Genomic DNA, 104,313 nt, shown 5'->3' on the forward strand with positions numbered 1-104,313 from the left:
TTCCCAAACAGTGTTCAGGGACCTTCTCCATAGTTCCTTGGGAACCAGGTCAGCAGGTTACTGTGCCACTCAGGCCCTCCCATGCAGGGACTCACTCCTGGTCACCCAGGTGGCTGGGGCCTCAGGACTACACCTGAGAAGCTCAGGGATCAGTGGAGCTGGGGGTGAACCCAGCATCAGCAACATCTAGGAATGCACCATCACTCCATACCATCTCTTGGACCCCACTTTTGCTACCAAGAAGAATCACAGAGAAGTAAAGTTCCAAAGAAAGGCTATGTCTCTCTTCCTGAGAGGTAAGCTCAGCTATGGCCCTCCCATCTCAGAAGTCTGATGTCTCCTTTCATTTAATTCCCAGCAGAGCAGTGTGTAGTCGATCCCCTCTGGCCACCTTTTACTAGGCTACAGTGACAGTAAAGGGACTCAGGGTCCCTAGAGGGCCATCCTCCTCTGCAGGGCAGGTGTATCTGAGAAGTGGGGACTCCTGCAGCAGCTAGGGGTGTCAAGGGACTTGGGGTCAGTCACTTGCTGTGGTGGTGCCACTCAGCCAAGGAACCACTAAGACAAAATGGGGCTGAGTCATTGGTTCTAGAGAAGTCCGAGGGATGTCTGAGACACAGGAACTGAAGGTCAGCTCCAGGCTTCAGAGTCTGGTTAGAGCCCCCCTTTCGCCTCTGGAGTTGCATTACCCCCAAACCTTCTCTTTCTTGGACATTATTTGTCAGATTCAGGACTGCACATTTAACTATCCAGGCCTAGCAGATATCACAGCACCATGCCTTATCACAACATGACTTTCCTGCCAGGAGATGGCCTAGGACAGCACGTTCCTATCCTACACCTTCCACGAGCAAACACTTTTACACAGACCAGACCGTTTGTCTGATCTCTGAGCTCCCGTGGAAATGGCCCAAAGTCACCTCGCAGCCTGCCAGCTAGTTTCTCCATATCCTGGAGTCAGAGCCAGTGTCCTGCAGGCTACAAAGCATCTTGTTTGGTTCACTCATGTCTATAAATCTGGGGGTCTCCAAGCAGTGTTCAGAGGTACTGGGGTGCTCCTGTGATCCCCAGAAAAGCAGACAAAATGATCAGTTGGGGCTCCCCAGTAGTATAAGCAGTGGTATTGAGGGTTATGCATTGCCAGGGGTCGAGCCAGGGCTCCCACCTGCAAAGCAGGATGCCCTTACCCTCGTCAGCTCCCCGTGACCCCCAGGTCACTCTGTTGCAGTAAGGGTGGGTTTTTACAGGACTTCTGAGTGGAGGTAAGTGCTATGCAGCATGAGACTAGAACGAGGAGAGTGGTGGGTAGGTGCTTGCCTTGCACTCAGTCAACTGGGATTTGACACTTGATATCCCAGATAGTCTCCCAACCCCATCCAGGAGGAATCCCTGAATATCCAGCCAAAAGTAAACCCTGAGGACAGCTGAGTGTGCTCCAGAAACCAAAATAAAAATAAAATTTGTCATGCAGCAAGGCATGAGTTCAGTGCTGTGGGCAAGCATGCTGTGGAGAGAAAAGAGACATGTGCAGGAGAGGAAAGTTCCAGCAGGTGACCAGGCTCAGGAAAGTGGAGTCCTAGGGAGAGGCTGCATTTGTCTGAAGCCTCGCGTATCTCAAGAAGCTCCCCACTGCACCATCCTGGTCTGTAGGATGACATTACTTTGTCCTCTCCCCCTTGCCATAAGTAGCTTGTCCCAGTTTTTCCCGGAGTTTAGGCTTACCCCAGTCACACCCATCAAGGTGTTCCCGAATCTCTCCCATCCCTTTGTTTAGCTATAATCACTTCTCTATGCTCTCTTCCCCAAAACAGTTAATCCTCGGCTTTCCCTTAATCTGACTCTGCTAATTTGTAAGGTCAGAACTTCCTAGGACACTGAATATTATAACATTGCCTTCCTCCCCTCTTTATGCCTTTTGAATAATTTACTTTAAAGCTATGTCTTTTTTGTATAGATGCAAGAAGACAATATTATGTTTTTGTAACTTGGAACTTAATTGGCTTCAAATATTATTCCCTCCTGGGCATCTGCTTTCTCCACTTAAGCCTCAGTTGCCCTCAGTTCCTAGCACCCAAAAGCAGGGTCCCAACAAGGGACAGGACGGATCCAGGGCAAGTGGTGAGTTATGTGCTACCCTGGCATCAAGATGGGCCTGGCCAAAGTGCCTAATTCTTAACTATAAGTTAAGAGCTTGATCATAGACAAATGCTGTCATGATCCAAAAGTAATGATGAGACTAGGACCCTGCTAGGGATAGGAAAGACTGATCTGGCCTGAGCACTGTAGTCTGAGATTGAGATGGCCTCAGGGGAGCAATTCTATAAGCTTTAATGCATCTCTTATTGTGTTCATACAAAATGATTAATATTATGAATTCTTATGTGTGCTGGCTGAGGAGAAGAGAAACACACTCATGGGACTCCGCCCTTGGGTGGATCCTCCTGCTGAAAGAGAATTAAGTCCTAGGAGAAGCATCCCCTAAGGGAAAGGAACCTCAACCCTATTGATGGTGACCACACCTATGTGTACGCCCCAACCCCTCATGCTGGGGGGATTTAACTAGGCTGTAAGAGTGGGTTGGGGGGCCAGATCCACAGATCCAGAGATCCAGAGATCGAGAGCTGGGAGAGAAGCAGAGAGAGAGAATGAAATAAACTGATCAAGCAACCAGTTTGGCCTTCTTCCTTCTGTCACCTGCCCTTGACCGACAGCACACACAGTGGCTCCAGGGCACTGAACTCGGGCGGTGAGACAGAGCCGCCCGGAGAGCCCGCGAGTGCACTCGCCCCTCGGCGTGCCTTAGGTTTTTACACTGGTCAATCCCCCTCACCTTAGGTGTGGACAGAGCTCAGAGGCTGAGCTCTGTTGGACGTACTTGGAGTTTCACATAAACAGACCTCAGTTTCTCCCCTTTCTGTGTCATGGTGAGGTTTTGGAGATGCATCCATGCATGTAGCTATAGTTACAGCCCTATTCCCTGGTTCAAATAAAGCACAATTTATTAATTTTCCCACCAAACAAAGCCAGACTTTTCTCAAATTTGGTTGTTGCAGTGAAGTCTATTCTAGCATACACACACATTGCACTGTAGCACTGTAACACTGTCTTCCTGTTGTTCATCGATTTGCTTGAGCGGGCACCAGTAATGGCTCCATTGTGAGACTTGTTACTATTTCTGGCATATTGAATATTCCACATATTGAATACTTCCAGGCCTGCCATGCGGGTGGAATACTCTCGGTAGCTTGCCGGGCTCTCCAAGAGGGACAGAGAAATTGAACCGGGGTCAGCCACATGCAAGGCAAATGTCCTACCCGCTGTGCTACTGCTCCAGCCCATGAACACACATTAGAAAAAAAAAACCCCAAAGTATTTATTATCATTTTTGTTTTCATTTTTTATTATTTTGTCCATGTGTTGAATGTAAGTTGCCTATCTCGGTGCTTGATTTCTTCCTCCAAAAGCTTTTAAATCACATCCCACTAATAATTAATAGTGTATTGAATGCATCGTGTGGTAGATATTTGATTGCTTGTCTTGGAAAAATATCTGGGGATGGAATCCTGGTCAGAGGTAGGTATATATTTAGTTTTACAGAAAGCATTGTCATTTCCCCTACAGCTACATTCTACATTCCCACCAACATGCATGAGAGTTCCAGATCTACATCAACATCGTGGCTATCCCTAGTAGATTTTAGTCATTCAGGCCAGTGAACAGGGGAGCTTATTGTGATAATTTGCACCGTTCTTGACTACACTGGGACTTTCCCCATCACACTGTGCAAACAACTGCAGTACATTTCAGGGACCTTCTTTGTGAGACTTTGGCACATAGTCACAGTGCTCTCCTTGGCTGGTTGACCAGACACAGTCTAAATATTAGCATAGTCCCTGCTTGTACTGATGGGATGTGAGAGGGGGATGCCCTAGGAGAGGCTCAATCACTGTGGTGCAGGGTGATTGACTGTCCCAGTGATGGAAGTCCTGAGCTAATGGGTTTTCAGTGTTAAACCTGGACCTTTCTTGACCAACCCAGACACAGAGCTGTTGAGAAAGTGAGGGTAGCTGAAGGGTAGCAGGTGTGTAACATTTAGTCATAATTATACACAAGTGGAACTGTATTTCTCTAAACTCAACTTAGTTGAGAAATCCCTATTTGTACTAATCACTTGTATCACTTGTCATCCTGTTGATCTTCAATTTGCTCGAGCGGATGCCAGTAACGTCTCCATTCATCCCTGTCATGTGTCAGTATAGCCCAATGATATCTGCTGCTCCAGGAACAAGAAGAGCCTCAAACCGTTCATTCAGGGTTTTGATGAAGAAGTCTGACCACCTCATTGGTGGGCGGCCACGCAGTCTTTTGACATCCCGTGGAATTCAGTCTGTAACTGCTCTAGTCCAGCGGTCATCTCTGAATCGCATTAAGTGTCCAGCCCATCTGATTCTTGACCGTCGACGAAGGTCAGAACTCTGGGTTCCTTCTCTCATTTGAGTGAAATGTGATACTCCCAGCATAGCTCTTTCAATTCCTCTTTGGGATACCCGAATAATGTTCTTATCCTGTTTTCCTAGGTCCAGGTCTCTGAGGTGTATGTTAATGCAGGAAAAATGGTGGAGTCGAAAAGATGTGCCCGGAGCCAGAGTTTCTTTGTCCTCTTAGCCACTTCTTCTATGCTCTTGAAGGCGTTTCACACTGCTCTCTTCCTCCTGCGCAGTTCTGGCACCAAGTCATTCCTCATGTTGAGTTCTTGACCCATGTACACATAGCTGCTACATTTGGAGATGTTCGTTCCATTGAGAGCAAATGGAACGTCAGGGACTAGTTTGTTTTTCATGAACATTGTTTTGCTGAGATTCAGCTGTACTAATTTGTACTAATGGTAGGAAAAATTCAGACTTTCCAGGTCAGGGCGCCACAGGTACTTGGAGGCTTCTGTATGTCCATCTGAGCATTCGCCTTCATCAAGACTCCCCTGATCCTCATAGTTCTTCTTTGAGTGCTCCTGATTTCTAAATGTTTTCCCTTGTCCCTGACCTCATAAAGCATGTGCTTCCAGGAACTTGCTAGAACCATCTTCAGCTGGCTGGAGTGACTAAAACTCAGAGGTTTTCCTCAGACAGACATCTTCCAGGGTTCCTTCCAGCTTCCTTGGGGCTCCTTGCCAAAGATGGGGAATTAATACAAGCTTTGTAAGTTTCCTGGACATCTGTCTGGAATGAGACAAGTTGTACCTTCTCAGGGGTCCCACCTCTGCAGCCTGGACCCAGCACATTCTCCTAGTGCTGCTTGTATGTGCTGCTCCCGAAAGCTTCCCTTGGGCACAGGAACTCTGTGGTAGGGCAAAATCTCAAGCTACTAGAGGCTTAGCTCCCCATAGGTGAGAATATATTTCTCAAGTCTTAACAATTGAAAAAAAGATCAAACCAAAGCTCTTTTTGGATTTAAGAGTCAAGGTTTTGAGTTTACTGTTCTGGAATCAACCCGGTGGTGGCGTGGCTCTGACAGGGTCATCCCCATCCTGCCCCCTCTGTGTCATGGTGACTGGAAAGGTGCCTGTTTCTTAGATGAGGGCAGTGGATGGGGAGATAAGTGGGGAAGCAGCTGTGGGGAGACACAAAATCTTCTCAGAGAGAGGAGACAGGACATTGCACTTTAAGAGGGGTTTGCTCTGGCTGAAGGGTTTGAGGGCCTGGAAGCCCATGCCTCGGAGGGGGCTGGCCTGAAGAACTGTGAGGTGCTGATCCTAGAAGGAAGATGTGGGGTGCTGATCTTGGAATGAAGGAATATGGGATGCGGAGTCTGGAAGTCAGGGATGTGCAAACCACAGTGGTTAGATCAGAGGTGACTGAGCTGTTCTTGGAAAAGCCTCAGGTTTTTGTTGGTTTCTGTTATGCATATGACCGCTCCACCATGTCCAGGCTTTTGCAGCACATCCTGACCATCCTGAAGAGAAGTAAGCCCTGACCCCCATCAGTGGCCCCCCCCACACAGTCCACAGTCATATTTTCCAGTGAGGTGAGTGCATGAACTCAGTTCCTGGGAAATCTGCTTGGTCTCCTGCCTTGCAGATGGTGTGGGCACTGAAGTCCTGCCTGCTCATGGGAAGATCCCATCCCCACGCTGATACAAAGGCCTGCTTTCTGCAGGACAAGGAAGAGTTAGTTCGACGATCCTCCCAGATTCCAGGGGTCTGGTCTTTCTTTTTGTGGGTTCACACTCAATAATGCTCAGGTGTTACTCCTGGCTGTTACTCCCGGCTCAGCACTGAGGAATTATTCCTGATGGTGCTCGGGGGACCATGTGGGATGCTGGGGATCAAACCCAGGTTGGCCACATGCACGGCAAATGCCCTACCTGCTGTACAATTCTTTCAGGCCGAGGGGCTTGTCTTTCACTGTAGAAAAATTTCCAGAGAGGACAGTGAAGCAAAATAGTGTATTGAGACAATTGAGAATAAAGAGAGAGGGGGAGGAAGCGGCTGGAAGGAGGGAGGGAGGGAGGGAGGGATGGAGAAGGAGACAATAAACAATGTCCCATAAAGTAAAGGGCTCCAGAAGGAAGTGTTCTGAATTGCCTCAAAAGCTGATAATAGAGGATTCTTCCCCTTATTCCAGTAGACCCCACCCCACCCCACCCCACCCAACCCTCACAAAAGGTTCGTGTAGGGGAATTGTCAAGAGAGGAACATTTTTAGAAATTTGTATGTGAGGCACCATGATTTACTGTTAGTGACATGGCGTCATGCATAGAACATTCTAAGAATGCTGCGGTTTCTTTCTCTTTCTCAATCGTATCAGGACTTTGTTGTGAGTGATCTCTGGAAGTTTGGCCTTTGTCCTATGCTGTCAGCGGCATGCCTCCTTTGCAGAATGCATCTCAATTCTCCAAACATTGCTTGCTTTTATGGCTCCCTGCAATATACTATGATGCTTCCACTATCTGACAGCTTATGTCATTTCTTCCATGAAAATCTGCAAGGAGTGTGACAGCTCTCCTAAGTCTCTGCAGCAACATACAACGTACATGGGGACTGTTTCTCAAAGTACACATACTTGCACGAAAACACATAAGTAAGGATAGCTTCAGGACCCAGTCTTGGTTTATATTTAATTTAGAAGAATATTTAGTCTGATAAGTAACAGTAACTGACAATTTAAAGCTTCATAGAGGACTCTTTTATTTGTGGGGGCATCCACAAGCAATGAAAAGCATGTGCTCTACCTTTCACTGGAGACCCTGCACAAACATTATAATGTGGGTATTTGTAACAGTCATAGTTGCCATAAGATAAAGCTGTGAGTGGCATTGGACACCTGAATCAGGGCTCAGAATCTCTTGAGGGCACCACAGCCCTGGCTTGTCCCTTTTCTCTCTTCTCTTGCCCTTGGAGAAGTTAAACCCGATCCACAGAGCTTGGAGGATGTGACTAAAGATGAAACTTGTTAACACTTTGCCTCTATCTTTTATATTGAAAATGGAAGGTTGCATAGGTTTAAGAATCCCACAGGGTTTGTCTTAAGTAATCGTCTTAAAAAATGAAAAGGGTAATCAGATTCTTTTCTGTGGATTAGCCCAATGACTCTCATTCCTTGTACAGGCATTTCCTGGTTTCCCTGAAGCGGTGTATTTAACAGAGCTATTTCAACATCAGAAGTCCCAGCACTGTCCCTGAGCTGGACAGGGAGTGGTTGGCTATGTTTAGGGTGTTGGGAGAGAGGTCATGTCAGAGTAAGATTCTTGGTAGAAGCTCCAAGCACAAAATGATTTTCAGGAAGTGCTGCCTCTAAGTGGATCAACATGGAAAGTATCATGTTGAGTGAAATGAGCCAGAAAGAAAGAGACAGACATAAAAAGATTGCACTCACCTGTGGAATATAAAGTAGCAGAATGGGAGACTAATACCCAAGAGTAGTAGAGATAAGAATCAGGAGGTCTGCCCCACAGCTTGGAAACTGGCCTCACATGCTGGGGAAAAAGGCAGCTGAGATAGAGAATATTGGGAGGACCCACTCAGGTTGAAAGCTGTGTGCCAAAAGTAGACTATAGACCAAACATGATGGCCACTCAATACCTCTATTGCAAACTACAACACCCAACAGGAGAGAGAACAAAAGGGAATGCCCTGCTGCAGAGGCAGGGTGGGGTGCTGGGGGTTGGGGTGGGGGTTGTGAGAGGGATACTGGGAATATTGGTGGAGGAGAATGGGCACTGGTGGAGGGATGTAAACAAAATGCAAACATGAAAGGTCATAAGTTTGTAACTGTACCTCACGGTGATTCACTAATAGAAATTTTTAAAAAAGAGAGAAAATATTAAAAAAACATAAAAAAAAAACTGAACACAGGCTCAAAGTCAAAGGGTGGAAGACAATCTTGCAGGAAAACAATTCCCTTCAAAGGGGCAAGGTGGCCATAATCATATCAGACAACATAGGCTTCAAATTTCAAAAGACTATAGGGGGTGGTGATTTCTCAATGAATTGATACATTAAAAAAAAGTTCACACTCTTAAATATACATGCACCTATTGATGGGCCACCAAAGTATTTAAAACAGCTGCTAACAGGCAGGAAGGAAAATAATGACAAAAATACAATAGTAGTAGGAAACTTTAACACTCTTCTATCACTGTCAGATAGATCAAGCAAAAACTCAACACTGGGGGCCGGAGCAATAGCACAGCGGGTAGGGCGTTTGCCTTGCACGTGGCCGACCCGTGTTCGATCCCCGGCATCCCATATGGTCCCCCGAGTGCTGCCAGGAGTAATTCCTGAGTGCAAAGCCAGGAGTAACCCCTGAGCATTGCTGGGTGTGACCCAAAAAGCAAAAAAAAAAAACAAAAAAAACAAAAACAAAAACAAAAAACCTCAACACTGGCCTTGAAGGAAGAAAATGGAAGATATGGGTCTAACAGATAGAGTAGAGCCCTTCGTTCCCCAAAGGTTGAGTTTACAATCTTCTCCAATGCACTCAGAACATTCTCTAAGATAGACCACATACTGGGTCATAAAACATATCTCCATAAAATCAGGAAGATAGAAATGAATCAACTATCCTCTTAGACCACAATGCTTTGAAAATGGAAATTAATCATAGTCAGAAACACGGGAGAAAAAACTCAAAGACTTGGAAATCAAACAAACAAAAATCAAAAAGGAAAAAAGACATTAGAAATTTGGGGAAATTAGCCAGCTAATGAAAACTAAATGAGAACTCATGTCAATAAAATGAAGCCAGGTTGATGGAGTGCAGATGACCTTTATATAACTCCCAAAGCCTCAGAAAATACAATACCTTAAAATGCTTTCTAAAGAAAAATTGAATAACAATCAGAACTACCATTGAATAGCTATTTGAACCTAGAACTCGCTGAGGCAGTTTTTACTTAATTTTGTTTCTTTTAAAGATTAAAACACACATTCTAGTTTCAGAGATTAAAAGCTAACTAAGCATAATGTCAGGCAAATTGATCTTATGTAAAACAATGAAATATATTTGGAGACTGTTGTTAATGTTACATTGCAGCTTTATAATTATTTTCTTTTTGGGTCACACCCAGCGATGCTCAGGGGTTACTCCTGGCTCTGCACTCAGGAATTACTCCTGGCGGTGCTTGGGGGACCATATGGGATGCTTGGGATTGAATACAGGTCAGCCACATGCAAGGCAAACATCCTACCTGATGTACTATCGCTCCAGCCCCCCTCACTGCAGTTTTATAAATTACAAAATTTAGAGCACTTAAGAATCCTAAAGCTGCGGCTGGAGCAATAGCATACATAAATATTAAAAATATCACACTTATTAGTAGAACCTTAGCACATTAGAATTGTATAAAGACTAAAATCTTCTTCCTCTGTGAGTCTAATTTCTACCTCTACGTGTTTAAATTTCTAAAATTAAATGGCAATGTTTGAATGTTTCTTGCATGAAACATTAACATGAACCATTAACAGTTTTGTAACCACGGTTTATTTTAGGATATAACAAATAAAATGCATTAAATTAGATGAGGTGGTCCCATGCTCACAATTCCCTAGCTGTTTATTGATTAGTAAGCCTGATGGGAATCCACTCATAGTATGGCTTATAAATCTGTCTGTACTCTCTGCTCCGGACTCTGTGCTCAGAGTTCAATGCCAGAGGGCTTTGGGTCCATAGGGTGTGCAAGGCTAATGCCCTACCAGCTATACTGTCGCTACAGCGCCATTCTCTATATCTTGTGCTTTCCTTTCTATGCTACTCTTTTCTATGTTTATAGGAAGTTTATTTTAGTCTAAGAAACTATCAAAATAACTCATATATTTTTCTTTTTTAATATTCCACCTTCTCCCTATTTCATCATCTTCTTTACCCACCTTCCTCTTTGGTAACTTAACTTTTATTATCAAGGTCAACTGATTTCAAAAAAATAACTACTTATTTTGTTATTTTCTTTTTGTTAATTATACATTATCATATTACACACAGTGGTAAGGTCATCTGATACTTGTATTAGTGTTGAAATAATTTGATACTTGACAAGTCTTTTCTTCTGACTTATTTTTCCTTGCATAACTTTTTTAAAGCTCCTTTCAATTATTTTTTTTCTTTTTGGGTCACACCTGGCGATGCTCATGAGTTACTCCTGGCTCTGCACTCAGGAATTAGCCCTGGCTGTGCTCAGGGGACCATATGGGATGCTGGGAATCGAACCCAGGTCGGGCGAGTGCAAGGCAAATGCCCTACCCGCTGTGCTATTGCTCCAGCCCCTCCTTTCAATTTTTTGCAAAATTAGAGCTCATATTTTTATTCTTAGAGCAGAATAGTATTCTGGTATACACGTGTCATATTTTCTTTATCAATTATATATTGACAAATACATCTGTAACTTCTATATTTTAGCTAGTATAAATAATGATATAACAAACATTGTGCTATTTTTCTGGCACCAGGATGTAACTTTATGTGCCAATATTTTTGTATTCTCTTTATCCCAAAGTGGAACTATGGGATCATTTGTGATTTTATCCTTAGCTTCTTGAGGAAGCTCCATCCAATTTCCAAATGGTTACACCAAATTACAATCCCACCAGTAATGTCGATGGTTCTGTTCTCTCCATGCCCTCTCCGACACTTTCTATTGCAGCTTTTGAAGTCATTTCTCATAGATATGAAGTGATATCTAATTGAGGTCCTAATTTGCATTTTCCTGATGATTATCGGCAGTTTCCCATATGCCTGTTGGACAGTAGAGTGTTCTACTACTGTTAAACTATCTTATTGTCTTATATGTTAATTCATTATTATGGGTATATTATATAAATATATTCTCCTATTTTCTATATTTTCTTTTGCTTTAATGTACCTTCAACTGTTTATCTTTTTCCTTCATTTACCCTGTCATTTGGGATTAGTTTCCCATACATCTTTAAAACTTATGTCATGAGTCATTTCATCTTCATGATCTTTATGATTTTACCGGGGGGCTTTTAATCCTTTTGGAATTTACTTTTGTTCATGTGGCTAGAGTATTCTAGTTTCATTCTTTGTCTCATTTTTTCAAAACTATGTATGGAAGAATCTCCTGTTTGTTGTACTAATTTTGGGAGTGGGGAGGCTCTGGCCCACATCTGGTGGTGTTCAGGAAGTACTTCTATCAGGGCTCACTCCTGGCATTGCTCTAGTGACCATACTACATCCTGGGGATCAAATTAGAGTTGGCAACATGCAAAGCAAGAACCTTCACCCCTGGCCCTACTCTTAATTTTTTTAATGTGGATTAAAGATTGAAAAATGTCTGAGTTAATTTGTTTTTTCAATTACATCCCATACAATGCAAGTATATTTTTATTATAATAACATATAGCTTTAATTACTTCTGTTTTCTAAAACAATTTGAAATGAGGTAACAATATGTCTTTTCATTTTTATTTTTTACCCTTCTCTTCTCAGATTGTCAAAGCTGTGCAAGGACTTTGATGATTCTAGATAAAATTTCAAATATTTTATTATTTTGTTAAACAGTGTAGTTTGAATTTTGAATGGGATTGCATTGAATCTGTATGTTGCTTTTGGCAAAAAGAACATTTTACAGTTCCCATATCCATGTACATAGAATATTGTTCCGTATTTCAGTGTTTTTTTTCTATGTCTTCTGATCCATGTATTTTCATTCAGTTTTCCATCTAAAATATATTTGTGATGCAGAACACGATTGAAGTTAGATTTGAATCTTGGTCTGTCTCAAGCCTGCCTTTCCTGTTTGACCTATTGTTGATAAGCAGCTTTTTTCCAGTTTTTGTTGAATAGTAATTCCTAATCCACATATTTATACTCATCCATTGCTTAACATGTCAGGGCCAGAGCAGGGTCTATCATCCAGCCCTTGGAATGCCAAAAATAGTGTCATTAAGCAGATGGGAGGATATTATTTCAGTGCAGGGTCTAACGGAGCCTTTCCCAGCTTGTTCTGAGCTTGAGCTGGGGCAGTGAACTAACTGGCTTGTTTAGAAATAGTTCCTGGGACTCTGGTTGAAGACAAACATACAAAACCTCTCTTTTTTGATCCAGGTGCTCTGTTTAATGGTTCTTAATCTTTTAACAATGCATGAAGATTTATCACTTGAAAACTGTCAGGAAAAATCCATAGGAGTCCAGTGTGGGTGCAATAAGTTTGGCGGTCAAAAAAAGAAAGACATTGCATATTTTCATTGCTATGGTCTTGAAGTTTGCATTTTCACAGAGTTCCTATGCTGTTGTCCTCACTATCAAAAGATCAAGGTCCTTGAAGAGATCACATATGGCTTCGTAACTTTTTTTTTGCCATGTGAAACTACAGTGGTAAATCTGCAATCCAAAAAAGAAATGACACTGGCCTCTGATTTAGGACCCTCAGACTCCAGAATCATTAAGAAATATTCTTTTTTATAAGCTATCTTATTCATTTGTGGCATTGTTACAATAGTCTGAGTAGACTAAGAAATTTATTGCAAAGGTATTTCATGAGAGTTCAGATCATTGACAAAATAGAATAAATATAGTAAATGGGTTCCTGTTCTAATATAGTTTACATACCAGTTGTAGGGCACTGGTGACAGGAAAATAAATACACAAAACAGTTGTGTATCAAAAGACTCTGTTGGGCAAGATGGTGGTTGAGGAAAGTACTGGGATGGAAAAAGGAGGCATGGGCCACACAAAAAGAAACCAATATTTGATTACTGGAGAGTTTCAGCTTCCTTCTCTGCCTTTCAATTTCTACACTAATGCATTAATTCCATTTTGAAGAGACTATCACTAAAACTGTAAATGGGTGACTTTCTCAACAGTTCACAGGGTGAGTGATCCTACTCTTTACACTCCTTGTTATGAATTTTCATAGAGCCTCAATGAAGTGGCTTCAAACACTTTTTAAGAGTGTTTTAAGAGACAATCACCTTCAGTGCTTTTTCTTTTAGGCCAAAGGAATCAAATATGTGCTTATAAGAACAGGGAATATGGCACATGCTATGGTTTACAATCAAGAACAAGGAAAGAAAGAACTCCTTTCTTTTTTTCTTTCTATAATTTTATTTTACTTTATAATTTTTTTATTTTATAAAGTAGTTCACAATGTTTCATTACATTTAATATCCAACACCAATCCTACCACCGTTATACCTTCCCACCACCATATCTTGGATGTTTCTATCCTGAACCCCAATCCCTGGCCCAAATCAGAACAAAAATAATATATTTTGTATTGTTTGTTATGAACAACCACTGAAAATGCTACAAAAAATATCCATATATCCATAGAGGAAAGAGGGTGAAGAATGTTGTATTTCACCCAGGGGCAATTAAGCCCTTCTCTAAGATCTCTATAAGCTCGAGCATGCTCAAGGCAAATCTCCACATGCTGGGATGGGCCTCATGCATGAAGGAACGGCAGAAGAACCCAGGTGTGTGGAACCCGGGGCTGAGATCTCCAAGTCTGCCTGGATTGGGACTTGGCCTCCTCCACCCAGATCCCCCATTTTCCAGTAGTTAGGCACTCACACCCAGAAACAGCCGTGTAATCCCATTAGTGGCCAAGATCCAGAGACTATAAAACAAAGCTCTCGGAAGCGCTTTATTATTTAGTTCCCGCTTGGAGAACCCAGCAGGCCACCAGGAGCATCCTGTCCGTACGGCAGAGCCTGGCAAGCTCCTCATGGCGTATTCGATATGCTAAAAACAGTAACAATGATGGATCTTATTCTGCTGATCCTGAAAGAGTTTCCAATGAGACATTATTTCCAGTTACTTCCAAGACGAGTAAAGAGAGGCTGCTAAAATCTCAGGGCTAGGACGAATGGAGATGTTACTGGCACCCGCTTGAGCAAATCAATGATCAAGGGGATGACAGTGATACAGTTATAAGATCTCTAACATGTTGTTAGAGGTTGAGTCTTGTGTGCTTATATATATATATATATATATATATATATTTATCTGGAAAAAAATTTCCTTCTAAAATTGGTTGTCTTCTACTTTGAACTCTATCAAATATGGTGTGGTACTCTTGAAATATGCATAGGGTGTGTAGTATGAAGAGTCGCATGGCCATTCCCTTACGTTATCCAATAAAGAACACTCATTTTCTCATTGGCACTTGCAGGGTGAAAAGGCAGGATACTTTTTACAAGAACATTCAACAAATAATGCTATAAAGAATACAGCAATGGGGGCTGGAGTGATAGCACAGCGGGTAGGGCATTTGCTTTGCATGCGGCTGACCCAGGTTCGATTCCCAACATCCCATATGGTCCCCTGAGCACCGCCAGGAGTAATTCCTGAGTGCATGAGCCAGGAGTAACCCCTGTGCATTGCCGGATGTGACCCAAAAAGAAAAAAAACGAATATAGGTATAAAAAAATAAAGCTATAAAGAATAAAAGAATTTTCCTGTTTAAAATAGCCTTTTATCGGTAGTAATTTTTTTCAATTTTAATTTCTTTGTTACTATGTTTTTTTGAATTTATTTTCTTCTAAAGATTTTTGAAAGAGGTCAGAGATTGAATCAATGAACTCAAATGTAGAGAAATCATCAAAAACAACCAGAAAATAAGAAGAATAAAAACAAAGAAGGTAACATAAGAGCTATATTGTAAAATATGAAGAGATATACCATATCACAGATCTTCCAGAAGAAGAGAGAATGGGACAAAATTTATGTTTGAAGAAATAATATCCAAGAAGTTCTCCAACCTGCTAAAGTAATTAGACACCCAGAACAAAGAAGCTCAGAATTTTTTTTAAAAATCCGAAAAATACTTACCAATTTAGTTAAATTTGAAAAAGAAGATAAAGACAGAACCCTAAAAGACTTTTCAATATTAACTTTACAAATCAGAAGGGAATGCCGTATTATATTCAAGGTACCAGATAAATATGTTTTCCAACAAGAATACTAGATTATCATTCATATTTGAAGGAGTGATAAAGAGCTTTTCAGACAAGCAGCAGTTTAAATAATTAATTGCCACTAAGCTGGTTCTCTAAGCAAAATACTAAAAGGTTTTCTATCAAAGGAAAAGAAATTATTCTCGTAATTAGCAAGATAACAGAAAAACATAAAATGGAAAAGAGTAATAATGAGGACTTACAAAAGCAAATTCTGAAAATAAAGATTTACTAGCTTTCAACTTAAAATAGGTTATGAACTAAAAAAAATAGGTTATGAACTAAGAACCCTAGCTATAAACTTTATGGTAACCTCAAGACAAAGATAATTTGAAGAAACAAGCTAGACAAATGGAGCTGGATTCATTGCCCACTACACAGCTGCCCAGTATAGGGAATACAACATGAGAAGAATGAAGGAACAGAGACAAACTTCAGTAACAACTATAACCTACAAAAGACAATATTAATAGAGTCTTATTGTCAGTCATTTTCACTAAAGAAATATGGTTTTAACTCAGTAATCAAAGGCACGATGGCCAGATGGATCAGAACACAACATCCAAATTTGTACTGCATACGATAGATCTGTTTGAAAACCAATGATAACTATAGGCTCAATGCAAAAGGTTGTAAATAATTAATATAAGCCAATATGAAAGGGTGGCCATACTGATACATTAAAAAATAGAGTCCCAAGTTAGAAAGCATAATGAGAGACAGATATTTACATTATATAATGACTAATGAGCAAGCCATTAAGGGAACTTAAGACAGTATCAATCCACCAAATAAAGATGCATCAAAATTAACAAATTAGGTCTAAAGAGAGGATGTTAGCCATCTAGTACTATAAGGTGTCTTTAGTATTTCACTGTCACCATTGGGTAGATCAACCAGAGACAACATCAACAAAGAAACAATGACCTTAAATGAAGAGTTAAAAGACCAGGCCTAGATGTATGGGACTCTTCATAAACACCACAAATTGAACTCATATTCTTCCTCAGCGCATATAGATCTTTCTGAAAGAGAGGCTATGTACTAGAACTTTAAACAAGTGCCAGTAAAATCATGAAAAATGAAATAAATCAGATTAAGAAAAACTAGAATTTAGCCACCAAAAAATTCAAGAAACAACCATATGGAGACAAACAATAAGCTTTTAAACAACTGTTGGGTCAATGAATAAATCAAGTAGGGAATAAAAGAATTCCAAAAACTAAAAATGAACACCTAATCTACAGATAGAACACAGTAAAAGTAGTACTAAAAAGAAATCTCATAGCAATACAGGCTACGTTAGCAAGCAAGAAAATCTCAAATAAAAAATTAGAAGTAAAGTAAATCCAAAGTCAACAGAAGGAAGAAAATAATATAAATTAGAGAAGAAATAAGTAAAATAGAGATAAAAAAAGACAGTGGAAAAGATCAGTGAAATCAAGAAAGGATGAGCAAGATTGAAAAATACTTAGCTGTGAAGAAAATGAGAGAAAACATTAATACATGGAAAAAAATGAAAGGTGGAGAGCTTACAAAAGATACCATGGACGTTAAAATGTCTAATGCTTTGAAGCACATTTTAAGGAATGACAATATAGGCCATGGTGTTCAAATTCTGTGCCTATTGTTTAACTGGGATATCTTTTACAAAAAATTGCATGTCCAACTTCTCTATTAGGTATATAATTTGTAAATGTTAAAGCTCTAGAACCATGCTGAATTAGTTGAAATACCAAATGAAATTGGGAGTTAAAATCACGCCCACGATCCTATCTGGGCCTCTCCTAAGAACCAAAGATAAAATCTTTTAGGCTGTTACATACCAGACCAATAACCAGTCTGGCTCCACAATGACTTCAGCCGTTGCCATATAGATGATCAAGTTTTGATAATATGATAATGACTGAGTTTGGACAAATTGTACTCAGGGACAGGAAATTACAATTCCTTCCCAATCCCCAGGTCAGGATTGCTGGAAGTACCTACCTAGATGTTCATGAATAATCTAACTTCCTGTCAAAGAAGAATGCCAGAAGCCTTGCTATCACCAATTAGAAGCCCAGAGAGAATTAGACATAAGTGGCAACTAGATTTTCTGGTAAAATCACAATGAGCATGTTGGAACTCTGACGGTTTTCTATGTTAGTGGAGTTTGTTGTGGATTCAGTTTTCAAATAGCCTTGGACTCATTAGCCAGTGGCTTCCTCTCTTCTATCTGGGTGTCTGTGCCTGGACCAGCCTTGGAGTCTCAAATCATTGACAGCCCATTTGCTGGCCACAGCATACAAAACAGGGGAAATGCAGTCCCACCTTTAAATAAGCTGAAATCAGCATTCCTCAAACTTCCTCCTGACTCAGAATCATTAGTGTACAGATTGTTACTTACTCCCTCCAATGGGAGCACCCTGACCCAACCCACACATTTTCTCCCTTCCCTCCTCCATCTTTTTCTTCAGCAATCCCAGCCCCCCCCTCCCGTGGGATGAGGGTTAGAATGACCTTTGCCCATGTTTCCCGATCTGGAACAGTGCTTCTACTACATTTTAAACCTAATTATTGAACATAAATGTAGCTTTTAGAAAATACCTCTTTGTGTGACCCTTTTGAATAGAAAACAAAGAATTTTTTGACTGTTGTTTTGTTTTGGGGCCACACCTAGTGGTGCTGAGGGGTACTCCTGGCTCTGCAGTGAGGAATCACTACAGGTGGGCTCAGGGACCATATTTGATGCCAGGAATTGAACCCGGGTCCACTGCATGCAAGCAAGGCAAGAATGCCTTAACCACTTTACTATCTCTCCAGCCCCTGAGAACATTGATAACAGCTCCCTAGAAATTATTTTCATGTTTGTCCTGAAACCAAGGATGTGTAGTATTTTCTTCTCCCCCACTTTATTTAAACAACATGGTTTACAAAATTGTTCATGATGATTTGTTACAGGCACTCAATATCCCAACACCAATCTCACCTCCCATTGTCACCTTCCCTCCAACATTGTCTCCATTTTCCCAACCATCCTTTTAAGTCTGTCTCCATAGCAGAATAATTTAAAAAAATATTTATTTGATATTGCTTGTTATCTCCAAATGGCTTCTGGAATGATAAAATATTACTTCCGTAAAAAAACTGTGAAAATTGCTTTATCTCACCATGTGGATATTAAGTCATTGTCTGTGGGGTGTGTAGTGTTCTTTAGAATGTTTGGATCAAAATACATTCAGTTTTTATTAATTTTCATGATATAAGCACAGTGGAATCAGGGTAGGGTAAAAATTGTTTCTTGGAAGAGTGCTATGATATTCCACATACTCAGTCTAAGGCTGGTAGCAACAGGGGAATTGCCTTTTCTGCTTTTTTTCCCACCTAACACAATCCTATCCTATTCTTCTTTACAAAGTTGTGCAATGCAATTTCTCCTTCCACCTCTTGCTAAATACTTCAAATGAGCAAGTGATCAGTGGGTCAGAATTTGGAGAACTATTTAGTGCCAGCAAGACATTGAAGAAATCGCTTGATCACTGCAAATGAGGGCCATAAAACTGAGCACCTTTGGAAATTATTAGGGCTTTTGGTGTTTTCAATAACTGAATATCTGACAAAAGTGTAACTTTGTATGTGAAGAATGGCATTCTCCCAGAACCCAAAGTCGGATCTGGGGGGGTGTCCGGTCCTATGCCACTCTCTTGAGAGAACAGGAATGATGTCAGAAGCATGCTGTTTAGCAGGGATGGTGGAGTCTCCCATGAGACTAGAAGCTTCTGTAAGGCAGGCCTGTGACTTAGCATACACTCACAAAAGCTGCCCCTTCTGAGAACATCTCGTCCCTCTGCAGCCTCCAAGAATTCAAGAATTCTCAGCTTCACTGGGAGAGTAAGCTTCATGCACTGACTCACTACAATGTCAGAAAATTTTCTTTCAGTGGATGTTTGGGAAGAAAATGCAAAGCAGATGTAACCTTCCTATCTATTAGCTGCTGACTCGTCTTAGTGATTCAGTGATGCTTAGGATGCGATCTTCTTTTTTTTTTTTTTTCTTGTTTCTGTTTTGAAGGTAGTGGCTCTTTTCTTGCCACTTGCTCGTTTCTTTTCTTGCTCTTCTCTAAGTACTGGATTATAACTAGATGGAGCAATATAATTTTCTTGTGCATAACCCTTCTAGTTTTTTCTTTTGGAATAGTTTGGAGGGCCCCACACTTATTTTACCTACTAGCTGTATTACAGGGAAAAAATCACTCAGCATTCCCTGGAGCCTGAAGCACCCACTTCCTTGTGGGATCAGTTCAGTGAGGGGAGCAGTGTCACCTACTTTGGGAAATGCTGGAATAGTTGGAAGGTGTGAATGGTTATGAGTGACCTGCTGAAGCAATCGTGATGTGAACAGGGATAGTGCTGTGCTATCTGCCCTGTTTTGGTCCAGATTTGATGGCAATTGATAGAACAGTCAATGGACCAGAGCCTCACTGATGCTTCATTTAAATGGGAGGAGATGCTTTTGCAAGGCAGGTGCTTTACCACCGAGCCATTCCCAGGTCTGCACCATCCTTTCTATCTCTGTTTGGTTTTGGGGCCACACCGCAACAGTGGTGCTCTGAACTTCCTCCTGGTTCTATGCTCAGTGATTACCCCTGGGAATGTCAGAGGACCCTCTGCCATGCTGAAGATTGAATCCAGGTAGGAGGAGTGCAAGGCAAGTGCCTTATCCATGTACTATCTCTATGGTCCACTGAAGCCCCCCTTTTAAGAAACCATATGTGGAGAGAGCCAAGATAGAATTGTAAGTAGATATACATGCTTACACCCCATGTACACACATGCAAACACACACATACACATTGTGCTTGCTACTTGATATTCTCCTTGATCACCAGTTGTGACGTATAGTAAAAACATGGATCAAAACCACATAAAATAGACTCTTAAATGTAAACCAAGTTAGAATATGTGAATTCTTTCATAAAATATTCCAGGAAAATCTGAGTCAAGCATAAGTCTAGACTTACGCAGATCGTGTTAATTGATTATAGAATGTTATTCAAATGACATCTTTGGATAAATTTAGTGTTATATTTGTTTGAAAGTAAATATTTCTTTTTAAGTAGTAGTCAGGGGGTTGGAGGCATAGTCGGTGCTTGGAGGTGGCTCAGGCAGTTCTTATGAGCCTCGTGACAAGAAGATCCTGTTTGCATAGTGCACTTGTGAATATTTCCTCTGCCCTCTTCAAGTAATTGAGTAGGAAAAGCTCAGGCTAGGCTCTAGTGAATTCTGTGCTCCAGAATTCATAAATGCACTCTAGTGTTTAGGAGATTTTTCCATAAACTCCTTTTTTTTTTCTTTTTGGATCACACCCAGCAATGCACAGGTGTCACTCCTGGCTCTGCACTCAGAAATTACCCCTGGTGCTGCTCAGGGGACCATGTGGGATGTGGGGGATTGAACCCAGGTCGGCTGTGTGGAAGGCAAATGCTCTACCCGCTGTGCTATTGCTCCAGCTCCATTTTTCCGTAAACTTCTGTTGTTGAATTTTAATGACCAACTGACTCTTGGTTTTTCCTAACTCTGTGGGAGAACTAGGCAACTGAGAAAGTCAAAAGCAGACATGTGTGTGTGTGTGTGTGTGTGTGTCTGTGTGTGTGTGTAACACATGTTATCTAAACAGCACACATTCCTGACTCTCTTCTCCGGGTAAGAAGTGGCTGGCTTCAGGCACAGAAAAAGACCCTCCGAGGGTTACTGGGAAGTGAGCCCTTCCCAGCCTTCTTTCCCAGAGGCCCCCAAGAGGCTAAGAGGAAAAGGTAGGCTGCTCACTTGCTCTTTGATTTTTCTGTATGCTTGTCTTCTATCCTGGTTGTTTACTGGAGCATTCATTGACGAAGCATTTAGCAGGGGCAAATGGGATCTAAGAAAGCTGATAATGGTTCGCTACTTGTTGAAACAAGATTTTTAGGTTTCTTGAAGTTATCTGTCTCTGTAGGCGTATTTCATCCCAAGATGTGTTTGAGTCATATCATCTACGGTTATGTAAGTTTTATTCTATGGAAGACTATGAAATATACAAGATATATGATATATTTCTTATATGCTATGTGGTACTTATAAGTCATAAATAGTTATGTAACATTTGTTAAATTCTGAGGTTAAGTTTGATTGAATTAGAAATAAAGTCTTTAATAAATTCAGTTGCTGCTGTCAGAGTTGATTGATTTTATCACTTTCTGTTAAGGCTCTGTAGTTTTAGAAGAATGCAATTCGTCTCAGTGTTTAACAGAAGGCATTGTATTATTAGTAACAGACATTCATTGTTAATATTTGAACCTATAAATTATTTAGCAAGACTTGTACATGTTTCCCTCAGTGAAGGATTTAAATGTAATCTTTTAAGTTCCATAGTATGAGCAGTGGGGCTAGAGAGATCATGTAGAGGGGAATGCACTAGCCTTGCACGCAGGCCACCCGGCTTGGAGCTACAGCACATACGGTCCTCTGAGCACCAGCAGGAGCAAATCCTGAGCACAGGTCCAGGCGTAAGAACTGAGCACATCTTGTGTGGCCCCCAAACCCAAAATAAAAAGAATATATATATCAGTATAAAGAGGCTTAGGGATATAGCAAATGTGACTTAATGTATGGCTGAGCTTCAGTTGATTCCTTGACACCACACACAGACTTATATACAACATACAAATATACACAGACTCCTCTAAACATGTTCTTTTTCTCAAATCTTGCAAATCTTTTTTATTTTTAAAATTTTATTGCATCACTGAGAGATAGTTACAAGCTTTCATGTTTGGTTACAATCCCATAATGACCAAACACCCATCCCTCCACCAGTGCACATTCCCCACCACCAACATCCCCAGTATAGCCCCCCTTTCCCACCCTCCCGCTGCCTCCATGGAAGACACTATTCCCCATACTCTCTCTCTCCTTTTGGGCATTATGGCTTGCAAAACAGACGCTGAGAGGTCATCATGTTTGGTCTATTATCTACTTTCGGCATGCATCTCCCATCCCAACTGTTTCCTCCAGCCATTATTTTCTTAGTGATCTCTTCTCTATTCCATCTGCCTTCTCCCCTCCGCTCATGAAGCAGGCTTCCAGCTATGGGGCAATCCTCCTAGCCCTTGTATCTACTGTCCTTGGGTATCAGCCTCATGTTATGTTATACTATACTCTACAAATGAGTGCAGTCCTTCTATGTCTGTCCCTCTCTTTCTGACTCATTTCACTCAGCATGGTACTCTCCATGTCTATCCATTTATAAGCAAACTTCATGACTTCATGTCTCCTAATGGCTGCATAGTATTCCATTGTGTAGATGTACAAAGTTTCTTTAACCAGTCATCTATTCTAGGGCACTCGGGTTGTTTCCAGATTTTGGCTATTGTGAACAGTGCTGCAATGAATATATAAGTACAGATGTCATTTCTACTGTGCTTTTTTGCATCCTCAAGATATACCCCAGAAGTAGTATTGCAGGGTCATATGGAAGCTCAATTTCTAGTTTTTAAAAGACACTCCATATTGTTTTCCAGAAAGGCTGGACCAGTCAGCATTCCCACCAGCAGTGAAGGAGAGTCTCTTTCTCCTCTCATGCACGCCAGCACTGGTTGCTTTTGTTCTTTTGAATGTGTGCCAGTCTCTGTGGTGTGAGATGATATCTTATTGTTGTTTTGATTTGCATCTCCCTGATGACTAGGGATTTATAAATATTTTCTTCCTCTTCCCTCCCCCCTTTCTTCCCTCTCTCCCTGCCTTCCTTTCTTGAATTTTGGGGCCACACCTGGTGGTGCTCAGGGCTTACTCCTGGCTTTGTGCTTAGGGATCACTCTGGGGTTACTTGGGTGCCTGCGTAGGGTAGAGGGAATTAAGCCCTGGGCAGGACGTGTGCAAGACAACTACTGCACTATTTCTTTTGCTCTTATGCTCCTTTTTCTAATGGGCTTGAAAAAGTAATGGAAACCTGGAGCTTCCCTTCAAAGGCTGGAGCTAGAGTAGCTGGTTTGTTCAAGTGCTCAGTGCCCAGGTACTGGAGGCCTGATGTCTGTGAGGCAGAGAAAAGGTTCACTGTCTCTGCCAAGTGTGGATCTGCGAGATAAAAGAAGGAATAAAGGCTGTGTTGGAGGGGAGAGGATGAATTTGATCTTAATACTAGTCTAACAAATTAGAAAAGATACTTAGAACCATCTTCACTCAACATGCAGTTGTCAACATTATCATTATCATTATTTTCTTAATTTCCAGGAACCTCCCAAACTCTGCTCGGTGTCAATCCCAGCAAATACTTGGCCAACGAGGCAAGGGACCAATGGTTGTCTGAGAATTTGGTGCTGTTTAGGCTCTTTGGGGACTGTCAGGGAATGACTAAGTCTTTAACACACAGACCCATCAGGGCACAGGTCTATTAAATCCACTTCAACAGATACATGAGCAGGCTCTGTTCACTGCTTCAAATCAAATTTAGAGAAAGTGAGTCTGGCTAAATAAAGAGATGAGATGTAAAGTCTGTGATTGAAACATAGATATTGCAATCAGGGTATTTTTCTCTGAGAATTTACATCAGAAAAAAACTTATCTATCCAGTGTCCCTCTCAGCTAGACCCTGAATGGTGAATGGTTGGTCATGGTGATACGTTTCTTTCTCCAAAAGATTTTTCATCACATCACTCTGAAAATTTATAATATATCATGTTATAAATTCATGTGTCAGATGGTAAACATTTGGTTGTTACCTTTATTTAAACATTACTAAATCCCAACACCCTTAGAGATAAACTTTGTTATCACTGTGATTATTTTTTCCTGGATTAATTTACGAGAAATGGTATTGTGGGTCAAAGCTCAGGACATGTTTTTGTCCATTTCGTTTGTTTGTTTGGGGGCACACCTGAGAGTGCTCAGGGCTTTCTCCTGACTACATTCAGGAATCCTGGCAGTGGTTAGGGCCCACGTGGGAAGCTAGGAATTGATTTCAGGTCTAGCAAGGGCCCTACACGTTATACTATCTCTTCAGTCCCCGGTTTGGGAGCCTTTTTTGAAGCCAATCTAGAGAAAAACATAAATTTATACATTCAGTACTGTAGAAACACTTTCCCCCCCCACTTTACCCAATGCAGGACTTTACATTGGAAGAATCTATACAGTTTCCCTCTCTTCGATGTGACTTTGAAAGCGAACTTAAAATTTTTAAAAAACATTTTTTGGAAGGGGACTGATCTGATACTTGAAAAAGGAAACCTTCTGCTTTTCTATTCTGCCCTTTAGGGTTCAGTGTCTTGTTGATTTTGGTTATTCATTATCAGGACAATCATTTCTTACAAAACTATGCCAAGCACACTTCTGAAGTTTAGGACCTTATTTGACCAGATTTCATTGCTCACCAGGTCTTTTCTTCTTATATTTTTACCAACACACCGCAAGACTTTTTGGTTTTACCTATTTTTTGTGTACAATATTCAGCGATAATGGTCCACACACACCCTCATATTTTCATACTGGAATATAATTATATTTGATAGAGGATTCCTTTTTTTGAACAGAAAAAAAATTGTCCTCTTCCTGTCATGTTGTTTATTAAGTTTATATTTTTGCATTGCAAACAATTTTGGGATGCTTCACATGAAAACTTGGACAATATTTTCTGGTAATAAAGTTGAAAAGTTTGTGTTGCTGCTTATTTATATATTTATTATTTATTTGATTCAGGAACAGGTAAGATCTGTTTGGTAGCATATGAAATAATTTTGATTAAAAATGGTTTTAATTTGTTATTTATTGGCAACATGCCATCCTTCTCATGCTGTTTGATCATCCCTCACCTGTTCTTTTCTGATCCTTGGTAAGAGTCCTTCCGAGGGGCCAGTTGATATGTATTTTTCTCTCCATGGCCAGATTTTGGGTCTGAAGCCCCACATATGCTCAATGAATATTTCTTGAGTGAGTCAAGTCAGTAAGGAAAAGAATATCTCAAGAGAGAGCCACAGAAGACTTAAAACTCTGAGTTTTTCTGGGACACAGTGATTGTTTTATTTGATTTGTTTGGGTTGGTCTCAGTTTCTATTGAAAAAAACCTCTAAAGTTCTAAATGAATATTAAGTACATGAATACAAACCAAATGTGATGACTCAGGATAGTGGAAAACAGAGCTTTTGTAAATTAAAGTCTCATGGACTTGGTGTTAGCCTACCAAGTACAGACATTCACTCTGACTCCCAGCCCCATGCCAGGTCATGAAAATCATGACCAAAATAATGTTTAGTAATGGTTTGGACTTGGTACTCAATAAATAAAGATTATAGTTAATACTTAGTAGAGTATTTTGTGTTTGTGAGAGTTGATTATCAGTGTATCGTATGCAGGTCATCATTATTTACTATCTTATTTCTCAGATTAAGCAATGGAAGCATGGAGAAGCAACACTGTATAAAGTAGTTCATACACATTTGGGATTCATGATGCAAACTACTTATTCTAAAATTTTTGTGTTGGTGACTGAAATACAGAGACAATGTCATGATTTTTGTACTACTGTGATGATTGTGTTATTTACTTGGGTATGTAGTTACTGTTTACTGAGTTTTCCCTAAGTAATGAGCTCTGTCTTGGATTCTCAACATTCATTTTCTCATTCATCTTTCTCATAACCTTGCAAGATTGGGTATTGCCATCCCAGCTGTGAGGCCAAGAAAACTGACTCTCAGAAGTGAGTGGTCAAAGTTTCAACAATCATTTTTCCCCATTTTTATTTTATTTTTATAAAGTTGCTCACAATCATTTATTACATTCAATATTCCAAGACCAACCCCACCACCATTACACCTTCCCACTAACATTAGTTTGAATTTTCCACCACCACCCAAGCCTTCCCCCAAAGCAGGTCTTAGGTAATATACTTTGCATTGCTTGTTATGAATAATGCATTAAAAATGACCCAAAAAAGTTTTCTTAAAAGAAAATGTGTGGAGATTGACGTATCTCAACCTGGAGCAATTAAGCCTTTTTATAAGAGATTACTAACATGTTGTTATATGTTGAGCCTTGTTGTACTTATATTGATTGATTGATTGATTGATTGACCGAGATCAACTACCTTCTACCTTAACCCCATGAAATTCGATGTGTTTTTCTAGGTACATCAGTGGAGTAAAGTGTGAAATCTCTCTCTCTCTCTCTCTCTCTGAAATCTCTCTCTCTCTCTCTCTCTCTCTCTCTCTCTCTCTCCCTCTCTCTCTCTCCAGGACTCCTAAAATTTTAAATAGGGTGATACAACTTGAGATGACTTTGGGGTCCAGAGGCATCTCTGCAGTTTATTGCTTTCTTCCGAGACTCAGTTATGAATCTTTGGATCATGGCCATTATTGAGCTTATATGGCACTGGAGGTAGTGTGTCAGCATGACTCCCAGGCTCCCGGAAAGATGGGAAAATGTGGGAAGGTCATTCATTCCCAACTCCCTGAGAGCCTGGAGATTTCAGTCATAAAAGCTGTGCACCTGAGTTTTTGAGCCTGTGGTGATCAGCTGTGAGCATGGTGGTGATTAGGTTCTGTTGGGTCTGGTGTCAGTTTTACCTGCCCTGTTATGGGTGCCCTGGAAATGAGGTTCTGCCTGGTGTGGAATCTGGAGACATCTCTAGGTTCAACAAACAAATGATCAAACAATCAAATGCTCAATTCTTCCATCCAGTGGTGTTAGGAGTCTGACTCTACTGCATTTGGATGTATCTGCTGCCTGAAAACTCAGTCAGCATCCCCTCTGTTGGGAATTGGTGGTGGTGGATAGCAGAGGCAGTACTTAACTTCTGTATTTGAGTTTATGTGTTTATGTGGTCCAGTGTAGATTGTATCTGGAATTGATTTTCAGAAAGGACATTCCTTGATGATGAGAACTGAAAATATATTGGGAAACTTTCCTCTTGTTTCATATCCATTAAGCCCACAGTTGTGAACCAAGCAAGTGCTAAGAATGTCTTCAAGTAGACTGGGCTGGAGTAGGCATGGAAGTAGAGGCTCACTTCTCTTGCTTCTTGGACCACTTCTTTATTTTTGCTTAATTGTTTCAGTTATAAAATGGGAACAGAAATAAGGCTTAAAATGACATTTATTTTTCTGTCTGACATTTCAACAAGATTTTGGAAATACATTTAAAAAATAGGTAGTCCATGATTTACTGACCTTTGAATAGACAACACATGATGCAAGATCTACTTAGTAATGTCTCTCTTCCACTTTCCCAAATGCTATTTCCCTCTTTATTAGTAATGGATAATGGTTATTAGTAGTTTCTTGTATCCTCTTCAACATTTTCTCTGTTTTAGTCAAATTTCTATACAGGAAGATATTTATTATAAGATACTGACTCACAAGATAACGGAGGCTGAACAGACCCACAACCTGATATCTGTAAACTGTAGCATCAAGAAAGCAGATGGTGGAGTTCAAGACTTGAGAACAGCAAAGCCAACGGTCTGAAGACTGGAGAAACATGACCACAGATAGCAGAAGATGATCAATATTCAGTTCCAAGTCATCTCACAGTTTATTCTCCCTGCCTTTTTGCTCTGCGCAAGTTTGAAGGACTATGATGCTCATCGGACACTGGAGACAGTCCTCTGTTTAACTTAGCTCACGCATCAATATTACTCCCCTAGAAGTACCCTCCTGACACACTCTGAAATAATGATTTACAGCTCTCTGGGCATTCTATTGCCCAGTCAAGTTGACACATGCAATTAATCATCACAGCACTTGTTCTATGTCTTTATCAAACTTGATGTGTTTTTAATCTTTTACTGATCATTTTTTTAAACAGTTGTCTGCAATCTTTTCCCAGTACTAAATGGTTACAATGAGTAATATCTGCCTTACTTTGTGTCATTTTGCAGAAGGGTGAGCAAGCACATTAATTGTGTAAATTCTAAGAAGTGAAATTGCCGAATCAAAGCTTACATACATTTGTGATTTTGATGTATATAGCACTGTAGCACTGTCATCCCATTATTCATCGATTTGCTTGAGCAGGCACCAGTAACGTCTCCATTGTGAGACTTATTGTTACTGTTTTTGGCATAGGGAATACATCATGGGTAGCTTGCCAGGCTTTACCACGCAGGCGGGATACTCTTGGTAGCTTGCCAGACTCTCCAAGAGGGACAGAGGAATCGAACTCAGGTTGGTCTCATGCAAGGCAAATGCCCTACCTGCTGTGCTATCACTCCAGCCCTTTGATGCATATATATATTTCAAAATTATCTACAAACCTGCCCTCAGATTATACCAATAACTCTACCAGGAATGTCTGTGAGAATGGTTTTCCATGTCTCTATTCATGCCATAAAGTAGAAAACTTTATAAACTTTGATAGTCTCACTGGTGGTAGAGTATGTTTGGTATGTTTTTAGATTTTTTCATCTCTCATATATGACTGATGGTTTTTAAAGGGAAACTTTTCAAGAGCAGTTTTAGGTCCTCAGTCAAGGGAAGAGTGAAATATTCAGGGATTTATAATATATCACATTCCCCCAGATGTATAGCATGCCCCAGGAGAAATAGGCTCCAACTTTCTAGAGAGGTATATTTACTCAAATTAATGGACATGCATTGACACATCATTGTCACCCAAAGTCCTTATTTTATACTAGAATTCACTCTTGGTGGGTAGAGTTCATGGATTTGAACAAATGTATAAATACATCTCCCTATTGCTATAAGAGAATTCAGAATAATTTCACTACCTAAAATACCTTTTGTGCTCTCCCTGTTCCTTTTCCTCCCACTCATTCTGCCTCACTCCCAACTACTGATATTTTTACTGTTTTCACAAGTTTGTCTTTACCAGAATGTTATAATATAGTTGAAATTTCCTAATACACAGGCTTACTAGAAAGACTTTATTTACTTAACAATAAGCATTTAAAGTTTACGCATATCTTTTTATGATTTGATAGCACATTTTATTTGAATGCTGAATAATATACTGCTTTCAGCATGCCACTTAATTTACCTGTACACCAACTGGTGTTTGATATCTTTGTTGCTTCCAAAGTTGGCCAATTATATATAAAATTCCCAGAAACATCCGTGTTCAGAATTCTGTGTGAGCATAAGTTTAAACTCTTTAGCATAATTCCAAGCAATGCAGTTTCTACATTGTGAAGGTATGTTTAGTTCTCTAGGAAACTGCTAAAGCTTCTTTCAAATCATCTGTAGGTGAGAATTCCTATTGTTCTGATTCCTTGCCAGCATCAGTGTGGTCAGTGCTCTGAGGTTTGGCCTTTCTTAGAGGTCTTGAAATCTTTGAGATCAAAATCCTTTCTTTGGGTGAACAACTCCAAAATGATCCTTAGAAGACTCAGGGGTCACTTTTGGCAATACTTGGTTAATCAGGCCCATGGTTCAATGTTAAGACATAGAATTCAGTTCTGTTCAGGTCTTGGATGCCAGGGACCAGCAAGGCCACACCAAGCAATGCTGGGATGTGATGTAGTCCCAGCAAATGATTTCAGGTGGGAGGCATGCAAGGCACACCCTAACCCCTGAGTTTACAACCCTTTATTTAATCTATTATTTTTCATATTGCATTGTGTGTGTCCCAGCCTTGAGATGTCACAGTGGGTGAGAGACATGTGCTTATAACAATTCTGTTCTCATTCTGGATTAGACCATGTATGTCTGGGGAAAGTTTACCTTTTTTCTATCATTTCAGGGGAAAAGACTAGAAGTAAAAACACCTCAACTTCTGTTTTTTTTGTTGTTGCTGCTGTTAAAAAAGAAGATTCCTTCCTTGGCAATGATGCCCTTCTTGGCTGAGGCAACAGTGTTGCTTCTGATGACTAACTACTCAGTAATTTCTGCTAATATACTCTAATATGGACCACAAAGCCAGCATAATCCAAAGTCATGAATGGGCTCTGCCACTCTATGGACTGATATGGCTTCCTGATTCTATTCCCACAGGTAGTGAGAAAATAGAACTTTGATAAATCCAGGAGAAATTTTTCGTAAACCTTTGCTTAGCTGAGGCTTCATTTGCTGCCATCCTCATCTCTGCTCTAGGCAGATTGACTGCAGTATGTCCTGGAGACACTGACTGGAAGGTATGGCTTGTTACCTGGGGCTTGCCTAGTGGTTCCTTAGTGAACTGAGCCTGGCAGTTATCTGACCCTTCTTGATGGGCAATTTTCAGGTATTCTTTGTGTTCCTGTTTGGTTTTGTTGTTTGTTTGCATTTGTTTCTGGAGCTACATTGAGCTATGCTCAGGGACTATTCCTGGCTCTGTACTCAGGGTTCTCTCTTAACTGTGGTACTGGGCATCAGACCAGTTGACAGCAGGCAAGCAAGTACCTAAACCCCTTTACTATCGCTCAGGCCCCTCTTTATGTTTCTCATGCATTTTTAATTTGTCCTAAGGAACCTAAGGTTTAGAGGGAGCAGGCAGTTTCTCAATAAGCTGTCAAATGAACAGAGGGTAATGATTTGAATATGGATCTGTTGAGCTTCCAAATTACCTTGTATTTTCTTGTGCTGAAATAAGGGAACTCAAAGAAAGGAAAACAGACCAATGTGATATCTCTGTAAACTGTCGCTGAAGGGATATGAGAGCTAAAATTTTTCAGAGTCAGTTCACATAAGCACATGATTAAGGAGCACTTCAACATCTGATGGGAAATTATAATCAAGATTGGTATATATTATCTGCAAGCTAGTTTTTCATATAGGATATTATGGAGTGATATTACAGAGAGAGATAGTAAAGTGGGGAATTTACTTGCCTTACATGAGACTAACCTGGTCCCCAGCATTTTATTTGGTCCCCCAAGCCCTGCCAGGAATGATCCCTAAACACAGAGCCAGGAGTAAGCTTTGAGCATTGCTGGGTGTGACCTACTTCGTACTTCCATCAAAAAAAAAGTTATTGTGTACAATGGTTGTTTTACAGATTATAAAATAGCATATAATATTTAAGTTAATTCACATAAATTATAATGAAAATGTACAAATTCAAGTTATAAATTCAATATGATATAATGATAAGGTACAAATTCATGAAGGATGGTGTAGCTCTTTCTCTGGAATGGTTAAGCAGACTGCCTAAAAAAGGAAGAGAAACTTGACATCACCAAGAGTCCCTGTTAAAAGAATAATCTACAAAATTAAACACAAAGATTTACAAGATTATTTTTCCCCAAAGAAAATACATGGGTAGTGATTGACTGTCTAATAAGATTCAGCTGATTTTAAAACTCTCATGTGACTTAGCCATGACTGTCACTTTTGAACAAATTTCCCTTAAGGTTTAAGCATTATCTAGATTAGCATAGGGGGTTCTTGAGCTGACTCATGGGGTTGCATTTTTACTATTGTGATTATGTGGGAAATTACACCTGACATCACTCACAGTACATATCATCAACTTCAAAATTTAAAATTTATTGAACTGCAGGCAGAGAGTATCTTGCCTGCATGCCTGGCTGTCTTCCCTGGGGCCCCTCAGAGGGGATGGGCTCCAGTTTCCCTCCCCACCCCGAGCAGAGCTCCCGGCAGCCGAAGACCACCAGAACCTAGCTACAGCTGTGCTCAAGACCCCTCTCCACACGTTCGGACAGGCCTCACGCATGAAGGTACCGTCAGAGGAACCCAGGAATCCAGAGAGAGACTTAAAAGCAAGCTCCCAGAAACAATATCTTGTAGCCTACTTCTCCCTCTGGGAGAAATTGGCAAGCTTCTGAGAGTTTCCTGCCCATGGGAATTTACTTGCCTTGCATGAGACTAACCTGGTTAGTCTCATGGGACAGCCTTGCAAGCTTCCCATGGTGTATCATATGCTAAATCCAGTAACAAGCTGGATCTCATTCCCCTGAGCCTGAAAGAGCCTCCAGTGCGACATTGTTGAGAGGGCCAAGCCGAGAGAGACTTCTAAGATCTCAGGGAAAGGACCAATGGAAAGGTCACTGAGCCTGCTTGAGAAATCAACGATTAACGGGGATTTCGTGATTCATGATTGAACTGCAATATTAGAGTAGAGGTTTTTTTTTACCCCATTTGTAATGTTTAAGAAATTTGTGAAAAGTAGTGTGCCAAAGTGCAGAAACTGGGAACCCAGGAAAATGAAAAATGTTAGGAAAGAAGTGGTGAAGAGATGCTCTTGAGTTAGACACTTAGAAGCACATTTAAAAAGGATATGCAGAACATGAATTTTCTAGAGAAACATTCTTTGAATTAAAAAGCAGTTGGAAATGAACTTGGTTTTGCCTAATTCCTTGTGTAGGGAAATAGCAAAACAGTATTGATGCATCACTGAACCTCCCCAATTACATTCAGACACACCAACCACATGCTAAATATGATTATCCTCCTCCAGGGACATGGCAGGCTGAGGCTATGTTCAAGGCCTGGATGCACACTGGAATTACCTGGGAGCCTTAAAATTTGATACCTGATGGGGCCGGAGCGATAGCACAGCAGGTAGGCATTTGCCTTGCACGCGGCCGACCCGGGTTCGATCCCCGGCATCCCATATGGTCCCCCAAGCACTGCCAGGAGCAATTCCTGAGTGCAAAGCCAGGAGTAACCCCTGAGCATCGCTGGGTGTGACCCAAAAAGAAAAAAAAATTTGATACCTGAGCACAACATGTGGGAGTTCTGATGACATTAGTCTAGTGTGCAGACTTTATGGGAATTTTTTTTTCTTTTTGGGTCACACCTGGCGATGCTCAGGAATTATCCGTGGGTCTGCACTCAGGAATTACTCCTGGCAGTGCTCAGGAGACCATATGGGATGCTGGGAATCGAATCCAGGTCAGCTGCGTGCAAGGCAAACACCCTACCCACTGTGCTATTGCTCTAGCTCCTTTATGGGAATTTTTACAAACTCATCAGGCAGTTATTCTGTGCAGTTGGTATCATGTGGATTGAGAACCACTGACCCAGGAAGTCGACAGCCATAAATTCAGTAAATCACCCAAGTAAACAAGAAACTGGCTAGAACAAGGCTGTCCAAAAATGATTGCTAAATCCTGCCTGCTGGGGAGAATTTAGGTCTGTTTCCCAGAAAACGTGTCCCCTGAATTTATGAAAGGCCTTCTGTCCTTTAAAGTGTGGTGGAAAGGGGTCATGTTAGTGGAAACATTCATTCATTTGGTGCAAATGTGAGCATCTGTTCTTTCTAAGCTATAGTCAGTTGGGGACAGAGCTTCTCCCTGTACAGTAACAGTGAGAATTCAGGCTACAGGATACCTGGGTTTCAGCGTCCTTGAGATGGGGAGGCAAAGCCAACCATCAGAAAAGGGACAGTCAACCACCCTTTTCCCCTGCCTGGAGGGAAACCCTGGACTCTCCTCAGGAGGTAGTAGACCCAAGTTTAGGATGATCCTGGGGAAGAAGAATCACATAAAGGGTATAGGAAGGGTGGCAAAGGGTGACAATTGGGACATAATCAAAAAAACTAGCTTGTGATTTTTTTTCTGGTTGCCTGGAGCCAAGAAGCTTCAAGAGAAAGGATGGATATCTCTTAGAAATCTAGAGTCAAGGGGCCCTAAGCCTGGTCTGGAACACACAGTGAGGTCTGGGCTTTCTCCCAGGCAGTCAGGAGCCCTGCACTGCAGGTTCCCATTGCCAAGACTGAAGCAAGGGATAAGCAGGGACTTGCTTTATGTAGGTCACACCTGCCAGTCTTGCCTGTTGAGGTGGGTGAGCCCTAGGTCTTTCAGACTTTCCCTATGAGTGGCTCTATTCACCTTTTCCAACTTCTAATATTTTCTTTGTTCCTCCCCACTCCTCCAGCTGAAGAAGAAATTTGAGAACTTCCCCCTCCCCCACCTCCCCACACACTATCCTCTGGTCTCAAGTAGTAACAGTGAAACTCTGGATTAAAAAAAAAGAGAGAGATTGTGTTTGAGATCTGATTATTAGCATGGTATTTACTTATAATTTTTTTGACTTATTAGCAAAGATGGTTGCTGTTGTTTTTATTTTCTTTTTTACCCCAAAACCAAATGAAAGTGGAGAAAGCAACTATATTCTAACACAAACACCAATATCCTTCTGAAAATGATATTTATAGATTATTATATCTAAATGTGACGGCATATTTTTTGAGAATATGACTTAATGAAATTTAGTCATAAAAGAAATCCATGTTACTAGTGATTTAACTTTTAAAAAAGTGGAGTGAACAATTTACCTATTGTGATCATTTCGTCTAAGTGATTGTAAAATATCAAAAGTCTTCAATGAGTGCTTTGTAGTGTGGAAGCATCACAGAGAAGATCACAGCATGGTCATTATCTCATAAAAAGGTTTGCTTTTTTCTCCCATCTGAAGAAATAGGTTAGCTAGACTTTCCTGCTAGCTTGATGTTCTACACTTGACTTCAGAGTATTTTATGAGCAAGCTAATGTTCTTTTAATCCTGGAAAATTTGCATATTTATTGTTTGTTCTTCTCTTTACTGTTCAGCTCTTGTTATTTCATAATCCCTTTGTGATATTTGTTTGGCCTAGTTTGAATTTAATGATAAGCGGGGAGGGCGAAAGATAGACTTCGAGACATAATGCACATTTTCACACTAATCTTAAATGCTTGACAAAGTAAGGAAATAAAATAGTGGAAGGTCTTGGTTTCAAATGTCGGATGATATTATCCTATTTCAAACCACACATCCTATTTTGGATTGGAAAGATTTATTATTTAAAATTTTGAAGCAGAACTGAAAAGGCTGAAGCTGGAGGCACCTTGGATCTCTCCTGACTATGAGTTAATGCTCTTTGTGGCATCTCCATGCATAGATATTGTTGCTTAGCTTTTTTGTTGACATCACAAAACACAGGAGTTGCAGCTATTACTATCGTTATCAACTTTGCAGATCAGTAAACAGACATCAAATTTCTCCTTAGGTACTTCTGGACTCAATGAACTGACTTGGAGTCTCTATTCTTTATTCTTTTCTGAAATACCCCATTCATTTATTTATTTGACTCTAAAGAACACTGGAAGCAGCTTGTTGTTGTGTATATGTGGGTTCAAGTTTTTATGACCCCTTAGGGATAGGGAATGTGGGTTTTTCAGAAATCATCTGCATTTGTGTTTAGAGGGGAGGGGTGGTATTTTGCTGAAAAGAAAACATTTACTCTGCCTGATGTTCTAAGCACTTCAGTGTCAAGAGCTCCCCTTATTAGTAAGTCCTTGGAAAAACACCAAAGCTTGCTAGTTCTTGTACTTTTCCACCAAAATCAGTCTTTTGGCATGCTAAAGAATCAGCTTGTAAGAATCAAGAAAAGAAAGTGTTTACTAGTGTGGACTTCTAGTTATTTATGCACAATTAATTAAAACATAAACTGACTGGGGCCAGAAATACCCTATAGGGATTATAGTACATGCAAGGGGTCAGTTTTATCCCACATGGTCCCCAGAGCATCACCAGGTAAACCCTGGAGCCCTGTGAGCACCATGGGGCTAGTTCTGGAGTCCCGGGCACAGCAGAGTCTGAAACAGCACCACATCTTCAGACCCTCACATTCAAATCAACTGCCTAGTAGCTTGTCTGAGAATCTTGGGGATGAACCCTAGGTCCCCTGAGCACCATATAGAAGACCCTCATCAGAACAAAATAAACAAAATATAAGCTTCTTATTACACTTCAAAAGCATGCCTTTGTTGAAGTTTCTTTCCTCTTAAAATGCTTCATGCTTGCATATTAAAAGGTGGGATATTTACTATAGAAACCAAATTGCACTGCCTCTGGGCTGATGAAAATCAGAGAACAAATTCCCTGTAGTGAGTAGTTCTGTGTGTGTGTGTGTGTGTGTGTGTGTGTGTGTGTGTGTGTGTTTGTCTTAACAACATCAGATCAAATTCTGGAACTGAAACCCCAATGACACAATTTCGAAATGAAATTTTAACATTTATGGAAACACCAGGTGTTAAGAAAGACACAGGGCACACCTATGCCAGATGTCCCTCATAGTTCAGCAGGAACAGATATAAGAGTTTGATCAGAAATTATGTTACAGGTGCAGACACTCAGTCTAGTTGTGCAGGTGGGTTTTAGCTGTCAATCACTCTCATGGTCAAAACCCCCTCTAGGAGCTAAGGTCCCTTTGGGGATTTAGATATCAGTGTTGTGATTCTGGAAAGGCTCAATCTGAAAGCCTCCCACTGAGATTACAAACTTTTCATTGATTTCCTCTATAGAACTGACTTTCATATTTTATTCAATCAGCCTACCTATATTTCTTTCATGTGATTTTTAGCATTAGAATTCTTCTGTCTTTGACTTCGACGTGTAAACTGAGTGAGCACATGTATTGTGGGAGTCTTGTGTTTGATATGTATGTTGTGTGATTATCAATATTGTATATTGTGTGTCTTGTATGGATATGTGTTGTGTGATTGTTTTATTTGTGTTGTGTGATAGTGTGTTCTGTTGTATATGTATATTCTGTAAGTGCGACTTGTAAATACTTTACGTGATATGTATATGTTGTTTGTACATGTGTATTGTGTGTATGATCAATATCTGGCACTCATAGGCTAGACAGTCACTTTTATAGACTATGACCTATAGTCATGCTCACATTTCTGTCTTCATTGTTACTCTTATGATGAGGCAACTCTAAACTGGCATAAAAGAATTGTGGGAGCTCAGATGGGAAATACAGACTATAACTTACTGCACTCTTGCTCTCAAGCTAAGCCTTGAAGTAGAGTCTTATTTTCACCCTTACCTTCTCACACATGATCTAATTCTTGCTTATGTTGGTAATTTATTGTTTGTCTATAGTCAATAGAACGGAAGTTCTGCATGACCAGGGATTTTGTTTGATTTTTTTTTCTGATATATGCCAAATACCTTGACTGCTTGGTATGGGATATGTTCTCAGAATAATTTTAAAAATTTTTATCATTTTATGATAGCACCAATAATTTTACACTAATACCTCGCAGCAGAGTCTGGAAAGCTACCCGTGGCATATTCAATATGGCAAAAACAGAAAGAAGTCTCAAAATGGAGATGTTATTGGTACCCACTCGAGCAAATCAATGAGCAACAGGATGACAGTAATACAGTGATACATCAGTACTGTTATACCATGCCCAACACCGAAATGCCAAATTTCTTCATTGTTATCTCAAAGACCTTTTCCTACCCCCTTCACCCACCCCACGCCTTTTTAGACCAGTTTCATTGACCATATTTCAGGGTTTGTTTCCTTTGGGGATCATCTAATTCTTTAATTTGCTTCTTTCTACTCTGCTTTGAATGAGATTATCTGCGTTTTCCTTTTTCTCTCTGACTCAATTCAGTTAGAATATATTTCAATTTCATCTAAATTGCAGCAGAATACATTTTTTCTCTTCACTCAGTGATGGTAAATTTTAAGGCTAAAATCCTAAACAGTGAATCTTCCAATCCAAAATTGGATGTGCGAGTTGAAATGGCATAATACCATCCAAAATTTGAAGCTACAACCTTTCAGTATTATATCATTACTAGTGAAAGTTTTCTTTTCTTAATTCTTTACAAACTTATTTTCATTGCATTGTGGATATCAACGAAAGCTTATTTATTTACTCATTTCTTGTTTACCACTGGAGGTATTTCCAGATAGTGGCTATGGCAAATACAGAGATAAACACTGGTGTACATGAATCCTTTCTGATTAAAGTTTTAGTATTCTTAGGGCAAATGCCTAAGGGTAGGATTGTGGGGTTCTATGTAAGCTCTAATGAGTTTTCTGAGAAATCTCCAGAATATTTTCCAATGAGTCTGAACCATTTTAGAGTCCCACAAACATTGAATGACAGCTACTTTTTTCACCGCATCTGTAACAATACTTATTATTTCCATATTTGCTTTTCATATAGAAACATTTTTTTCTTTTTGGGTCACACCTGGTGAAGCACAGGGGTCACTCCTGGCTCTGCACTCAGGAATTACCCATGGAGGTGCTCAGGGGACCATATGGGATGCTGGGAATCGAACCCGGGTTGGCTGTGTGCAAGGTAAACACCCTACCCGCTGTGCTATCACTCCAGCCCCAATAGAAACATTTTTAATGCTCTGATATCTCATTGTTGTTTTGACTGGAATTTCCATGATTACAAGTGACGATACACACTTTTTCATATGCCTGCTGGATACCTTAATGTCATCTCTGAGAAAGTGTCTGTTCAACTCTTCTCCCCACTTTTTGATGGGGTTGTCTGATGTTTTGGTTATTGAGCTTTGGGAATGTTTTATAAATCCAGGATATTAGTAGTTTGATTTGTAAGATGTGACACCCCAATCATTAGGGTGTCCCTTTTTTTTTTTGCTTTTTGGGTCACACCTGGCGATGCACAGGGGTTACTCCTGGCTCTGCACTCAGGAACCACCCCTGGAGGTGCTCAGGGGACCATATGGGATGCTGAAAATTGAACCCGGGTCGGCTGCATGCAAGGCAAACACCCTACCCACTGTGCTATTGCTCCAGCCCCAGGATGTCACTTTTTTTAAGGCCTCATTTCTATTGCAACACAGAAGCTTCTCACTTTGTTTTAGTCTCATTTATTTCTGGTTTTCTATGCCAGTCACATCATTGGAGACTCCTCTGAGATCAAGATCTCAGAAAGTTCTGAATATATTTTCCTCAATGAATTTCACACAAATAAGTTTAACATCTAGACCCTTAATTTGTTTTTAATTATATTTTGTTTATAGGTAAAATAGATGACCAGTTTTATTCTTTTGCTTGTGGCTCTCAGTTCTCCCAGCATTCACTGGCTGAAAAGCTTCTTCTAGCCCCTTGGTCATAAATTCACTACGCACACATCTTAGTGTTTCTCTCTGGGCTCTCAGTTCTATTCCATTGATTTGAGAGTTGGTCTTTGTTCTAGTACCACACAGTTTGATTACCATAGATTTCTAGTAAAGATGAAAGTCTGAGAGTACAATGCTTTCCATCTCTGGTCTCCAGACTGCTTTGGTTATTCTGAGAACCAAAACTTGTTTTTGAATGAAAAATGTAAGAATAATACATTTTTGGTATTATTTTGGTCCTAGTCAAGGATTTTTCCAGTAAGTCTTTCAGCATTCTTTGCTTCTCTCTGCCTGCCAAGATTAAACTAGTCTCCTACAGGGATTGCCTTCCCGCTGGTAGCTTGGAAGATTCTGACTCAGAAGTATTTCTCACGAGGTGTCTTATTCTACTTACTATTGGTGGGAGCAACTGGCCGTAGATCCTTGCTACATCCTAATGACGGGGAGACAGGTCTCACAGAGGTATTTGGGTTTTTAGTTATCACTGTTCACACTGTGAGCCTTGCCATAACCACAGATGTGACTCCATCCACTTGGTTCCAGGAAGGCTTGGCAACTTCTCCCATACTCTTTGGGAAACTCCCTCAGCACAGTATTTCTGCAGCTCTGTGCATGGTTAGAAGTTCTCATTTGGAGTCTCTGTTATCTGGGGGGACATTCCTTCAAGCCAAGCTATTTCAGGGAAGAAGGGGGCCACCCAATAACCATAAGTATCTTTTTCGTCTTTAAAACTTAAGCTTTTTTAAAAAAAAATTTATTGTGCCACCATGAGATACAAAGTTTTCATGTTTGATATTCAGCTATACAATGATCGATCACCCATCCCTCCACCAGTGCAAACTTTTCACCACCAATATCCCCATTTTCCCCTCCAATTCCATCCCAGTCCTTACTTGTCTCTATGGCAGTCAATTGCTCAGATACTCTCTCTCTAGTTTGGGGTATTATATTTTGCTCAGATATTCCCACCACCATTCAAGCCTGCCTTCCAGGGACAGACTCTAGATCATTTATTTTTCATTGTTCACTTTGCATATCAGGAAATGTCGCATGGCCATTTTTGCGTTTTGCTTCGGAGGAATAGTCCTGGTATGCACATACTGGAGCCATGCTTGTAGAACCTCATGGTCGACAGGATTCCTTCTGGAGAAGGCTTGGGAGACTGCACCTGCTCCATCTAGGGCCTCCCAGTGATATCGGCTGGGTATGGGGCCTGGAGAATTATCCTCAAACTTAAGCTTTGGAGTCAAAATTTGTTTTGTCCCTTTTTCTTTCACATGTTATTTCCCTGGTTATGTAGCACTGTAGCACTGTCATCCCATTGTTCATTGATTTGCTTGAGCGGGCACCTGTAACGTCTTCAATGTGAGACTTGTTACTGTTTTGGCATATCGAATATGCCATGGGTAGCTTGCCAGGCTCTGCTGTTCGGGCGGGATACTCTTGGTAGCTTGCTGGGTTCTCCAAGAGGGATGGAGAAATCGAACCCAAGTCAGCTGCGTGCAAAGCAAACACCCTCCATGATCCTGTTAGTGCTTCTTAGTCATTTTTTGAAGTCAATATATTTTTTAATCTAAAATTTTAAACATTTAAAAAGATTAAGGAACCTCCACTCACAAAGTTATTCATCTTTAGTTTTCAGACATACACCAATCCAAAGGCAATCAACTTGCCTCTGCAGGTGCGCCCAGTTTTCCCCCCACCCCCCAGCTTGCCTCTTTGATAGGCACATTTTATTTTCTTTTTGGGTCACAACCCGGTGATCTCAGGGGTTACTCCTGGCTCTGCACTCAGGAATTACTCCTGGTGGTGCTGAGGGGACCATATGGGATAATCGAACCTGGGTTGGTCGCATGCAAGGCAAACATCCTACCCACTGTGCTATCTCTCCAGCCCCTATAGGCACATTGTTAAGTTTGGTTATTGTAGTTTGGGTCCTAAGCTTTCAGCGCTGGTTCTATAATTTAGACATATCTATGTATCACACTTCTACCCCACCGATGTGCCCAAGATACCCTGTCATCTTCCATCAGTTTCTTCTTATATCCCCATCTCCCTTGATATGTTTCCTTTTATGTTTTGTTCACTTCTACAATCTAGGGTCAGGAACAATCTGAGTGTCACGCCTTTGACACCTTACATTCCCATCTCCTAGTGCTCCTTAATCTTTAGTTGATGAATCCAGTCTTCCTTCTTGAATTCTGAGATGTAAAACCAAGTTTTAAAGTTTCAAATCCCGGGGCTGGAGCGATAGCACAGCGGGTAGGGTGTTTGCCTTGCACGTGGTCAACCTGGGTTCGATCCCCAGTATCCCATATGGTCCCCTGAGCACCTCCAGGAGTAATTCCTGAGTGCAGAGCCGGGAGTAACCCCTGTGCATCGCCAGGTGTGACCCAAAAAGCAAAACAAATAAACAAGCAAAACAAAAAACCCCACTAAAATTTTAAATCTGTCCCCTTTCTCTCTCAGGAAAGTTTGGCACAGCTTCTACTACATTTTAAGATATATCTTGCAGTAGACATCAGGCCTAGTTACTTGGTACCCTTTAATTCTTTGTCTATTGCATGTGCTATAATTAATAACATTTGGACTAACTTATGCTAAAGTCTGGCAAGGGCTTAATTTTTATACTGGAGACCACAGATGAATCATACATTTATTGTAGCTCCATATTCCTCTCTGAGAAATCATAGCCATTTTTCATTTAAAGGATTAAAGCTACATAACAATTAAAGGGTGACTCAGAAAGAATTGTTTTATATATTAACACAATATAGTTCCTAATACAAGCTGGAGCGATAGCACAGCGTTTGGGCTTTCACCTTTCACGTGGCTGATCCGAGTTCAATTCCTCCGCCTGGCAAGCTACCGAGAGTATCGAGCCTGCTCGGCAGAGCCTGGCAAGCTACCCATGAGTATTGGATATGCCAAAAACAGTAACAATAAGTCTCTCAATGAGAGACGTTACTGGTGCCCGCTCAAACGAGCAACGGAGTGACAGTGACAGTTCCTAATACATAAGAATACCCTTTTACTCAAATAAATGAAATCAGTACATTTTAATGCATTATTTGGACTTTCTGTCATATTAAGGAAAACTAAATAATACTAAAAAAACTAAATAATGTCGGTTCCCCACATCTTATATGGTCCCCTGAGCACCACCAAGAGTAATTCCTGAGTGCATGAGCCAGGAGTTACCTCTGCAATGCCTGGTGTGACCCAAAAAGAAAAAAAATTGCTTTGTCTATATCTATTTGGGAGTCTGAATATTATTCGTCCCAAGACCCCTGAAATATAAATGGAATATAATTCTTTGAGGATAGTAATATTATAGACACAGAAGGGCCTGGCAAGCTCCCTGAGGCATATTTGATATGGCAAATACAGTAACAATAACAGGTTTCATTCCACTGACCCTGAAAAGAGCCTCTAGTCATTGGGAAAGATGAGTAAGGAGAGGCTGCTAAAATCTCAGGGCTGGGGGGCTGGAGCAATAGCACAGCGGGTAGGGCATTTGCCTTCCACGCGGGCGACCTGGGCTCAATTCCCAGCATCCCATTAGGTCTCCTGAGCACCGCCAGGAGTAATTCCTGAGTGCAGAGCCAGGAATAACCCCTGTGCATCGCCAGGTGTGACCCAAAAAGCAAAAAAAAAAAAAAAAATCTCAGGGCTGGGATGAATAGAGACATTACTGGTACCCACTCAAGTAAATCGATGAACAACGGGATGACAGTGATACAGTGAAATAATACTAATCACTGTATTCGATATGCCAAAAAAAAGTAACAAGTCTCACAATGGAGACGTTACTGGTGCCCGCTTGAGCAAATCGATGAGCAACGGGATGACAGTGATACTGTCATATCGAATGCACCAGGGATAGTTTGCCAGGCTCTGTTGTGCCAGCAAGATACTCTCGGTAGATTGCCTGGCTCTTGGAGAGGGGAGGAGGGATCAAAACCGGGTCGACCGAGTGCAAGATAAACACCTTACCCGCTGTGCTTATTGCTCCAGTCCTGTCACCCCATTGATTACCAGGGTTGATTCGGCTGATCTGGCTGGCTAGGCAGGTGCCCCCTTCCTCCCTTCCTCCCTCACAGCTCCATGTGCATCCCTTCCCAAGCTGCTCACGCGGTGGAAGAGTACGGCCTTTCTTCCCGGAATAGAGACGGACCGGTCTTCTGTGGAGGGTATATGAATAATACTAATACTAAAGAAAAAATGTCTCACCTCAAAGGGTCTCTCCTACTATGAAGGAAGACATGATTTTCCAGATAAATGGACCAGTGACTACTCAGGGCATGGCCAGTCACACCCGAAAGGTTACAAAATCCAAGCACTATGGGGTAAGGATGAAACCCCAAGACGTGCCCTTCATCCTCTTGCCTCATTGTTTCATAACTAAGAACATTTGTGATTCTTAATTGTGTGTCCTTCTGGACAAAGAAAGATGACGGTGAATACCTAATAAAACCTGGTCTCTTAGGCACTCATAGGCTTTATTTTAAATTTTTTTAAAAGTCAGAATTCCTTTCTGAACAGATGCACCTGTCTTATAATTATATTATGTGTGCAGCACACCAAGAAGCCTGGGCAGCTTATTTTATGAGATCAGAGGCGGGTTAAGGCTCATACTGCAGGATACTTTTTTTTTGAGTTATCTATATAGACCTTCTAGGAACATTTTTACTTTGATGTTAACTTGCAACACAATATGACTATCTTTTCAGATGTGTATTCTTAAGTCAGAGATTTCTGGTTTAGTTCTTCTCTCTCTCTTTCTCTGTCTCTCTCTCCTGTCTCTCTCCCTCATGTGCAATCTCTGTTTCTCTCTATTACACACATATTAATACACAATTATAATAATGAATAAATGGACAAGAATAAGAGAAATGTCAGATCTTGTTATAACAATGCAATCTAAGGGAAAAATTAATAGAAATAAGAGGTGCTTAGGTAGCTTTTGATGACTACAAGTAAGAGAAGTTGACAATTGCAAGGTTAATTTACTTGCCCAAATAAGCTAACTTTATTCAAGCAAAAGAGAAGTTGTAGTTAATTTTCTGGAGTGCATCTCAAAACCCAGCCAAGTTTCTGGAAGTTGTCCATTCCAGAAGTTGTCTGTCAGCATAAGGGAGTCACTTTCATTACCTGTGTTTACTTCTTAATTTTCTCTTTCTCTGAAAACAGTTTCTGGCTCATGTGGAGTAAATGAAGCCACTCTTTACCTATCGAATTTATTTCATTCATGATATGTAGGTATTTATGGTTTGGTTCATAATTCTTAGGAAAGAATGCTTTCACTTTAGATCTAGGGAATATTATTGACCCAATTAAGGTTAAGAGTATTTTTCCAGGGATGGGTGTTGTAGCATTGTATGACTGAAACCCAATCATGAACAACTTTGCAATTGCATCTCATGGCAATTCAATTTAAAAATGAAAAGAAAAAAACAATAAAAATAAAAAGAATATGCATTGTAGCATTGTCATCCTGTTGTTCATCGATTTTGCTCGAGCGGGCACCAGTAACGTCTCCATTGTGAGACTTGTTGTTACTGTTTTTGGCATACCAAATATCCCACGGGTAGCTTGCCAAGCTCTGCCGTGTGGATGGGATATTCTTGGTAGCTTGCCGGGCTCTCTGAGAGGGACGGAGGAATAGAACCTGGGTCAGCCACATGTAAGGCAAATGCCCTACCTGCTGTGCTATTGCTCCTTTCGGCAGCATATATACTAAAAAAGAATATGCAAACCTAAAAAAAGGAATAGTTTTTCAGACCCACACCTATAAGATGTAGGGTTCAAGGAAACTAGTTTACTTTCCTGAGAAATATAAATACGCTTTATACCAAGTAAACAAGAACTCAAAGATAGCTACAAATGGCTGGAGAAAAATCAAAGAAAACATGAGCTAAATATTCAAGTATATTCAGTTAATTTCCTTAAGGTGACATTGCATTCCAACTCCAGGAATGTTAATTCAAAGAATGCACTAAAATTTCAATGTTTCATTAAAGACATTTAATCACAGGTGTGCTAATGCTGTGATGTATTTATATCTTATGTAGGAAGCTATTGCAAAGGCAACTTTGAGAATTATTCCTATGAATAAATTTATTATTTTGAGATTAGAGTTTTTCAGTTACATGCTTCAAACAAATTTGAATGTGTTGAAGCAATACTGTTCACAAATATTATCACACATCAAAAGGCTAAGAAATTGTTCTGAATGTATCAAAACATTAATGTACAACAAGAAAACATTTAGGTTTTATATAATATATATTAATGCAATTTCAAAATGATAGGTAATACATATAATCTGAGTCTTTTTGGTTGATCATAGTAGAGGGAAATAGAGAAAGAGGGAAGGGGATAAAGGGATAGAAAAGAGAGAGAGATGAAAGGAACAAGAAATTCTGCTCCATTAGATCATATAAGTGAAACAGCGTAACTCATTGTTGAGAAAGGAGGTTAGACAAGGAAGGTGCAGGAGACGGACAAATGAACACCACCTTGTGCTTGCTTTGCACACAGTTGATCCCAGTTCAGTCCCCAGCACTGTATGTGATCTTTTGAGCACAGTCAGAAGTAAGCCCTGAGAATCAGAGAGTGACCCAACATAAAATTTACAAAAGCCTGTGTGTGGCTCTATGGACATTCAAAGAGAATGAGCGATGCTGCCTTCTGTGATGTGAGTTTCCCAAGTTGAAACATTAGAGAAAGTTTCAGAAAAAAAAAATGTCACTCCACTCAAGCATAGATGGTGGCTGAATTTCTAGAAAATAAACTGCATATTAACTGTTTAAAAAGTATTCTATATTTTTGCAAAAAAACTGTTTAAAAAGTATTCTGCATTTTTGTGAAAGACTTCAGTTTCACAATTTTACCTTCATTTGGATGTGATAAAATATATAAAATATATAAAACTCTTGCAATTTTTTATGCAATTTGTTATGTCTGGGTAACCTATCCATTAAAAAATGTATTCTTCCAGAGACATAAATTTCACCAGTATGTCTATGAAAAGATGTTCATTGTCATTGTCACTGTATTATTATCAAGAATAATAACAATCAAAACAGAAATAAGATATCATCTATACCAAAGAGAATGGCATATTTAAAGATTAAAAAAGCCAGTTTGGGGGTAGGGAAATACAGAAAATGGAGGAACCCTCATTCATGGTTTGGGGGAAAGTTGTTTGGTTCAGACTCTATGAAAAATACTTTGGCAATTCTTTTTCTTTGGGGGGGGTCACACCTGGCGATGCACAGGGGTTACTCCCGGCTCTGCACTCAGGAATTACCCCTGGCAGTGCTCAGGGGACCATATGGGATGCTGGGAATCGAACCTGGGTCAGTCGCATGCAAGGTAAATGCCCTACCCTCTGTGCTATTGCTCCAGCCCCACTTTGGCAGTTCTTAAAAAAAAAAAAAAAAAAAGAAAAACAAAGAATAGAGCTCCTACATGACACAGAAGCTGCACTTCTTGGCATCTATCCCAAAACACAAAAACATTTGTTCGAAAAGACATGTATACACCTATTATCTGTGTATTATTGTGCATGTTCATTGAAGCTCTTAGTATCATTGTCAGACTATGGAAACAGCTCAAATATCCAATGACAAATGAATGGATAAAGAATTTGTGGTACAGGGGCTGGAACAATAGCACAGCGGGTAGGGCATTTGCCTTGCACGCGGCCAACCCAGGTTCGATCCCCGGCATCCCATATGGTCCCCCAAGCACCGCCAGGAGTAATTCCTCAGTGCAAAGCCAGGAGTAACCCCTGAGCATCGCTGGGTGTGACCCAAAAAGCAAAAAAAAAAAAGAATTTGTGGTACATATGCACAATGAAGTATCATGTAATTGTAAGTAAAGATAAAATCATGCAGTTTTCTGTTATGTGGATAAAACTGGAGGGTATCATGTTAAGCCAATTAATCAGAGGGAGAGGACAAATACCAGATAATATAGACAATATCACTCATCCTTAACATACAGAGAGACAAAACCAGGGAACTTACTATATCTAACAACCACAAAATCTTATGCTCGGATTATAAAACTTACTAACAAAAGGTAGGGGAGAGGTTGGGAGGGACTGAAAATCAGACCAGGAGTGACATAAGGTCATGAAAAGGGGCAGTCAGAGTTCAATCATGCTGTGAAGAAACTTTGCACATAAACACTATAAACTTGAATTCCATTATAACCGTATATCCATATGGTTATAATTCCATTATAACCATAAACTTTAATTCCATTATAATTATTATAACCATAATTCTATTATAACTATAGAATCATATAATAAAAAGTATTTTGAAAGACTAAAAATGAACAAATAAATAAGCAAATAAATAAGGTATACTTTCAAACACATGCAACTGGAAGTGCCTCCCCCTGTAATAAAAACTTCCTTATGGCATGCCCCACCCCTCTGGGGACTCAGCAAATTATATTCATGGTTTAGAAATCCCTGTTGGTTCCCAAATGTTGGCCCGAGGTGCAGTTCCTAGACCTTTAATATAGAGACTGCATACACTGTCTGCAGAGATTTTGCTTAGAAGTTAGAGCTTCGCAGGGCCATGGAGCTCACTGATCCTCACCTAGGCATCCTGCTATGATTCATAAGGTCCCTTTTCTTTGATGCCAATGGTTACCTAGCTTGAGTTTGAAGGAGCCACATTTCAATAAAAGCATCAGTTCTCTTTCAAGTCTGCTTGCTATCTCAGAAGGCAAGTCACAGGTTGGAGTTGCTGGTCTCTTGCATATATTCCTTTCCTGGGTCCTTGGGTGTGGCAGCCAAGGTGGTTGGTGATTGAAGTTCAACTTTTTTTTCTCTGCTCACCTACTCAGTAAGAGTAAAAAATAACTAGCTCAATAACTCAATCTTTAACCAGTCATCTGTTCTCAGGCACTCGGGTTTTTTCCAGATTCTGGCTATTGTGAACAGTGCTGCAATGAACATATAGGTGCAGATGTCACTTTTACTATACTTTTTTTGCATCTCTGGGATATATTCCCAGAAGTGGTATTACTGGGTCAATTGGGAGCTCAATTTCTAATTTTTTGAGAAGCGTCCATACTGTTTTCCAAAAGGGCTGAACCAGTCAGCATTCCCACCAGCAGTGAAGGAGAGTCCCTTTCTCCCCACATCTGCGCCAACACTGGTCACTTTTATTCTTTTGGATGCAGGCCAGTCTCTGTGATGTGAGATGGTGTCTCATTGATCTGCATCTCCCTGATGATTAGTGATGAGGAGCATTTTTTTCATATGTCTTTTAGCCATTCAAATTTCTTCCTTGAGAAAGTTTCTGTTCATTTCATCGCCCCATTTTTTGATGGGGTTGGATGTTTTCTTCCTGTGGAGTTTAACCAGTGCCTTGTAAATCCTTGATATCAACCCCTTATCTGATCCGTATTGGGTGAATATCTTTTCCCATTCTGTAGACTTTCTTTGTATTCTGGTCTTTGTATACACAATGGAATACTATGCAGCTGTTAGAAAAGATGAAGTCATGAAATTTGCATATAGGTGGATCAACATGGAAAGTATCATGTTAAATGAAATGAGTCTGAAAGAGAAGGACAGACACAGAAATATTGCACTTATTTGTGGAATATAAAGTAACAGAAGGGGAGATTAACACCCAAGAATATTAGAGATAAGTACCAAGAGGAGTACTCTACATCTTGGAAGCTGACCTCACATGCTAGGTGAAGAAGCAGCTCTGATAGAGAAGGGATCACCAAGCAAAGGGTGCTAGGCGGGCCCATTAGGGATGGGAGATATGGGCTGAAAATAGACTATAGGCCAAACATGATGCCTACTTAATACCTCTGTAGCAAACCACAACACCCAAAAAGAGAGAGTGAGCAAATGGGAATGCCCTGCCACAGAGGCGGGGTGGGGTAAAGGGGACAGGGTGGGGGTGGTGGGAGGGATGCTGGGACCATTGGTGGTGGAAAATGGGCACTGGCGGAGGGATGGGTACTTGATCATTGTATGACTGAAATGTAAGCATGAAAACCTGTAAGTCTGTAACTGTAACTTTGTCTCACGGTGATTCACTAATTAAAAAAAAAAAAAAGAACTCCATCTTTTTTTTTTTTTTTTTTTTGCTTTTTGGGTCACACCTGGCGATGCACAGGGGTTACTCCTGGCTCTGCACTCAGGAATTACCCCTGGCGGCGCTCAAGGGACCATATGGTATGCTGGGATTTGAACCCGGGTCAGCCACGTGCAAGGCAAACGCCCTACCCGCTGTGCTATCTCTCCAGCCCCTTTATTTTCTTTTTGGGTTACAACCAGCGATGCACAAAGGTTACTCCTGGCTCATGCACTCAGGAATTACTCCTGGTGGTGCTCAGGGGACCATATGGGATGCTGGGAATCAAACTCGGGTCGGCCGGATGCAAGGCAAATACCCTACCTACTGTGCTATCACTCCAGCCCCAGAACTGACTGTCAAAATCCTAAAACATCTGAATATTCATAGATAGTGATTGATGAGATCAAATAAGATTGTTTCAAAAAACTATAATCAATAGGAAGAACTGGGAAAAGGCAATAAAGATTAACTGGAAGGGATGAAAAATAATAAAATCAAGTGAAATGCCCTTTAATGTGCAGATGAAGTGATTTATTCACTCCATGAGTAATTAAAAATGCAAATAGCACATGCCAAGCTGTCTTCCAGACAATAATACAGCTGTGGACAAAAGGTGATGAACACACTACCCTCCTGATGGAAAAAATTCTTGCAGGGAAATATGGTTAATAACACAACTATGACATAATATGTCTGATAATTTAGATGGTTACTTGTACCCTGAAGTACTAGCATGGTCCTTAAAGGGTAGTGATGTGTGTGTCTGTGCCTTTGTGTGTGTGTGTGTATGTGTGTGTGCATGTGTGAGAGAGATGCCCTATGGGCTTGGGATATCTGTTTGCTAAGAAGGAGGGGAATTATTTTTGGAGTAGAGATTTGAAATTTAGCAGCATAGGAAAAATGGGAATATGATATCACCATTTGCCAAGACAGGAAATGATTCAAGTTTGTGTAAAACTTTGTTTAACAACGAAAATGAAGAGAGCAGAACTACTTAGGCATGGCAGTAATTAAATTTCTGAATTTACGTAAGGAATGTTGTGAAACTTCTGGCTGAAAACCTATCTTTAATTTCCTTTAAGTACTCCATTACCTTTGAGTATTGTTTACGTTTCAGTTTTGAAGAGCTCTTCATGATACTAAGTTCTCTGTTCTATTGAACAGAGGCAGGTTATTTATATTTTCACATTTGGTTGCTTTAGACATGTGCTTGTTTAAAATACCCTAGTTTTGAAATGTGGTTTTGATCAGTGGTGTCGGTCTGAGGAATTTATCTGTGGTAACTTCTTTTCGAAGGGGAATACTGGTCCAGTCTTAAATCTTAAATCTTCAGGAGTATTTGCCTTTTGTGTAATATTAGAGTTCAAATGCTGTCAGTACATTAGCTATCTATAATTGTTTCAAACCTCCCCATGGTGAAAAAAGAAGATATTTTACACCAGTTTAATGACTTCCAAGAGTCTGAGAAAATTGCCTAAATATAACAAATGCAGTGCAACTTTTTTCACTATTGAATATGAGTGGACAGAACTAGATATTCTTTCCATATTAGCTTGTTCAGTCCTCAAAGCAACCCAATAAAGTGTGGACCATTAACTACATTTTATCATCAAGTAAACAAACATTTAGATGTTAAGTGAGATGCTTGCGGTTAGGGGATAATATAGAAGTTAGGATGCATGCTTGTGCTTAGTCCTGTTTTTCCCTGGCACTGTGTGGTGCCCAAGGAATTGTTGGGTGTAGTCTTGAAGATCCCCAAACGCCACCAACCAGGTTGGTCAACAATTGCCAAGAGTGATCTCTGGGACCTCTATCCACTCCTTGGCAGTCCCTCATTCCCAAAGTGATGTGCTTGGTGGAACACAGACTATCAAGTTGAAATTCATTGCCTCTGTCCCTCATCACCAAACTAACCACTCAATAAAGCAGTCTTCAGACTCCTTCATACCTTAGGGTACTTTTATTTGACTTTACAAACAATGATTAATGATGACTGACGGTGAGCAATAAAAATCATATATATGACCAAGAAAGACCATTTTCTTCGGAGAGTGATTTGGGTCCCAGTTCATCTATTTCACTCACTGAGTACTTTTGCTCAAGCTCCTCCTAATGCTCCTTTAAGCTCTCTTCAGTGCCTCTTCCTGTCTATAAAATTCCAAGCAATTGCTGCTGCCCACAGGATCACAAACACTATGTGTGATATCCTTTTGTCAAACACATAATGTGTGCTTTGTGCTTGTACATTTATTTTTCCTACTTAAATCATCAATTGTTAGACTGAGGATCTGAGGAAGTGAGAAACATCACAGTAAAATCTTTTATAAAAGTATTTCCTTCCCCTTTCTTCCTCTCCGCTACTCTCCCCTGCTCTTCCCTATTACTCTCCCCCCACCTCTGTCTCTGTCTCTCTGTTTCTGTCTCTGTCTCTGTCTCTTTCTTTCTTCTTTTTCCCCTCCCCTCGCTCCTCCTGGCCCTCTCTCGTGTTCTTTTTCTCTGCCCACCTGTCCTCCCCATGTTCCTTTACTCCTTTCTTTCCACTTCTAGTTGCACAAACCTGGGAGATTTTTTTCCACTCAGGGTAATACCTCACATCTGATATTTGCCTCTAGTACTTACCATGGATTGCCAGACTGTCTTTTACCTGACATGACTCACAATTTCCTTTTTCCATTAAAAGTCTTGGTATTGACTAACAGTTGCTAATTTAATTCTAGGCTGTGTTTTATAAATGTTAAAAATATTCCTGGGATTGGAGAGATAGTGCAGCAGGCAGGGCACCTCCTTTGCATGTGGCTATCCTGGATTTGATCCCTGGCACATCACATGGTCCCCTGAACCCCACCAGGAGTGATTCCTGAGAATTGCTGGATGTGACCACCCAAACCAAACCAAACCAAACCAAAATATTCTTTCCAAATTAGAATAAAACTTTTAAGATGTGTAAAATTAAATTTAGGCAGTCAGCTGTCACATTTTAACAACAGAATTCTAACAACAGAATCCTGTTGTTAGCCCACATTGATTCATGGGACTTGGGTTGATTTTCTCACCAGAGAGAAAAAAAAAAAGGTGTATAAAATACACAAAACCTGGGGTTTAAAGGCATCAACCACAGAAAGGTAGTGATCCCGGAACACAGGAAATAAATGATATGTGCCCTAGAATTACGCCCCATAACTGAATGAGGAGAGTTCCAGGCACAGAAATAAGAATTTCAGCCACCGCCATAGATTGTCATTGGGTAGAGGAGCTCTGGCAGTTCTTAGTAATTCTTCACAAGCATTTGGTAGAGGAAGACCACACACACACACACACACACACACACACACACACACACACACACGTAATTATAATTATATTCCATAATATTCAAAAAGGCCGGTGAGTAAAAAAATGTGTAAAAAGTCTTTTTATTTTCTACCTTTAAACTCTAGAAATGAAGTATACAACATATGAGATTAAAATACTTTGGACAGGAGTAACAACAACGTAGACATTGCTGAATAGATTAATGAATGTTTTATTTATTTATTTTTATAAGGAGCACCCTAAGAAGAACTTGGGGGCTGGGTTCACTTCTGGTTGTGTTCAGCCTCATGGTGCAAGTTTGAGGGTTCATATTGATAGTTGCAAGAAAAAAACAGAGTTTGACAAAATCCAATAGCAATAAATAATCAAGAATTTAAATTTAAAAGAAAATGCACTTTCCAATAGAGTTAAAATAGGAAAGATTCAGGGTTAAGTTAGGCAAACGATGTACAAAACTAGTCCAGGCAATGGTTGTCATGAGGGCACTTTTCTGCTTCCAAGCACTGTTGTGATCACTGTTCTCATGTGTGGTCTCTGCTCTCTGTGGGTGCTATGTCTGCAGAGAACATTTCAAGACCACATTTTTCAAGGTACCAACTTCTCTGAAATAGGCAAAGCTGTACAAATTCTCAGTAGTCCCTAAGTCTCACTGTTTTGTTCCTGATACAGCATGGGGAAAAATTTTTCTACCAGGAAACTTAGGCCTTTCCTCTGCATTCAATATGTTGTGCAGAGATGTGAATTTCAGGCTCTTGGGAGTTTGTAATTATGATTCTGCTTGGCCACCTTCTCTAAGACCTTTGCTCTATGCCATGGTTTCTGTGCCCAGATTTAGTTGGGACACCACCAAGTTACTTACAAGTGAAGAATTTATATGTCAGATAAAAAGAGTAAAGCACCTTATATGCATATGATTTTTCTTTGAAAATAGCAAAAGGAAAGATAAAAATGCAAATCCTGGTAAGATTTTATCATTTTATCTAAGACGATTCTATTTTAAATCTTTAATTTTTTATGGAAAAAGAACACATATTCTTTTTCACATTTTATGATATAATTTCTTTTTTATTTGATCTATTTTATTGTATTTTATTTTACTTATGAATTACCATGAGATACAGTTACAGACTTACAAACTTAGTTGATGTTTCAGTCATACAATGATCAAGTACCATCCCTCCACCAGTGCCCATTCTCCACTACCAATGTTCTCCATATCCCTCCTGCTACTCTCACTCCCCCCACCTCTGCCCCCCCCACCTCTGTGGCAGGCACATTTCCTTTTACTCTCTCTCTCCTTTGGGGTGTTATGATTTGTAATATGGGTAGTAAGTGGCCATCATGTTTGATCCATAGTCTACTTTCAGCATGCATCTCCCATCTGAGTGAGCCCTCCAAGCACCATTTACTTAGTGGTCCCTTCTCTATCCCAGCTGCCTTTTCCACCAGTATGTGAGGCCAGCTTCCAAGCTGTGGAGTGATCCTTATGGCCTTTATTATCACTAATCATCAGGAAAGATGCAGATAAAAACAACAATGAGATGTTATCTCACACCACAGGGACTGGCACATATCCAAAAGAACAAAAGCAACTGGTGTCTATGTGAATGTGGGGAGAAGGGAACTCTCCTTCACTGCTGGTGGGAATGATGACTGGTTCAGCTTTTTGGAAAACAACATGGATGTATCTCAAAAAAACTAGACATTGAACTCCCATTTGATCCAGCAATACCACTTCTGGGAATATATTCTGGAGATGCAAAAATTAACAGAGTAGAAATGACATCTGCACTTGTATTTTCAATACAGCAATATTTACAATAGCCATAAACTGGAAAAAACCTGAGTTCCCAAGAACAGATGACTGGTTAAAGAAACTTTAGTACATCTACGCAATGGAATACTATGCAGCTGTTAGAAAAGATAAAATAGTGAAATTTGCATATAAGTGGATCAACTTGCTAAATGAAATGATTTAGAGAGAGAGATAGACATAGAATTACTGCACTCATTTGTGGAATATAAAGTAACATAGTGGGAGACTAACATCCAAGGAAAGAATATATATTCTTTGATTTATTTTTATCCTTTTATTTATCTTTCTCTCTTATCATTTTAATGAGACAATTTTTGAGTTACAGTTTCAGGGACATGACTTAATATGCTTTCTCTCTCTCTCTGTCTTGGATTTGACATTTAGCAAAATATGCTGTTGATGATTTCATGAACCTGTGATTGGTACTTACAGTGTTACCTCTGCTAGAAATCATTATGGTGGTATCAAAAGTCTGGGAATGATACTCACCATGAAAAAAAAGAAACAATGACTAGAAGGAAAAAATATGTCTCAGACTGGGAGAGAATATTTGCCTATCACTCATCTGATAAAAGCTTGATATTTAAGACACACAAAACACTGGTAGAACTTTTCAAGAAAACAAACAGCCAACCCCAATCAAATAATGTTGCATGCAATATAGTACTGGATGTGTCATGAAGAGTCATGACCCATTTCCAAGGATGGCCACTGATTAGCTTATCACTAAGATATTGATAACTGAGCACTACAAACTCAGTCAATAATAGGATATTATTATTCCTCACAATTCTGTGGATTGATGGGCTCCTCTAGATAGTTCTTTGCATCCTCTTCTGTGAATGTAGTCAGTTGCTGATAAGGTCAAAAGGTTTAATATCCAAGATATTTTATTTTCAGAATTAATTGTGATTTTCCGCTGAGACTGCAAATAGGATACCCTCCATATGGCTTGAGATTTTTTAATAGTTTATGTCTTCAAACAGTAATAATTACTTGACACCAAGCTTTTGGCACCAAAAGTGAGTATTCCAAAAGATTTGGAATGAAGCTAAAAGATTTTTGATACTCTAGTTTTGCAGTCACTGAAAATAATCCATAATTCATCCTATTGGTTGGAATTGGTAGAACAAGTTCCCGAAACCAGCCAAGATTCAAGGAGAAGAAAAGTGTTCTTCACTTCTTCATTGGAGAAGAAACAAAGAAATCATAACTATGTGTAATCTATTATAGTGATCATAAGAAAAGGAAGCCATTTAGAAAAGACAACTTGGCAGTTACAGTGATAATTTCAAAGGCTCTTGAGTGCTGATACATGAGTCTGAAATTTGGAAGATTCTTATGAAAAATAGAAAGTTATAGAAAGAGACAAACCATAGGAACTTGCAGAGAACCAAGCACGATGAGACCATGTCGAATTAAAAGGGAAAGAATATTTGATTAATAATGTGCTTATGGATAGCAATATTTTTGTTGTTGTTTGGGTGCCACATTCAGCAGTTCTCAAGGCTTACTCCTGGTTCTGCACTCAGAGACCATTCCTGCTGTATTATCACTGCAGCCACGGCAGCATTTTTGTTATGTGTTTTGCATATCATTAAATTTAACAGTCTCAATACGTACTTCTTTGATGACATAGAAAGGTACCTGCCTTTTGGAAGAGGATGTATGGTTTAGTTTGTTTATTGGTATTTTAATATTCATGAGTTGAAGCAATAGTCAAGTCAAAGACAGCTAGTGTGAAGGAGAAAGTTATCCCCCCTTCTCCCAGTTTGGTTTTATGAAGTGCAATAGGTCTTGGAATTTCAGCCTCTGAAGCTTGATATGTTTCTTGTATTAACATGGCAAAGACTGATGCAAGATGCCTCTTTTAGTCATTTACCTTCACCGAGAAAGATTGAAACTGCAAATAGAACCAAAAATTGGCAGGAATGCCTACCACATCCTATTTTCTTCTTTTTTTTAAAAAAAAAGTTTATAAAATAGTTTATTACCAAGGGAAGTTTTATAATCTTTTATATATTTTCTCATTAGCTCTCATATCTAGTTCACATATGGTTTCTGATTTAAAGAATCTTCTTGCAAATTAGAGGAATTTGAACAGAAAAATGATCAAATTTTTATAGAAAGGGAGAGTGCTGAGCTGATTAAAACTGAGAAACTGCAATGATGGAGGTATTAAGAGAGACAGATTTCTAAAAAACAGTTATTTAGAGGTCAGTAGATGGAAAATGTGTGAAAGGAGCAAAACTAGGTTGTAAAAGGAAGCCTATCTGGAACAGTGGTTTTTCAATTGATGTCTGTGGTTCTGTCAAGTTACTGGCAGTTCATAAACAGCAAAATACCAAAAGCAAACAAAGAACCCAACAAAACCCAACACTCCCTTCAAATCCAAAAAACTCCAAACAAAAGGAGTTGTAGCAAGAAACACAGAGATCCTGTAAGCAAAATGGATAATTTTAAAAAATTATTTTCTATAATTGAAGTCAACTTAGCCCAGGACTCATTTCATCTTATATTTCAAAGAAAAAATAACTGCTCTAATTCAGAGCTGGGGTTTCCATGGTTCAAGACACTTTTGTGGATAACAGCGCAATCAATCTCTTCCAAATTCTTTCCCTCCAAATCCCTTCTTTCCTCTGGAAGGAACTGGACTGCTCTGGAGGTGAGAAAGGTGTAGGACCTGGAGCTATCATCAGGTGGCAGGTCATGCTTGGGACTTTCAGACCTCAGCTGAAAGTGTACTAGGTCTGTGGTTCTCCAGCGCTGGGGCCCTTGTCTTGCTGGCCTTTTCGGCCCTGCTGCAGAGCCTTAGAAGATGGGGAACTCTGAGGGGGGCTTTGGGTTTAGTGAAGAAGCCAGTCTTCCTGCCTGGGGAACCCTGAAGATAGGGCTGCCTCTTGGCATGACTTTGTGATGACACTGGCAGTACCCAGAGCAAATCTGGAGGGTACACAGGACCTTCCCTCTCCCGCAATTCCTGTCAATCTCCTCTCCTGGAAGGGGGTCACTTTCCTCTTGTTTGGTGGAGCAGAGAGTGGGGACCTCCTATCTGAGAGCTTCAGGACCAGTGAAAGCTTACTGCCACCTCCTTGTGCTGATTTTCTGTCCACTTCTCAGTCAATTCTGCTTCTGTGGGCAGGGAAATAACCTCTATCACAGATGCTTCGCAACAAAACAGTGTACGGTATAAAACTAAGCTTAAAACTCTCCAATGCTATGGCTTTGGAGATCAGGAAACACAAACAAAAGTTTCTTTAAACATTTCAAGCTCAGTGCAGAAACACTGCTTGATAAGGGAACAAAACCTTAAAAATCTGACTCATTGGCCCTAATTTTGTGGCGGCGGCGGGGACCTGCCACGCGGCGCCGCCGCGCGAGGGGCCGGGACTCCGCGGGCTGGGCGCTCGGGGCTCTGCAGCTGCGCGGTCACTGCTCCCGGGGTGCTGTGGGGTCTGATTCACGGGACCGCAGCTGGGGTGGCCGGGCGAGTCACCGCGGGCCCCCGCCGGAAGCACCCCCGGAGCACGTGGCGGCCGGCGCCGTGGGGGGCGCGACCCCTCGGGAGGACAGCAAGCACCGGGCAGCCCGCCCGGCCCGCCCCGGACGCCCGCCAGCGGACTCCGCGCCGGCCGCGCCCGCCCTCTGCCCGCCCCCAGCACCGCCTTCCCGGGGCGCTGCCTGCCCAGAGCCGGTCCCAGCGCCGGGGCGGCCACAGCCCGCGCCCCCGCCCCGAGCGCCGCGACCCACCCGGGCCCGCTCCGCAACCCCCGCCCGCGCCCCCAGCAGCGGGGATGTGACGCCGCGCCCGATCCCAGAGCCCTTCGGGGCCGGCTCAGGTAGGAGCAGGGCGCGCGGGCCTGTGGCCTGGGGGGTCTGGGCGCGGGGGAGGCCCGGGGGCTGGGAGCCGGCCTCCGGGGGCCGCTGGTGGGTCTGTGATGCCCCTGGTCCGGCCAGTTCTTCTCTGGTGGCCGCCCCCCAATGTCCTGTCCACCTTGTCGGGTGAGCAGCTGTCACACGTGTGCTGGCTCCACTTCTGAGCTGTGAGGGCGGGCACGTGTGCGCGCGCATGTCTGTGGTGTGTCCACGCGCATGTCTGTGGTGTGTCCACACGCGTGTGGTGTGTGTGTCTGTGCACATGTGTGCATGTTCCGTCCGTGTGTCTCTGCCCGAGCCGCACTGCTGAGAGCCTTGTGAACTCAGGCTGGTGTCCGGATGTCCCTTGTCTTCCCTGCCTAGGATTCAATACTCCGAGTGCTGAGGGTCTTCAGAGACCCTCTGGGGAGGGTGCCGGGTACCGCAGGACAGACGTGTGCCCTAAGACTCACTGGTGGCATGGTCCCCTCCATTTGCGGTTTAGCAGCTCCCACTCAACGCGGCTCTCATCTCCTCGCTGTCCAGGGAGGGACACGTTTGTGGTGTCCTACTTTTTGTAGGCTATAAGAAAGTATAGGCTAAGAACTGGGGTGACAGGCTTGTGGTGCTCGGGGCATGGGGGCAGGAGCAGCCCTCTGACTGTCCCCTCCTCTCCTTTGGCATCCCTACCCTGAGGGACTCCGGGGCCAGCGGGGCTGTAGATGGGGGTCTAGATGAAGGTCCACTGGGGGGTGTGGAGCAACTTCCGGGAACTCTCATCATGGAGCTTTCCACTGTCCCTTGTAAGACCTGGTTACCCGCCTCAGCTTCATGTCCTGTCAACCATGGGCAGGAAGGACACTGAGGAGGTGTCAGAGTGGGCCTTTGCCACCCTGATCCTTCCCCAGTTTACTCTGGGCATCTTTACCCCCTCTTTTTAAAAATTTTTTAATGAATCGCCATGAGGTACAGTTACAGACTTAAAAACTTTCATGCTTATGGTTCAGTCGTACAATGATCGAGTACCCATCCCTCCACCAGTGCCCATTCTCCACCACCAATGTTCCCATTCCCTCTTGACTCCTTTTTATTCCTTCCTTCCTTTTGCCTTATTTCCTTATTTGACCTTTTTTTTTTTTTTTTTTTTTTTTTTTGCTTTTTGGGTCACACCCAGCAATGCTCAGGGGTTATTCCTGGCTTTGCACTCAGGAATTGCTCCTGGCAGTGCTTGGGGGACCATACAGGATGCCGGGGATCGAACCCAGGTTGTCCGCGTGCAAGGCAAACGCCCTACCCCCTGTGCTATCACTCCAGCCCCTGCCTTATTTAACACTGTGCTCAATGCTCTGGGTTACGTATTGTGTCAGATAAAAAACAGGGGCCCATGACATGGGTTTTGGTGGAAGGAGAGATCTGGAACCCCTAAATAATTTCTGTCATGCTGGGCCGGCCGCATTCAGTCATGTGCCCCTGGGTGGCCTCTGGGCAGTTGTGGAGAGGACATTGACCCAGGTTTTCACCTGTGCTGGGCCAGGCAGGACCAGGTGATCTGCTTCTCATAGGCTCTGTGAATCTTGTGTGGCCTTAGGTGGTCTGAAGCCCTTTCTTACTCTGAAGTGTGATCTCTCATCTGAGTGAAGTCTTCACTGTCAGTGAGACAGTTCTCAGAAGCACACACACACAGATATTTAACAGGTGGTGCAGAACTGCTGAGTGCAGGTCCTGATCAGGTGACTGACACCAGAACACTAACACAAGAGGTCACTGTCACTGTCACTCCATTGCTCATCGATTTGCTCGAATGGGCACCAGTAATGTCACCATTGTGAGACTTGTTACTGTTTTTGGCATATTGAATACGCCATGGGTAGCTTGCCAGGCTCTGCCATGCTGGTGAGATATTCTCGGTAGCTTGCTGGCCTCTCTGAGAGGGGCAGAGGAATCGAACCTGGGTCGGCCATGTGCAAGGCAAACGCCCTGCTGCTGTGCTATCGCTCCAGCCACACAAGAGGTTAAAAAAAAAAATCCACCCCTTCAGGTGAAATCACAGGACATATGTCTGCTTCAGGATGTCCGTCTTCTCTCCTCAGAACCTGGGACAGAGTGGGGGCACTGGTCAGTTTCTTGGGGAGGAGGTTGGGAGGAGGGCGTGCAGACATGACTCTCTGGTTCTGTAGTCAGAACAGAGCAACTGAGACACACTTCATGCATGGCTGGAGGGGCCCAGGACAGATGGAAAGGCCAGGCTGGGCTGCATTAATGGGAGGTGGATCCACCTCAATGCAGGTACTTGTGTCCTGGAGCGATGGTGCATGCATGCACAGGGCAGAGATGGACACTTGTGGTAAAGGCTCATAGCCCAGGGCAGGAACATGGAAATTCTCCGAGCTGCATCCAAGATGAATCCACTGGAGAGGCCCCTTAGTGGGAAAGAGGACACCGTGGCACCCTAACAGTCTCAGCTGCCTCTCAGGCTCTGGCTGCCGTCAGCAGGGCCCGGGGTGCTTTTTCCCTTCCCTAAGATCATGCAGTGCTTTGTCCCTGTTCCTCTTTGCCTGCTGTGACCTCAGGTAATATGACTCAGCCCTAGCCCCCGGGGGAATCTCTCTGAGATCTCACGGGCCCCTCAAGGCTTTGCTCCCCTGTCTAGTTTTGGACTCTGCAGTCATTGAATCTTTCCTGTCTGTGCCCAGGAATACAGAACAGCAGACTTCAACTTATTTACACCTGTGGGAAAAATAGAAACACCGCATGGACTGGTCCAGTGGCTAAGATGAAAATAACAACCTATGAAGATAGTATTTCATTGATCAACTCTAATGTCATAAAATCATAATTGTTAGCTAGTGAGAATCCACTGCAACTTTGATGGGGGAAGTTGTTGGCAAGTTGCCTGGATATTTCTGCAGATGCCCCTGAAGAACAGGGCTGGTGATCTTTTTTTTTTTTTTTTTTTTTTTAATTTACCAGAGCCAGAAAGGATCCGTAAGATTTAAATGATAGAGTGGAAGAAAGAGCAGGTGGCTTCAGAAATAAATCTAGAGCTGTGTCGGACAGTATCTAGATGAGCTCCATGATTGTGAAGTCACACGAGTGGGGTAAAAAAATATGTGAGCTAGCTGGAGCTAGCTCTAGTTAGCCTTCAGCAAGACATTGCTAGAGGCTGTCTGAGAAAGGCTCCATGCAGAGCAAAGGAGCACCTCTGGGGACATTGGCCTTCTAAGAGTTCACAAGTCAGAGAAAGTTGGCAGGATCAGTGCCAGGTCTCATGGGTAATGAGAGAGAAAAAAAATCCCACAGGAACTATTGTTCTTGTGGACCCTGTCTTCAGGATGAGGTCCCCACTGAGGATGGACAAGAAGCGACTTTGACGTGTCTCTGGAAATCCCTCTCACTGGTCATTGCATCTCAGTGGACTTGTGCTAATAGAAGGCTGTATCTGGGAGCACCCTGCGCTCTGTACAACTGACATACCAAACTAGAGAACTTCTGCAGCCAATACTTCCTGATCAATTAAGAGTTGAGATATGTGCCTTAAAAACTAGCACCTCATTTGGTGAATATGTTCAAAAACACTTTAAATTTGAAGTGATTTAGTAAAAATTAACTATCACATAATTTATACAAGTCAACCGAATTCCTTGATGTCTATGCATCATTGTATTAAAATGGTGAACTTCAGTCCATTGTTTTGACAGGGCTGAGCTGGTGAGTCAAATGTGGTTCTGTATATTTTTACGGAGACCAGAGGGTGGTCTTGGACAGCAGCAAGAACAAGTCTGCCACAGACTGGAGACCTGTTTATAAACATGAGGGGCAGGAGACCAGGCCCCCGTCTACCTCTGGGTCTGTTTGCTTTTTGCCAGGAGCTCCCTGGAGATCATCAGGGCAAAGGGTAGGTCTTTCCACAGTCCATCAAAGTGCCAGGGTCTTGGTCTGGCCCGTTTCTGGCTGGAAGCCCCTTGTGTCAGTTACCCATACCTCTCTGTGCCTCACTTTCCTCTGTGCTGTAACTACTCCTGTGGAACAACCCATTCTGCTGGTGTTGTCTCTGGTAGTTGAAGGATTTAAATTTTGTGGTCATATCTGAAACCTCTGTGATGGTTTTCACTTTATCTCTATATCCTGTGCATGATGTCCTTCCTTTGATAACTGAAACCCTTTCCTTGCCCAATTTGCATGAGTAGATAAGCCAGAGCATCTGCCGTGAACAAGGGTTTTGGTTCCACCAAACTAATGGAAGGAAAGGTCAATAAAGCTTTAGTGTTTCTCAAATTTTCTGTGATTAGCTTCTCTTGTGTCTGTCATAGGAGGGATTTCTTTTTTTTTTTTTTTTTGGCTCACAGTTTATTGGAACTTTTTCTCCAAGAGAAGTTGGGGATAGTCCTGTTAAATACATAGTTGGGATTGCCACATCTGTGTGCAGTGGTGTGTGTGTGTGTGTGTGTGTGTGTGTGTGTGTGTGTGTGTAAATACACACACACAAATTAAAAGAGAGGTCACACATAGACCTTGCTCTTGGGACTGTTCAGCTTTTCGCCAGCCAAGTTTTTGGTGAGATCAGGCCTCCATAGAGGTGCCTTCTGGGAATCTGGCTCATCACCCCCCTCTTGACTGGAACTCAGACCTCTAGGACTCCCAGAATTCCTGTTGAAACAGACAGACTCTGATGCTGGGACCTGACTAAGGCCTCTTTCCTGGGTTATCCCATGTGGGCTCTGCTGCCGTTGCCTCTACTGGTCCTGCAGAGGGAGGGGGTGATGTCAAGTGGGCCAGGCCTGGAGCAGGCAGAGGAGCCAGGAAAGGAGGTTAGTGCAGGCAGATGTGTCCTTAGCCACTGCAGGGGACTGTCCTCTGCCGTCACACCATGTGTGGTGGCGCAGCTCTAGCTTAGGCACTTCCCAGCTGCAGGAATCTTTGCTGTCACTCTCTTCAGAGAGGGCCCATGTTGTAACTGAGTCCCTTATGCTCTGGGTGTGTCCGACACATGCTGTTCCAATGCCATGCAAGGAGTTGTCTGGAATAGGCCCAGTGGTGGCATTCTCAGAATTAGGAAGGACATTATGCATGGTTTGAAACGTTTCTCAAGAGTAAAGGTCACCACACAGTAGGAACTATATCCCTCCCTTGCATGGGGGCTCAGCCCTGGGTGTCTTGCAACTCCCCTTGCCCACCCCCCCCCCCGCCCCAGCTACTCTCCAGCCGCCTCTTACCCTTTGTCTGTATGGGCTGTGGAATCATAAAATGGAAAAGAGGTGCGGAGACATGAGGGCACTTCACCTGGACAGAGCTGTTGGTGGACAGTACTTAGTTCACATAGTTCATGTCTACCCTCTGCTCACTAAAGTCTTAGATTTGAAGTTTCTCTTTCTGGCACTCCCAGGAAGTTGATTCAGGCTTCCGAGGTCACTTTTTGGGTAGATTCCAAATACAACCCTGTCTCAATGTGCCGACAGTTTTAGATCTGTGGAATCACACGAATTAATGAGAATGGCTAGAAAGTCTGTACCAGCTAGTGTTTTCATGAGCTTCTAGAAAACTCTGCTTCCTGCCTCCTTTCACACCTGGCAGACTGCAGTGGGCAGACCAGGCCACTAGAGGTGAGGGTGTGATTCTCAGTGCAGACCACACCCCTGGAATAAACAACTTAGGAACCCTGGCATGGAAGGTCGGAGAAGTGTGTGTGAGGGCTTGCTAATTAACAAGGGGGACCATTAACCTTTCCTCTTTCTGAAGTCTTTCACTTTGTGTGGGAAAAGCCATCTGAAAAAATACCATGAAATAAGTCTGACTTTTTATTGCTGTTTTTTTTTTTTTTTTTTTTTTTTTTTTGCTTTTTGGGTCACACCCGGCGATGCGAAGGGGTTACTCCTGGCTTTGCACTCAGGAATTACTCTTGGCAGTGCTGAGGGGACCATATGGGATGCTGGGAATCGAACCTGGGTCGGCTGCGTGCAAGGTAAACGCCCTACCCGCTGTGCTATCGCTCCAGCCCCCTTTATTGCTGTTGTTATTTGCCAAAAATATATTTTCAGTTTTACTATAAACTGCTTTTTAAAATCACGATAGATTTAGATCTAACCATCAAGTCCCTCTTCTCCCCTCCATTCCCCTCCCTTCTCCATCACTTCCCTCCCCTCCCACCCCTCCTCTCCCCTCCCTTCCCCTTGTCTTCCCTCCCCTTCCCTCCTGTTCCCTCCTCCTGCAGTATTTGGACTCTCATCAGGAATGGGATGTGCCCTCCTTGCAGGGAGGTTGGAAGACCTACTCTGTTCTGTGCTTTTCTTTCCTGGCCTAGCTAGGAAGGGCCAAAACTCTGGGATCCACACAGTGCTTACAGAGCCTTCAGTCCCACTGCTAGAAATCTGAGGCATGGACACTGTACTGAGAATGTTCACTACTTCATTATTTTGCTGGTAGTGAATGCAGTCTGCAGGGGGCAGAGAGGAGACCAGAGGAAGGCTTCTGAGCAGAATCTGCTCAGAGCTGGTCATGAATGGCAGAAGAAGCTGGTGAAACTAAATGATAGTCCAAGGAGGCATTCAAAACAGGAGTTCTCCACCTTTTCCTGACCATGGCATTCTCCCAACACTGACTCCTTCCAGTGGTCCCCTGTGCTACCAGTTGGTACCCAAATCTTAAATCATGACTCCCCTGCTGCGCCCCCCCCCCGAAAAAAAAAAACACATGCGCGCGCACACATTCAAATTCACACACTTGTGCTTCTGTTGAGAAATGCTGCTCTGGAGGCACCATGGTGTCAGATTGACCCTTTGCTTACAGATGGGTAGGGAGAAGAGTCTGTGAGGAGTCAGCAAGTTGGTGAAGATTGGTGAGCAGGATGGGGTGGGAGCTTCTCATTCTCTCTCGTTCTTGGGAGAAGGAGGGGGTGTTGGGCAGGGGCAAGTGTTACCATGCTGTCCAGTCAGGTGGAGGCCAAGGCACTGGGAGCTGTGGAATGAACTGTGTTTTTTCAGGATCCATGAGCAAAGGTACACTGGAGGCAATGCTGCCCATCTGGAGAGGAAAAGTGGAGGAAGTGAATATAAAAATTCATTTTAGGGACTGGAGTGATAGCACGGCGGGTTGGGCATTTGCCTTGCACACAGCGACCTGGGTTTGATTCCCAGCATCCCCTAAATATTAATATATTTAGATTAAGGAAAAGCTAGCACTAAAAGAGAAGGTCTGTTAAAAGTGAGAGTCCAGGGCTGGAGCGATAGCACAGCGGGTAGGGCGTTTGCCTTGCATGTGGCCAACCCGGGTTCGATTCCCAGCATCCCATATGGTCCCCTGAGCACCGCCGGGGGTAATTCCTGAGTGTAGAGCCAGGAGTGACCCCTGTGCATCGCCGGGTGTGACCCAAAAAGCAAAAAAAAAAAAAAAAAGTGAGAGTCCAAAAATAAACCCACTCATATATGGACAACTTGTTTCAGACAGAGGACCCAAGTGTCTACAGTGGAACAAAGAAAGTCCCCTGAGTAAAGCCAGGAGTAATTCCTGAGTGCAGAGCCAGGAGTAACCCCTGTGCATCACTGGGTGTGAACCCAAAAAGCAAAAAAAAGTATTTTAGATATTTCTTGGAAAAAGAGAAAGGAGGAGAGTGAAGTGGTTAGAGGGCATGAGAGTGTTGACTTCACTGCCAGATGCTTTCCGGGCCTTGCAAATAAATCCATCTTCTTACCCATACTTCACTCTTCTTTCCTCTTCCTCTCATGTAATTTCTCTGGATCATTCTTCATGTCATTCCCATCACCGACAGTCATTCTGGGGACACACTGTTGGAGATTGGAGGACACTGGGAACAGGAGGAGCTGGAAGTCTTCTCTTTGATTTTGTGAGATGTTATGATTCATGATGATGAGCCGCTGTGCCTCTGACACCTTCTTGTCAAGATGTATATTTTCTCTTAAGTCCAGTGTGAATAAGAGAGTGATAATTAGTACATTTAGTCCAAGAAAAAATGTTGCATGTTGAGTTAGTCAGTTTGTTTTATAGAGTGGGTATTAAAAGGTCTTATGATTATGCTGTATAAGCTTTCTAAAGGCCTATGAAGTGATTCATACCTGAAAAACATCCCTAGGTTCAAAATATTGAAATAAAACTAAAACTATGCATGAGTGGTAAAATGTCTATAGTTTTTAAAGCAGGGCAATCACAGCTCAGTTTGTTTGAAGTTATTTCAAATTATATATTGTGGAATGCAGGTATATTAATATATTTAGATTAAGGAAAAGCTAGCACTAAAAGAGAAGGTCTGTTAAAAGTGAGAGTTCAAAAATAAACCCACTCATATATGGACAACTTGTTTTAGACAGAGGACCCAAGTGTCTACAGTGGAACAAAGAAAGTCTCTTGAATAATTGGCACTGGCAACTTGACAATCACACTCAAAAGTATCTTAATGAAACTGTACTACTATCTCTCACCATTTGCAAAAAAGTTAATTAAGAAGCACCTAATGAATTGGATGCAAGATCTAAAACTATAAATTTAGCAGAAGAAAATATACTCCTTTAGTTCTTGAAAGTTGGCCTTAGAGATGTCTTTGGGTTCTCTAGTCCAAAAGCAAGAGAAACAAAGGCAAAATGTACAGATGGGAGCATATTAAACTAAAAGATAGTTAAAGGAAACTATCAAAATAAAAAGGAAATCTACTGAATGAGGAAACCTATTTGCATATCATGCATCCAACTAGACGTGAATTTCCAAACCATATAAAGAACTTGCAAAGTCAGCAAATGGAAAGCAAACGACCTGATTAAAAACAAACAGAGGAGGGGCCAGAGTGATAGTACAGTGGGGAGGGCGTTTGCCTTGCACATAGCTGGCCCGGGTTCCATCCCCGGCATCCCAGATGGTCCCCCAAGCACCACCAGGAGTAATTCCGGAATACGGAACTAGGAGTAACCCCAGAGCATCGCTGGTTGTGGCCCAAAAAGCAAAAACAACAACAACAACAACAACAAAAACCAAAAAAACAAACAGAGGAAACTTCACCTAACGAGACCTGCAGATGACAAACAGGAACATGAAATACAAGTTACAACAACAATGAAATATCACCTAACACCTATGAGAGGGGCTCTTCTCTAAGACAGGAAACAAGTATTGGGACGATTTTGAGCAGGATGCGGGAGGTCCAGTTTGCGTGCCCGCTCGAGCGAATTGATGAACAACGGGACGACAGTGCTACAATTGTGCTACAGCGCTACAGTGGTTATCAGAAACAAAGAAGAATAGGGACACATAGGTTAGGTGAAGTGGGCCATTTGTGTGAAGACTGGAGTCTGACTGTTAGTGGGGACTTCATGCTGCCTAGACTGTTGATTTATGATGCATAGCTGAAACTTGTATAGTTCTACTAGAGTCTCAGTCCAATAAATTGATGGTAGAAAGTGCCTGTTTGTTTTTTTTTTTCTTTTTTCTGGCTTGTTTCTTTGAGATTTATTTCCCAAGTAAGTTCAATGGTGAGGGCTCCTGACCTGGAGCTGAACCCATTCCTGATGCTTTAGAGGCAGGTTCCATACAGAAAGTCTGAGAAGGAGCACTCCTACCTACTGCTTTTTCCCAGGGGAGTTCTGGGGCAGGGCAAGTGGCATCTAGCTGTGAAATTGAAAGCTGTGAAATCATCTGGCTCATTGCCCACCCGCTTGTTCAGATGAGGATAACTGAGGTGCAGGAGGAGTTACAGCTAAAACCAGACTGCCCTGTGCTGGCTGGCCATTGGCCTTAGACTTATGAGTTAAATTAGGCTGTTTGTCCATATGTTGTAAGCCCAAAGCATTTCTTGGAATATCTTGAGATACATTCTAAAATATTAAGTCTAGCATCTTTTTAATTTTTCCCTGCTTGAAAATTAAAACAAGCCAGATCTTGTAGCTGAATGAAGTAACAGCTGGCAATGTTCCACTGATTTCATAGTACCTTTATTTTATTTTATTTTTTTGATAAATGAGTAATTGATTGGCCTAGAACTTGTAATTGGGAAACATTTAACCCTTTGTTTTCTCCTTTCTTATAGAGACTTAAGACTCACTTCTGCACATTTATTATAAGAGATAATGAGTCAGGATATAAGACTTCAAAGATTTTTATCTTATTTGTTTATCCAGATATGATGTGGAGGTAACTATGAACATAGTAGCATTCTTCTAGGCAAATTTATGAGAAGTTCATGGATAAAATTGTACATGAATAAAATGTTCATGAATAAAACTTCAGGCTGACTTCTTTGAGGTGGGTTTCAAGATTTGAGGCAAGCATAGGGGGTGGGAAAAACCAAGCATAGGATGTGACTTATGCTTTGAAAATCTTTTGGGGGCTTTATATACAAGAGATGATAAAAATTTAAAGTACCTTCTACACAAATTTTAAATTGATTATTTCCCAGTCAATAATCAAATGATTGCATATCTTAAGGTCTGAGTTATTCATACATTGTTGAACTATTTTATGCTTGCAGTTAGTATAGCTACAGAGGAGAGTGCAAGAGCATTTCAGACCCTATAAAAACTGAAGGGCAGAAGTCGTCATACTGTGAGATGACGTGGTCTTCTCCAGACAGTTCCCTTGAGGTGGGACAAAAGCTATGACTGTTTTGTGCGATTTTTCATTCATTCTTTGAGAACTTATTAAGGATTTCTGCATTCCAAGCACAGTGCCTGATGCTGTGGGAGTAATGATGAGCAAGTTGTGATTCTTCCTCTCAAGAGCCTCCTGTAACTGCAGTAAATTTGCAAAAGGTTGTTGAAGGTATAAATGGTGGTTGCTATGGAGTCCAGATGGGGAAGGGTCCTCTGTCAGGGTGTGGGGATGGTGACCTAGGCTGAGATCTAATGGATGTGGGAGGAATACAGGGAAAAGCTTTATGGTGCTTGGCTTGTTCATTTTTGATACCAGGGAATTTATGGCTTGCTCTGGGTCCATCCAAATCCCTCATGGGGACCCTCCTTTTGGAGTGCTAGGAACTAAGGGCAGCTGAGGCTTAACTCAAGTAAATATGACAAGCGCCCAGGAGTAAATATTGTTCAGAATCAATTAACTCTCAAGTCTCAAGAGCATAGCATCGATTGTCTTTCTGTGTCTATACAAAAAGGACATTGCTCTAAAGTAAGCTGCAAAGGACATAAAGGAAGGAGTATTGTAGCACTGTCATCCCATTGTTCATCAATTTGCTTGAGCGGGCACCAGTAACGTCTCCATTGTGAGACTTGTTGTTACTGTTTTTGGCATATCAAATACACCATGGGTAGCTTGCCAGGCTCTGCCATGGAGCAAGATACTCTTGATAGCTTGCTGGGCTCTCTGACAGGGTTGGAAGAATCGAACCTGGGTCAGGCACGTGCAAGGCAATGCCCTGCCTGCTGTGCTATCGTACAGTATCTGTATTGCAAACCATAATTCCCAAAGGTGGCAGGTGGTGGGTGGAGATACAGAGAGCGACAGTATAAAGAAAGAGAAAAGCAATATTTTACTTACAAGTACAAAATCCAGAGATCTCTGAAGAATCTGACTTTACAAGTCACAGGTTCTGATTAGAGGAATTGAGCGATTAACAGGGGAACCAGAACATAAAGGAGAAGTTAAAGATGCATGGGAATGCCTCAGGAACATTGTGATGGTGTTACCGTCACTGTCACTGTCATCCTCACTGTCACTGTCATCCTGTTGCTCATCGATTTACTCAAGTGGACACCAGTAACATCTCCATTGTGAGACTTGTTACTGTTTTTGGCATATCGAATACACCACGGGTAGCTTACCAGGCTCTGCCATGCGGGCAAGATACTCTCAGTAGCTTGCTGCGCTCTCCAAGAGGGGCGGAGGAATCAAACCTGGGTTAGCCTCATGCAAGGCAAACACCCTACCCTCTGGGCTATGGCTCCTGCCTGGGTGTTGCTCAGTAAATCTAAACTCTCTGTGTACAGCAGAAGGACTAAACAATTTTTCCAGCACCAACTGATGACTAATATCTATTATAGCTGATGCTATATTGATGTGAATTTCTAAATCACTCAGGGGAATATGGTTTTTGTTCTGTGTATGATAAGATTAACACATAATCATTGTAGTAATTTTAGGAATCCTTAGAGAAGGGGGAAACCACCTAATCTCAAGAACCAAACCAATATCAATTAATTGGTTACAATTTCTTTAGCATTTTTGATTCATTTGGGTGTGCATCAGACTCTATGGGCAATGGACATTATAAATAAAGCTGTGACCTTTGAATGAACTTAGAAGCATGGTGGGACTTTTTCAAGTGAGTTCTAGCAGTGGGTAGCAAAGTTACATAAACAGGAAACCTGGTTTAGAGTCCAGGGGAGAGTCTACTTTGTATGAAGCATAGGTTGATTTAGGGAAATTTTAAGTAGATCCGAGACTTAAAATGTCTCTTGGTACAGATGACGGATGTTTTCAAGTTATTAGAATGTTTGAGTTTGTCCAGTTATCTTATAAACTCTTATCCACTCTGAACCCGTTTTCATCACATCTTTACTACATTAATGGTGGAGGTAGCACTGTAGTAGCACTGTCATCCTGTTGTTCATCGATTTGCTCAAGTGGGCACCAATAATGTCTCCATTGTGAGACTTGTTGTTACTGTTTTTGGCATATCAAGTACACCACGGTAGCTTGCCAGGCTCTGCCGTGCGGGCAAGATACTCTAGTAGCTTGACAGGCTCTCGGAGAGGAGCGGAGGAATCGAACCTGGGTCGGCCATGTGCAAGGCAAACGCCCTGCCTGCTGTGCTATCACTCCAATGGCGGAGGTAGACTGGCTTATCAGGGTGGTATGATAGGTGCTGGGGGAGCAGGGGGTCATTGCTTGCTGGTTTAGAGGACTTCTGAATAAGTAGCATATTTATTTTTGTTTTTCTTTTTCTCTTTCTCTAGGAGAATATGAAAGTGTTACTCAGACTTGTTTGTTTCACAGCCCTACTGATTTCTTCTCTGAAGACTGGTAAGTTCAGCATTTTCTTGTGCTGCTAAGAAACTGATTTAGCACACGTGAGATAAATTTCTTTTTATTTTATTTTATTATATTGAATCACAGTGAAAAAAAATACAAAGCTTTCAGGTTTAAGTCTCAGTCATATAATGATTGAACCCCCATCCCTTCACTAGTGCACATGTTCCACCACCAAGAACCCCAATATACTCCCCTACCACCCAACCCCCACCTAAGTAGCTAATGATCTTCATTTTGTTCTCTATACTTTGAATACATTCAAAATATTTCAATAGAGAACTCACTATTATTGTTTGGAATGTTCCCCCAACAATCAGGCCTGCTGAAAAGGCATCATTTAATAATTTCTTTTCATTGCTGAGAATGAAGATTCTGTGAGCTCTTGGATTTCTATGAGGTTTTGATTTCTATGAGGTTTTGATTTCCAAAACCTCTATGAGGTTTTGGATTTCTGATATTTTAGTTCAGTTCACAGTCTAGATGCATGTCTGTAAGAAGCCGCTCTGGGTGCCAAAATGGGTTAGAAGACCTCTCGGATCATAGTTGTTAGGAGTAGAGGATCTGTTTCGGGAGCAGTAACTCCGGATCTTATCTGGGCTGAGGGCGTGCCGGTAACGCCCCCTTCCCATGATCGCCTATGAGCCAAAATATTGCAAAGTTCATACCTCTGGGTGGAAGTCTTAAGGGGTGGCTCTTGCCACGTGAATGATGCTGCCGCCACCATTTTCCACACAGAAAGACAGGGTGGAGAGGGAAAATCCCTCCCCGGGCGGCACATAGTCGTAGTACAGCAAGTGAGATAAATTTCTTAACAGCCATTTTCCCTTCCTATTTCTTGTTTTGATTTTGTTTTGGGGCCCCACCAGGCACTGCTCAGGTCATATTCCTGACTCTGCACTCAGAGAACACTCCTGGAAGGTTTGGGGGACCACATAGGATGCCAGGGATTGAACCTGGGCTGGCCATATGCAAGGCAAGTGCCCTACACACTGCACTGCTGCTGTGGCCCTTCCCTCTCTGTTTCTATCAAATCCAGGATCCAGAGAGAGAAGACTCCTCAGAGGGAGAAATTCAGCTAACCAGAAGAATCAATTTAGTACTCATATATTGTTATACTTTTAGTCTTTTAAAAATGCAGTTTTATCTATTTATTGCAGCATCATATACAGTTTAGTAGCTATTCCTTCTAATATCTTCGCTTCTTATTAAAGACTGGAAACAGGACTAGTGAGGTAGAGTCCTAAGTCACTGTAGCTAGTTTTTAGTCAGAGGTAAAATCTAGCTGTCCCAGGTCTTGTTCAGGCATTTCCTTCTCACCCAGTTGCTGACTGAGGAATGCAGTTCAGGAAGTCCTGCTTTCAGTTGAAAGAGGTGATAAATGTAGACTACTGAAGCCACAGCTGCACAATCCTTTGTTTTCCCTATCTCTGTGTTCACTCCACCCTGCCCACAGCCCCTCACTATAAATATGTTGAACCCCTCCTGTGTCAGCCTGCACTGGGGATTTAGCAATGGACAGTCCAGACAAAAGTCCCTGTCTGCACAGAAGAGAGAAAATCCATCATCAGAGTAAATATATATACTGTCATACAGTAATAAGAGTAAGGAAAACAGCAGGAAAAGAGAGTGTGACATATTGAGACCAGCTACCGTGGGCAGTGCTTAAATATGTTGATAGCGTGGCCAGTGAAGGACTCACTGAGCAGTTAACTTCTGTGTCAAACCTGGAGAAGAGGGAAAGAGGTGCACACAGATTTCAGCTTGAGAAAGGAGAAACTTTTCATGCAACTTGTACCAACCCCCGAGGCGAGAGCAGAATTGCGTTTCAAGAACCGAAACAGCAGTGTGGTCTGAGTACCGTGCGAGGTAGGGAGCGTGGTTAGGGGTGGGGAGATTTAAAAAATGAGGGGAACAGTGCAGGATCGTTGCTTAGACCCGTGTTGTTCTTTATAAGGATCTTGGCTGAGTGACGTGGGAAGTCTGGTTCTTTGTTCAAAGCCAGAGAGGTGATCTGACAGACTCACTCTGATTCTTGTGGTGTGAACAGATTACAAGGAGGCAGAGCCAGAGGCACGTAGGACATTGTTGGAATGATCTATGCAAGTCACCACTGTGATAACCTGTTCCAGGATGCCAAGGAGAAGTGAGAATCAGCCAGATTTTGATATATTTGAAAGCTAGAGTCAGTAAGATTTTCAGATGGCCTGCAGTTCTTAGGGAAAGGCTGAACACAAGAGGGATTCCATGGTTTTGACACTGAACATATGCAAAGTGTGATTGCCATGGGTAGGTTGGGGATAAGATCGAGTGCTCAGATTGGATGCATCAAATTTAGCTGAAATGTCGGAATCATCCCGGGATGTCTAAATAGTGGAGTTGACTGAACAGTTCAGAGCCCAAAGGAGAGGGATATAACATTGAAAAATTTAAACAATATGCTTTTAGAACTAGGAGACTAGAGAAAAGCTTTTGGGGGTGGGAGTGGGAGCAATCCTGTTTGGAGTAGGCAAGAACTTTACAAACTGAACCCTGTACCCTTCCCAGAATGGGTGGTTAGGGAGCCAGTGGGAGACTGGCTTGAAAGGACAAAGACTAGAGTCCTGAAAGCTGAGTGAAGAAGTGTTTCAGGGCTGAGGGAACAGTACTCCCAATTCAGGTGAGTTTAGTAAGATGATGTATCTGCTGAGGGAAGATTACTCATTGAGCAACTACAAAGTTCTAAAGCGACTTATAGCCTTTGTTTTTGCACAGTTATTTAAAAACCTGATAGAATTATATGCATTACAAATACACTTTTTAATTTAAAAAAAGATGGATTAAAGAAATTAGAAATCAGAAGTACTTTTATACTTTTATGCTGGGCCAAAGAGATAGTACAGTAAGTAGGGTCTTGCGCGTGGCCTTGTGCGTAGCCTTGCGTAGCCTTGCGTGTGGCCATATTTTTCAACTGTCTCTGAGCTCGTATGTAGTGTGTGTGTGTGTGTGTGTGTAGAGAGAGAGAGAGAGAGAGACAGAGTTATAGACAGACAAAGGGAGGGAGAGAGAGAGTGTGTGTGTGTGAGAGAGAAAGAGAGTGTGTGTGTGAGAGAGAGAGAAAGTGTGTGTGTGTGTGTGTGTGTGTGTGTGTGTGTGTGTGTGTGAGAGAGAGAGAGAGAGAGAGAGAGAGAGAGAGAGAGAGAGAGTGTTCTGTTATGCTTTTCTTTCATTCTTTTCTTCTTAATCCCCTGAAGCGGTGCTCAGTGTGCCTGGGGCCATATCAGGCCATTCTTAACCAACTGAGAAGGACAGTTCAATGCTCTTGAGGGTGTAGAACTTCTCAGCCCCTGTAGTACTGGGGTCACAAAAGCTTCCTTGGCAGGGCTCAGGGCTTCAGGGCTATTCCTGATAGTGCTCAGGGAGTATAGGCCTAACCCTGTGACTGCTGAGTTACCTCCATTGACCCCTTTCTTTAGTTTTTTGTACATAGATCCTTTCGTTCTTTGAGCATATTTTTAAAAGTAAATTTTCAGTCTTTACCAAGAGTGTTGCCTTGCACGCGGTCGACCTGGGTTTGACTCCTCCGTCCCTCTCGGAGAGCCCAGCAAGCTACCGAGAGTATTATTCCTGCACCGCAGAACGTGGCAAGCTACCTGTGGCGTATTTGATATGCCAAAAACAGTAACAATTCTCACACTAGAGACGTTACTGGTGCCCGCTCGAGCAAATTGATGAACAATGGGAAGATAGTGCTACAGTGCTACTAAGTCTAATATCTAGACTCATTTTGGAGTTTCTATAGTTATCCTTTCCCCCACCTGCGTAAGGGGACTATTTTAATATTTATTTGCATGTTTTGTTGGAAATTGCACATTTTATTTTGTTTTGTTGGAAATGGCCACTTTAGATACTATAAGTGGCAACTCTAGAAATTTATACTGAAGATCTGTTACTATTGCCCATCCCCCGTCATTTTTTTTTCCAAAAAGTGTTTCTGTAGCTTCTCTTATTAGATCATTTTCTTGGATAATTCTATGAAATGCGATTTCCTACAGTATACAGCTGCTGAAGTGTGCTTGGTCAACTCTTGGTGACTTCTGACTAGCCAGCCACTTTCTCAAGACATGATCCGATCAGTGCGCCCTTGTGAAGGACTGGAGTTGGCTGGGTTATTCGTCAATACTTAGGGTGTCATCTCTCTGCTTTAGTCTCTGTCAGTCGCCTCAATTTGTGTTAATGAAACCACGTTTGAGCGTAAACTCCTCAGAGCAGTTTGGAGCTTTCCAAACTCCCTGTGACATTTAGTTCCATAACTAAATCTTCCCTTTACTTCTGGCCAGCCTTGGGCAGCTACAAACTAATTTGTATAAAACAAACCCCCTGGAGGTAGGCCTTTTCCCTGGGGAGTTCTGAGTCAGTCATTCACAATCCTGCCCTTTGAGTGTGCCTTTTCCAGGAGCCGCCTGTTAGCTCAGAGGGAGCCAGTGCTCTGGAAATGATTTTTTTTTCCCCCCTGAGGTTTCCAATCCCAGGCTGCTATTGCCAGCCCACTGGTTTTCAAGGCTATAGTGAAGCTGGGAAAATGTATCAGAGTAGATGAAGTTTTCAGGCCACACAGCACTGCTCTGTACAGACTCAGCCAGTGTTGCTGCTGCTGATGAATAAATTCTCCTCTTTTTGTAGAAAGTTTTTGATTTCAATTTTTTTCCCAACTGGTCTGTTACTCTTATGGGGGGAGTGGATTTATGCAAACTCTTGTGGACATTCTGGAAATCTTGACTGAGAAGTTCTTTTTAATTTTTTGCATAAAGATAGGCAGTTTGGCTGGAGTGATAGCACAACGGGTAGGGCATTTGCCTTGCACACGGCCGACTCGGTTCGATTCCCAGCATCCCATATGGTCCCCTGAGCACTGCCAGGAGTAATTCCTAAGTGCAAAGCCAGGAGTAACCCCTGTGCATTGCCAAATGTGACCCAAAAAGAAAAAAAAAAAAGATATGCAGATTGTGGAAAGTAAGATTTTTTTTTTTTAAATCTGGATGCTATTTATTTCTTTTTGGGGGGTGACATAATGCATTAACTAGTTAATGTTAAATAAAAATGACTAGGGCAGGAATTTTCTCCTTGCTCCTGTTCTTACTAGGAATGATAACTGTAGATTTGCTTAGTTGTCCTTTGTTAGGTTCAAGCAGTTGATTTCCATTCCTGGTTTCTGGAGCTATTTAAAAAATCATAAATGGATGTTAAATTTTTTCCAAATACTGTCTTTGATTCTCTTGAGATGACTATGCAAAAATTTAAATCTGATTATATATAGAACTATTTATATAATTTCTAAAATGTCAATCAAATTTTGCATTCCTGAGATTTTACATATATCACAATCATTACTCTTTTAAAAAATACATTGCGAGATTCAAATCATTAAATTATTTTAATTGAAGTTTTTCTGATATTTCTGATAAATGTTTAATTTTAGTTTTCTTGCATTCCTTGGTTTTGGTATTAGAATAATGTTGATCTCATGGAGTGAATTGAAAAGTGTTACTAAATCTTCAATTTTCTGGAAAAGTTATGTTAAATTCATATTTCTCATTACTATGCCAGTGAAACCTTCTAAATCTAAATTTTGTTTTAGTTGTTGAAAGGTTTTTAATTACCAATTAATTTCTTTAATATATCTCTAATGCTATTCAAATATGTTTCTTTAATATCTATTTCTTGGGGGAGCTGCTATACACTGTACATTTCAGGGAATTTGCCCATTTAAGTTGTTGAAGTTATTGGCATAAACTTGCTCCCAGTATTAACTTATAACCCATTTAAAATGATTAGAGTGGGATGTAACTCTCTTTCTTGAGCAGTTTGGTTAGAGCTTTATCAAGTAAATTTGTTTTATTTATATATTTATCTGCTTATTTATGTTGGTTTTTTGGGTCATATGAAAGTTCTACTTGTTTTGAGAAGTTTCTAAACAGTTTCATAGCACTGCCGTCCCATTGTTCATCGATTTGCTTGAGCAGGCACCAGTAATGTCTCCATTGTGAGACTTGTTATTACTGTTTTTGGCATATCAAATACGCCACGGATAGCTTGCCAGGCTCTGCCATGTGGGAGGGATACTCTCGGTAGTTTGCTGGGCTCTCCGAGAGGGAAGATCTAACTAAAGCTAAAGTATTCAATTCTTTAAAAAAATACGTATACATGTACAGAGTAAAAGAAATATATTCTACAAAAACAGTTTTATGAAGTGAATGAACCATAAATAGTTCAGCCAGCAGTGAATGTGATTCCCTTTGTAGGTTTGGTTTTGTTTTGTTTCCTTTCATTTGGGGGCCAACCCAGCTCAAGGCTTACTCCTGGCTCTGCATTCAGGGATCACTTCTGGACTACTTAGGGAACCATATGGGATGCTGGGGGTTGAACACAATTCTGATTAGTTTCCATGAACTTCTTTAGCTGTCATTTGTCAATGAAATTTTTTGTTGCTTCTTCAAACTGGAATGGCAACCTGCTGGATAAATATTCTTGTTGGGATTTCCATTTTGTTGAGTACGTTGGCTGTATTGTACCATTCTCTCTTAGCCTTTAGGGCTTCATTTAAGAAATAGGCTGTGAGTTTCAAGGTTTCCATCATAATATTTTTACTTTGCGCTAGCTGCTCTTAGGATTGTCTATCTTTGACTCTTGGTGTTTTAATTGCAATGTGTCGTGGTGACTTTCAGCTTAAATTGATTTTTTTTTAATTCTTTGAGCTGTACTCAGAGTGGGGGTAACTCTTGGTTATAATTATTTTTTATTATTTTTTATTTTATTGAATCACTGTGAGATAGTTACAAGCTTTCATGTTTGGATTACAGTCACACAATGATCAAACACCCATCCCTCCACCAGTGCACATTCCCCACCACCAATATCCCCAGTATACCCCCCTTTTCCCACCCTCCCCGTGCCTCCATGCAGACAGTATTCCCCATACTCTCTCTCTGCTTTTGGCTTGGGCATTATGGCTTGCAACACAGACACTGAGAGGTCATTATGTTTGGTCCATTTTCTACTTTCAGCATGCATCTCCCACCCCGACTGATTCCTCCAGCCATCATTTTCTTAGTGGTCTCTTCTCTATTCCATCTGCCTTCTCTCCTCTGCTCATGAAGCAGTCTTCCAGCTCTGGGGCAATCCTCCTGGCCCTTGTATCTACTGTCCTTGGGTGTCAGCCTCATGTGATGTTATTCTGTACTCCACAAATGAGTGCAGTCCTTCTATGTCTGTCCCTCTCTTTCTGATTCATTTTACTTAGCATGATACTCTCCATGTCTATCCATTTATAAGTTATACTTCTTACATGAGAGTTTTCCTTTTTCTTTTTCCATTTCTTCTGGGACCCCTATACTTTGGATATTGTTTCGCTTATGACTGTCACATAGATCTCTGATATTCTCTTCATTTTCCTTTTTTCTGTTTCTTTTGGATGGTTTCTTGCTTCCTGCCCTGAGTACACTGATGCATTTCTCTGCTTCTCTGAGTTAGCTGCTTTTCCTCTCTGTTGTGTTTTTCATTTCTATTATGCTTTTCAGTTCTGTTACTTCTGATTGAATTTTTTTCTTGTATTGTATCTCTCTTCTATTGCTTTCTTACTTCGGTGAAGAGTCTGGCCCGTGTTACTGGAATTTTTCATCAGGGAGAGTTGAGAACTCTTGTGTGCTTGGGTCCTTTCTCAAGCTTTAACATCACTCATTTGGCTGGTGAGTTCCTCTACTTCTTCACTGTGTCTGTCAGGGGTCACTAGGACAGTGCCTTCAGGTGTTCAAAGGCTACTGCTGTGTGCTCCTTTGTCCTGAATCTTGAGGGACAGTTGGCTTGTGCATAGGTGGCAAATGTCCACATGTGCATCTGGCCTAGGAAGACCTGCCAGTCAGCTGAGGGGCTCTGCATTGAGTTTGGTCTGTGACTGCACTGAAATTATCCTAGGTCCTGGCCTCAGTGTATTTCTTTAATGCAGTATTAGAGTTTCCATCTCTAGAAATTTTATTTTGTCTGTCTGTTTGTTTATTTCTTTATTTATTTATTTGGGCTGGAGCAATAGCACAGTGGTTGGGCTTTTGCCTTTCACGCAGCCGACCCATGTTCGATTCCTCCGCCCCTCTCGGAGAGCCCGGCAAGCTACTGAGAGTATGGAGCCCGCACGGCAGAGCCTGGCAAGCTACCTGTGTATATTGGATATGCCAAAAACAGTAACAATAAGTCTCTCAATGAGAGACGTTACTGGTGCCTGATCGAGCAAATCGATGAGCAACAGGATAACAGTGACAGTGATTTATTTATTTATTTATTTATTTATTTATCTATTTATTTATTTATTTATTTTGTTTTTTGGGTCACTCACCCAGCAATGCACAGGGGTTACTCCTGGCAATGCCTGGGGGACCATATGGGATGCTGGGAATCAAAGCCGGGTTGGCCGTGTGCAAGACAAACACCCTACCAACTGTACTATCACTCCAGCCCCCTTGTCTATTTTGATTCAAGCACTATGATTTTTAATACTGTGAATGATAGCATCATGTATACATCATTCCAATACCACACCCCCCACCAGAGTTCCAGCATCACTCTACCTAGGTTCCACAGACCACTTGATCTCCGTCACCCAGAAGATAATTTCTCCTACTGCCTTTCTTTATATCCCACACATGGAAGAGATAATTCTGTAGCTATTCTTCTCTTTCTGATTCACTTCTGGTTTTGTATTTCCCAGTTCCACACCAGGGATCATTTGCATCAGTCCTTAGGTTGGATGTTTTGTATTTCCAAGGTTCAGAAACTTTTTTTTAATCAAATCACTGGGAGACACAGTTACAAAGCTTTCATGTTTGAATTATAGTCATACAATGATTGAACACCCATCCCTCCACCAGTGCACATTTTCTACCACCGATGTCCCCTCCAACCCTCCGCCGCCATCTCTCCCTCTGCCTCTATGGCAGACAGTTTCCCCCATAATTTCTCTCTACTTTTGGGCAAGGTTCAGACACTCTTGGCTCAACTTTTATCCTTCGATTAAGGCCTGGGGTGGAAGTGAGTCATATTATCTTTTGTCATTGTCTGGATGCCTTGTCCTGAGGTGCTTCCCAGAATGACTCAGGCCACAACAGTTATTTGTTTCTGAGCTTTTTCCTGTTCTTCTCTGGGTCCCTTCGAAGCCCTTGACAGGTTTCCTGTCTACGATTTGCTGTTGGAGTGCTGAAAGCCCACAGCTGCCTGGCACCCTTGCTCTCCTGCCCCTCCTAGCACACACTGTGGGTTTCTGCTTCAGCACTGTGTGGGCTGCCACATCTCCAGCTTCTCTGTCACTCCCCCATCCAGTAATCTTGTGACTGTAATTGACTTATCCGCTGTTGTTTCTGCAAAACTTCTCTGGAATTCTCTGTGGAGTTTTGTACTTCTTCCCCCCACCCCCACCCCCAAACTGATGGATGTTCCCCTTCTGATCCCATTTCCCCATGCAGTTCACCAGGCTCCTTTTGCTGCCATTTGCTCTGCTAACTTCTATTTGTTTTTCAAAAATATCATTCATGTGTCCAGTCAACACATTTGAGCTAGCACCCTAAATAGATGGTAAGAGTAGTAATGACTGTTTTAAATTTTTCTGTGGATTGGTCTTCTCTATTTCTAAGTCACTTAGATTGGTTTTTTGTTTTTCTTCTTTTTGGATTGTACTACTTCTTGGGTATAAGTACTGCCCGTGCTAACCAATTGTGCCACTGGAGCTCCACGGGGGCTGGAGTGATAGCACAGCGAGTAGGGCATTTGCCTTGCACGCAGCCAACCCGGGTTCGATTCCTCCACCCCTCTTGGACAGCCCGGGAAACTACCAAGAGTATCCCACCCACACGGCAGAGCCTGGCAAGCTACCCGTGCATTATGGCATATTCGATATGCCAAAAACAGTAACAAGTCTCACAATGGAGACGTGACTGGTGCCCGCTCGAGCAAATTGATGAGCATCAGGATGACAGTGACAGTGATGTTCCCTGATATTCAACATCTTAAACTATTGTTGTTTCATATACTTTGTCCATTTTTAAAAATTTCTCAAGTAGGAGGGTAAACACAGTTTCTCCGTTTCATATTATAGTAGAAATCTCCACTTCCACACCATCCCCAATATTTTTATGAGTGATCAAGGTATGTTAGAGGTTAAATAGCTTGTTGAAAAGCAGAGAGGGGGTAGGTAACATCACTAGACTTGGATATTAATCTCCCAGGCTCCTAACATAAATCTCTCAATCATAAGGTGTTAAAATACTCATATAAAAGAGTTGATTTATTTAACATGTGTCTATATGTAGATATTGCGTTATGAAACATTGACTGCTTTAATAGAAATTCCTCTTTCTCCCTTTCCCTTTTATAGATAAATGTGAAAACGAGAGCACAAAAATAACTTTAGTTTCGTATGCAGATGAAATTGATGTTCGTTCTTGTCCGCTTCCCCCAAATGTAAATAATGCCACAGTAATTTGGTATAAAAATGGCAGCACAACACCTGTATCTATAGAGAGAGACTCCAGGATTCATCAGTACAAAGAAAAACTTTGGTTTGTTCCTGCTATGGTGGAGGACTCAGGATATTACTATTGTGCAGTAAGGTAAGAAAAGAGTTGATGTGTTTTAAACATGTGTTCTAGGTGCTGCTATAGTTAAAGGCAGAAAAAAAACACATGTGTCTTATTTATCCATTTTCATTTAATTTAGAAATTTAACTTACTGCATCAAATTGAAATTTGTGAAGAATGAGTCTGATCTGTGCTACAATACACAAGCTGTAGTTGAGGAGAAGTTGCCTGTGGCAAGGTCTGGACCCCTTGTGTGTCCTCATGTGGAATTTTTGGGACGTGAAAATTATGAGTTCTTCCCGATGCAGTGGTATAAGGTAATTTTATTTTAATAGGTTATTTTAATTTTTCAGAAAGTGGATTGTTTTCTGTCACAGAAGATTGTCTTACTCTAAAAAGTTCTTTTTTATTTGGTGTGCTATTTTCTTCTGAGTGCAGAAATACTTGGGGAATTTTTAAAGATTATGACTACATGAATTTAACCTACCATTTGATGAAAATCTTATTTTTTGTTGTTTTTACTTAATGTAAGAAAGGACAGTTAAGGGAAGTGTACCAGAGGGGTTGGAGAGGCAATACAGGGGTAAAGTCCTTTCCTTGCTCATGGTTGATCATAGTTTCATCCCCAGAACTGCATCTGTTTCCCTGAGCACTGAGCAAAGAGTAAGCCCTGAGCACTGCTGAGTGTAGCCCAAACAACCACTCCTCTCCAGGTAAAAAGACAGTATGAATATATTTAAAGAGGAGTCTAATTATTAATTTAAGATTTTTTTTTAGTTTTTTTAATATTTATTGTTTGGAAAATAGTTTTCTTTTTTTTTAATTTTTTATTGTGGAAAGTTACAAAGTTACAAAGTTTTCAGGTTTAAATCTCAGTTATACAATGCTCGAATACCCATCCCTTCACCAGTGCTCATATTCCACCACCAAGAATCCCAGTATAGCTCCACCCTGCCCCCTCACACCCCAAGGAAAATAGTTTTCTAAGCAAAGTTTTTTCTTTTCTTTTCTTTCTTTTTTTTTTTTTTGCTTTTTGGGTCACACCTGGTGATGCACACGGGTTACTCCTGGCTCTGCACTCAGGAATTACTCCTGGTGGTGTTCAGGGGACCATATGGGATGCTGGGAATCGAATCTGGGTCGGCCACGTGCAAGGCAAATGCCCTACCCGCTGTGCTATTGCTCCAGCCCCAGTTTTTTCTTTTCTTAATAAAAGTGAAAGACCCCTTCTTCTGAGGTCAGATAGCAACAAGTTTAGTCTCTCATATTGTAGAAATCAGATGACTAAGGAAAAATTGTAACACATTTTAGGTACTACAATAAAAATGTCAAACCACTTAGTCTACATTTATATGAGTATTTATTAGGAGCATTCTCACTGTCTTCAAAGCTGCCTCCTATCTTTTTACTTTCCCTCTACATAAGTTTTATTTTATTTTATTATTTTTAAAAATTTTTTAAAAATTTATTTTATTGATTCACCATGTGGAAAGTTACAAAGTTCTCAGGCTTATGTCTCAGTTATACAATGCTCAAACACCTGTCCTTTCACCAGTGCCCATATTCCACCACCAAAAAGAAAAGAAAAAAAAAAAAACCCAGTACACATCCCACGCCCCACCCCCCAACTACCCCCCCTGCATAACTGAAAAATTTCACTTCCTTTTCTCTTTACCTTGAATACATTCCATATTTCAACACAATACTCACTATTGTTGTTGGAGTTTCAACACAGAACTCACTATTTTTGTTGGAATTTATCCCCCAAGAATATGGCCCTATTGACAGGGAAGTATTTGATAATTAGTTCTCCAATGATGAGAATGAAGAGATATTCTGTTTAGGATTTCTGTGTTTTAGTAATTAAGTCCAGGGAGATTTAAGTTGGAAATTGAATCATTTCCTTTCCTGGGGCAGCATGGAGCAAAAGCCTAGTTCACAGTCTGGAAACATGGCTGCAAGTACTCGCTGGAACCCCAAGTCATATAGCTGGCTCTGGATCCTGCTCGTTCAGCAGCAAAGCGGCTGTGCAAAGGCATGGCCACCCCGGTCGAATCTCAGCGGGGCTTGAGCCGGCACCGGCACCGGCCCTAGACTGCCCAGGCGTCCCACTGTTTCAAGTTCAAAGCACATTTCTTTTTTCTTTTTTTTTTTTCCCGCGCCACCAAGTTTATACCTGCTTAAAAGTCCCATAAAATGGCCTAATTTAAGATTTTAAAGAAATAATATGTATTACAAAATGTATTTTGGTGTGTTTTATTGAAAAAAACTTAAGTTGTCTTTAACAATGTAAAAAGTGGTTTGGTTAGTGCTTTGTGCAACATTTCATGTCTGGTATTTTTGATTTACTAGTTTATTGATGCTTACTAGTAAACATGCTATAGAAATGGAGAAATGCAAAATAAAATAGTATCTGTAAAGAAAGAAAGCAAAATTTTACTAAGACTGCATAGTGTTAAGAGTCTACTTCAGACATGTTTTGCTGGTAAAATAAGTTTATCTTACTTCTCTTCTGAGTGTTGGTTTCATAGGCTACAATGGTATATCTGAGTACTATAGTTGACTTTTGCCCAAAAATACAACATAAAATTTGCATGGAAGGACTCTTGATCTATGTGTATGTGTAGCACACGTCAATATGAAAAAAAATGAAATCTTTGTCTGTTGGTACACTGGGAAAATTATTTGCTAGTTTTAATAATTCCTTTCTTCTTTTTAAATCTAGGATTGCAAACCTCTGCTTCTTCCCAATGCAAACTTTACTGGAGTAACAAATAAACTCATTATAAGTAATGTGAATGATGAACACAGAGGGAACTATACTTGCCGTGGGATGTACAATCACTTGGGACAGCAATATTTTGTCACTCGGGCTATACGATTTGTAACCATAGGTGAGTTGTTGTTTCCACTCCAGGTGTTTAAAGCTGGGAAGGTCTAGATACCATGACTTTTGTTGGAAAATGAAATGTCATTCTTTGTGAAGGAACTAAGTTGGGTAGAAATTTGAGACTTACCAAAGAACAAGTAACTTTTTCTTACTTTTAGTTGTTGGGCTGTAGTGATAGCACAGCAGGTAGGGTGTTTAACTGTGGCTAACCTAGGTTAGATTCCTCTGTCCCTCTCAGAGAGCCTGGCAAGCTACTGAGAGCATCCCGCCCACACGGCAGAGCCTGGCAAGCTAGCTGTGGCATATTCGATATGGCAAAAACAGTAACAAGTCTCACCATGGAGATGTTACTGGTGCCCCCTCGAGCAAATCGATGAACAACGGGATGACAGTGCTACAGAGCTATCATGCTAGTTGTTGTTAAATTTGATATAAGGATATTTTATTTCTGCTTCAGTCTTGCTAAACAGATAGGTTTAACAAACTGAGTTAGGTTTTCCAAACTGAGCCAGTAGTCTTGTTCTCTAACATGGCCAAAGATGGCCCTTTCAGATTGCACAGGGCTGCCTCGGGTTGCTACAGGAAAACAGCCCTGAGTGTCTGCAAGGCTGTCCCTGAAGGTCTGTGGCATGCTGGGAGGGAGGTGAGTTTTGAAATAAGTTATTCTCCAAGAACTTACCTCTTTACACTTACTTTAGCTCAGTTTCTTAACCTCTCTAACCTTATTTCCTCTTACGTAAGAAGAGACAAACTCTGTTTTGGTGGAGAGATTAGAGACCAAGTATGCTGGGCTTGTGGTCAGGTGCCTGATGCCAAGTTAATGAGCAACAAGTAAATATAAGATTGCTATTGTTGTTTCTATGAGACTGTCAATGATCACTAATTATGTTTCACTTTAAAAATTATTTTGTCTTTTCTTTTCTTTTCTTTTCTTTTCTTTTCTTTTCTTTTCTTTTCTTTTCTCTCTTTAGATAAAAAAGCACCTGCCATAGAGGCAGTCAGAGGGGTGGGGGGTACAAGCACATAGAGGCAGTCAGGGGAGTGGGGGGGTCATGGGAGGGAACCTGGGGACACTGGTGCTAGGAAATGTACACCAGTGGAGGGATGGGTGTTGGAATACTGTATGACTGAAATCCAATCATGAACAGTTTTGTAATGGTCTATCTCACAACGATTCAATAAAAAATAGTTTTTAAAAAAGAAGAAATTGAAAAACAAAACAAAACAGAAATTTAGATTTGGGACCAGAGAGGTAGTAAAGATATTAACACGTAAAAAATAAAATAAAATAAAAATTATTTTATAAAAAAAATAGAAGATGCACTTCTACCACTTACCCAGCCATGGTCAGATACGTAAATATTTCTGTAAATAGCAAGATTTTATGAGCTTTTAATAATCTAATAAGAGTTGTTTTGATCAGGATTTTGAAAATGAAGAAGGTCTCTAGTTGTAGTTACTGCTGAAACACTAAGCATAAGTAGGGAATCGGGCAAATTCAGAACACAATCGTTCTACATAAAGAAAAGTTTTCATAATTGTGTTAGATTAATGACATTAATTTTACTGAGTCAGTACACTTTCAATGATTTGTTTGATTGATTAATTACTTCCCCAATTTCCACAGATATCAATAATTATACTTTTCAATATACCACGTATCACAGCTGTCTTCATATTCTAGCAGCCTCTCCTTGGTCCTTTGATAGCTCTGGTTTGTTCTCCTGGAGATTAGTAATCACACCAGAGGACCATATTTTAGGGAAAACGTGGAACTAGAGTGTTTAAAAATACAGGTGAGCTATGTTTTAGATGTGTGCCATCATCTCCTTTTCTCACCATGTTTGTAGAAACAATACATACTTATTCAGGGTAAGGTCACATTTTGTTTTCTTTCAAAAATCATATAGAAAATATTTGCGTATTTATATCAGGCACCATTCTGCATTTTATATTAGGGAGCAAAAGGGATGATTTCCTGCCATGAGAGATAAAAGAAATGGTTTCTTACCCGGATGGAGCTTACTCCTGGTGAAATACTGATACTTATCATTCCTCAAGATTGGTCTCAGATCATACGTTGAAGCCTTGCAAATAAAAACCAGATTTAATTTCTGAAGCTATTAACAGTTTTCTTCCAATTTTAATAAGTTATGTCAAACTACTTGGCATTCTTCAAAACTGGGTGGCTGAGTCTTAGGTCAAGTTGCTAAATAAAAGTAGTTCCAGCCCTGGTGGTTAATAATGCTCCACGCAGGCAGTTTCCAAGATTACTGGATTTTCCTGATTTGTTCTCAAAAAGAAATACTTGTTTGGAGATCCTTGTGACATGAGTCTGTTTTCATGGCACCAAACTTACTGGTTTAGAAAGCACCAGGTTTTGGCAGTATGCACTTATGGTTTTAAGGTGAGTAAAAGAGAGGTTTCTGGGTTAATTAACTCTGTGTTAGTCTCCTATATCTCGCTTTATGTTTTCTGCCATCTCTACCAAGGTACTTGAAGAAATACCTGGCTAGATGCTGTGTGTATTGGTATATTTTGGTGCACTTTCCTAGCGTTGTCAGCACTTGAGATTCTAATTTGAAAGAGACTGAAAAACCCCGTGGATATTTTTATTTCAGAGAGAAAAATCTCCAGGCTTGCGATTATGAGTCCAGCCAACGAGACTATGGTAGTGCACGTGGGTAAGTGAGCTCTAACCAGGATGTGACTGGATTATTATTGTAGACTCAGTATAAAGTAAACTGTAACTTTACTACACATAACCCAAGCTGTTTAATGAGTGTATATTTAGAGGGAGAAGGCAGAGTTTATGTCTTAAAATGTTTCTTTGGGTTTCTTACCTGTTAGGGCAAAATCTAGCCACATATAATTTTCCCCCTTTGTTCTTCTAAGGGATGCTAGGGTTTGAACCCGGTCAGCCACTTGCAAGGCAAGCAACCTGCCTGCTATGCTGTCACTCCAGCCCAGAATTTTAATTTGTTTTTTCTTGCAACACCAGTTAAACAGATTTGACATCTAAAGTCATCACAGGATCCATGCTTTATATGTGTGTGCATATATGTATGTTTTAGTGTAAGTCAAATAAACTGTGCTTCTCAGAATCTAACGTACAAAATCACCAGGGGATAATAATGAAATAACGGTATCAAGTAAATAACTATATCAAGCCAAATAAATGTGTTTAAAGGGAAGATTAGGGCACAGCTTGTTTTATGCCATATTGAAATACAACTTTACAAACCTCATGACCTTTATTTTAACACTATAGCAGGGGCTAGAGCAACAGTAAATCTCTGCCTTTAGAGTATCTGCCTTACACATGGTGGACCCTGGTTTGATTCTCAGCACCCCATATGACCCCCCCAGCCTGCCGGGTATAATCCCTGAGAGCAAAGCCAAAAGTAGCCCTGAAAACTGCCCAGTGTGGCCCAATAAGGAAAAAAAAGAACAAAATCAAACACTGTAGCAGGCAGGGACTGGAGAGAGTACAGTGGGTAAGGTGACTGCCTTATTCATCAACAACCTGGGTCCAATTCCTGGCACCCCATATGGTCCCCAAGCACCAAAGAAGTGATTGATTACTGAGCACAGAGTAATCCCTGAGCATAGCATCCCCTTTCTGTCCCTGCTCCCGAAAAAAATTGTACCTACCCTCTTGGCAGTCTGCTACCTGTCCTTATCATTTTTCAGGCATTATTTTCTTTGAGGTTCATTATTTTGGTTTTATTTTCATCTTTTTCATATTTCATAATTTTATGTTTTGGTTTTATTTTTTGTTTTATTTTCATAATGTTGTTTACAATAATTGATTACATTCCATATTTCAACACCAATCCCACCACTATTATTTTGAATTTTCCCACCACCACTCAAGCCTGCCCCACAGGTAGATGCTAGATAATTTTTTTTTTTTTATTGTTTGTTATGGACTGGAGCAATAACACAGTGAGTAGGGCGTCTGCCTTGCACAAAGCTGCTCTGGGTTCAATTTCTCTGTCCCTCTCAGAGAGCCCAGCAAGCTACCAAAAGTATCCAACCCACACAGCAGAGCCTGGCAAGCTCCCCGTGGCAAATTTGATATGCCAAAAACAGTAACAAAAAGTCTCACAATAGAGACGTTACTCGTGCCCACTCGAGCAAATTGATGAACAATGGGCTGACAGTGACAGACAGTTCTCCTAAGGACAATTATTGCCCATGAAAAACCAGTAGCCAAAGATGGAGTTCAACACACCTAAGAATGAGAAACATAGTTTACTTGGTGTATGATGGCTTTCTTATGGCCAGACTTGAACTTTGAGTTAGGTCATTGTAGAAATATGCACTTCTAAGGTAGTGAAAAAAATGTATTTTAATAATAAAGACAATCCAAAAAATATTCAGAGCTACATTAGACAGTAACCTCTAGGCTACATGAATATGCAAATATAAATTGCACTGTAGCACTGTCCTCCCATTGTTCATCGATTTGCTTGAGCAGGCACCAGTAATGTCTCCATTGTGAGAATTAAATATAAGTTAAGTAACCTATTTAGTTCAATTAAAAATTAGTCTTATTAACCACATTTCAAGGGGTTTATAGCTATATATATAAATATAGCTATAAACCCCTTATAAACCCCTTATAATTTCTAGTATTTATACATATAAATACTAGAAATTTTATACCACAACTGAAAGTTCTATTGAAAACTACTAGTCCTATAGCCAGAATCTGGAAATAACCTGAGTGCCCAAGAGCAGACAAATGAATAAAGAAACTATGGCACATCTATGCAATAGAATACTATGCAGGTCTTAGGAAAATGAAGTCATGATTTTTTTTGTTTGTTTGTTTTTGGGTCACACCCGGCGATGCACAGGGATTACTCCTGGCTCTTCACTCAGGAATTACCCCTGGCGGTGCTCAGGGGACCATATGGGATGCTGGGATTAGAACCGGGGTTGGCCACGTGCAAGGCAAACGCCCTACCTGCTGTGCTATCGCTCCAGCCCCTGAAGTCATGATTTTTGCCTATACATGGATGGACAAGGAGAGTATCATGCTGAGTGAAATGAATCAGAAGGAGAGGGACAGATATAGAATGACTGCATTAATTTGTGGTATATAAAAAATTTATAGTAGAAGACTAATATCCATGACCAGGGAAAACAGGGATTAGGAGGACTGGTCAATATTTGGAACTAACCACAAGTGTGTGTGGGGCTGAGGGTAGGTAAGATAGAGAAGAGATCAGTAGGCAATAATAGCTGAAAATGATCACACTGGACAAGATCTGAGGGTTAAGAGTAAGTAAAGAGATATTATTGATAACCATTCAGTATCAATATTGCAAACCACAATGCCCAAAAGGAGATATATATATACGTATATATATATATATATATATATATATATATAGAGAGAGAGAGAGAGAGAGAGAGAGAGAGAGAAGAAAAACACCTGCTATAAAGGCAGGCAGCAGGTGGGCTTTGGGAGGTGATGGGATGGAACCTGGGGACACTGGTGCTGGGAAATGTACATTGTTGGAGGGATGGGTCTTGGAATACTGTATGACTAAATCCAAACATGAACAGCTTTGTAAGGGTTTATCTGATTCGATAAAAAAAAAAAAGGTTACAAAAAAACTACGGGTACATACAAGAACTTTTTTTATATCAGAAGATGAGAAATAAGATTTTAAAAGATAATTTTCTTCAGTAATCATAACTTCATGAAGACAGTGCACAACTGAATAGAGATTAGAAAGTTTATGTTTGTGGTCTGTGAATTCTTTATTTTGCAAAGTTGTTATTCGTTGTATAAGTAAACATAAAGACTTTCTTAGACATAGAGATATGGAAATTAAAATTCAAATATAGACCATTAGGCTCTTGGGCAGTGTTTCTCAATCTTTTTTAAAAAAAATATTATTACTTCCCATTAGGGACTGGAGTGATAGCACATTGGGTAGGACATTTGCCTTGCCATCCCCTAAGCGACCCGGGTTCGATTCCTCCATCCTTCTCAGAGAGCCCGGCAAGCTACGGAAAGTATCCCACCCGCATGGCAGAGCCTGGCAAGCTACCCATGGCGTATCCAATATGCCAAAAACAGTAACAACAAGTCTCACAATAAAGATGTTACTGGTGCCTGCTTGAGCAAATCGATAACGGCACGACAGTGCTACAGTGCTAGAGTGCTACTTCCCATTAGACTCTATAACTTACCCTTTACAATTTTTCCCTTGAAAATTTATTTTTATTTGTTTGGGAGCCATACTCAGCAGTGTACAGTGTTTACTCCTGGATCTATACTCAGAAATTGTTCTTGGCAGTGTTTGAAGTACCACATGTGGTGCCAGAGCTAGAACTGAGATTGATTGTGGTGTCAAGGCAAGTGCCTTACTCACTGTGTTGTCTCTCTGTCCCCATCTTCCTTGTATTTCTTTTTTTTTAAATGTAGGATTACTGCTATTTATTCAGCCATTGATTAAGCTGATTGAATTGGGCATGAACTCCACATTACTTTTTTGTTATTCAGAATGTTATATTTATTTCATTATTTTATTTTTTTTTTCTTAAGTCATCGTGAGATAGTTACAAAGCTTTCCTATTTGAGTTTCAATTATACAATGATCAATCACCCATCCCTTCATCCATGCACATCTTTCACCACCAGGATCCCCAGTATCCCCCCTGCCCTTTTCCCTGCCTCTATGGTAGAAATCTCCCCTATATTCTCTTTTGTATTGCTGGTTATGAATAGCATAAGATGTGACATGGTCACAAGAGCAGCCGTCTGCTCCTGGAATTCTAAAATTTTAGATAATTAAGGTCTGGAGAAATCTCTGCAGTGAGTTACTTGGTTCAGAGTTCTTTTGTGTTCCCCTGGACCATGGCCATTAAGGAGCTTAAGTAGCAGCCAGAGGCAGTTTGTGGGCCTGACTTCCAGGGTCCCATGGGGGAAGGGGGCATGAGAAGGCCCTGACCATCCCCTATCTCTTGAGGCCTGGAGTTTGCTGTCACTGAATCGTGTACCTGCACTTCTCATTGGTTTATGGAAGTTGGTGGCCTCGAGGGTTTTTAGGGGAGAGGTGGAAGAATGACCCCCACCCCCGTCTGAGGCACCCTGGTGAAGTTGGCCTGGCTTAAAGTCTAGAGGCATCTCTGCAATATATATTATAAAATATATAATTTAACCCAATTCTATTTCCAGACTTTTATTTAGAATATGAGCAGTACTGATGTCCTGGAATGTTTATCATTAATATTTGCAACTAATAAACATTAATCTTTGCAATTAATCATAATTAAATGCTAGGATGTTGTGATTGGTAAGGAAAAGTCATTAGACTATTATAAAATATTGGACAGAAGTGAAATGGAATATTTTGTTAAGATTATTATGTGAACTAAACTGAAATCCCCAATATTCAATAATGACAATTATCAGCCCATTGTAAACATGAGAGACATGAGGCTGTGAGATCACCTAAAAGAATAGTGTGTGCACTGCATGTGGGAGGTTCAGGTTGGACATTGGAACCACGTGGTCTTCTGAATACCACCAGCAATGACCCACCCCAAGACAAAACCAAACAAAAGTACATTTGTGGGAAGGATACTGGGAACATTTCTGGTGGAGAATGGGAACTGGTGGAGGGATGAGTACTTGATAGTTGTATGACTGAAATGTTAGCACAAAAGTTTGTAAGTCTGTTGCCATACCTCACAGTGATTCATTTAAAAAAAGTACATATGTGCACTTATGTTTAAGGGAATTATTTATTTACACTTTTCTAGAATTAGATTTGTTTTCCAGTAATCATTTTTGTCGATCAGATAAAATGAGGTGGTATCATGATTATCAATGCTTTCTGCAGGATCCCAGCTACTATTGATCTGTAATGTAACTGGCCAATGGAGCGATAATGTCTACTGGAAGTGGAATGGGTCATTAATCACTGGGGATAATCCAGGGATGAGCGTAGACTACAGTCTGTAAGTATTCTGACAGCTAATTATGCAACAGGGAAGTTTTAAGAATAAATTTCATATTGTACTATGAATTTGATGGTTTAATCTAATAGCAGTGATTAGTTGACAGTTGGTAGGTCCTTAACCCACGGCTCTAACCCATATTGAGTTTTGAATGAGATTTATAAAATCTTGAATGTTTCAGGTAAAAATACATGTCAGTTTAGTGCAAATTTCAGACTACTTGGAAGGTTTTCTTCTATATTCAGTTATGTTTCAGCGTTTCAAAGTAGCAGTTTTCTAGGGTTATCTTTCAAGTATTCCTTTAAGCAGTTTTTCTAAAAAGGAGCTCAGAAGAATATCACTGGGGCAGCCAAGGATCAGACATTTTACTGCTCCAGTCTCTGGTGGCTCCTTTGACATTTTTAGGGATAAACTACAAAAATTACTAGCAATCCCTAGGTCATTTGCCTCCATCATTTCTTATATTCTTTTGTATCCCAGGAAGATCAAAAGACAAATTATAATTAATTTTATTTATCTGCTACTGAATCTTTCACTGACTGTGTTCTTAGCACTATGAGTTCTCAGATCAGTATTGCAGCGTGTCTTATTGTTGCCATTGCTTAGGGCTGGTGATCATTCTTCTGTAATTTATGCAACAAATAAAGGCATAAACTATATATTTGTGTCTGGTATAGTCAATATATTTTTAAAAATCTTATCCTCTTTCTTTTGAACAGAGTGAAGAATCCTTCGAGTCCCAAAAGCTATACAATCATTGCAGCACTTAATATTTCAAAAGTACAACATGATTTTTATCTATATCCATTTTTCTGTACAGCTAGAAATTCAAATGGTATGCAAACAGTCTATATCCAATTAGCACATCCAGGTAAACACCAAAACTATTCATTTGAAATGCAATTTTGTTTGATTATTATGACCTTATTATGACCTGGAGGACATTGCCTTTGCAATGTCATTTCCTTTGCCTACAATAGTCTTGAATTCCTCTTACTCAGGGTATCTTCTGTTTCTCATCCACGTCTCAATTGAACTATTTTCTTATTTTTCTGCCCTGTCCTAACTCACCTTTCTGCCCAAACTGATACTAGTTCCTATTATGAATTTCCATAGGATCTTATCTCCATTTCATACAAACTATCATTGAATTTTCTTTGATGGTGAATTATGTGACGTAGAAGACCAGTTATCTTACTAGTCACTCTTTCTAGGATTGGTAGCAACTAAGCTGATATGCTATAGGCACCTATAACGATTTGTAGATATATGACTACATGATGGATGCAAAAGATACTCCTATACACACACTTTCTAGAGGAGATATCAACAATTATTTGTTTAAAAACATGTCTGCCTTCATGAATTGAATAACTAGACACAGCACAAAAGTACCTGTGAAATATTTTAGGATGAATTTTAGTTAAATTGAAAGTAGGTTATTTGTATCTGGCATTATAACTCAGCAGTATAGCAGATATCTCACATGTATGACATCCTCGAAACCACAAAAAAGTGGGTGTTTATGAAACTGTACATGAAAAAAAATAGATGAATGAACACCAAGACAAACTTTTATTAGGAAATGAATTTGGAAAGATCTCCAGTATCCTTTGTATTTTTTGTATGATTATAAATGTCACTAACAAAAATTGAAGTTACAGAACATTTATGGCATCAAAAGTTATCAAATAATTAACAATAACTTTGGCAAAAGTGGTTAAGGAACTCACTGTTGCAATTTTATAAACGCTGTATTTTATAGAGAAGGCCTAAGTGGATGGGTAGGTGGACAGGCATTATTGCTCGTCTGAAGGCGTCAGCTCTCTCCCATGATTAAAAACACTTCCCGCAATGGCCAAGAAATAGTTCTGTGGAAGAGCTTATGTGTACCATGTGTAAAGCAGAGACTCTGATCCCTGGCACCAAACAACCTACTGGGCACCTTAGGGAAAACCTTGGGGGGCCTGAATACCTGTGGGCCTAAACCTTGAGTCAGATCAGTGCTGTTGGGATCTGGCATTACCAGAAATTATACCTGTTCCAACCCCCATCTTTCAAAGAGGCAACTTACATTCAGAATCTATGGGGCATCTGGAATATATATTTATGTGGATGTGTTGTGGGAGTTAAGCTTATTGTAAAAGTTATGAGAAAAAGTAGTGGATCAAGAAGAGTCAAGTTGGTCTTAATTATCAATTGTCTGTCTGGAAGCTTTATATGGCAGATATCATGGTTTTGTCTGAAGCAACAATAATTAAGAGAGTGAATGGGAACTAACAATTGTATCAATTGGATATTGACTCTACTTGAGCCAGTTAGATACCAAATGATGCATCTTTATTTGTACTTCGTACCTAGATCAATTGCAGATGGCTCAAAGATTTACATTGGAATAGATGTATTGAATTAAATTAAATTCTTTTGGTTCTAATATTTTTCTTTTTGTTACAGTTCCTGATTACCAGAAGCTCCTGATTGGTATTTTTGTCGTATTAACCATAGTGATTGTATGCTCTGTTTTCATCTATAAAATTTTTAAGGTTGACATTATACTCTGGTACAGAGATTCTTGCTATGATTTTCTACCTAAAAAAGGTACAATTTTATGTTCTATATATATTTTTTATTGAAGGGTTGTTGAGATATATAAGATATATACAGGAAATTTTATTTCAAGAGATTTGTTTCTGTTGTTTTCATTTTGGGCCCACATCCTTCAGTTCTTGATTCAGTGGCTGGCTTGGTGATTGGACATTGCTCCCAGTGATGCACCAGGGAGTCTGTGGAGTCAGGGACTAAAACTAGGGCCCCTTCGTGCAAAGCAAGTGCTTCCTTTGGGGTCTCCCCAGCCCTGAGAGTTTACTTAAATTTTGAAATGAAAGTTAGCACATGCCAGAAATGCCTTTTAGAAATTTATAACCCTACAGACTGGAGAGCACTGTTTTTCAAGTGCTGCTTTGATATTCTTAATGTAGTGTCAACTAGCATCAGTTTATAAATCCAGTTAGTCAGAAGTTGTTGTTGAGGACTTGCTTCATGCAGTGTAGGACATAGACCCCTTATCTTCTTGCAAATAAGACTAATAACTCAGTTTTCTTGCATCAGGGACGTGTTCTCCTTCTCCTTTTATAACATATTATTCCAGTCCCTTTTTTCTTAGGGACTGGAATGATAGCACAGCATGGCACTTGCCTTGCATGTGGCCAACCTGAGTTTGAACCCTGGCATCTCATATGGTTCCCCAAGCCCTGCCAGGAGTAATTCCTGAGTGTAGAACCAGGAGTAGCATTCCAGATGTGGCCCCAAGTAAAAAGAAATATATACATATATATATAAAGGAGTAATTAAAAACATTTCAGACCACTAGGAGTACTATAGCTTATGAAAGGATGTATTGGTAAAAGTCAGAGCTGAGACATTCAGGGAAGGAAATAAAAAAAAATTAAGAGAGAAATTTTCTGCCTGTGGAGAATAACATAAAGAACAATTTTTAGTATAATACAATCAATAAAAACTTGATTTTATTAACTGTGAACATTTGAAAAAGGTATTGTACTTTAAAAGTTATTGCATGTTTAATCATCACTGTATAACTGTATCACTGTCATCTGGTTGTTTGTTGATATACTCGAGCTGGTACCAGTAACGTCTCTATTCCTCCCAGCCCTGAGATTTAAGCAGCCTCTCCTTACTTGTCTTTCCCAATGATTGGAGGCTCTTTCAGGGTCAGGGGAATGAGACCTATCGTTACTGTTTTGGGCATATTGAATATACCATGGGTAGTTTGCCAGGCTCTGCCCGTACGTGGTACGATCTATGCCACTACTGAGAAACTGCAGTTGACATTTAACCATAATGCCTAAAATGAGAGAGAGAGGGAGAGAGAGACAGAGACAGAGACAGAGAGAAGAGAGGTACCTGCCATAGAGGCAGGCTGGGGTGGGGGTGTGATTTGAGAGGGTGGGAGAGAAACTGGGGACATTGGTGCTGGAAAATTACACTGGTAGAGGGAATGGGTGTTGGAACATTGTATGGCTGAAACCAAATCATGAACAGTTTTTAATGCTTTATTTCACAGTGATTCAATAAAATAATTTTTTAATGTGTTGCATTTTTAGTCATATTATTTAACAAACATTCTTTTTGTAATGCATATTGTTTAAATTGACTTTAACAGGTCTTACACTTTCCCCTTTGATTCTAAATATATTTTTCCCCTTTAGCATCAGATGGAAAGATCTATGATGCTTATGTACTATATCCAAAGACCCTTGAGGAAGGCTCCACTTCCAATTCAGACATTTTTGTGTTTAACATCTTGCCAGAAGTTTTGGAAAAACAGTGTGGATATAAGCTTTTTATTTATGGAAGGGATGATGATGTTGGGGAAGGTATGTATGAAATAGAAGAAAAGTAGACATACTATTTTATTATTTTGTTTGTTTGCTTTGTTTTTGGTCCATACCTGGATTGGGGAACCATATGCAGTATTGTGGATTGAACTGGTCTCATCTTAGTCAAGTGTCTTAACCTCTGTACTATCTCTCCAACCCCCTGATCTTGTAATTTTAAAATCATTTTAATTACACAAATTGGTTTCATCTTTCTAGAAGATTATAGCAGATGAAGAGTACTTCTTTTTTGACAACTTAAAGAATTTCTTTAAAGGACCAGGGAGGTAGTACAGTGGTTAAACCACTTGCCTTGCATGCAACTGACTCTGGTTTGATCACTAGTACCAAACAGGGTACTCCAAGCACCACCAGGAGTATCCCTGAACTCAGAGCCAGAAGTAAATCCTGAGCATATCCAGGTATGGCCTCAAATCAAAATAATGATCATGAAAAAGATTAATGATAATAAAAATTTTATTAGAGTGACTACAGAAAAATTTACCTTTATTAAGTAAATAGTATTTACTTGTCTCATATTTTGGTTGAGCAACCACTAAGTTGCGTTGTTGTTATGTTGTTGTTGTCGTTTTGTTTGGGGGTCATCCCAGTGGTGCTCAGGGTACACTCCTGGCAGGGTTCAGGGGATGATATGGGGTGCTGGGATCAAACCTGGCTCAGCTGTTGCAAGGCAAACCCCCTGCCTGCTGTACGATCTCTCTGACCCCAAGTAAGTTTTAATTAATTGATATCATATAACTGTAAAGCCCCTCATCCCCCAGGTCGCCTGGAATTGATCAAGATTTGATGCCAGTAGCAAGCCAAGGCAATTCAGAGTCCAGGAATTGGAAAGCCCTTTTATAAGGGCAACAAAGTCTGACTTTGAAAGTTTGAACTGCTGAGAATAGGGAGGAGAAAAGCAAAAGAAAAAATTTTACTGGAGATTCTGAAGCATCCACAGATTCAAGGAGGTTATTTGCAGGCAGAGGCAAGACCTTTAGAAAACTTAGAGCCAATAGTTACCTTACCATTGATATATATAAAACATAAATGGTATAGATCAGATGGTTTTATAGGACATATTTTACATTTCACCTGAAGATGTTCTGAGTCTTAAATGACATTCAGTTTGGGGAGTTTAAGTTTTGATTTAGTGTATAAAACAGGAGAGTTCTTTAACCATGTCAGGTAAGAAAAAGAATCAGGAGTATGTCGTGAGAGGAAGGGGGGACATACCTGTGGGTTTCTAGGCTGGGCTATGAAGAGGTTTATTATAAATTGAAAACTTACTCTGCTGTGCTTTGTTTCTTTCAGACATTATCGAGGTCATTAATGAAAACATAAAGAAAAGCAGAAGACTCATTGTCATTCTGGTTCAAGGAATATTAGGACTTAGCTGGCTGGGGAGTTCCTCTGAAGAGCAGATAGCAATGTACAATGCTCTCATTAAGGATGGAATCAGAGTTCTCCTGCTGGAACTGGAGAAAATCCAAGATTATGAGAAAATGCCCGAATCCATTCAATTCATTAAACAGAAGCAAGGGGCTCTCCGCTGGTCAGGGAACGTTGGAGAGGAGACACAGTCTGTGAAGTCAAGGTTCTGGAAGAAGGTCAGGTACCACATGCCAGTACAGCGGAAGCCACATCCATGCGAACACCAGTTGCTGTCTGTGGCCCCGAGTCCAGAGTCCCAGGAGAGGCTGCCAAAGGACGTCCATGTGCCTCTGGGGTAGCAGGGAGGAGAGGGGCACTGCATGCTTGGTGCTCCTGTGTCACAGCATTGACTGCATGACTTGTATGGTGACAGCATATACCTGTAGAGTCGCTCATGCCCCAGGTCACCTAAGATTGTTAAGGGACGAGGATGTGGTACCAGTAGCGACCCAAGGCAATTCAGAGTTCAGGTCTTGGAAAGTCCTTCTATAAGGCAACAAAGACCCTCTTTGAAAGTTTGAACTGCTGCATCTAGGGGCAGAACAGCAAAGAAAAGATGGTCCAGAGATTCTGAAGCATTCACATATTCGAGGAGGTTGTTTGCAGGTTGAGGTGAGGGCTGTGGGCCTTCAGAGACTGTGCGTGTTGGTGGGGTCCTTGAATGGCACCTCTGGGGGAGTGCGTGCTGCAGGTAAATTGACACTGATACTTCATGGAGAACTGAAGCATCCTTGGGAAACTGCCTTTGGCTCTGTTTCCTTGTACATCAATGGCAGGCATTTCGTTTCCAGACCTGAATTTTATTTTTTACAGACTGCTATTTTGGTGAAAGGGGGAATTCAAGAATTCCAAGGGTTTGAAATAACCTTAGTTTTCCCTGAGAAATAGAACTTTAAAAGCAAGAGAGATGGAGAATTGATGCTTTCACCCTGCTAAGTTCATCGTTCCTTTCTGATACCTGCTATTCTGTTATTTTATTGAACTCACTTGTTTGCAAAGTTCAACTTCCATGTTACTTCTGTCTTCTGTTCTGTCATACAGAGTCCACAGATAAACTAAGCTTTTTAAAAATGCCTTTCACATCTGGTCTGATGCTTGATAAAACTTTTCTTCCGGCTCTTCCTTGTCCAGCATTTAAAGCTCAGGTTTGTCAACATTTCACCTGCTTTCCTTACCCCAATCTCAGCCCACAGCCATTCCCTCGGTCCTGTATTCTCTCTCTCTCTCTCTCTCTCTCTACCTCTGGGGCTCCTCGATCATGCCTCTCTTGCCTGTCTCTTCAACTAGATGCCTTCTAGAAAGTTCTCCAGTCAACCTAAATTTAACTAAAATTTGAAGTTGACTCCAGCTGTATTTCCTTGACACTGACTGGCTCTCTCATCTCAGTCTTGTTATGTTACATCAGCTGTCAAAGAGAAGGTTAGTTATTTTACTTCGGACAGGAGGGAATGGCCTGGTATCTGAGATGCCTTTATAAGAATGTGTACACCTGACAGATTTGTATAGTGCCTTAACGGTATTTAAAAATACCCACAGATGATCATATTTGGTTTTTTCAAAGATCCTAAATTTTGTAGATGCTTTTAAAAATTACATTAGTGCTGGAGTTCCTAAGACTGGAATCTATGCTGTTGTCATCCAGTTTAGTTTTCTAGATAATTGATGTCATATAAAAACGGCCCCCTTTCATTCTATGCTGAACTTTTCTGTAAAGAAATGATTGTTTTCTAGCGATGTGGCTGAGACTGGTAATACTTTTAATTAAGAAACCAACTCCAAATTTAAAATGTCAATACTTAAAAAACTTTATCTTAGGAAAAATATTCTTTCATATACACCTTTCCTAAGGGAAAATAAGTCTTTGTAAGTCAAAAATGAAGAAAAAGAGGTAAAATTTAAAAAAATTCAGATCTTGGATTAATCACAGACCCCAGGTGGGCTGAAAAAAAAAATTCAGATCTTGAAAGAATTTTTTTAGAACTTGATAGTTGTCTTGAGATAATCAGAGGAGCTCTGGCATACAACCAGGCAGGCCTTCACACAATATTTACTAACAAACATGTCACTGTCACTGTCATCCCGTTGCTCATCTATTTGTTCGAGCGGGCACCAGTAATGTCTCTCATTGAGAGACTTATTGTTACTGTTTTTGGCATATCCAATATGCATGGGTAGCTCTGCCTCGAGGGTGCGATACTCTCAGTAGCTTGCCAGGCTCTCCGAGAGGGGCAGAGGAATCGAACTCTGGTCGACTGCGTGAAAGGCAAATGCCCAACCGTTGTACTATTGCTCCAGCCCAACAAACATGTACACAATTAAAAGTCAAATGGACATAGAAAGACTTTTAAAAAATTTAATGCCATACCTGGCAATGCTCAGGGTTTATTCCTGGCTCTGTGCTCAGGGATCACTCCTGGAAGGATATAAGGGACCATATGTTTATTTTTTTTTAAAAAAAAACCTGAGCTTTTTAATATTTTATGAGTGAGCACAAACCTTTCTTTGGTATAGAAAGGTTCCCTCAAAATAGTCAGAGTTAGACAAAGACAAAGTTGAAATCCTTTGATTTTTTTCTTTCTACTTGTTTTCCCTTGGATCCTATCTGAAACCACTGGAAGGCAAGATTTTTTTGGAAGCTGATGTCTTCAAAGAAAATGCCTTATTTGGGGTCTGGAGAGAGCTCAAAGAGAAGAGTGGTCCTTGGCATGCGGGAGCCCTCTTAAATCCCCAGCATCGCATGGTTCCTCAAGCACTGCTGAGTGTCCCCCTGAGCACGGAGCATCCATGTGTAAGCCAACACAACAACAAAGAAAATATGTCTTTTCATGTGGCTGTCACCAAAGACTGTAGCTGGGCATTGGGTGAAAACTGACATTTCTTCATAAGATCTATCAGATGTTTCAAACATGATCCTCTTTAGCCTGTCCTCTTAGAGGTCTGTTTCCGTGCATAAGGCCACTCATGTCAATTGGAAGCCAGATTAATCAACGAAATTGGCAGGAAAGTAAGGAGGGGTAGGGTCCAATCAAGAATCCCAAGTGGCATTGCACTTGCAATTTAGGGAGGGACAAGAGGAAAATTTAGCCTGGATGGAGGATAATTCCCAAAAGGAAAGTAAAATGTCCCTTACTCTGTGACTCCCCATCTGCAGAGAAAGGGGCTCTAGAGAAATGAGGTTCATTCCTAATTCTTACAAACTTCTTTGCCTACTGTTCCACCCCAAACCTTTTTAAAGCTTTTTCCTTTTAGGCTTCTCAGCTAATCAGATTTTAATGCATTATTCAAGCCAAGTATTGAGGCAAGTTTGCACAGGGACTGAAGTCTGCAAATTTCCCTCAATACTTTCCACCATAGATTGCCACCTACTTAAACTGGCTTAGCAGGAATTAGATTTTCCTCCTCTTGCCTCTTGTTTGTAATTAAAGGTATTGAGCCATTCTTTTTATTGAGTCTTAATAAATTATTTTTGTACTGGTTACAAATGAAGGTTTTTAAAAATTGTATAATTCAACAAATATTTTTATATAGTAAAATACTAATAGCGTACAGTATGTATCTTTGGATCACTGGACTGTACCTGTTTTTCAATAAAATTGTCTCACGTTGCTGTTGGGTTTTGTCATTAATCTCTGTTTCTTTGCCTGTCCACTCCAGGGTATGATATAGGGGAGCTCAGACTGACCTTAAGCTCCCAGTGGCTGATCTCAATTGCACCTCACCTGCTTGCTTCCCTTTAAAATGGGCTAAAATGTACATCTAATGAACTCTTTACCCACACAATAATGATCAGAGTAACATTTGGAAAAACATTATTTGGGGCTGGAAGGATAGCACAGTGGGTAGGGCATTTGTCTTGCTCTCGGCAGATCTGGGTTCGATTCCCAGCATTCCGTATGGTTCCCCCAAGTACCGCCAGGAGTGATTCCTGAGTGCCTGAGTGTAGAGCCGGGAGTAACCCCTGAGCATCGCCATGTGTGAACCAAAAAGCAAAAAAAAAAAAAAAAAAAAAAAATCTTTAGAAGGTTTTCCTTTAGTTTTTTTTCCTCACCAAGGAGAACACAACTGGAAAATGTGCAGTTAGGCAAACACACACACACACACACACACACACACACACACACAATGACAACCAGGGAGCAGGGAGCCTCACACCGGCCCAGGGCATTTGGTTCTTGCCTTACAGCAGCTCCCACAGGCAGGCACCCTGACAGCCACAAGAGTCAGATACTGTGGAGAGTGACGTATCGAGGCCTGGACTCCGAACTCACTGTGAATCTGCTTACAGTCTCAGGATGTAAAATTTGGACAAATGATTTGAGTTCTAGTGTTCTCTGTGAAAATGGGTGCAGCCTCCAATTCGCAGAGTTGACTAAAAAAGAGAAAGTATAGATGACAAGCCTGGTGTCTAGCCTGTGAGAGGTCCTCAGCAATGATAGCTTTAATAGTAGCAATTTTTGAAATGAACCAAACCAGAGATACTTGCTCCTGGTTATACAGAATCTTAAAATCATTAAAGAGATATCCACAAAACTGGCTTTAACAGAATTTTTCACTGGCCGTATTGGGAGTTTTTCACCATGTTTTGATGATTTTACCAATTGATGTTTTTTAGTTCTAACAGTTACCAGAAACATGTTTATACTTTAGTCTTGGGGACTTTAATTCCTCTTCTTGTCACATAACATTTCCTCAGAAAAGCCTTCTTCCTCTTCTTTCCTCGGGCATGATTTCTCACCAGGAGTGCATGTGGTGGTGAGAGGTTTGGTTGCGTTCTGGTGTTTTCAGCTTTGGTTTTCTTTTTTTTTTATTTAAAGAAATTTTATTAGAGAAATGTGGAGGAAGAGAAAAAAATACATTCAAGACAGAGTACCAGCTTCCCCAAGGAAGGAAAATCTCAGATCTCAGATTGAGATCTTCCTCTCACATCTCAGATTGAGAGCAAGGCCCATCTCTAGGGAGAGCAGGAACCCCATATACTTGACAAAGTTGGTTTTATAATAGAGTGTCTTCTGAATTGCTTGGCCTGGTGCTCTCTGCATACAAAAAAGTTAATCTGGTTATTGTCAATAGAGTGTATTAGACTCTTGATGGTCCTTTATATTCTTTCTTTTAAAAAAAATTATTAGTGAATCACCGTGAGGTACAGTTACAAACTTATGAACTTTCATGTTTGCATTTCAGTCATACAGTGATTATTTACCCATCCCTCCACCAGTGCCCATTCTTCTCCACCAATGATCCCAGTATCCCTCCCACCATCCCCACCCCATCCCCCACCACTCCACTCTGCCTCTGCAACTGGGCATTCCTTTTTGTCTCTTCTTTTGGGTGTTGTAGTTTGCAATAGAGATATTGAGTGGCCTGCATGTTTGGTCTGTAGTTTACTTTCAGCACGCATCTCTCAACCCAAAAGGGTCCTCCCAACATCCTCTACTTGGTGTTCCCTTCTCTATCACAGCTGCCTTTTACCCCAGCATGTGAGGCCAGTTTCCAAGCTGTGGGGCAGACCTCCTGGTCCTTATCTCTACTACTCTTAGGTGTTAGTCTCCCATTCTGTTACTTTATAGTCCATAGATGAGTGTGATCTTCCTATGTCATTCAGCTTTGGTTTTCACCTGTGTGAAAAAACACTGTGATTTTTTGGTTGTTGTTACACAGCACTTCCTGTTGCTTCAAGGGAACATGTGTAGTAGGTTTCTGTTCACACATATTCTCAAAATTCATTT

The 104,313-nt window shown here is 41.0% G+C and overlaps 1 protein-coding gene across 3 annotated transcripts; it reads left to right on the plus strand.

The window, feature by feature from the left end:
* The first annotated feature begins 21,167 nt into the window (after positions 1-21,167).
* Positions 21,168-102,186, plus strand: IL1R1 (interleukin 1 receptor type 1). Of its 3 annotated transcripts, none has more exons than XM_055121482.1 (11): positions 21,168-21,203; positions 71,213-71,279; positions 81,682-81,916; positions 82,023-82,200; positions 84,609-84,777; positions 87,395-87,457; positions 92,642-92,759; positions 93,479-93,630; positions 95,214-95,357; positions 96,986-97,153; positions 98,468-102,186. In XM_055121482.1, the coding sequence occupies exons 2-11, from the start codon at positions 71,219-71,221 to the stop codon at positions 98,884-98,886; spliced, it is 1,707 nt and encodes a 568-aa protein (XP_054977457.1). In that variant the 5' UTR covers positions 21,168-21,203; positions 71,213-71,218; the 3' UTR covers positions 98,887-102,186. The 3 variants fall into 3 exon arrangements, with proteins under 3 accessions (XP_054977457.1, XP_054977456.1, XP_054977458.1); XM_055121481.1 differs by lacking the exon at positions 21,168-21,203 and adding an exon at positions 58,145-58,297; XM_055121483.1 differs by lacking the exon at positions 21,168-21,203 and adding an exon at positions 64,248-64,272.
* Positions 102,187-104,313: the final 2,127 nt, after the last annotated feature.

This window comes from Sorex araneus, chromosome X, assembly GCF_027595985.1.
Source record: "Sorex araneus isolate mSorAra2 chromosome X, mSorAra2.pri, whole genome shotgun sequence".
In the NCBI taxonomy this organism is placed as follows: domain Eukaryota; kingdom Metazoa; phylum Chordata; class Mammalia; order Eulipotyphla; family Soricidae; genus Sorex; species Sorex araneus.

Excerpts from the sequence above, each read along its gene's own strand:
- IL1R1 (XM_055121482.1), top strand. The coding sequence starts at position 71,219 with ATGAAAGTGTTACTCAGACTTGTTTGTTTCACAGCCCTACTGATTTCT. Across the intron at positions 87,458-92,641 it reads GACTATGGTAGTGCACGTGG|GATCCCAGCTACTATTGATC; the intron begins GTAAGTGAGCTC and ends TGCTTTCTGCAG. Across the intron at positions 97,154-98,467 it reads GGATGATGATGTTGGGGAAG|ACATTATCGAGGTCATTAAT; the intron begins GTATGTATGAAA and ends TGTTTCTTTCAG.